Genomic DNA, 144,179 nt, shown 5'->3' with positions numbered 1-144,179 from the left:
GCCACATCCCTAGCCCATTTTTCTATTTTCGTCTTTTGAGACGCGAGCTCAATCAGTGTCTTAGGATGACCTTGAACTCCCTCTAGAACTTTAGATCCTCTTGTCTCACACCCCTCCCCCCAGTAGCTGGGATTACAGATGTATGCTACCTGGCCCAGATTAATTGGTTAAAAATTGTTAGTGAATTTTACCTGGGGTAAAACCAAAACTTGCCTTCCCCTCTGAGACCTAGAAAGGGTTTATGGGGGAAAAGGAGACCCAAATAACCCTATTTGACCCATGATGCTGAAGGAAAGCAGGTGGCTTTGGAGTAGACAACTAGAAGAACTGACGCTATGATGTCTGAGAGCTAACTCATGTGACTGTAGGTGACAGCCGACTCAGCGCTTACGGAGCAGGAGCACAAAGGCCTGGGTGCCCATTCTTAGTGCAGTGTGTGAATGAGCCTTGAAGGAAACATGGCACAGAAGATGCCCAGGGAAAACTGCTTCAGGGACTGGATGCTAGACTTTGAGGGCAGACTGTGTTCACAGCAAAGCTGGGCCTGGCTTGCATCTCGGGTCTCCTCTGCAGCCGGCAGCTCTGCTCCTCTCAGGGTGATCCCCAGAAAGAGGCCACAGTGGGTTGACAATATCGGAGTGAGGAGAGTCCCACCAAGTGCACTAAGATGCAGGCCTCTCTCCCACACAGACATATGGGACTACAGAGAATATGGCGAGGTAGACCAGAGGAGTTGATGAAGTTGGCACAGCCACTCTGTTCAGACAGGGGCAAGGCAACTACACCTGTCCCGTTTTTCTAGGCAGCGTCCAGAACACAGTGTCTGATGGCACAACAGTGGAAGGAACCAGCCAAAGAACCCTCGGCTTACTCAGGCCTTCAACCCTTCCCGTACAGCCCACAAGATTCTCTGTTGAGAAAGCTATGGTCTTCACTGGACTGCAAGGAACATGAAATCGCCCCAACGATCTAGAAACATCTTCCTGGAGCTGGAGCCTGAGTCCTCCAGAGATGAGCTGCGTCTGGGCTTAGCCAGTCTCTTAGTTGTTCAGACTGCTCAAGTTTCCATAGAGATTGTGGATGAGGTGAGCTCCCAGCTCCCATCCCCTTGGTTCTAAGTGACTGAGGTCAGGAGGTCGGTGGGCCCTGCTGAAGCACAAGACACCACCAGGCACTTCCTGTTCAATCCTAAGCTTCTGGGTCCCAGAATGTCATTCTTTCAGTCACGGAGAATCCTAAAGAGCTTATATTAAAAACTGGAACTGAAGCAATGAAAATATTATTTAGTAATCCATTCAGCAGAGCATGACTGTCATTCCAGCACCTGGTAGGCTGAGGCAGAAAGATCAGGAATCCAGGACTGGTAATCAATTTAAAAATAATGGTAAGGGGCTGAGGAGATGGCTCAGCAGTTAGAATCAGGTACTGCTGTTCCAGAGGACCCAGTTGTGTTGCCACACAGCAACACAACTCACAATCACCAGCTCACAATCACCTATAACTCCAGCTCCAGAGGACATTATCCCCAACTGTATGGACATGTATGTCCTCCGATACAGGCACACACCAGAGACACACATCATCAAAATAAATAAGAACAATTAGAAAAAATATTTAAGCCGGTGGTAGTACATGCCTTTCTTTAATCTCAGCACTGGGAAGGCAGAGGAAAATGGGGCCAGTCTGGTCTACAGAGAGAGTTCCAGATCAGCCCAGGCTATGCAGAGAAACCCTGTCTCGAAAAAAATTAAAAAGAAATATTTAAAATAATGATAAGAAGCCCAATACATGCTAGCACCAGTGGCATATTTATGTGGAAAATAACTTCTAAAACAAGGGAAAACTAAAAGTGTTACTTTGACATTTTTGCAAATCTCTAGAATGCTCAGCTGGGTGGCTATATCTACTCTTGGGTTTATACATCTATTAATGATTTGTTTTGTTTAATATCTATGAAGGAAATTCAACCAGATATGTAAAGGAGACACGTGTTTTAGTGAACTTGCAGGTAATTGTGAACAGTCTTTTTGAAATTACTCAACAGGCGATAGGTTTTAACTTCTTAAAAGCTGTGATGTATATTCTAAAATGAGGTCAGTAAACATTTTTATTTTGTTACATTAAATTAGTTATTCTAACTTTCTCTTTGAAATGAATCTCTTACTGACTCATGATTCTGTAACATTTACATTTGGTATATTTGGTACAATGAGTTAAACAGATCTTCCAAATGTTTACATATTTCTTTCTTTTTTTTTTTTTTCAAGACAGGGTTTCTCTGTGTAGCTTTGGAGCCTGTCCTGGAACTCACTCTGTAGGCCAGGCTGACCTCACAAAGATCCACCTGCCTCTGCCTCCCGGAGAGATGGGATTAAAGGTGTGCTCCAGCAACAGATTTCTTACATAATAACCTCCAATGTATTAATATCACCATCAGTCTCATTAGAGAAACCCATAAAGTGGGAAACTGAGAGACAAAGGTTATCTATAATTCCATTTTTTTCACTAGAAAATCAAACTTCACAATTAGGAGCAAATGATAAATGTTAGGCATTGTCCATGAATGGGGAAGGCTAGCCTATTCATATTTAAAAATAAACTGCTAAAATCCTGAGTATAAGCAATCAACTTGCCAGTCTTTTCCTCCAGAAACATAGTATCCCATGAACATAAACTAACCAATGGCTGGCACAGCCTGTGTCTTAGTTAGCTTCTATGCCTCTAACAAAACACCATGACCAAAAGCAGCTGGGGAGACAGGTTTTATTTCAGTTTATCACTCTCAGGTGACAGTCTGTCAGTGAGGAAAGTCAGGGCAGGAACTCAAGGCAGGAACCTGGAGGCAGAAATCGAAGCAGAGACCATGGAGGGTGCCGCTCACTGGCTTGCTCCCCATGGCTTGCTTATTCTACTTCCTTATTCAACCAGGGCCATCTGCCCAGTGGTAGCACCACCCTCAGTGGGCTGGGCCCTCCCATATCAATCAAGAAAATGCTCCCTTAGACTTGCCTACATGTTACCTGATGCATGTGGTTTCTTAATTATTACTACCTATTCCCAGGCAAGTTTAGGTTTGCATCAAGTTGACAAAAACCAACCAGGGCAGTTTATAATGACAGTGGTCATGCTGTGCTTGGTGTTTCCATAGTCCCCATTTGTTACATATGAAAAAAATGTATCTCCTACTTCATGTCACAAGACACAATATTGTATAAGATAATAAAACATTATTAAAATATTATGTGTGATACTGTACATTATGTGTACTCACGGATTAAAATCACACATTTTTCTGCTTTATCATTTATGTATTTATTTATTAAGAGCTTGGTTAAATGAAACTCTGAATACATGGACGTAAAGTATACAGTAGGAAGGATGGCTCAGTAATAAAGAGCACTGGCTGCTCTTACAGAGGACCTGAGTTCGGTTCCCAACACCCACATGGCAGCTCGTAAACATTTTTAGCTCCAGTTCCTGGGGACCCAACACCCTCATCTGACCTCTGCAGGCATCAGGCACATGTGTGGTAAACTTACAAAAATTCAGGCAAAGAGTCACTCACATAAAATAAAAACAACAAATACTGAAAAAAAAAACCCAAAGGATACAGTAGACATATATACATGGGCATCAAAGCCTTGAGTGATGTCAAGGAGCCAGCAGCTTTAGCTTCCCCTGACATGAAGTTAGCAAGGGAAATGTCAACGTGGTGAAAAGGATGAACTGTTTAATGTTACGGCAGATATTGTTTTGACCTTGTCAATTGACAGCAAGGGTCTCGGGAAATTCATTAAGGTTCCAGCCTCACTTTGTTCATTTGGAAGATCATTGTGATAACTCCATAAAAATTAAGTAAGATAGCACGTATGAGGTACCCAACTGTCCTAGGCTCATCAAAGCCACATTTGCCTCCCTTCCCCGACCTCCCTCCCTTCTGTAACTACTCTGATGCACCTCTCCAAGTCTATAAACTCTCTAGCAGCAGCCCATTGGTCATGCCTCAGAGAGGCTCTCCCAGATGTCCTGTCTTCCTGACAGTGACATAGATAGATAGTTCTTCTCTCTGGGGTTCCCAAGACAGTTGGGACCTCAGCCAAGGCAACGGTTCACAGTGGGCTTCTCTGTCCACAGTTTGGCCCCCATAGACTCATATATTTCAATGCTTGGCACATAGGGAGTGACACTATTCACTATTAGGAGGTGTGGCCTTGTTGGAGTAGGGGTGGCCTTGCTGGAGAAAGTGTGGCCTTGCTGGAGGAAGTGTGTCACTGTGGGGGAGGGCTTTAAGGTCTCAGAAGTTTTTTTTTTTTTTTTTTTTTTTTTTTTTTTTTTTTTTTGTAGTTTCTAGAGCCCGTCCTGGAACTAGCTCTTGTAGACCAGGCTGGCCTCGAACTCAGAGATCCGCCTGCCTCTGCCTCCCGAGTGCTGGGATTAAAGGCGTGCGCCACCACCGCCCGGCTTAGGTCTCAGAAGTTTAAGTCAGCTCACTCCCTACTGCCTGTGGATCAAGGTGTAGAACTCTCAGCTCCTTCTCCAGCACCATGCCTGCCTGTATACTACCATGTTTCCCACCATAATGGACTAAACCACTGAACTGTAAGCCAGCCCCAATTAAATGTTTTCCTTTATAGAGTTGCAATGGACATGGTGTCTCTTCATAGAGATAAAACCCTAACTCAGACATATATGTTGGTGCACTGACAAGGCTGCTGTTTTTCAGAGGACAGACACCATACCTCTTCATATTACCAACCCCAGTGTAATGGTCTGTCCTGTCCCTTTAAGAGACAAGCCCCACCAACTCCCCTCTACACTGCTGAGGCAAACAGATCTCCCTTCTGCTTCCAGTCTGAGCCCCTTCCTTTCCATCTCTCTCCCAAAGAGGCAGCTTTTGCCTCTTTCCCTTCTCCCCACTTTTCCCCTTCCCCCTCTCTGTCTCTCTCTCTCTCTCTCTGTCTCTCTCTCTGTCTCTCTCTCTCTGCCTCTCTCTCTGCCTCTCTCTTCTCTTCCCCCTTCTCCCTTTACCCCTTCCCTTCCATAACTCACTAAATAAATACCTAACCTCACTCTGCATGGTGTGCCTATCCATGTCTCTGTCTCTCACTCACCATGTGGCTTCTTGCCCAGGACCAGCAACATAGTCTCATGGCGTTCCTATCCGTATTGGTCTCTCACCCACCATGTGGCTCCCTGCCTAGGCTCCATGCCTAGGACCCACTGGCCCTCATGGCCCAAGGGCCACTTGGGAGCTGCCTGCTGCAGCCACTTGGGGAACAGTGCCGTTTTATTTAAACCATAACACCCAGTTCAAAATGAGGTGCTGTAGTCATTGGGCATTAAGTGAGTGGACCCTTTCCTTTCTAAAATTGCTGTGAGGTAACTTCCTCAGTAAGGAACAAAAGCATTGTTCTTGGGGGGCCATAACCTTCCTTACTGGCATGGGATAGTGCAGGTGAATGGAGAGGTCAAAGGAGGCACATGGGACCAGAGGCACGCTGGAAAGTTGTCTTCTCCATGTTGGCCTAGGCCTGCCTGGGTAGACTGCAGTGTTTCATTGGCGCCATGTTGATGTGGCTCCCAAGTCACTTGATAAAGACCCTGGGGGCTATGAAGATGGTTTGTGAGTAAAGCATTTGCCACACAAACCTGGAGACGTGAGTTTGGACCTCCTAGCACCCATGGTAAAAGTCAGGTACAGTAATATCAATCCCAATGCCCCTAACCAGGAGGTGGATGATGGAGACAGGAAAATCGGGAGAGATCCAGTCCCAAACAAGGTGAAAGGTGAGGGCTGACACCTGAGGCTGCCCTCTAACATCTACAGGCATGTGGCACTGTGGCCTTAAAGAGCTTGGTGTTTCTAGGCCAGCAGTGCACGGATCTGTGTCTACTGTAAGCTTTTGAGGGGACAGGAGATGAAAGCTAAGTGTTCACTTCCCCTCTCCTATCAAGGATCCGTTTCCTGTGGTCTCCAGAAGTAACATGGAACATTCCACATGCTGCCCAGCTTCAGTGGCCCACTAAGAAAGTCATTTCCTAAGAAACTCTCCGCTAACATAATTAGGCAATATGCGTGACAGCCCTAGGCTAAGAGTCTTTAAACCAGTTTCTACTTCCTGTACTCCCTGAAGATAAAGACAACAGAGGGCTTGGTGGATTTTATGAAATCCTGACCAGAAGAGTGGATGGACTCTCAGATCCTTTGGGAGAGCTTGGGAGGAGGCACTTATGGGACCACAACCCCAAAGAAGAACAAGCAGGAGATATTAAGGCTCAGTTGTCAAGTGTTTGCTGCATAAGCAGGAGGACCTGGATTCTAGTCACAGAACACATGCAAAAAGCCAGGTAGCATGTGCTTCTAAGCTCAATGCTGGGGAGACAGAAACAGAATTCCCTGGGGCTTGCAGGCCAACCAGCCTAACACGATCGGCGAGTCCCAGGTTCTGGTCAAAGAGACCTGTCTCAAAAAACAAGATGAAAAGTTCCTGAGGACCAATATCCAAGGCTGACCTAAAACTTACAAATGTGCATGTGTGTGTGCAGGTGTATGTGTGTTTGTACACACAATATACACAGAAACTCGAACTTTCTTTTTTAAAGGAAAGAAACATTCACCTGCTCATCATGTAGTTTACAGCCACTAAAGGAAGGGCACACATCCTTGCTAATCCTGTGGGAGGGAAAGAGGGAGGGAGAGAGGGAGGGAGGGAGGGAGGGAGGGAGGGAGGGAGGGAGGGAGAGAGGGAGGGAGGGACGGAGGGAGGGACGGAGGGAGGGAGGGACGGAGGCAGGTAGGCAGGAAGGCAGGAAGGCAGGCAATGTGATTCTGGATGCAGGGTACTGGAAGGGTCAAGACCACAGAGACAGGAGGATGGTAGTTGCCAGGGCTGGGGACAGAGAACTGAAGTATTTCCTGGGTGTGGCACTCTGGAAAGTGTACTAGAAATGGAAGGTGGTGATGACTGCACAACTAAATAAATGGAGTTTTCTTTGTTTTGTTGGGTTTAGTTTTTGTTTATAGGTAGATCTTGCTGTTTGTTTGGAGGGAGAGTGTGTGCTAAGGAAGAAACCCAGGACTGAGTATATGCATGCTAAGCACACACCATACCCCTGAGCTACATTCCAAATCCCATGAATGTATTTAATACCATGCTGAGTTTGAACTCACAGAGATCGGCCTGCTTCTGCAAGTGCTGGGATTAAGGAATGTGCTACCACCTCCAGGCCATGACTATACTCAATACCAAATGTAACCCTTAATGTAACGGTTAAGATGGTAAATTTAGTCAGGCATGATCGAACACACCTATAATACCTGAATTTAGGAATCAGAGGCAGGAAGCTCACTATAAATTCAAGCAAACCTGATCTACATAGCAAGTTCTAGACAAGTCAAGCCTACAAAATGCTAGACCTTGTCCCCACCCCACCCCCAAAGAAAGAGAGATAAACTTTATATAATATGTATCTTATCCCAATCTTTCTAAAGTCCTTGAGGAAGATGGTGAGGACTTGGGCAGTAGGCCTGGGGGCTACCAGCCAGGATCAGGGTGGACAGAGGAAGGAGAAAGGTTCTGACCCAGAGAACACATGGGTAATTGCTGAGGACCCCCCTCCCCCCCGCCCAGAGGGAAGGCAGAGGCAGCAAGGACCTGAGTATTTGGGACACAAAGACCCTAATGGTTTATATATTGACTGCCAACCTGACAGAATCTAGACTCACACTGGGTACAAATTTCTGGGCATGTCTGTGAGGGTTTTCTAGGTTAGGCTGATTGAAGAAGACCTGCCCTAGCTGCCAAACTGAACAGAAAAAGAGATGAGATTGTTAGCTCAACACCAGCTTTTATATCTCTCTCTACTTCCTGACTTCTGGCACAGTGCGACCAACCACCTCAAGGCCTTGTGGCCATGACTTCTCTGCTCTGATGGATTATAGCCTCAAACCCTGAGCCAAAACCTCCTTAAGTTGCCAGTTGCCAAGTATCTTGTTGCTGCAACAAGACAACTAATTAATACAGAGATGAATCATGGCTCCTTCTGCCCTTGAGCCAGGTAGGAGAACTTTCTGGCTCCGAGGCTACAGAGCTTCTAATACCATGGCAGCCTCTTGTTCATCCCACAGATAAATGTTGTGGGCTTGCTACATGCCAGTGTTCTCCATTCCCCTTGGTCACAAGTCAAAGGAAACAATAGGAATCCCAGTGTCGGTAGAACACCGACAACAGAAGAGGAAAAGCCCAGCCTGAACCTGAGGAGGGACAGCCATCTCCCGTCTGTGGACTCGGGCCGAGGCATCCCAAGACCCACATGACTGCCGGCTCCCTCACCAGCAAAGCACTGCCCTTCCCACCTTAAGTCTCCCCGTCTCATATGTCTAACCCTAGCTGGCATCCCACAGCTCAGGAAGAGTCCGGGAAGAAGCCTGAGTGATGGTTCTGACGGCTGCCGAGGTGTTCTTCAAATTAAGACGTCCACTTGGAACTGGAGAAGATATTCTTATACAAATTTTCTGGTTGTTGCTTCTTTAAAACAGTCTCATATAGTCCAGGCTGGCCTTGAACTTTCTTTGTGAAGGTTGGCATTGAACTCTATAGATCCTTGTTAACCTCTGCCTCCCAGGTGCTTGGATTATAAGCAAGCTTTATCACACTCGACTCTAAGCAATTTTTGCCAATTAAAGAAACAAACGGGGAGCTCTGGTTGCTCTTCCAGAAGACATGGGTTTGATTTTCAGCATTCACATGGTGCCTCATAACATCTGCGACTCCAGTTTCAGGGGAACCAGTGCCTACCTCTGACCTCCACAGATGCGAGGCACCCATATGATTTACAAACATACTTGTAGACAAAACATACACATAAACATATGCATAAACACTTTTTAATTAACTGAAACACCTATGACAAATGTTATTATTCTAATATGTAAAGAGTACTTATAACTAATTTAAAAAACAAATACTACCCACCTCCAAAATGGGCAAATTAAAAGCTAATTCAGTAAGAAATAGATGCTAATAGTTAATCTTGAAATACCAATATTATTTTTTTAAGACAGGCTCATGGGTAACCCAGCTAACCTGAACTCTATATACAGCCTAGAATGACCTTGAACATCTGATCCTCCTGCCTCCATCCCAAGCCCTGGGATTATGGATCTGAACAACCACTCCTGATTTTATCAGCGATTGGGCATAGAACCCTGGACCCTCATGCACACTAGGCAAGCACTTCACCACCGAAGTTGCATCCTCCAGCCCAACAAGTTCTATTTGACCCTTAAGAGATAGTCAGAGATTTACATGATCCTGAGAAAATAAGCCTGCAAACACAGCTAATAGGAGGACATGCTAGGCAAACAGGAAACTCAGCAAAGCCTCAGATGTGGCCACAGCCATGCTGCTTCTGGAACACACCTTAAGAAAGAAAGCAGTTAACACATGGGCAACAGTTTAGCCATCAGGATAGACTTCAAGTCAACAGTATACTTTAAAAATTGGATATAATATTTTTACTGTGGTATAAAGCCAGGCACGGTAAAAGATGCCATAATGCTAGCAATTGGTAAACTGAGGCAGAAGACTCCTGAGAGTTCAAGGTCAGCCTGGGCTGCATAGCAACACCCTGCCTCAAAAAGAAAAGAGAGAAAAAGAAAGGAGTGATATGATCTAAATGTTCATCAAAAGAGAATTGACTGAATTAATTATTGTCCATCTACCAAATAAAACACTCAACAGACTTACTAAAGAACTATGTAGTAGAAGAATAAGAACTGACTCAGAAATTACCCTTGGTTTATTTCTTTTGTTTTATTTTTTATTACTTTTTTTTAGTTGAAAATAGATTTTGGGAGGGCTGGAGAGATGCCTCAGCAGTTACAAACACCCACATGCCAGCTCAAAACTGTTCCTAACTCCAGTTCCAGAGAATCTGACACCCTCACGTGGACATACAGTCAAAATACCAATACACATAAAATTAAAATAAATACATTTAGAAAATAGATGTTTTCCATACAATGTATTTTGTTTATATGAAATTTTCACTCCCCTAGCCCCTCCCAGATCCTCCACGCTCCCCCACCCACCTGTGCTGGCTAGTCTTATATCCACTTGACACAAATAGAGTTATCTGAAAGGACGGGACCTCCATTGAGAAAATGCCTCCATAAGATCCAACTATAGGGCATTTTTAAATTAGTGATTGATGGGGGAGTAAGGCCAGGATATGGTGGGTAGCACCATCCTGTGCTCGTGGTCCTGGGTTCTAGAAGGGAGCAGGCTGACATGAGGGGCAAGCCAGTAAGCAGCACTCCTCCGTGGCCTCTGCATCAGCTGCTCCCTCCATGATCCTGCCCTGTTTGAGTTCCTGTCCTGACTTCCTTCAGTGGTGAACTGTGATGTGGAAGCAGAAGCCAAATAAACACAGCAACAGAAACTCTAGGACACCACCTAAATCCATACCCCTTCTTTCTCTCCCTCATTATAAAACAAATAGGCATCTAAAAAACAAAAAATACGATAAAATAAAAACAAACTAGAATAGGACAAAACAAACAGGGGGGGAAGAGCCAAAAATGCATAATACACACATATAGATACAGAGACTCACACACTTGCACACACAGAAATCCCATGAAAACACAAAACTGGAAGCCATATATAATATATAAGCAAAATACTTGTAAGGTTATATATATATATATATATATATATATATATATATATATATAATTTCCAGATAAAGCATTATGAGACGAAAAGAAAAGAACCCCTCCCCCAAAAATACCAATGAATTCATTTCAGTGTTGAAATGTTGGTTGGGCCTAGGGCCTGTCCTTAAGTGTGGTTTGTATACACAATGATACTCCATTAGAAAAAAAACCTAATTTTTCCTTTGTGGATGGTTGTCAGTTGGAGATAACTTCTGGGTTAAGGATGGGGGCTTGTGTCTACATCCCCTCTCAGCACGGGATCCCTCTGCAGGCAGCATTGGCTTATCTTTGAATATGCAAACTTCCAGGAGTCCTCTATAGAGGAAGGTAGGGAGTCTGGGGCATTCTAGTGGAGGGCGGAGACAGCCAGTCTCTGTGCCTGGACCTGGGTGACACTGCAAGTTGTTCCATCACGGTGTATCCATCATGGCAGAACTTCTGCACCCTGTGCTATGAATCTGTGGGGCCACACAAACCCCTGCAGTGAGTTCTGTGGAGCCTGCATCACATGTCATGCGCTGTTGAGCAGCATTGCTGGCCTCTGAACACTGCATTCCAGCAGCCACCTGCTCCCGCCACAGCGGCCCTCCAGTGCATCTCCCCTGACAGGTGAGACAGAAGTACTCCCTGGGAACAGATTGTCCTGCAAGACCCCCAGGCTCCTGCCTGGGAGACTGAGGGGGAGGGGGAAGAGAGGGGACTCAATGAGCAAGCAAGGGAGGGATGGGGAAGGGAAGCAAGGCCTCCCAGGTTCCTGGCCAGGAATTCACGAGGAAGGGGACATAGCAAATCCAGGAATGTTTAAACTCCAAAACACCAGGAGACTAATTTTGTGCTGGGATGCATCTCCAGCATCTAGAATGAAAATGAGTACGTAATATGTGGTCAACAAATATTTGTCCAATGAGCAAAACACATGAATAGAGGGATATAAATAATTGCATTACAGGATGGAAAATGGTCAGGGGCAGAAGAGAGACGTCAAATGCTGTAGGACAGGAAGCTGAAACTGCTCGTTCATACAAACGATGATCAAAAGGTTTGTGTGCGGCCCAGTTACTCATGGCAATTTTGGTTAAGTAATTAATCAGTGAAAACAAGAACAAAGACTAGACCAGTATTAATCAGTAGCCTATATCCTGAGACCTGCAGATGAGGAAGCCAGACTGCTCTGAGCCCAGCCTCCCAGAACCCAGGATCTATTTTTGGAGGCAGGTCCTGAAATTACATCTGAAGCTGGAATGCCCAGACAACAACTGCAGGGTAGGGCCAATCCAGGCCCACACATCCCAACCAAGCACAGTTCCTGCTGCAGGGTAAGGCCAGTCCAGGCCCACACATCCCAACCAAGCACAGCTCCCTGGTGCAGGGTAAGGCCAGTCCAGGCCCACACATCCCAACAAAGCACAGCTCCTGCTGCAGGCTAGCTTCTCAGCAAGCAGGCCACTGTCCCTTGCTGCTTATCAATCCTGACTGTGCTCAAAACTCAAGGAGCCTGGTCAGGAATACCTAGCTGGTCCCCACCCGAAGAGATCTGGGTCTCCAAAACAGGAGCCATGGAGCTGTGGTAATGGTCTTTGTTAAAGGTATAACACAGGGTGGAGATTCCCCAGCTGGGTGCTTCATAAATCCTGAGTCTGGTTCTAATGGGTAGGCATCAACTCAGTCCCAGATTCCATGGAGAATGCCCTGGGTGCGCACAATTATTTCACCTCTGGCATCATCTCCAAATGGAGATCATCAGATGTACATTAGAAGCTGATTCTTAGGTCACCTCCAAGATGTTCTTGGGTGGTACCCAGAGTGTTCTTCAAACACACTCTACAGGTGAGTCTCAGGTACCATGCAGTATGAGGATCATGCCCGGATTGAAGGAGGCTTGGGGCCAGATGGAGAAAGCCAGAGAATTAACAAGACAAGCAACTGCTCTCAGGAGTCCTGGCGTCTGAAGTAGGGCTGAGGAAAACATGCTGGCAGACCCCAGTAAGGGACTTCTAGAGCTAAGCAGGGGGCTACAATACAGACTCTGAGGTTGACTCTCATCTCTGCTGGAGATGTGATATGTTATCATAGCCCTTTATATATGGGCAAGCTAACAGCAAGGCTCTGTACAGTCCTGAGACTGAGGAAGGATGTCAGGTGAGCATATTCAGGGTACCTGAACCAGAGCAGCAGCCAAGCAGTGTCTCAACAGTCTGGTCACCTATGTGATGCAAGAGCAGTGCCCTTTCTCAGTGCTGAAAGTTTTATCTGGTGTTCTGCTTTGTTTTGGTTTGAACTAGAAATGAAGCCCGCATGCTTCTTCATTCATGTTGGGAAAATGCTCTACCAAGCGGCCCAGAATCACAATCAGCAAGCAGGAAGGCCAAGTCCAATGTTAAAATAAACAAACAGACAGAACCCAGCTGTGGTGGCATGTATTTGTAAGCCCAGCACTGGGGGGGAGGCAGAGACAGGTAAAACCTTAGGGCTCACTGACCAACTAGCTTCGGTTACCTATCAAATCCTAAAACCATGAGAGACCATGTCTCTAAAATAAAATAGTGATTAGCACCTGAGATCAGAGGTTATCCTCTGGTATCCTCCCATACCTGCATGTAAGTACACATATGTATACACACACACACACACATACACCACACAGAGAAAAGTGCTCTACCACTGAGCCACACCCAACAACTGCCCCAACAACGTCTACACAGTGAGAGTCACTGTACAGAAAGTGACTCGCTGCGTCCTTCATCTCTTACTATTATTTTTTGGGGGGGATACTTGAAGAATGGATGAAAATCTTGGGTCCCTGCTGTCCCCACTAATGTTACAAAGGTTAACATCTTTGTGAAAAACCCTGCCACAGTTCCTCTCTATGTGACTGCATCTTTTTCTGTGCTGTTCAGTCCCACAGAGCCAGAGTACAGCTCCTGGTGAGAGGAAGCTCCGCCCCCCCCCCCCCCTGGTTATCTTTATCTGCAGAACTGGGGTCCTGACTCACCACTATTGTTCCTTCTCTCGATTTTGACAGGTCCTTCCTCTTCCCTTTCCCCTCCTGAGACACCCTTCCCTTGGGAATCTCCCTGAAACCAGGGTGAAGGGGCCTGAGGAGTGGAGGAAGGTGCAGTCTCAACAGAGGTACCCTTTTCTAGTCTAAGTAGCACATATAGAAGCTCAGTTCTTTGACGCTGGAAAACTTCTCTCAGACACTCCTCACACTTCCTGGGTTAAAGCCATATCCATAGTATTCAGTCCCTCCTCCTTCTGGCTAAGATTTGGTCATTCAAACCGGCCGAGTTCAGTCACGATTCATGAATGGATGGATAGGACATCACTTTCAAAGCGCACTGTTTAAACGCTCACAAACCAGTTTTGTGGCCCTGATTACACCTCTACTTTCTGTGTCCATCTTCCAACCCACCCTGTGACCGCTATCCAGGAAGTGCCAGCTTTTCTTTCTTCTGGGTACCGGCTTAGAAAAGTATTAACGGGTTTAGGTACTTCCAGGTTCCCTAAGGTGGGATTTCTGGTCTGATCTGGGTCCACAGACCCCGAAACTGGGTGCAGAGAAACGTATGGTGCCCAAGAGTGGACGCAATGGCTTCAGGGCTCTCACCTCGGAAAATCAGGCTGGCGACAGGGTCGCTGCGCCGGTCCTTCTTCACATTGGGGAGGTTGCTGGCTCTCGCCAGCAGGCAACAGAGCATGACTCTGCTGCCCAGGAGTGCGGGGCGGAGGGAGCAGGAGCACGGGACACAGCCACTACTACCCGATCAGCGTTCAGATCCTGGATGGCCACGCCAAGAGAGCTGTCGCTCCGCTGCGCCTCTGCGGAGACTTGGTCAGCCCCGAGTTGCGAGGCTGGGCGTGCAACAAGGTACACCCACGGGGCGGATCCTCCCCTCCAGTCCGGCCTGGGTCCGCCCTCAGGGAGGCTACCGGGGAGGAGCAAGGAATGGGACTTACGCCCTGTCCAGGCGCCGGAGCCTTGTTCTGAGGGCCCCCAGGGAAGGAAAAGAGTGGCGGGCAAGGACAGCACGGGGTGGACGCCTAAAGACCTATGATGGATTCTGGACTCCTACGGAGCGCACGCCGTGCGTCCGGTGCACGCAGACCTGGCTCAGAGAGGCCAGGAGGATTTCCCGTGGCGCCTGGAGCTGTCAAGGTCTGGACTCAAATCACACCGTTTTTCCAGTCACTGTCCGTTCTATCTCCTGCAGTCCCCTGCGGCAACAATTTCTGACCTCCTCACCCTCCGCGGTGGAGAAGGTTGCTTAAGTTGAGCCTTAAGTCATCCCAGCCCTTACGGCTCTGCTGCTTGTTTTTGGTCCTCGCAGGGTCTTTGCTTCTGTTTTCCAACACTCCAGCAGGTAGCTGGGGGAAAGAGTATGGTCCCTCCCCTTCTTATTTTGAAGGGTATAGCACTTCCAAAGGGGAAATCCCATTCTGGGCACTCCCACCACTCCAGCAGCCTAAGAGCAGCATGGCTTGACAGTGAAGACAACTGGAGTGGAATCTTAGAGGTTTGTGATCAGACGTGATTGTCAGGTTCCTCTGTCTCCCTCTCCCCTGACAGCACAGGGGCACTGAGGACCACACTGCTCTACCACTATGCTAAAACCCACCCGTCATGTGCTCTTTTCGCAGCTGTCTCTGAAAGATCCTCCAAGATTTCTGTATGCAGTCTTTCCCCTCTACTCTCTTGAACCATTCAGTCATGCTTCCAAATCTTATCACACCACCAAAACCACAGATCCTGTGGTGAAAATATGGCAAGAAGGAGGAGAAGGGAAGAAGGGAGAGAGAGAGGGAGGGAGAGAGGGAAGGAGGGAGAGAGGAAGGGAGGGAGGAAGGGAGGGGTAGGGAGGGAGGGAGGAAGGGAGAGAGAGAGAGAGAGAGAGAGAGAGAGAGAGAGAGAGAGAGAGAGAGAGAGAGAAGTTCACAGAGCAGGTTGCAGGTTCTCCATAAATAATTATTTTTAAAAAGAAATGGTTAAAAGCAGACCCAGGTCCCATTCCTTCTCAGCTTTATCGTCACCACCCTGGTTGATGCCGCTGCTTGTTTTGCCTGAGCTACAGTGACAGACAGACTCCATCCAGTCTCCCATTGTCTGCCTCTGCCTCCACCACCACCACCCTGGTGTACTCTCAAGCCAGTGTAACTGGGTGTCACTCCCTCACTCCAAATCTTTCCACAGCTCCCATCTCACTTAAAGTAGAACCCAGAGCCCTAGATGGCCTTTACAGCTCTGTCTGACCCATCCGTCTTCGGGCTTGCCCCCCTCCTCACGGTTCCTCAAACACGCCAGGCCAGCAGCCTTTGGATCCTGAGAGCTGCTCTCTCTGACCTTTTTACTCCTGCCCTTCATTTACAGATCCGGTCTGTAGGGGCCTCCACTGGCTATCAGTGTAAACCTGCAAGATGTGCTCTACTTCCTCCTTCACAACACGTTATTATTTATTTCTTGTTTGTTTGTTTTTAAAATCAGGCCTCTCTTAACTCAGGCTGGCCTTTGTAGGGAAGGATGACCTTGAACTTGCCATCTTGCCTCCCTTCCTCAGTGCTGGGATTATAGGTATAGCTACAATGCCCAGTTTATGCAGTTCTGGAGCTCAAACTCGGGGCTTTGGGAATGCTAGGAAAGTGCTCTACCACCTGAGCCACAGGGCACACCACTCCTCCCCCAAGGCTCTACCACCTGAGCCACAGGCACACCACCCTCCCCCAAGGCTATCTTGCCCAGTTGTTTTTGGCACCAATCACTAGGTAATCTCTGCATCTTACTTCTTTTCTTCCCTTCCCATTAGAATGTTGGGTGGGCTCTCAGATGTTTCGGGAATTTAGCAGAGTCACTGTATCTGGGGTAGAATTAGAGTAAATAGTTTTCACTTTATCAAGAGTAAACATTAGAGTGAATAGTAGTTTTCTAGAAGTACTTTGACCTCAAGAATCATGGAATATGAATCAAGAATGAATAAGAATCAAGAATATGGAAAACAGCGAAGAATCATTGAGGAAAACAGTGGTTGTTTCCCATGATTTGTATGATTGTTTTTCTGAGGGGGCATTGCAGCCTTTGCATGATTTCATCACAAAACGCTTCTGGCACACCTGAAGTACTGCAAATGATCAGCCAGCTGGTGGTGGCGCACGCCTTTAATCCCAGCACTCGGGAGGCAGAGACATGTGGATCTCTATGAGTTCGAGGACAGCCTGGTCTACAAGAGCTAGTTCCAGAATAGGTTACAGAGAAACCCTGTCTCGAAAAACAAACAAAAATTAATAATAAGGACTAAAGTCATGTGGGCATGTAACGTTTTCCCTTAGAGAAACATATAGACCAGAGTAGGGCCCTTGGCATGAAAAAATACTTTATTTAAAAAACATCTTGGTGTAACAATCAGTAAATATGCCTTTGTATGGCAGTTTGGGGTTCAGTTCAGTTCATCAGAGGCTGGACCTTCCTGCTGCCACACAGACCTTAAAATTTCATCTTGGAGTGACTGCTTTCTTTGACCAACCCATGCAACACAGAACACCCCGACAGTAAGGAGTGTCCCCTAAGGGGGGGAGTTTTGTTAGCCACTGTCGCCTTCTCAGCACCTGGAACAGGGTTTTGCACAAGGCAGGCTCTCTATAAAGTTCTCTAAAAGGGCACTGCACCCCACACTTCTCATTGGTCACCTCTAGCTTATTGGGAATCAGCCACATCCGTCCACTATGGATGCTCAGCATCAGGAATGTAGACGCAGATGGCAACAGCCACATCTCTAGGCAAGAAGAGGAAGGCCCTCAAAAGGGCCAGCAATTCCCACTGGAGTGGGGCATGATGAAGAGAAGGGGAAGAAAGAGAGCTGAAGGCCATTCACTTTCCAGAATGTTCTCCAGCTGCTTGGACCCTTTTTTCCTCTCCCTGCCTCTACTCCTCTCCTTTGGTACCCACTTCTCTACTAGCAGAACCTAGCTGATTAGGTGACCACCTTTGGCTCCAAGCTGGACCCTGCTCTATCTCCTGCCAGTGGCAGAGTTGCCATGGGTCTGCATCCTACATTGTTCTTGAAAGGGCACAGGCTTATATTCCTGAACCAAGAAACTGAACTCCCAGTCCTGCTTCCTGGAAGTAAGGTAGCATTGAGGAAATTGCCAATGAGACCCAAATGCCCCAGGCACCCTGGGTAGCAGATCAGAGAGCACACTGAAACTGCCCGGTTCAGCACGATGCTATGGAAGTGTGCGCTGCACATCCTTACCCAGAATTCATCCTGTCTCTAGTTTTCAGGTGAGTGACTGAACACTTGGAACTGTCATTTAAGTCTATTTGAGCCAACAATGTCAGTTAATTGCAATTTAGGTCACCCTTCTGAATACTCATAATGTTGGTAGTATCTCCCAAGTGTCCACAGGCTCCTGGTGCCATCTACTGGTATCTGCTTCTGCCGGATGACTGATGGCATATTCTAACTGGCCATGCCATGGTTACCCCAGCCACAAATGGTCCATTAACCACACTGTGGTCATGTGATCTTCAAGCATAGTTGGGTCACTGCCCTGATGACGATCCCTCAAGGGCTTCCTTTTCTTTTGGAATGAAGCCTACATTCCTTTCTTGTGCCAGAGGTTAAGGTCACTCAGGCGGTTGACCCTAGAGCTCCAATTCCAGGAAGTTCTCAGTTTCTTGAACATACCAAGTTCCCCTCCCGCTTGGGAGTCTGCTTGCAGCTGCTCTCCTTCTCCCTCTCAGTGCCGCCATGGGGTCTCAGTTCAAGAAACAGTCCCCAGGGAAGCAGTCCCAGGCCTCCCTCTAGGCTGGGTCACTCTGGTGAGGAATCACGCCAGCCAAGACATTGCTCCTTATTGCTCATGGCAATTGTAAGGAAGACCTGTCTACAGAATTGTTTGTTCATTGTCAAAGAGCAGGGCTGGCTGGGTGCTCTGGTGTTCCCAGTGTCCTGGACATAAAGCTAGGGCTCCACCTCCTGAGAAAGCCAACGCTTTTCAGAGAGGACAGCATTGCCCCCTAGGGGAAATTTCAGGCATTGTGAGCACATTTTGAAGATTCCTACTTTTGCCCCCACCCCTTCTGCATGCCCAAGTACGTACACAAACACAGACACACACATGCACACACTTGCACATACATGCACTCATGCACACACACACACCACATAAACCCTATATGTGTACTCACGCACACACACGCACGCATGCACGCACACACACACACCACATAAACCCTATATGTGCATGCACACACACACACACACACCACATAAACCCTATACGTGCATGCACACACACACCACATAAACCCTATACGTGCATGCACACACACATCATAAACCCTATACATACACACACATATGCACACATACGGGCACACACACACACACCACATAAACCCTATACATACACACACATATGCACACACACGCGCACACACACACCACATAAACCCTATACGTGCATGCACACACACACCACATAAACCCTATACATACACACACATATGCACACATACGCACACACACACCACATAAACACTATACATGCATGCACACACACACACCACACCACATAAACCCTATACATACACACACACCACATAAACCCTATACGTGCACGCACACACACACCCCACATAAACCCTATACGTGCACACACACACACACACACCACATAAACCCTATACGTGCACGCACACACACACACACCACATAAACCCTATACATACACACACATATGCACACATACGCACACACACACACACCACATAAACCCTATACATACACACACACACACACACCACATAAACCCTATACGTGCATGCACACACACATCATAAACCCTATACATACACACACATATATGCACACATACGGGCACACACACACAACATAAACCCTACACATACACACACATATGCACACACACGCACACACACACCACATAAACCCTATACATACACACACACACATGCACACACACGCACACACACACCACATAAACCCTATACATACACACACACACACATGCACACACATGCACACACACACCACATAAACCCTATACATACACACACACATGCACACACACACACACACACACCTTGTACCATTTCCCTTTCCCTGTCCCACTCTAGTCCGCCACAGTCAGCACAGGAAATCTGCAGGGTATAACTAATATTTTTAGAGGAATATTCCAAGGGGCTTGGGCAAACTGTTGGCCTGCGTCCAAGAAACAAGGATTCCACAAACCTTTTCCACAAACCAGAGAAGCAACATCTGGTGACCCAAACCCTGAAACATACTGAGGCCTCTTCCCATCTGAACCTCCAACTTCCTGGTCTTCCTGCTGCTTGCTGCCCAGGGCTTTCACAAAACAGATAGCTGTTCCCTTGTAGACTTCACAGTGGGGCCTAGAAACTCAATGGGGTCTCCCATCAAGGGGATTTGTTTCTGTGATAAAGCTGTGGTAGGGGTAGGGAGACAGCTTAGGCAGTAAAGAGTTTGCCATGAAAATGTGAGGATAGGAGTTCCTTCCTAGAACCCATGTTAAAAAAAAAAAAACAGCCAGGTGTGTAGAGCAGACTTGTAACCCCACTACTGGAAGGAATGTGAGCCTGCTTATTTGTACATGTGTATAGACACACACACAAACAGAATGAAGCTGTAATGGAGAACGGAGCTGAGACTACAGCCTGTCTCCTTACACTCCATATCTGTTCTTCCTTCTTCCACTGACATCTCCACAGTTTTACCCAGCACTTGACATCCAGATTGAAGCCATATTTCCTAGCCTCCCTTGCAGCTAGATGTGAGTATGGGATCAATGAGATAGAAGGAGGAAGTAGGTATGTAACTGGTGTGCCTTTAAGGAGAAAAGGTGTGCTTCCCCAGGACCTTTTCCTTCTGTCTGGAACACAAATTATGATGATATTGCTGTGACGATATCCCAGGCCATATTGTCAAAGGTGTTCCCTGGGGAGAACAGAGCAACAGGCAGAAGGATCTTACACAACCCGATGCATCAGGAGCTTTCGAGCTAGGACTCCTATATTTCAGTGATTGCCATTGTTTCTCATGGACGCATTAGGGAATCTCATGATACTGGGTGTGCATGGATCTGCAGCTACGGAGAGCAACCTGTTTACCAATAGGAGGGTAAGAGGGCCAGCTAGAAGTCAGTGGGAAAGGACTCAATTGTGAAGCAGTTTGTATAACAAGTCCAGTTTTGTGATTTCATGTTTCCAGACTGATCTAGATAAGAAAAGGGAAATTAAAAAGTCCTTGTTGGCTTTAGTGATGTCATCCCTCATGGGTGCTGAAGGATAGGTCTAAGGGAGAGGATGCAGTCCTATAATTTACAGGACTGAAAATAAGCACTGTATGTCATACAATACACTGGTGTCCCGAGGCCCAGGCTACAGATGTGCTATTTGGAGACAATATGATGTTCCACAGCAAAACTGTGCACAAGTTAAGCATTAGAAGGTTTCCCATACCAATCGCCTCTTCCCTTGAAAAATTAGTGAATCTGGCAAAGGAACCCACTTAGCACAAATCTAACACCTGTGTACAGGTCAGGGGGAGAGGTACACTGCCCCCCACTTACCCAACGGGCACATGTCTTTTTCACAGGGGAGTTTGTAGCCCTGTTCTCTGTAATCTCGGTGGCTCTAGTGCCTGGCCATGGATGAACAGTGAATCTTTCTTTGACAGCATTCTCACACTGGCTAGAGCGTTGTTTCCCCAAGATCTAAGTACCAAGCACCTTGAGGTGCAGTTCTGACTTCTGGCTCAGTGACACCACCCTTTAGAGGCATGCACTGTGTGAGTTGACAGGATTCCTTCAGGACACATTTGCCATTCCCTAAATCTTCCAGAAGTATGCATTCTCCTGTGTGTTCTGCTCTGGGTGTCCCAATCCAGTCCCTACCTTCACGATGGTAAGGACGCAAACACTCACATAGTCCATAATTATGTGACCTCCAGGAAGAGCGCTGTGCTGGAAATGACACAGGCTCCTCTTTCTTGGCCCCTCCCTCCCTCCTCCCTCTCTTCTCCCTCCCTCCTCCCTCCCTCCCTCCCTCCCTCCCTCCCTCAATAGTTTTCTGACACTGGGTTGTACCCAAGTCTGCCAGCTGTCTGCACCCCTTTTCAACTTTCATTTCAGGAAGAGGCCCACAGTGACACCACTGTCCTCTCCCCCAGAGTGCCTGCTGTCCTCCAAAGAAACATATGACCCACCATCCTGGACTAGGGTATCATGTCCTAAGCAGGTACTTCCACAGGTTTATGAGGACTCTGAGTGGGCCTAGCACAAGGGCTGGGACGCCTGAAAATCGCACTAAATGGTATCTGGCTGGCCCATCAGACACAGAGAAGGTGAGTCAGGACAGAAGCTTGCTAAGATGAGAATGTGTCCTTAAGGCCACACGACAGAACTGAGGACCTCCAGAACACTTGCGTGATGTGGCAGGGGCTCGGGGTTACGTGCGTGTACAAGTCAGCTTGGAGTCGGCGCCAGAGCCTGCGTGTACAAGTCAGTATGCAGTCGGCACCAGAGCCTGCATCCAATCCTCTCCTTCCTCTCTTGTCTCTGAGTCAGACCTAGATCTGGAAGAGGACAGTAGAGCAAGTAAAGGCGCTGTGGAGATGACCGGGCGGGGCTTGAGAGTCCAACTCCAGTCATCAAGGGAGCAAACATCAGGCTAGTCACTTCAGCTCTTCGTGTCTCAGTTTTCTGTTCTGTGAAGTGGGGTGATGAGAGTTGCTACCATCTGTGCTTGCTACTGGACCAGGACACAGTTTGTGTTACATGTTCTATTCAGAATCATATCAAGTATTAAGAAGTCTGGATCTTGTCAACAGGATCTTTGTGGGGTTTGATAGGAATACTTTCTGAAAATGATGTATTGCTTATATTTAGCCAATGTCTTCTTCCCTTCCTTGTGATAAAGGCAAGTTAAGAAGTCAGAACTGGGTGGCGCTGATGCACACCTTTAATCCCAGCACTCAGAGGCAAGGGCAAGAGGAGCTATCTCTGAGTTCAAGGTCAGCCTGGTCTACAGAGCAAGTTCTAGGACCACGAGGGTTATACAGAGAAACCATGATTCAGAAAACCAGCCAAGAAGAGGAAGAGGAAGAAGAAATAGTAGAAGCAGTCAGGCCCCTCCACCTTTGGTCCTTTGTCCTACACTGTGCTCCTCACAGCCCCGTGCTCCCTTTCCTGGACCCAGCTCTACACTGGGCATTCTGCCTGGTTGGTGTGGGTGGCACATGGCAGGCATTCCAGAGCCCTTTCTGCTTTGTGGGCCTCTATGAGGGGATGCTCTGGTAAGTGTACCAGCTTGGCAAAGCCCCTGAGACTTCCAGGCCAAATCTTCACCAGTGAAGGGCATAAGACCCTTCCCTTCGACCCTTTAGAGCTGACCAAGCAAGGCATGACTACCGTACCACAGACAACCTGTGAGATGCTGTAGCCTAACCACGTCACTGGAAAGGCAGGGCTAGGTCAGCTAGGGAGACGAGGCTTCCCAGAAGCACAGTTTGCATGTGTCTGCCCCTGGCCAGAGCCTGCTCTGTAATCATTCACCAACCTGGCCCTGAGGAGCAGAAGGGTGAGCAAGCTTAAATACTGCAAGGCAGCCAAATTTAGACATGGGCTAAGAGTTTGGCTAGTGCAGAAGGTGGAAGGTGGCCAGGGCCTGGGGGAGGAGAAACAAGTTCTCTACTGCTGGACAATGACATCCTGAATTTTAAGTTTCAGCCAGCCTGCTTCTCAGGTTCAGAGCACAGATAATACACTTCCTTTCTCTACAGTGAGCTCTGGGCTCCAGGAAAGGGGAATATCCCCAGAGGAGGCCTGTAGCAACAAAGAGGAGGATGATGGATGACCTCCTCCTGGTGAGGTTGAGGGAAGGCCCTCTGGGGCTAAATGAAGACTGGCCTGTGGCTGCATCAACACACTTCCTCCAGTGGGCTAGAAAACACTCCCATATCATTATCCCCAGCCTTTCTCCCACTAGTGCTCCTGAGGCTGCCCTACGGGTGGGGTGAATAGCAGACAGAGAATGAAGGGAGGAGGCCAGGGACACTGGAAGGAAATCAGGACTGCCTGGGTGGACATCAGAGGAGAAAAAGCTCCCAAGAAGAGAATCGGCTCTAGACCAGCAAAGACACACAGTACTGAGGTGTACCTTTACAAAGCTGTTCGGACTTCCAGACAGTGAGTGAGAAAGGGTTCAGAGACTAGCTTAATACCCAAAGAACATGGCCAGCCTTTCAAAATAGTATCCTCCCTTCCCTCAGCCAGGGAAAAGAAGCGGAGAAGGAGGAGAGATAACACCAGTGGTACCCTCTGGAGTAGTGGTTCTCAACCTCCCTAATGTTGACCCTTTAATACAGTTCCTCACGTTTTGGTGACCCTCAACCATAAAATTACTTCATGGCTACTTCATATCTGTAAGTTTGTTACTGTTGTGACTGTAACTAACTGATATGAAACCCCTGTGAAAGGGTCATTCGACTCCAAAGGGGTCAAAGCCCACCAGGTTGAGAACCACTGCTCTGGAAACAAACCACGTGGAGTCCAGAGCCCTCGGCCAGGCACCTAAACCAGGCCATTGGCTGGTCTGCTCAGAGCTGAGCATACAGGGAGGAAACCCAAAAGTCTGCACCCCAACCACACGAGAAGATGACCTTGTCCTGTCTGCTGGGAACACATTGATAAAGCCCGTTTTCAAAGGCGTCTAGGGGAAGCTGGTGGACAAGTCAAGGCGTGGGGGAGGGAGAGCATGTGGAATGTTCTCTCAGCTCTTCAGTCACTCCTCTTAGCGCAGGTGGCCTTCCGGGCTGCCCATCCTGGCTCTCGCTCCAAAGATGCACCAAATTCTGCACTCAGCACTGGCTGCTCCCAACACATCTGCATGTGCCCTGCTTGTCTCAAGCCCACCTTCTGAGAGCAACTGCTCTCTGTGGGCATCCCAGACATCCCATGCCCTCCAGGGTACACCCATGTCTGGAAGCACATGTGCGTCCTTAGTGACATGTGTGATCCTGAAAGGGATGTCCACTGGGTGGCCAGGGACTGGCTGATACTCTCATCTTCCGGGCCAAGGATACAGGGAAAATAGGACTGGGCCGGAAGGAAGACTGAGAAGAGAACCTACAGGTGAAGAGTAAAACTGGCCCACTCCTGGTCCCCACATCTCAGATCTGGAAGATAAATCATGAAGATCTCAGCCCTGGTCTGGTCCTGGTGGGGAGGGGTTGTCCTGGGAAAGCAGATATGACCAGCCTTCACCTCCTGAAGGAAAAGCACAGGCAGAGCCCAGCTGAAGCTTGTTGTGGAAAAGCCCAGGACTGGAGAGGAGCATGCTGCCTGGTATCCGGGGACCCCAGTCTAATGAAGTCTAAATACAACACCAGTATTCTGTTGAGAGTGATGAAGGGAGAGTCCTGAAGATTGGTGATGCTGACAGCTAAACTCCCTCCCCCGCTGTCACCATGTGTGTGTGTGTGTGTGTGAGAGAGAGAGAGAGAGAGAGAGAGAGAGAGAGAGAGACAGAGAGAGACAGAGACGACAGGAACACACGCACCACAGCACATCACACACAACACACACACACACACACACACACACAGAGAGAGAGAGAGAGAGAGAGAGAGAGAGAGAGAGAGAGAGAGAGAGAGAGGAGGGTTCCTGGAGGCGTGGCTTTGCTTCTGCCTCCAGTGGCAGCCAGCCTGCTAGTCTAGCTTCTGATAGTGAGCAATGGCCCGGAGAAGTGCTGGGCTATAAATAGGTGAAGGCCCAGGCCTTCCGGGGAGAGGAGCAGAGACCTGCTAGACAGTGCAGCCAAAAGTGGAAAGAGATCTTTTAAGGAATCCAGAAAAGAGGGGTAGTGGCCCCCGTCCTCCTGCTGATCTACCAAAATGCCACCCCTGGCTCAGATGAAACACAGCCAGGCCACTTCTATCTCACAACCTCAGTTTCCCCTGAGTTGCCCCACCCCTCTCCTCTGTATCTTTTCAATATCCAACACCAGCCTGGTAAAGTTAGTCAGTCCTTTTCCTGGCTTCCAGGCACGCCTCGATCGTGCCCCAGGATCCCACTCCGGTCCTGCCAGGTTCCCTGACTGTGTCTCCAGCGTTCCTACCTGCAAACACAGCGGAGCAGTAGGCGTCGCTAATGTCGGAGTCCGGGGTGTGGACATTCTCCGCGAAGAGGATAAAGACTCGCAGCATCACGAAACAGGAGGGGCAGGGCCAAGGCGCAGGCGGAGGGTCCCCTCAGGAGCAAAGTCGACCTGCGTGGCTGGCTGCCGGCTCCCAGGTGCTGTCCTGAAGAGGAACAGGCTATTCCAGGCGGCCCAAGTGGGCTAGGCGAGGACCCCGCCTCCGACTTCCTCACCGGGCTAGTCAGAGTGGGCTAATCAGAGTGCATTGCGAGAATAGAGGCTTATGTTCCCACCCCCGCAGTCCTACTCCAGCTTCATGGAATTCAACGTCCCGGCCACCAGCTTTCCCAATGACAAGGCACTTTGCATCAGACCCTGTAGCTACCGGCTGGGCGGTGGCCGCGGATGGCCGGAGAAAGAACAAGGGCTTCAGGCACCCTGCACAACCCAGATCTAGCTCCCGGACAGAAGAAAGCTCGGCCCCTCCCCTGACCTTCCACCTCTCGCCGAGAGCGCTACGCTTGGCTGTGTTTGTCGCTTGCAAAAGTCACCGGGACTTGAAGCTCCTTAGAAGCCAGTCAACCCCGGGGAGGAAGAGAAGTCCGGAGCCTAGAGCTGGGAGCAGGCGCAGGCAGGGCAGATGCTTTCCCTGGGAGTCAGAATCTCATTGGTGGACAGCACAGTGACTTTAAAAACTTTGCCTGCATTCCTAGCTGTAAAAGTAACACATGCTTTAACAAGAACACACAAAGGAAGACATCTCTGGCTCTTTAAAACAACAACAACAATAACAACAACAAAACTGCATTAAAATAAGATTGGGATATTTACCAATCTACGCTTCCCTCTGAACTGATGTACAAGCCTGTAAGTGACAATTTTTCTTGATCACCTGAGTCAGAGAATCGTGCTATGTCCTACTGCTTCGTGTATTTTTTCTCTTGTATCATTAAAAGTTCTTCCTAAACAGTGTTGGAAAGATGAGATAATAGCTAAACTATTAAAAGCACTTGCTGCTCTACTAAGAGAACTTGGGTTTGATTCCCAGCAACCATATGGCAGTGCAGACACACGCCAGCAGAACACTCATGCTCATAAAATAAATCTACAACGAATTCTTCATAAACAGCCTGTTCTAGGTCAGTGAGATAGCTTATCAGGTAAAGATACCTGCCACCAAGCCTGAGTTCAATTTCTGGGACCCACATGGTGGGATGGAAGACAGGCTCAGCCAGTTGTTCTCTGACCTCCACAGGTGTCAGTTACTGTGTGTGCACTCGCGTGCGAGCGCGCACACACACACACACACTTAAAACAACCCTTTAACCCTTTCAATGGCTACATAACTGCAGTAATCTCAGTGCACTGGATGCACAAAGCCTCTTCTTTCATGCTAGGCACTCTCCTCAGATACTTGTTATTTATTAGAATAGCAAGAATATATATGTTTATATTTTTTCTAAAGAAATAAAGCATGGGGCTGGGTCATGGTGGCCCTACACCTTTAATCCCAGCACTTGGGAGGCAAAGGCAGGTAGATCTTCTTGATTCCCAGGCCAGACAGGTCTACAGAATGAGACCCTATCTTAAAAAAAGAAAGAAAGGAAAGGAAAGGAAAGGAAAGGAAAGGAAAAGAATTTAACATTAGGATATAAGCTTATCTTGAGCTCCCCTCTGCCAGGTCCTCAGATTGAATTACTAGCTGTGACATTATAAAGTTGCAAGATTCTTTTTCTTTCCCTTTTCCTTCCTTTCTTCCTTTCTTTCTGTCTTGCCTTCCCTCCCTCCCTCCCTCCCTCCCTCCCTCCTTCTCTACTCCTCCTCCTCCTCCCTCTTCCCGTCCTCCTCCTCCCTCCTTTCTTTCTTTCTTTCTTTCTTTCTTTCTTTCTTTCTTTCTTTCTTTCTTTCTTTCTTTCTCTTCTAGTACTTATTGTTAAACTGCTTTCCCAGACCTGAGCAGATCCATCCTCCCATCCTCCCACCTACTCATCTGTGACTCATCTTCTAAAAAGGCCCAGCTGCGTGAGCCATCAGCTGTCTGCAGAAACTTCCCAGAAGCCCATTAGGGTGATGGACAAACCAGGGTGGCAAAAAAAATGACTTGATTGTGATAGCAAATATTTCCCGTGGCCACTGAGGATCCTCCTGCTGCAATGTGCGCCTGTGAAACAACACGTGGTTGTGGGGAAGAGCGAAGTGAGGGTTTGAAATGCAGTAGTTTATATAGGGCTGTGAATCGAGTCTCGGGAGCAGCACTGTTCTGGATGCCGGCGTAGGAGCAGAAATGATATAGTCCCTGTTGTAGGTCCAACTGCCTTCCTCCTCAAGAATTTCTATCTTGAAAACTTATCTCCTAGTATTTTGTTTTTGAGACAGGTTCTCATGTATTTCTAGATGGCCTCAAGTTGATCATGTGACCAAGGATGGTCTTGAGCTTCTGATCATCACACCTCTACTTCCCAAACGCTGGGATTACAGATGCAGGTTGCTATGCCCACTTCGATGTGGCACTGGAAACCGAACTCAGGGTTCTGCAGGGTTCTGGGCTAGCACTTTACCTAATGAGCTATATTTCCAGCCCACTAACTCCCATACCTCCAAATATGACAGTTTAGAGATATGTTCTTTGGTGAGGTGATTAAGTCAAAATGAGTTCACCGCAGTAATCTTTAATCGTCTGATTAGTGTCTTTTTTAAAGATTTGCTTTTAATCTTAAAATTGTGTGTGCATGTTATATGCACATGTATTTGGGTGCCCAAGAAGGTCATAAGAGGATATCAGATTTCCTAAAGCTGAAGACTGTGTATCCCTGATGTGCGTGCTGGGAGTCAAATTCTGGCCCTCTGAAAGAGTAGTACGTGCTCTTAACCACCTAGTCATCTCTCCAGCACCCGGATAATGACCTTCTGAAAGTAAACTTGGGCACAAAGATAAACTCAAGATGTGTGCATGTGGAAAAAAAAGCCATGTGAAGACAAGACAGCTATAAGACAGCCAACTGCAAGCCAAAGAGAGCAGCTTCAGAAACCACATTTGCCTCTCAGCACCTTAATCTTGGCCTTCTAGTCTCTATCTAGCATAGTGGGTCACAAAGTTCTATCATTTAAGCCACCAGGTCACTGCTTTTCATTATCACAGACCCAGAAAACCTGTGTAGCCTCTGGCCTCAAGGGGGTTCTACTTCAGTGGAGAAATCCGACATTTCTTGGGTGATCAAGTCAGTCATATACCATTCCAAACCAGCAAGTGCAGTTAAAGACCTAAGATGGAGGAGAGTGGAAGTGGGCATGGGAGCCTTGTGAAATCTCTGCACAGTGAGTGCTTAGAGACAGGTTCTGAAGGGTAGTTAGAAATCTGCAGAGCAAGACTGAGGTGAGAGCCGAGGAAGGGAGCTCTTCAGGAAGAAGAGAGGAAAAGTTCCACATTAAGAGCTGGAAGGGATGGGAGAGAGACCCAAGTCACAGGTTATACATGAGAGGGTGCAGGAGGGGGCAAGGCAGGAGGCCTGCGGGGCTTGCAGGAAGCTGCCAAGTGTCAGGCTCCCATCAACTTTTGCAGAATGTGCAAGAGACCAGTCTGTAAGTGAATAACCCGAAACTATGGAAGAGTGCCACGTGAAAGATAATGGGGACTTAGATTAAGACTGTACATATAGACAAGTGCAGTACAATAAAGTAGAGGGAAAAGGGAAGGTTTTGTTGTTGTTGTTTGGGTTTTTTTGTTTTTTGAGATAGGGTTTCTCTATGTAACCTTGGCTATCCTGGAACTTGTTCTATAGACCAGTCTGGTCTCAAATTTACACCACTGCCCAGTAAGAGTAGGCAAAGTAATTAAGTCTGTTACTATAGAATTTGGCCATCCTATGTTGCTGAACAAAACAATTTAGGTTTGGATAAAGTAACTGATTGTTTCATTGATTGATGCATCCATTCGCTCCACGTCTTCATCACATGTAGCAGGTATTTGTCACATTCAATTTTCATGGAAAGTGCTATGGTCCATGTATGAAATGGCTTTTCATAGGCTTGTGTGTTTTTGCACATTTAGTCCCAAGATGGTAGCACCATTTGGGAGGTTGTGGAACCTTTAGAAGATGGGGCCCAGCTGGAATGAATGAGTTGCTAGAAGGCAGGCATTGGGGTGATAACCTGGCTCTTCTTCCAGGAATTTATCTGCTTTCTGACCAACCCATATGTGACACAAATTCTGCCACAAATTCCCACACCACGGATTTATTTACTGCCATGCCTTCCCTGTCATGATGGGCTGTTTTCCTGAAACCATGAGCCAAAATAATCTCCTCCCTTGAGTTGCTTCTTCTCAGGCATTTGGTCACAGTAACAAGGAAAGTAGTTAAGTGCAGAAAGGCACTGAAGTGGTACAAATCATGCACTGGGAAGAAAGGTAAGAAACATTTGCAACACTTACAATGGAGAGGGAGCCCACATGATTATTTTTATTTATTTTAAGTGTTTAACATTTAGTGTGTGTGTGTGTGTGTGTGTGTGTGTGTGTGTGTGTGTGTGTGTGTACTTATGTGCCATAGCACATGTGCAAAGATCCGGGGGCAACTTGCAGGAGTCATTTCTCTGCTGCCATCATGTGAACTCACAGCTCATCAGGTTTGGTGAAGAGCACCCGAAGAAGCAGTTTTGCTGGCAGCTGTGGTCTATTTTTAAAGAAGTACAGTTTGACTCTATGCAGATGCTCAGTGTAACATGAACTGACAGGAGACATGATGGAGGAGCTAAAACTGGATCTGAGAGGCACTAACTCAGCTAGCTTCCTCAAATATGGTGCGTGTCTTCCTTTTCTACTGCTGTGACAAAGTACCATGACCAAGGCAACTTAAAGAAAGAGTTTATTGGGGGCTTTCAGTTTCAGAGTGTGACTCCATGAGCATCACAGTGGAAAGCATGGCAGGCAGACAGACAGGCAGCAGGCAGGCGGCAGGCAGGTAGGCAGACAGGATTCTGGAGCAATAGCCGAGAACTCACCTTGATCCGTAGGCAGAGAGAACTAACTGGGAATGTTGTGAGCATTTTAAGCAGTAAAGTCTACCCACAATGACACAGCTCCTCAACAAAGCCACACCTAATCCATCCCAAACAGTTCCACCAATGGAGGAAACAGGAGGAACAGGAGGAAATATAGCCTTATGGGGGCCGTTTTCATTCAAACCATCACAGCATGCCTAAAGCAATTTGAAAGAATTGTTAAACACCCTCGCCTCCTCTACTTTATTTATACAGCAGACATTATTCAAACTTCCTACTTAGCCTAACTTTATTCCTCAGTGTATAGGGGATGCTTAATGTTTTCTCTCTTGAAACAAAACCCACGTTCTCTGAAACCATTCAAGCTGAGTGAACAAAAATTATCTGTTTCGTGACTCTGGAATTGGGACCAAGAGGCAGGCATATGGCCCAAAGGAGGCACTTGTATAACAGAGTGGACAAAGTTTCTCAGTTATTGAAAAATAAATGATTAGGGTGTTAAATGAGGGCAGTCAGAGCTGGTGTGGGACCTTTATGAGGCTGGAGCGATAGCTAAATTGCTTTCAGTATAAGCATAAGGAATTGACTGACACCTCCCCCAGGAACTCACATTTAAAAAGCCACATGTTGTTGTAGGGAGGCCGCTTGTTGGTTCCTGGCTGCTCAGCCCTGAAATAATCACATAGAAACTATATTATTTAAATCACTGCTTGACCCATTAGCTCTATCTTCTTATTTTCTAACTCTTACATCTTAATTTAACCTATCTCCATTAATCTGTGCATCACCAGTAAAGTTTCAACTCATCTGTCTCCAGCAGTGGCTCCATGGCATCTCCCTGACTCCGCCTTTTTTCTCCCAGCATTCAGTTTAGTTTTCCCTGCCTAGCTCTACTCTATCCTATCACAGGTCCAAAACAGCTTCTTTATTGACCAATAGTATTCACAGCATACAAAAGGGAATCCCACCATCAAGATGTGATGGCACTTGCTTATAATTCCAGTGCTGGTATTCCAGTAGAGATAGTTGGATCCCTAGGTTCGCTAACTAGCCTACTAGGCAAGTTCCCAGCCAGTAAGAGATCTGATCTCAGAAAACAAGGCAGATACCACCTAAGAAAAACCACAGACCTCCATACTTACACATACTTAAGATTCTTCTAGCCTTTGCTCCTGGGTTCTGCTTTTTATCCCTCCTTGCCCATGAGAGCAGGGGTTGTCCTTGCGATACTTATTTGCCCTTTCAGCTCTCATTTTTCAACCTTTCCTCCATAAGTACCCTTCCCCAAACCCTCCTGCATGGAAACTTCCGCCTCACTTCTTGAAGCTTTGGATCCAGGACTTCCTGTCACTGTGCAGGGGTATCCACAAGCAGACAAGGAGATTTGAATTTGATTCCTTGAGGAACTTTAGGAAGTCAGCAGTAGAAGCTCCGTGACAGCAAACTGTCAGGCTTTTCCTGATGGGGGTTGGTGATCACAGCTGTGATCCTGTTGTCTGAGTCCCATCCATTTCCTCTTGCTTTCAGTTCCCAAGCTTGGCTGCCATAGCTACAGTCAGCAGTCTCAATCACACCGTGTTTTTGTGATGAGTCCTTGCACATTTTGCTTAATCTAATAAAACAGTTCTAGCTTCCAATGCCCCTTCAGCTATGAAAGACAAGGTAGGCTAAACCCTCCGCTGTTCAGTATTTTCATTTTCTTTCCTTTAGAGTTATTAGAATAGGGCAAAAGTGTGGCGCTAAGAGCACTGATGGAGCCCACAAAACTCCCCAGAGAAAGAGGTGTGTGTGTGTCCGTATGGTCAGGATTTTGTGGGGATTGAAGTTTATCCTTTATTCAGGACAGGAAAGAATAACTATCAGTTTTCCATATATAGCTACAGGGAGTGCACTGAACGTTTTACCTACTGCACCATAACCCTGTGTAGAGGTGAAAGTGAGGGTGCTCTCCTTTTTTGCCCATCTTAAAGGGTCACCGCAGACACCCAGATTCCAAAGGAGAGTTTAACAAGAGAAGAAGAGCATGACAAATGTATTTGATCATAGTTGGATGACAGGGGAGATGTCAGCATGAAGACCAAGTTCTAGGAATTGAACTCAGGTTTGATCCCAGGTTATTTTAACGTTTGGGTTCAACGATGCATTGACTGTGGTGTAGAGAAGTAATTAGACATCGTAGAGGTCTCACTGCTGTGACGAGATACCAACTACGAGACTTAAGCCAAGCTGGATCAGGCAGGGGAGATGACTCAGCAGTTCAAAACATTTGTTCTTATAGAGGATCCGGGTTTTATTTCCAGCACCCACAAGGCAGCTCACAACTGCCCAAAACCCCAGTTCCAGGGGACCCAGTACTGTCTTCTTACCTCTGCAAGCATCAAGCACAGATGTGGTACACAGACATGTACATAATTAAAAAATTAAGAGTGGATTTATTTTTAAATTACATCTATTTGTTGTGGGTATTAGGATATGAATGTCATGTAACCTGACATTCATGTGGAGGTCACAGGACAACTCATGAGCCAGCTCTTTCAGAAGGGTTTAGCTCACAGTTTCAGAGGTTAGTCCATCATGATCAGGAGGCAGGAGGGTGGGGTGTGGTTGGAGGGGTGGTCACCACAGCAGAGCAAGTCACATTAGGTCCTCAGCCTGGGAGATGGTGCTGTCTACTTACAGGGCAGGTCTTGGGCTCTTCAGTTATACTTCCCTGGACTTAAATCACGCACACATATGATTTATTTTTCTAGGCACATGCCAATCCAACCAAGTTGACAAGACTAAGGACTACAGAGAGTAAGAACATAATCGAATTCTGAGAGATTGTGTGGCAACACCCAGCAAGGCCTACCCACTCAGATTTAAATTTTTATTCAAAATTTAATTTGAGAGAGTGTATGTGTGTGTGTTGGGGGTGAGTAGGTGCATACCATAGTGTGTATGTGGAGACTAGAGGATAAATCTGTGGATTCAGTTCTCCCCTTCCACCTTTACCTGGGTTCTGAGGATTGAACTCAGGTCACCAGGCTTGCACAATATATGCCTTTACCAGCTCAGCCTCCCTTCAGCCCCAAAGAACTTCTTTACAGTTAGGTCTGTGATAGTTTTCTCATTATGTGACAAAATACTTGACAAAAGTAACTTAACAGGGCTGGAGAGATGGCTCAGAGGTTAAGAGCACTTGGCTGCTCTTCCAGAGGTCCTGAGTTCAATTCCCAGCAACCACATGGTGGCTCACAGCCATCTATAGTGGGATCTGATGCCCTTTTCTGGCATAAAGACATACATACATACATACATACATACATACATACATACATACACACAGAGTACTGATGGAGGATTCTCATTGGCTAATAAACAAACTGCCTTGGCCAGCCCTTAGGTGGGTGGAGTAGACAGAACAGAAAGAAAGACGTGAGGTAGATGGCTCAGTCAGATGCCATGCCTCTCCTAAGTGAGATAAATCGCCATGCCTCTGCTCTCTGGGCCAGACCGCCATGCCTCTCCTCAGGGAGACAGTCGCCATGAAGCCAGCCACCAGGGCAGACGTGATAAAGCTCTGGCCCAAGATGGACGTACGCTAGAATCTTCCTGGTAAGGCACCACTTCGTGGTGCTGCACAGATTATTAGATATGGGTTAATCAAAATGTGAGTTAGCCAGTAAGAGGCTGAAGCTAATGGGCCAGGTAGTATTTAAATGAATACAGTTTGTGTTGTTATTTCGGGTGTAAAGCTAGCCAGGTGGCTGGGAGCCTGGTGGCAGGAACATGGCCCGCAGCCCCTCACTACAGAGTACTCATAAACATAAAACAAATCTTTTAAAAAAAAGTAACTTAAGGGTTTTGTGGGGGTTTGAATGAGAATGCCCACCATAGGACCATATATTTGAATGTTTGGTCCCCTGTTGGTGGAACCATTTGGGAAGGATTAGAAGGTGTGGCCTTATTGGAGGTGTGTCACTGGGGGTGGGCTTTGAGGTTTCAAAAGATTCATAGCATTCCCAGTGCACTCTCTCTGCCTCACAGTTGTGGATCAAGATATGAGTTCCCAGCTATTCCTTTGCTCCACCACCATGAACTCTAACTCCCTGAAATCACATGCTTTTTTTTAATAAGTTGTCTTGGCCATGGTGTTTCACCATAGCATAGAACAGTAATCAAGACAACTTGTTTTGGATGGTTAGAGACATAAGGAAGCTGGACACATTGCACTCGCAGAAGAGAGTCTACAGGAGATGAAAGCTGGAGCTCACTTGTTTTCTCCTTCATCCTCAGTCCCGGACGCCACCCCATGGAATGCTACAGCCCACATTCAGGGTGGGTCTTTCCTCAGCTACACCTCTCTAGAAATGCCCTCATAGACAGGTCTGGAGGTATGTCTCCTAGATGATTTAAGATCCAGATAAGCTGACGATGAAGACTAACCACCACAATTTCTGAAACAGAAAAGGAAGATCAAAGTGATCTTTTGGGGCTTTGTGATTGGCTTTGAGGAAGAGGGGTCCTTGTTTCTTTAACATTGGAGAAGAGGAGTTCTAGTTTGGCTGGCCTTAGAGAATAGTGAGAGGTGAGAGTCAGGGAGGTAGAAGGTTCATGCTTGTGTGCTATTAACGTTTCAGAGCCAGCAAGATGCTTCAACAGGCAAAAGTGCAAACCTAGTGATCTAGGTTTAGTCCCCAGAATCCAGGGTGGAAGGAAAGAATCAACTCGCAAAAGGTGTCCTCTGACATCCGTAAAGTGAATGCTCACACACACACACACACACACACACACACACACACACACACACACGGAATTTACATGAGTTAGAAGTCTCTATCCTTATTATTTTAATTAGTGATCTGGCATCCTGGTAGTGGTGGCACATACCTTTAATCCTAACACTCAGGAGGCAGAGGTAGGTGAATCCCTATGAATTCAAGGCCAGCCTGGTCTACAGAGCAAGTTTTAGGACAGCCAAGGCTACATAAAGAAACCCTGTCTCAGGGGGGGAAAAGTGATCATTGCCTAAAATTTTGCAATATTTACACCAATAATTTAACTAGCTAAATTTGTTCAATTCTTTTAAATGTGTGTGTGTGTTTTTAAGTTAGCATGCAAGTACTAGGTTTCTTTATGGCATTTTCATATCTTAAGTCATTCTAACTTGTTCCTCTCCCTTCTGTCCTCTCTCATGCCCACTCTGCTTTTGTTTTTCCTTTGGGAGAGAAAATTAACAGAGTTCCCAAGTTGAGCAATTAAAAAAAAATCCAATCATTAAGGTCAATCCATTTTTACTCCTATGAGAATTCAAGTCTTCTAAGCCCATGTGCTCTGGTCTGGAATAAGAATCTTGTAGTCCAGATGTACTGGGAGGAGAGAGGGGGATACTCTTGGTCACCACACCAGATCCCTGTCAACAAGGGATCCCTGATAAGATTTTGTTTCTCTGAGTTTTAGTCATCTGTGAGGTAGCTGTGGTGAAGTTCCTGAAATAGACTGCAAAGCACTACTTTAGACTCATCCAAAATTAGTGATGTTTCTCTTCTTCTGCCTAGAGGAGATTTTTATCCATTTCCTTTTAGCTTCGTTTTTGGTTTTTGTTTGTTTTTACCACAGCAGGTACAGTGGAAAGAATTGTGTTCAGAATTGAGTGCGGCAAGAGCCTCTCTGTTCTGAAGTTTCCTGAAAGGCCGCATGACCCCTTAGCAAGCAGAGACAGGTTCCCTGTTGAGTTGTGAGAGCAGGGCTCTGGGACTAAGGCACTAAGTGGGTTAGTATTATGCATAGGTCTCCTTTTAAACTGAGTCCATAGGATACTCTAGATAGGGTGGAGGACCTACACACACTCACACACATACCCAACTACCTACACTGGGATAGTTATGTGTGTCAAATGCACAGACACATACACACAGATGATTATGGGTATGAGATTAGGCTAAAGTGGGCCTAGATAGCTTGTAAGAATTATTTAGTGTCTATGAGGTTAGTTCTAGAATGTGTTATGCCAGGGACTCCTTCCTCTTACCTGACCTGGCACTCCAGATGAGGACTCCAAGGTTGCCACAGGCCTTCTTGATCTCAAAGTCTGTTTTTAATTGTATGCTTACGTTTGTTTCCAACTACACCTTCAGTCAGCTAAAAGAAGCAACTGACTTTAGAGTCTTTGTATAAAATTACTTTTGTTATAGTGATTTAGACAACCCACACACTTGGGTTTCTATGGCCGTATTCTTTACTTGAATTTCATTTGTTGATACCAATGATGTTCTTAATAACCATGACAATACATATGACAGATTACTGTTAGTCACTCCTGGCAGAGATTGCCACTTCTTAAATACATGGTTAAACCAACCCTTGAATTTAAGTTTTTAAAATATTATTATGAAATAGTCAAAAACCGTTTTATAGGAAGCAGGCATGGCAGCACACACCTCGTGTGACCTAGTACTTGGGAAGCTGAGGCAGAATTGCAGATTCCAGGATGGATTGGGCTACACAGTGAAACCATTTCTAATGAGTAAAAAATTAATTAATATTAGACTACAATAAATTATTTAAGCCATGAATGTGATTTTTCTACCCTTCTCAATGCTAACATCTCAAACTACTATAATAATGTCAAAATCAACAGAAAGTACTGGCACGATACCTGTTAAATTCTACTATACAGGTGGTCATTTGTGTGTGTAAAACATGATGCCATTTTGGCGTATAACCATGACCAAAACAACTTCCTATTGCCATTCTCAAGCTGCACCAATCTTCTCTCCCATCCATAGCTGTTGGCAGTAGCAACCCGCTCTTCAGCACCACCTCACGGTTGCTACAGAAGTGAAATCCCAAGGTGTGCATCCTGCTGAGAGTTTTTCCCACTTAACATAATTTTTTTTTTACCTAAATTGTTGCATTTATCAAGGTTTAAATTTAAAATTGCGGACTCGACACTGGGTCTAGTCAGCCGGGGTCCTTAGGCCCTGGCCGGTAGAAAGACAGCCATGGGCCTGTCATGTGGGCTTTATTATGATAAGGAAATATGTGGTAGAGAAATGGGAGAGACAGAAGCAGAATGTTTCATGCGCTGTGGAATGATGCAAAGAGAAGAAGTGAAGACATGAGGAGTGGACAGATGTTGGAGGCCTGCTTGCCACCTGGGGCCATGGTGAAGGCGGTAAGGAGTAGACTGAGAGGAGGGGTCTGTTTGCCACCAGGGGCAATGCTAATGTACAGGCTGGGCTGCTGCCAAGGGCCATGTCTGGATCCCTGGTCCTACAGTCACCAGGGTCTGTGTTGATGTCATGGCTCCTGCTGCTGTTGAGTGCCATTCTGATTTCAGTGAGCTGGGCTGTTTCCAGGCATCTTTGGGTCCATGAGCCATTCTGCTTCTGCAGCTGTACAGATCTGGGGGCCTTTGCCACCACCTAAGGCCATGGTGATAATCAGGCCTAGGCTGCTGCCAAGGACCATGTCTGGGTCCATGGTCCTACCACAGTCAAGGTCTATGTTGATGCCCATGTACCATGGTGCCACCAGAGGCCACATAAAGCCTGAGGTCTGGGTCGCAACCTGTGGCCTTGTTGGTGTCCAGAGGCCATGGTGGTGCTAGAGCAATCCTGATCTGAGTGGCCGGGGCTACCACTTGAAACTAGGATGTCGACCAGGCCAAGCTGCTGCCTAGGGCCATGTTTGGGTTCATGGCCCAGCTGAAACTGGGGTCTGTATTGGAGTCTGTGGCCCAGGTTCCCACTAGGGCCCACACAGAGGCCTGCTCTCTGGACTCAAGCCTGTGGCTTGGTTGGAGTCTAGAGGCCATGTCACAGCAGGGAGCTACAGATATGGGTGGCTTGTGCTGTCACCCAGGACCATGATGTCATCTGAACCCAATCTGCTGCTGCCGAGAGCCATGTCTGGGTTCATGGCCCTATAGCAGCCAGGGTCTGGATTGACATATGTGCCTCCTATTGCCACCGAGCATCGTGAGGATGCCCAGCGTCAGATCTGAGTCCAGGTTGGTGTTGGAGGACCACGAGGCATCCAGATCTGAGTAGCCTGTGCTGCTACTCTTTGTCATTGTTACACTGGAGCCAAAGCTGCAGCTGAGGGCCATTCCAGGGTCTGTTGCTCCACTGCAGCCAGGGTCTGTACTGATGTCTGATGCTCCTGTTACCATTAAAGGCCTGCAGAGACACCCAAGATCAAGGGTCATATTGCCTCTGGGTCAATGGTGACATCTAGACTCAACTGCTGCTGAGAACCAAGTCGGGGTGCTTGGTCCTACAGCAGATGGGTCTGTGCTGAAGTCCAGGTTCTGTATTGCCACAAAAGGTTACACAGAGGCCCAGGGCTGGGGCCACAGCAGCCATATGGCCGCCAGAACCATTCTCACCTGAGGAGCCATTCCTTCCACCCATGCCTCCAGGATGTCGTTGAGACTAAGCTACTGCTGAGGGCCATGTCTGGATCCATGGTCCGACTGCACCTGGCATCTGTGTTGATGTCAGTTGCCTGTGTGACCTCACGAAGTCTTAGGAACCATGTGAGATGAAATCAGAAGGCCATGCTGACCTGACCCTGCTCTTCACTGGCCCTGGGAAAGTTGGCCTTGCCTCTCTCTGGACACTACAGCAAGAGAGCCGGCGTTGCGCTCAGGAGAGATAGCCCCACCCTTCACCACAGGCAAGGGTGAATCGATCCGGAGGGCATGCATGTCGGGGAGCTGACTCTGATGCCAGTGGCCTGGACTGATCAGCTTAGCTACCACCCAGGCCTGCAGCCAGGGCTTGGGTTGACCCACCCTAGCGTCTACCTCACCTAGGACCTGCAGGAGTGCCTGAAGGGACTGGTCTTGTGGAACAGTCCCGCAAGATCTCCAAGACTGGGGGCAGCCACATGGTATCTCAGAGGAGTTCTGGTGAAGATCCAGTGAGGATGGTGTGCCAGAAACCAGAGGCCTCGAACCAGACCAGTGATCACTGTGATGAACATTTGCCAGTAAAGCAGATGGGACAAAGGGGATACAATATGGCACACAGAAGCCTCCATTGCCACCAGGATAACTAAAGAGGGGTTGGAGAGGCAGGAAAGAAGAAGCAAAGAGAGTTTTCTGTTGTTTTTGCTTTGTTTTGATTTTTGAGTTTTTTTTTGTTGTTGTTTTTGCTTTTGTTTGCACGCTCACTTTGTTTTATTTTCTTTTGGGGGAGGGCACAGCAGGGATGAGGGGAGGATATGGGGGGACTGGGAAGTGAGCAGAATTGGGGTGCATTATGTGAAACTCTCAAAGTCAATAAAGAAGTAAAAAAAAAAAAAACCTTCCGGACTTCAGGTTATCGGTGTATCAGTTTATCTACAGAAGGCTATCTGGATAGCTTCTAATTTGAAACCATTATAGAGTTGAAAAAAAAAAACCATGAACCTGTGTGAAAATTGTCTTCTGTAGCATCCACAGTTGAGTACATGTACTAAACTGGATGCTGCCATGACTCCAATATTCTTTATGGCATCCCCAGTGATTCGTGTTAGAAATCTGGTCCCCACTGTGATATTGATAGGTAATGTGATGTAAGCATAGTACAAAGAGATAAGATCACTGAGGACAATATCTACAAGAGGAATTGATCTACTTGTGGGACCCTAGGCAATGCCTATTAGAGGGTTGTCACATAAAAGATAACCTTGCTAGTAATGACAGGGTCTACCTGCAATCCCTGGGGAGGCTGAAGTAGGACCGAGAGTTTAAGGTCAGTTTAGGTTACATACCAAGACCCTGTCAAAAAACCAAAAACCAGGTGTGGCAGCACATTCCTATAATCCCAGACCTTGGGAGTTCAGGATCATTCCTGGCTACATTACAAGCCTGGGTTTATGTGAGACCCTGTCTTTCACAAAGAACAAAAGAATAAGCCTGATCACTGACTTGCTGGTGTGCTCATGCCTTAGGAGAGCTGAGAGGGTATCTGTGTCTTGACCTTGAATCTCCACAACTATGAGCTAACTTAATTTCTTTATAAAGTACCCAAACTCAGGACACTTTTCATTAACAGAAAATAGGATATAACAAGTTTGTTTTCTGTTGTTGTTTTGGTTTGGTTTTGTTTTTCTACCAATTTACCAGAGTGCACATCAGCAATGTAGGAGTGATCTCAGGGCTCTGCAGTTACAAAGCACCGGCTGTTCTACCAGAGAATCTGAGTTTGGTTCCCAGAACCCATGTGGTGGCTCATAACCATTCTTAACTCTAGTTCCAGGGGATCTGGTGAATCTTCTGGCCTTTGTGGGTACTATGCAGCGCAGATATACACACTCAGGCAAACATCCATAAACTAGAATAATAAAGAGTGACTCAGTTTCCCCTCGCTTTGTCAGCACTGAATCTCATCACTACTTTTCATTTAGCCATTCGCATAGGTTTGTCAGGATAAGTCACCATGAGTTTTTTATTGTTTTAGATTTTTTATGTATGTTTGCCTGAATGTATGTATACCATGTATATGCCTGATGTCTGTAGAGCGAATTCTAATTGGTCTTAATAATAAAAACCCACAGTCAGATATAGGGGTTAATGCTGAAAGATCAGAGGAGAGCAGCCAGCCACTAGTTCCTGCCTCTACTAAATCCTCAGACCAAAGGGGATCCCTACAAATCCTCAGACTGAATGCCGTCTCTACGAAACTGCAGACTGAAACTCTTAATCTCAAGGTTGTGGGTTCGTGCCCCACGTTGGGCACCAGATGCCCAAGAAGGTCAGGAGAGGGAGTTGGATTTCCTGGAACTGAAGTTGAAGACAAGTTGTGGGTCACTGTGTGTGTGGGTGGTAGAAACTAAACCTAGGTCCTCTGCAAGAGCAGCAAGTACTCTAAGCCACAGAACCACCTCTCCAGCACCTTGTTGTAGTTTTTATTTTCATTTCTTCAATGGCTAATGATACTGTTTAGTGTTGTTCTATACATCCACTTTAGCAAATAATATCTTTTGATGATTGCTAAGTATACCACTTAAACATACTGTTTTGAGAGTATATACCTCCCCTTTTGATAGGATCTCACTATGTGACTTTGACCTGAAACTCATTGTGTAGACCAGGCTGGCCTCAAACTCACTGAGATCTTCCTGCTTAGCCTCTCTAATGCTGGTACTAAAGGTGTCACCTTGTAGGAGATACCATATATTCTAGTCTTTGTTGGGCTGTGATTTCAAGATTTCCTATTAATCTGCAATCTGCTTTCTCATTCTTTTAATTAGGTTTTACATAAGTTAAAGAAAATTTATTAGACTGGTTTACACAATAAAATCTGGTTAGTCCAATAATGGCTTTTTCTCACATTGGGGAGGCCAAGAACAAAGTCAGGTCACAACTATGCCTCAGAATCCTAATCTTGCCTGAAGCAAGTTTTGAGTTTTTTGTTTTGCTTTAGGAGACAGGGTTTCTCTGTGTAACAAATATCTCTGACTGTCCTGGAACTCCTTTGTAGACCAGGCTGGCCTCGAACTCAAGGAGATCTCCCTGCTTCTGCCTCAGTGCTGGGATTAACACATGCATCACCACTGCCCAGACAGTTTTGTTTGTTTTTGTGACAGGGTCTCAGTCTTGTAGCCCAGGTTTGCTTCAAACTCACAGTCCAGGCTTACTTCAAAACTCAATGATCCTCCTGCCGGAGCCCCCCAATTCTGAAATTATACATTAAGAACACCATACTCACTTTAATTTTAATGAGATCCAATTTATTCTATTTTCTTTTTGTTAAGCCTAAGAATTCGTTGGTCGAGTCGTAGATCCTGAAAATTTCCTTACTTTATTTTTTACTAGACAAAAAAAGAAAAAAGAAAAGAAAAATCAGACAAGGTCTTGTGGTTTTCTTGGATGGCCTTCTGGACTTATGCCTCAGAATTCTCAAAAGAGAACACTATAGGCACATGTCAACCTTGTCAAACTCTTCTGTAACTGTTACAGTCCTAGTGTTAGATGAACGCTACCCACCCCCCAATACAAAGTATGAGATTTAAGTTGAGGCCCTGTAGTAAAAGAAAAAAATAGTATCATTTATTGTAAAGGCTACTCTGATGGTGCTGTCAAAGTCATAGCATTTAAAAACATCTGGAAGGATGGGCCTCTGGAGATGGGAGGTTACTGATTGATGCACATACCTACATGGCCTGGCTGGAATCCTGAACTGTATAAGTAGAGAAAGGAAGCTGAGTAACAACATGCATTTATGCTCGGCTTCCAGCTGCTTCAAGCTCCTGATACCTTGACTTCTCCATCACGATGAACTCTTCCATCTTGAACTGTGAGCAAAGATAAGCCTTCTCCCTTAAGTTGCTTTTGTCTGAGTACTTAATCACAGCCACAGATAAAAAAAAAATTAGGACATCTGATGCTACTGAACTGCTATTGCTTCTCTGTAAATCAGATATATCTGTACAGTACTATGTCCATGCTTTCTATTTTCTTGCATCAATATTTCTCTTCTGGCAGTAACACACTCTTGATTATGACACTGTTGTAGTCAGGGCTAGTCCTGTGGTGAAACACCATGACCAAGGCAACTTGGGGAGGAAATGGTTTATTTGGCTTACACTTTTATATCACTATTCATCACTGAAGGAAACCAGGACAGGATCTCAAAACAAGGCAGGAACCTGGATGCAAGAGCTGTTACAGAGGCCATGGAGGAGCACTGTTTACTGGCTTGCTCTCTTGGCCTGCCCAGCCTGCTCTTATAGAATGTGGATCACCAGCCCAGGAATGGCATCACTCATAACGAACCGGGCCCTCCGACATCAATCATCAAATAGGAAAATGCCCCATAGACTTGCCTGCACCCTGATCTTGTGAAGGAAATTTTCTCAATTGAGGTTCTTATCTCTCAAATGACTCTAGCCTGTGTAAACTTACAAAACTAACCTGCATAGTATCAAACCCAGGTCTTCTACAAGGTAAGAACTTTATCAATTAAATCATCTCCCAAAGGTCTCATGTAGTCTAATGCCAGTCCTAAACTCCTACCAGCATCAGCCTCTGACATGCTAGGATTACAGGTGTGTGCCACCATTGCTGGCTAAAATTTTCACTTTACAGAGTATACACAATTGGGCACTTATACCCAAGTTCTTTTTATTTTATTTTATTTTATTTTTTTTTTGGTTTTTCGAGACAGGGTTTCTCTGCAGCTTTTTTTTTTTTTTAGAGCCTGTCCTGGAACTAGCTCTTGTAGACCAGGCTGGCCTCGAACTCACAGAGATCCGCCTGCCTCTGCCTCCCGAGTGCTGGGATTAAAGGCGTGCGCCACCACCGCCCGGCGTTCTTTTTATTTTGTAACAATCACAAAAATATTGTATTTTTGTGTTGGTGTCCAGAAAATACTGTTGTTATTCTGGTTATACTGCAACCTTATTGAACTAATTGCCTTATTGCCTTGAAGCTTTATGGGTAGGTAACTGTGTCACCTGTAAATAGCTACTTAATTTATAATCTGCTTGATGCATGGCAGGTAAAAGCAAAGAAATGAGTATATTTTCTTGCTTATAGTTTATAGTACTGTTGTCAGCAGAGGGGAATATTTATTTTTCTCCATCTGAGAGACCACACACTAAATAGGTACTATGGCTCCAGTGTCTCTTAAAGACCCAGGATTAAAGGCTTGTTCTGCGGAAGGGTGAAAGTGCTAAGGGTTGGAAACTTCTGGAGGTCTTTAGTTAGTGGCTTAAATGGGTCTGTGGAAACCAAGCTTTCTTCTGCTCTCATTTGCAACCTGGACCATTTTGCACCGACCTGCCCCTCACCATGCTGCTGTCCTTTCCCAGATGAATAGGAGCTAAGACAGCAAGGAAAGAAATTGCGTTTTTACTATACTGGGTTTAAACATGAACAGATATTATGCCTTTTCTGAATATGTATAATTTTCTTCTTTAGTCTGTTGATAGAGTGCATGACACTGACTTCTTGAAATTGAACCAGTCTCACATAGATGAAGTAGCTCATAAACTGGGCATTTTAAAACTTTTTAAATACTTAACAAGTTCTCCACTGAAGCCACCAGGATTAGAGGAACCTTTCTCAAACACACCTAAGCTGCTAAATTTAAAAACAGTTGTTAGCAATGTTTTGTTACTTTAGTGGCTTCAACGCCTGCCTGTGTTATTCCCTACTTCACTCATAGAGCTAGTGACTTGTCTGAGGATCACCAATTTTTATCGGCTCAAGAGTATTTTGTTTACTTTTTTAACTGTATTTCTATTTTCTTTGCTTGTTTCTTTGCTTGTTTTGGGTTTAGTCTGCTCTATTTTTCTAGCCCTTTGTACTGGAACTTACCTATTGGGGTATAGAATATATGTTTAATTATGTAAAGATGTGTTGCATTTGTGTTACGGAATAATTGTTTATCTATCTAGAGATATTTTGTATTTGTTTATGATGTATTTGTTAAAACTATGTAAAGATGTGTTTTAAGTTGCATTTGTCTAACTATGTAAAGATGTGTCTGCCTGCCTAAGGCACTTGATTGGTCTAATAAAAAGCTGAAGAGCTAATAGCTAGGCAGAGGAAACACAGGTGGGACTGGTGAGCAGAGAGTAAAGGGGGTCAGCCAGCCAGCCAGGGGCCGGCCAGCCAGGCAGGGTAAACCAGTCAGACATGAAGGAAGCAGGAAAACAGGATGGATAGTGTATAGACAAGATAAATGAGCCTCAGGACAGCAGAGATTAATAGAAATTGGTTAATTTAATTTTTTTTTTTTAAAAAAGCTAGCTAGAAATAAGCCTAAGCTAAGGCCAAGCGTTCATAATTAGTCTCTTTCACGATCTGGGGGCTGGTGGTACAAGAAAGCCTGCTACGTTTACCTGGTTGTTGAGATTTCTTTTCTCGTTTAAGCATTTCACTATCTACATGGAGTATTTATGTGCTGCTCAATCCTCAAATGTTTAGTGGTTTTCTGGTTGCTATTCTGCTACTGATTTCTAGTTTAACTCTATTATGGCCAGAGAACAAGGTTCATTTTGGTTTGTATTTCATGGGTACTTGAAAAAAATGTACGTTTTAAAACTGTTGGGTGGAATGTGCTATAAATACCATTTAGACACTGTTGACTGGTAAAGTTGCTTTTGGTATAGATCTTAATTTATTACAAGCTACTTCACAAACAATGTAAAAACTTACAGTTTTTGGTTTTTCAAGACAGGGTTTCTGTGTTGCTTTGGGGCCTGTCCTTGAACTAGCTCCAGTAGACTAGGCTAGCCTCAAACTCACAAATATCTGCCTGCCTCTGCCTCCTGAGTGTTGGGATTAAAGGCGTGAGCCACCATCTCCTGGCTGCTTAACTTTGTTCACGTCCAAGCCATTCAGGAAGCACTTAGCCCAAGTTATGTTGTCATGTAGAGTTTTATGCTTATGTTCTCATGAAGTCTCTCAGGACAAAGCATATTTTATATGCATATGCTCAGTCAATATATATACACTTGTATATAAACTACCTACCTCAGAAACCTAAATACAGGTGTCATACACAGTTTTACTTATGAAGATTTGTATGTCAGAGCCAAGTGATACAGCACAGCATATGGAATTTATTTGGGTATGGGTTCAGACACAGCTTTAAAAAGAGTAATATATATATATATTTGTAAGCCAGGGAGGGTAGAGGAACATACAGGAACCTGGAGCTTATTGGCTAGTCAGCTGTAGAAGGAGCGGCAGGGCTGCGTCCTGCCACCCGGCTAGCTTTACATTCGAAATAATTACACGGAAACTGTATTCATTTAAACACTGCCTGGCCCATTAGTTTCAGCCTCTTATTGGCTAATTAACCCATATTTAGTAATCCGTGTAGCACCACGAGGTGGTCGCTTACCAGGAGAGTTCTTAACCTGCGTCTGTCTTGGAGAGAAGCATGGTGACTGTCTGAGCCATCTACCTCACTTCCTTCTTCCTGTTCTGTCTACTCCACCCACCTAAGGGCTGGCCTATTAAATGGGCCAAGGCAGTTTCTTTATTAACGAATGAAATCAACACAAACAGAAGACTCTCCCATATCAGTCACCTAGCTGAGACAGTGACCTTTAGGTTTAGTGAAAGAATCATCTCAAAATTTAAGTTGAAGGGGAGAAACTACTCTTCTAGAGGACGCAGGTTCAACTCCCTCCACTTGGCAGCTCACAGTTGCCTGTAACTCCAGTTCCAGAGGATCTAATACCCTCTTTTGGCCTTAGATCAAGACGAGCAAACATGTGGTACATACATACATTTAGGCAAAACACCACAATTTTTTTCAAAAACAAAAAGCAAAAAAGGTACAAAGCAATAAAGAAAAACACCTGATGTTGACTTCTCTACACATGCACATATAGGCAAACATACCCCCACCCCAGACACACACAAGTAGAAAAAGATCTCAACATTCTGTTAATGATGGGTTTAAGAGTATTAGCTAAAACACTAGGTTTATGAGGTCCTTGGGATTTGAATCCAGGGCTTTGTGCATGCTAGTTTTTGTTTGTTTGCTTTGTTTTTTGAGACAGGGGTTCACTGTGTAACAGCCTTGGCCGTCCTGGAACTACTCAGTAGACCAGGCTGCCTCAGTAGACACTGACCCGCCTGTTTCTGCCTCCCGAATGCCAGGATTAAAGACATGTGCCACCATCACCCGGCTAGGAATATTTTTAATGATACTCATGATCTTACATTTATGGGTAGAATGACATAATTATGACACTGCTTATGACTCAACATTTACAGGTAGAATGACAGTATTCAGTTTATTTTAAAAAATACTTTATTACATAACATATATAAGTGAGTGCATACATACATGAAGGTGCACATGCATGACATGTTAGTGTGCATGGGGAGGTCAGAAGACAACTTGTTGCAGTCAATTCTCTTACCATGAGGGTCCCAGAGATCTAATTCAGGTCTTCTGGTTTAGTGGCAAACAATTTACTGATGGGCCATTTACTTTTAGGTAATATATAAACGACACTGGAAATGATACAAATTTGTGCATATGAATATCTGGAGTTTAGTTGTAAATGGCTGGTTAATTAGTGCATGGGCAAGAGAGTATGTTAATTTGTAAATCAGCATAAATATCTTACTGTTTGATAGTTTCTGTAGTCAAGTAATATCAAACTCTAGTCTTGAACTTGCCATGTAGCTGAGAATGACCTTGACCTATTGATCCTCCTGCTTGCATTTCTTAAGTGATGGGTTTAAGAGTATTAGCTAAAACACTAGGTTTATGAGGTCCTTGGGATTTGAACCCAGGGCTTTGTGCATGCTAGGCAAGCACTCTAACAACTGAGCTACACCCTCAGCCCCCATTACTTTTTTTTTTCTCCCCCAAGACAGGGTTTCTCTGTAGCTTTGGTACCTGTTCTGGAACTAGCTCAGTAGATAGACCAGGCTGGCCTTGAACTCACAGAGATCCACCTGTCACTCCATAACATTTTTAAAACACTGATTACAAAGGAGCAGTTCTGGAAAGGCAAGTTTCCACAGAATTTTATAACAGAGAAAGTAGTACAATTCTAGGATTTTATTGCAAGATGGCTAGCTCAGTTGGTAAAGGTACTTGCCGCCAACCCTGAGGACTTGAATTCCATTCCTAGGACCCAAATATAAGCCATGGTAGGTACATATGTGTGCGTACATGCACACACACTCACATACATACATGTATTTAATAAAAAGACCAAATTGAATGTAATGTACTTTTGCTTTGGTGTCTAGATGATGAAATGACAGAAATTTTTAAAAAGCGAAAGCCAATCTAATGGAAATCTCCACCAATAAACTGTTATGAACATGCACTCCATATCTATAGCAGGATTAAAGGACATATTTCAAGATTTTCTGAAAGTACCAAGGACAAACAGAAGATTATATGGATATAGATGTGAGTGGTTTTTTTTTTAAACCTTACAAAAAATCTTCTGCATCTAGAATCTCAGATGGAAAATTATTTGTGACACAAAATAGTCATCATTGCCAGGAGGTGGTGGCAATGCCTTTAATCCCAGCACTTGGAAGGCAGAGGCAGATGAATCTCTGTCAATTTGTGGCCAGCCTGGTCTACAAGAGCTAGTTCCAGGACAGGTCCCAAAGTTACAGAGAAACCCTGTCTCGAAAAGCCCACCAACAAGAAGAAGAAGAAAAAAAAAAGCCATTATTGGTCATTAGAATTAAATAGCCCCTCCTCACCACTTTCATGCTTTAGCAGTTCCTTTTACTCTAAAGTGAGACTGTCTGAGCTGCTGCTTCTTCCACTCATCATTTTCCTTATTGTTAGTTATACAGGAGAGTTGAGGAATCAGATATCAAACTAACTTCAAGTCAGCAGATATATCTGAAGTATGGACTAATTAGGCAGGAAGGGGTCTCACACCTATTTAGAAAACACTCAGTTTTTAGTGCCTTTACAACTTCTTACACATTACTCAGATGGTTTAATAATTATGTCTGAAAGTTCATTAAAAGTTAAAACTGCTCTGATATCTAAAACTAGTACTTCCAGGATTTGGCAGGGTGCTTTTTACAAACATGAAAAAAAAATCCTTCATTTACATTTAAAAATTAAGCCAGGTGGCACACACCTTTAATCCCAGCACCTGGAAGGCAAAAGCAAGCAGATCTCTGTGAGTTCGAGGCCAGTTTGATCCACAAAGTGAGTTCCAGGACAGTAAGAGATACACAGAGAAACCCTGTCTTAAAAACTTGAGAGAGAGAGAGAGAGAGAGAGAGAGAGAGAGAGAGAGAGAGAGAGAGAGAGAGAGGGAGGGAGGGAGGGAGGGAGGGGGAAAGGAAAAGAAAAAAGAAAAAGAAGCAGTATTTTACTCAAACTTACCTTGGCCAAACATTAAAAACTGAACATATAAGAATCTGGCTTGTATACATGGAAGGCGGAGACAAAGTACCACATCATGTTATTACTTCCAGTAACACATGAAGAACTGCCAAATATCCTAAATCACAGGTTGTAGAAAAGAGCCTTGTCTGTAACTAGAGGCAAGCAAGACTTTACAAATCAACACAAACACGAAAGTGTTGAAATATACAGTAGGAACATTTATTTTAACACTTCTAAAAGGTATCTTTCCATGCCTGATGATTTGATATAAAAATCAAACCCATCATACTTTTCCCATCAGTTTCTCTACATCAAAGGCAATCAGAAAGTTGTACAACTGAATATGTTTCTGAAACAGAAATTACAAATTAATGATAACAAAAATACACAAATCAACTGGACCCTAAATGAATTTCTAATGAATTTTCTTCTCCTTTTTCCCATCACCTAGAACTTCTTTCTTCAGTCTCATTCTGCTCCTTTTCCTTTCTTTGCTTGGCCATGAACTTCTGTTAAAAGCAATTTTCAATATGAAACATTTGTTAGATGTTGTTTGCTATGTGTACAATCCTAAATGAATCTAATTACATTTATAATCTAAAGCAGTATCTTAATTAACATTCATTCCTTTCACTAATCATCCTCTGATAGTCAATGATATGTCAGACATAGAGTTTATGGCTTGGGGATTTAGTAGTAGAAAAGACCAATAAGGTATTTCCCCAAGTGCTAACACTGTAATAAAGGAACTGAAGAGAAGAACAATTGAAATCACTGTAGGTGGTAATAATTACTATAAAATTATAACAACAATAAAGGAGCGTGGTCATGTGCCTGTTCTTGGGTTTGATCCTTAAGCACCACAAAATTAAAACTGTAACTGTGGAACTAGGAAGGTTCATCTTTTTGTATATGTAGGAGGGAGTTTGCTTTATTTTTGGTTTTGTGAGAAAGTTTCTTTCTATGCAGTCCTGGCTGTTCTGAATCACCATATAAACCAAGCTGTCTTCTAACTCACACAGATCTGCTGACCTCTGCCTCTCAAGTGCTGAAACTGAAGTCTTGTGCTACCTAACTGGCTTTGGAGTTTGCTTTCTTAAGCAAAGGCCTTTCTTAGCAGTTAATATTTAAGTAGAGACCAAAAAAAAAAAAAAAAACAAAAAAAAACAAAACAAAAAAAAACAAAAAAAACAAAAAAAAAAAAAAAAAAAAACCAAAAAAACTGGCCACATGAAAGGTTTGGGAGGGGCACAGAAATAGTAATTAAGGCAATGGCACAATGGCAGCTGAGGTCTCAGGTACAAAGTTGCAAACAGTAATAAGAGATTTCAGAGACACAGAAAAGAAGAAGGCCATGCAGCCTAACAGAGCCAGAGTCAGTATAGCTATTATCCCAGGTGCCATATGAAATAGTTGCAAGATTTTAACTTTTTTTTTTCTAAGACAAGGTCTCACTATATGGCCCCATCTAGCTTGGAACTCTGTTGGTAGACCATCCTCAAATTCAAGAGATCTGCCTGCCTCTGCCTCCAGACTGATGGGATTAAAGATGTATGCTACCACATCTGGACCCAGTTGCAAGATTTTAAATGTGAGGTAAAAAGTAGGATATAACAAGTTAAAAACACACAGAGAAGGTAAAATATGTGAGGGATTAGACATAGAATTAAACAAGCTGCCTGGAAACTCAAGGTCTGCCACTAACTAGCTTGGATTTTAGAAGTTTAATACAAGAATACGTGAAACAACCTAAGACATTCAGGAGTCAGAATTACTGATTCCCATGGCTAACAGTAACTCTCTAGAGCAGTATCTCCTTAAGCATATACACGAAAAAGAAAGGCCTGTGACTCAATCAATTTAAGAAACTGACATTTTCTTCTGACTACAAATTTAGAATCTTTAAAGATTTATTTATTTATTATATATACAATATTCTTCTGCATGTATGCCTGAAGGCCAGAAGAGGGCACCAGACCTCATTACAGATGGTTGTGAGCCACCATGTGGTTGCTGGGAATTGAACTCAGGACCTTTGGAAGAGCAGGCAATGCTCTTAACCACTGAGCCATCTCTCCAGCCCCCAAATTTAGAAATCTTAATATGTTAACATGCACAGCGATTTGCAATGGAACATCAGGATAAGCAGAGTCTTATATTTTAAAGGAGGCCCACAAGATACTATTGTTTACAAATCTATTCTAGAGAATGCTATTACTCCAGGAAAAGGAATGGGGTTACAAACTATGACACAGAAAACCAGGGATTTTGGACTTAAGAGCAATGAACTGCAATAAATACCTAAGTTCTCACAAAGGAAAAGAAACATACACGTTGGGAAGACTCTTTAAATCAAAAGACAGTGGCATTTTTATGTGTTACCTCTGTATTTTGCTTATGACGTTTGCTCTTGCAGTGATTTGCCATTGCTTTTTCATCTGAGTAGAAGAGGGAGCAAATTGGGCAGAAAAATCCAGCCTTTGGAACAAGGAAGTCCAAATCTAGAAAACAAGAAGAAAGAGAATAATCCAACAGATATGTCAATCACTTTATTTAAATTCGAAGATTGAACCTAGGGCCTCAAACATGTTAGTCAAGTACTCCACCACTTGGTTATAATCCCCCAGCAGTACAAAATATATATCTTTACTTAGGAATATGTAATAGGTATTCCAAAGCCTCCAGAGAAGCCAGAATGCTACTGTCCTACAGGCTGAAGAATCTGAGAACAGAAAACAAACATCTTAGAAATACCCTAGTAAAGCAGAAAATATGGGAAAACAGAATGATGGGTTGCTGAACAACTTAAAGATTATCAATTCAGCTCAGTGATCATGAGGAAAATTTGCTATGGAAGCTTTTTAGCTTGTTTTGCCTAATTGGAATTTCTACTTGGGGAAGTATAAATCAGTTTTTATCATGGCAGCAATTAAAAGTACATGAAAGAAAAAAGGAAGCATATCCCAGCCTTCAAGAATTAAATAATGCCAGATTAAAAAAAAAAAACCTAGATAAGCTGTATTCAAAATACCAAGCAAGGTTAACTTGTTCACGTTTCATTTCAGAGGAACAAGAAAGAAGAGTATCATTTTACTTTACCTCCCGGCACATCAGGTGTCACTGATTTGCCTACAGGAGAGTCTTCGGTCTTCTTGCGTTTTTCATCAGGCTCTGAATCGTTTAATTCAGCTTCTTCAACTAAAGTCATTAAAAAGTTCAAGGAAAAACATGAAGCTATTTAAAATAAATTTGTAGACTTTGTATTGGTAATGTTGGATACTTTCTGATTCTAAAACTAACTTAAAACTGATGAAGTACACCTTAGCTAATAATGATTCCTTATCTAAGAAGTAAATGGGTAAATGTTTAGATATATTCAATGGATATAGAAGAAATAGGGCTAAAGCCATTATAAAATTTTATAGCCAACAACAGGGAGGATATTGGATATGACAAGTATATATTGTATGACAATGTTCATGTTCCTTATTTTATCAACTTAAATATTACTAATACTGTTCAGACATTCTGTTTAATTTACTGGCTGGCTGCCTGGAAGCAAACAAAAAACAGACAGCTAATAGAATACTGTTCTCTGATGCTGTAACATAGTCACAAATGCCTCTTGCGAGTTAATTTCCACAAATAGCTCTTGTTCTAGTGTCACTGTTCCAAAACCTCTCTAAATTATGAAGAAAGAAGGATCTTATATGCCTGTCTTCTGCCTTCCTAGTTTCTTGGCTGGTTATCTGTGAAACTTCTACCATCATCTCATGTTATGTGGTTTTCTTCCCCACCCAAACTGCCCCTTTACCTCCTTCATTCATTTGGAAGGCTTCTTTGCCTTTTGCTGGTTCTGCCATTACAGCTTTTTGTGAGGGTGATGCTTTCCCAATTCTAACTCTCTTCATTGATGTTTTAGCTTTAAAAAGAAAACCTAATTTATTGTTCCAGTAACAGTACTTAAATTGTTTTAAATTTAACATATTAGCCAGGCGGTGGTAGCGCACGCCTTTAATCCCAGCACTCGGGAGGCAGAGGTAGGCGGATCTCTGAGTTCGAGGCCAGCCTGGTCTACAAGAGCTAGATCCAGGACAGGCTCTAGAAACTACAGGGAAACCCTGTCTCAAAAAACCAAAAAAAACCCAAAAAAAAACCAAAACAAAACAAAACAATAAATTTAACATATTAAACTATCTAGTAATTCTAATATTTGTTCTAAAAACTACATAAATTTGGGGAGAATGCCTTTTTGTTATATTTCTGAGACAGGAACCTGCTTATGTAGTTGAAGCTGAGTATTGGATTATAGGTCAAGAAACCTATTCCTAAATAGAAATCTCCTTTATTTTATTTTACTTTATGTGCATTGGTGTTTTGCCTGAATATATGTCTGTGTGAGGGTGTTGGATCCCCTGGAATTGGAGTTACAAACAGTTGTGAGCTGTCAGGTGGGTGTTAGGAATTGAGCCCAGGTCCTCTGAAAAAGTAACCAGTACTCCTAACCGCCGAGAATCTTTCCAGCCCCTTAGAAATCTATTTTAAAAAAGCAGTTCATTCAAAATGTTTCCATTTGTGTTCTGAACAATTATTCCTTCCTATCCTTTTCACAGAGTGGCTATACATTTTTCCCTGAATTGTTATCAATCCAGTGAGATGTTCCTAGTATTCCATTCTTAGTCTGGTTAAAATTTTCAAGGGTTTTCTTTTTTGTTATTGTTTTGCCTTCCCCCACTCCCCACCCAAGACAAGGGTCTCTGTATAACAGCCTTGGCTGTCCTGAAACTTGCTTTATAGACCAGGCTGGCCTTGAACTCAGAGAGATCCACCTGCCTCTGCTGAGAGCTGGGATTAAAGGCATGCAGCACACAACACCTAGCTTTCTTTCTTTTTTAAAAACTTTGCAAAGTAGATATTCATTAATACATTGAACAATTTCATTTGTAACATCTAAGGAAACAAAATAAACTACTATTTGAATTCACTCATAAAGGTGACTTTATTCTATAACAGTGTGTCAACTGGGTTCACAGTTTTCTTAATGGAAACTATTTTTATCTCTCATGTCCTGCAAACAAGTAAGTTTCTCTATTATTCCATACAACCAAAATATGACACTATGCCAGATGTGACTCTCACCTGTAATCTTGGCACCTGGGAGGCAAGAATATCGCATGTTCAAGGCAACATTTTGAGTTCTAGGCCCAAAAGGGCTACAGTCAGACCTCATCTCAAAAGACCAACATCTGCCAGCTGTGGTTGTCCACACCGTTAACTCCAGAACACAGGAAGCAGACATAAGCTGATCTCTATGAGCTCAAAACTGCCTGGTCTACATAAGAAATTCCAGGCCACAAAAGGTCACATAGTGAGACCCTAACTTAAAAGTATATAAATAAAGTTGAACAGTACCTCGATAATTTGTTCTCCTGCTTGTTTTATTCTAAACCCAAATTTAAGCCAGAAGTAGGAGGCAGTGTAATGTGCACACTGTTCTGCTCTTTAAAAGCTTGTTTCCCCATTCATACACACTGTTTTCACTGTGGCTCTGCATTGGCTGCTTCGGTTTGTTTCCTGGTTTTGCCATCCTTTCTTGAGGTACAACAACTTGGGACAACCTGTACTCTGCAAGCTAAGAGAAATGTGTGCAACCTGTACTTGGTTCTATGGAAAACTTGAGTGATTATAACTGCTGGCTTACGGAAGGAACATCAGCACGATGATATTACTCCTACTGTGGCACTGTGTTCAAACCAGTTTTAAATGTAATTTCATGAAACAGAAAAATGAACACTTCAAGTATCTACCTGCCGTAGGTCTTTCAATCATGGTTTTCAGATCTTTTGTAACAGTCTCACTTCCTGGACCTACTTGGGAGAAAGATTCAAGTTTTGTCTTCTTTGGGTCCACAGCTCTCCTCTTTCTATTTCCTTTTTTATCTGGATGATGGTCAATTTTGCCTTGTGCTAACTCAACTTTTGAATCATTGTCTCCATCCTCTTCATCTCCAACTTCATCCACAGTAACAAAATTAAGTTCTTCTTTAAGATTTTTAAAATCAGCCAGAGAATCTTCATCCTCTTCAGTTACTTCATCCAAAGTCACTAAATGGAAATCACTTCTGTCATCTTGTATTTCATCTACAGTAACTAAAGTAGAAGGGTCTTCAGGCACCTGGGAAGAAATGAACCCAATAGAGTCCCTTACAGTAGTTCCTTCATCTCTTTTCGAATTCAAAGTAGCAAAAGTTATGTCTGCTGATTCTTCTACTTCTCCAATTTCATCCACAGTTACCAAGCGTTCCTGTTGAAGATCTTGTTCTTCGGCCATGGACAGAACAGTAACATCTTTAGATTCACTGTGGGAAATGCAATCATCTTGGTCAATTAGTTCATCTAAGGTAAGAAGGGAGTTAGAATTTTTTACCATTTCTTCCATATTGAGCTCTTCTTCATCAATGACTTCATCCACAGTGACTAAAGCTTGTGCAGCTGCATCTTCTTCTTCCCCAATTTCATCTAGCGTTACGAAGGACAGTTCTCCTTCAACACTGTGAGGAACAGAGGTTTCCCCCTTTTTCTTTTTTAAGTTAAGTTCGGGGGAAGAAGAAATTTTGAGAGCTTCTTTTCTTTTTCCCTTTAATGGATTCTGCTTGGCTTGAGAAGGAGTTACTTCTTCTATGACTTCATCCACAGTAACGAATTCATCCAAATTAAATGTAAATAATGGTACCTGTCGGAAAGTTAAGAATCAGTACTATGAACTTTGACTGACTGGGCATTACTAGTCACAGTAAACTAATATGCAAATCATGAGAATTTCTCTGTAAAGCCATTTCCTAAGACTAAAATAAATTTAATGTTATATTTCAAAGGGTTCCAAAGTGATAAGACTAGTAAGACAGCTCAGTCAGCAAAGGTGCCTGCCACCAAGCCGAGCCACCTCAGTGTGATACCAAGAACTAATGGTATAAGGAGAGAAGCGACTCATGCAAATTGTCCTCTAATCTTCATGTAAGAGCACATACATGTGAGAATATGCATATATAGCACACAAATAATTTAAAAAAATAATTTACACTTTAAAACTAGATTTAAAGCACTTGTCAAAACACACATACAAAGAATCTACTATTCCATACATTAAGTATCAAGCAAGTGTTTACTTACTAGACTTCTAAAAGTACCTCAAACAAAAAGGTAAATAATCAACCATATCAATCAGTTTATATATTATATTTTAACTTATAGAATGTTATAAGTTTGAAAGTTTTATATTGATAAAATTATCTGAAAAGATTACTAAAACTTAATAGCTAATATAGCTGTTTCTGAAAAAATCATTTTAAAACTGGTACCATAGTAAATAAATTTCCAGTAAGTTTCTGGATTTTGTATGCTGTCAATGACCCGCTACTAGTACACACAGCAAGAAAACTATTTAGTCTACCTCAGTGACAACAGCAGAATACAACAAGAAGCACTTCACTCCTTATCCTATGCCCTGTATGTTTCACTCTCAGCTTCCATGTTAACTATGAAAAGATAAGTGCAAGTATGTAAGATAGGTGGGCACTGCTATGGAAGGACTGATATAGAGAATGTGCATATTTTCCTTTTACCTCTTTTGATTTGGAACTTCTACCAGTAGTACTTTTAGAATTCTTAGTGTTCTGCAAAGCCAATGCCTAAAATATTAAGAAATACAGAAAAACAGAGTTTATACCCAAATTATTAATGTTCTTTAAAAAAGAGAAAAGATAATCAGCAAATATCCAAATATGGTCAATTATGCAAATACTTAGCAAGTATATAAAACTAAATCAATAAATATTTAATAGTATAGGCACAGTCAGTCTCTAAAATTTAGAGTTAAATTCAGTTTCCAAAGTCTTTTTCCTCTTTGCCCACAATGTCTAAGTAGGTGCTCAGCGAACTGATAAAGTTTCAATTTTAGAGGAATGAGAATGCCAAATCATCCTAGGAGCCACTACAGACCTTTCCTTTCAATCAGTTATATTTCTGACCAAATTTTAGTTCAGCTACATTTGTGACCAAGTAAGACTTTCTTTCCAAGCATGGAATAAATGGGAACTTTGAGCTCAATACTCCAAATGTCTACCGGCTTAAATCAAAGGAATTGTTTCAAAAAGGGAAACAGGAGCTTGGGACTAGAGTGAAAGAGATGAAACTATGAGCCAAACTACAATTCCTACTTCACCGCTATAGCAGCGGAGCTACGAACTTCAAAGACACACGAGTCATTCTTCTACTCTCCTCACCTTATTGTTGCTGTCATCCCGTTTCATGGATGGAGGTTTGGTCTCTGTTTCCTGAGACTGTTTTGCTATGTCCTTGTAATCCAGTTTAGAATCCTTGCACTGAAGGGCTGCGATCCTTCCTCTGCTAACACCACTCTGAGTGGATTTGGATTTACTGTTGCTTTCTGCCAAGTCTGATCTGGTATTTTTAAGCAAACCAAATTCCTTGGCTGAAACTTTCTTTTCAGCAATTATTTGATCTCTAAGCACAGGTTTTGGAAAATTTTTCTGACTTTCAGTTTTTGAAGTTGTATTTTTTGCTTTAGTGGAAGACACCACAGCAGCCTTGATGCTTGTTTTACTATGACACACATTTGATACAGTCGACACACTAGTTTTACCAGTTTCATCAGGATTACTGCTCTCACCCACTCCTTTATTTGGGGCTGCCTTGATTACAGCACTTTCTACTGGCTTTTCTCTTATTGCTGCTATAATCTTCTCCAATTTTTCTACAAACGTGTTAGCTTCATTCTTCTCAGTTTTCTCTGTTTCTACTTGTACATCCATTCTGGTTTCCTTAGTATTGAATTCATTTTCCTCCTTGTCATCCATGCTAATTTTTTCAGAAGTATCCTTTTTGCTCAAAACCTTCTCATCCTCAATGTAACTTCCTGGTTCTTGGGTCACAACACAAGCAGATGGCAGTACTTCTGAAACAGTTTCATGTTTGCCCACTTCAGTTATGGCTTCTACTGTGGATTGTGCAATTCCAGAAAACAATTTATCTGCTTCAGATGTAGAATCTTCTAGAATTCCCTTGATGTTCTTTTCTTCTAAGACACTGTCAGATATTGATAATTCTGTTTCAGGGTTTGTAACGTCTGTCTCTTCCTTCACAAAGTCACTGGTGTACATCTGCTGATTTAAGGCAGATTCCTCCATATTTTCGCTGAATAACTCAGTTTTAGCTGGAGTGGATGCTACAAGAGGAATTTCTATGCTGACCTCTGCTCCTTGAGCTTCCAGGTCCAGTGTGTCAATTGCAAAGTCAGACTCATACAAGGCTTGTTTGGGTTCTTCCTTACCAAGTTCTTCCTGCTGCACTGAAGTTTCTGTTTCAATATTGCAAGTAGTTTCTTCTTCAACCTCACTAGGTTTAACAGAGGGACTATCGGCTGCTGTTTGTACCTCACTTTCATCAACAGGACTGTTTTTCAAGTCAGGGCTAAAAGTACTTAAAAACAAACAAAAAGAACACAAAAACAAACAAAAATCAAACTATGATGAGAATTCAACCATTGTAAATAATCCTGTTGATGCCAACTGTAAAGGTTTTCTGATGCACAAATACTAAGCACTGGGAAATCCAGCCAATCAACATTAAACTGGCTAAGATGTTCTGATGGAAATCAGGAGGTGAAAGATCTAAAAGATCACCCATCTTTTTCATTCAAAAGAAGTAATAGTAAATTAGGAGTGTTGATATCTTCCTTTTACTTGTACAAATTAAGTGTTTTTTCACTCGCTTCAAGTTTGGACTTGAAAAGGCTGAACAAAAAGATCTCAAATTATTATTAGGCTCTATAATCATGACATAGTAACTAAACAAAATGTGCACAGTTCTACAATAAAGCTAGTGAGACTTTCATGGAAATTTAAAAATGTACAGATGAACTTTCATAAAAAGAAAATTGGGATTGTTATGGAGGATAATGCCATTTAACCATTTTGCTTCCTTTTTGGGTATAAAAGACCTACTTTTAATTTTCAAAAAAATGTACTTATGAATGATAATACTTCAAGGAAACTTTTCTTTAGAAGGACCTCCATAGCTTTTGAAGATTTACAATCATAAACAAAACTGTTAGAACCACCTTAACATGAACATACAATCTAACTACCCATAAACTGCTCACTCAGTTATTATATAATATTTCTATTATTCAGAAGAAATGGAGAAAACGGCATTAATTATTTTATGTCATGGTCTTCCCAAACCCACAAGTCTTTAACTTTAAAATTCAATAGCGTTCACAGAAGCAGAACCAGAATAAACTATTTTAAATTAACATTCCACATGAAAAGTTGTCTTGGAAGAAAAGAGTTTTTCTGAACACTATGTCTAACACAGTCTAAAAATACATTCCCATACTTTTGTTACTAGCAGCGGGATAGAGAAAGACACTAGAAAGTGATCATATCACATTAACACATCGTAACAATTTTAACTCGTTTTCCAATAAAGGAAAGGATATGCTGTTATCTCTGACATGCTTCTGTCCTGAGATATTACTTTTATTTCAAAGATTTGGTAAAGGTGCTAACTGCGCCCCACTGGGGTCTAGTCATTTCATTAAATAAACTGGTTCTCCCAGAAGAATAATTGTTAAGTTATGAGAAATTTATGAACACCAAGGAATTATAGATCCTAATAACAATACATTCTAATTTCTGTGTTAAAATATGCAGTATGTTGAAATACTTCTATTTGAAATTAACATCTCTAACACTGAAGATACTAGGGGCTCATATTAGGTGTCCCAAATTCTTGGAACTAAACTAGAATCTGTGGTCAGGAACAATAGGACAAAGAACCATGACATTCATAGTTACATGGATATTTCTCAAAATACAAACTTTTGAAATGATAAGATTCATATCAATAATAAAGAATAAACTCGAACTCCCGCTTCATTATGGAGTTATATATTAATCCTAAAAGTTGATAAATTGAACTACACAGAAACATTTATGAGGCTGAACAAACACAGATTTTTTAATCTCATCTGAAAGATGTTACAAGACTTTCTCATTACCACATTTAAAATTTATAAACACTTATTATCATTCAGCCAAAGAGTAACTATTGCAGCTCTACATTTGAAACAGAACACAGGCCTGTTTGTAAAGATGGTTCAATTTCATACTTCTGTACAATTATTTTAAAATTTATTGTTAATTCGTGTGTGTCTGTGTGTGTGTGTGTGTGTGTGTGTGTATGTGCACGCACCCATGCCTCCTTGAGTTTATGTGCATCACGTTAGTGCAAGAGGACCTCGAAGGCCAGAGGACAACAGCACTGGGCCCCTGGAGCTGGAACCACAGGCAGTTGTGAGCCTCCATGTGGGTGTTGGTAATCGAACCTGGATTCTTTTCTACAAGAATAGCAAGTACTCTTAACTGCTGAGCCACCTTTCCAGCCCCACTGTGTACCAGTCTTTAAGAATTATAGTATTTTTCCCACAGAAATTGTTTTAACAATAAGTATCTGTTTATTGCCTAGAATGAAGATTTCAAAGTTGATTGAGTTTGGAATGCCACTGAGAGGTCAAATAAATGACACTAATACCATAAATAAAACGGCAATTTTTGTTTCTCTTTTTAAGAGATTAAAAGAAAACAGTTACATTCTGAGAAACAACACACAAACAGTTCCAGAAAGTACACAGGTATCTAATATCCTACTCCCAATCAGACCAATTGAGAATTTCACAAAAGGCATACAAAAGAAGTTAGGCATGAGCACAAAGGATGACACCATAACACACGCACATCTCAAGACATTTTAGGATGAGATTTAACAATACCAAAATTTAATATTTATTTGAGAATTCCACCAGGTATTTATCAATATTAATAAGAAAAATTTCATTTAGTATCCTTATTTAAAGTCTTAATCAAATTGTACATAAACAGGATATGCATGAGGAGAATGAAGGATAATGTAAGTTATTACTAAACTATAATGTGAAATCTCCTCTAAGCAATCTACAATTAGAATTTACATTAATTAGAAACAAAAGAATCACACTTCAAGATGAACTGGCAAACACATTTTTAAAAAACTCAACAAAATTTTTGGTTTTTTATTGTTGCTGTTTGTAAAGCAAAACAAACACGACCACCTTTTTTTTTTGGTGTAAGTTTACTCCAAAAGTAATGTTGTATACTCTGGTTATATCCCACATGATTTTATTCTTATTTTTTTCTCTGTAATACAAGTCAGAAAAAAGTGAGAGCAAAATTGGAAGAAGTTTTTTTTAAAAAAATCAATTTAACAAGACTTGAAACTATCTGTTAACATGTCAATATTTTAAGTCTTGAGAAGAAGAAAAACAAAATAGACAACAAGCATTGTTTCTGATAAAATCTTATAAAATAGAACACACAAAAATGAATTTTGTGGGAAATCTATTTCTTGTGACCAATAGAGAAAACTGTAGGTCTGTCCATAGGACCTACATGTGACATTGTTATTTATTAAGCTCTCTGTGGACTTGCAAGTGAATACTATTGGTTTAAAAATAAACTTTTAAATTTTTGGTTGTAAGCCTAGCCTTTAACAGCTGAGCCTTTAGCTAGGCGATGGCGGTGCACACCTTTAATCCTAGCCCTGGGGGCGGAGGGGGCAGAGGCAGGTCTCTGAGTTCAACACCAGCCCGGTCTACAGAGCTAGTTCCAGGATTGGCTCCATAGCTATTGAGAAACACTGTCTCGAAAACCAAACCAACAAACAAAAGCAAGATGAACTTTTAAAAAAAAGTATGGACTGACATACACAGCAACCTAGAAATGTTACTTATGAGTTACCAATGTATTTTAATATGCTCATGATCATTTTAACAATCTACAATAGTCTGATTTTACAAAATGCTAGTTAATAAGAAAATCCGTAATAGTTTGTGAATCAAATAAATACCTTTTTATTTAAGCATTTTCAAATTGCTATTTCAAATGTAGATGACCTTAAAACATAGACTAATAAACAGTAGTAATCGATAGTAAACACCATGGCGAAAGCAAATCTAAGTCAATAGTTTGAAGAGACTCTAAAAATTAAGTTTTCATAGTAGACACAAAGTAGTACTTTTTTTTTTGGGACAAATGTTCCCATTCCATACTTCAAATGTTCTAAAACTGTACCAACTCTTTAAAAAATACACTGAAAATTATACTTTTAAGTTAATGAAAATTTAAGAGTACGTAAACTGCATTTTACTATTTTGGTACACAACAAGCTAGCAAAGAGCACGCCACATTTATCATGCATTAAACTGCTCCAGGGTGTTTACCAAGCATAAAGAAGCAACAATTCTATATGTAATTCAAAATTATACATGCAGTTTCTCTAAATAGTCAATAAATACATGAATGAGATTAAATATAGCTACCAACCAAAACAAACCCTAAGGCCAAACAGAACCCAAAGGTAAGATGACAACAACTTTACACATAAACAAAAGGAACAGGTATGATGGTGCTAGGCTTCCTGAGCCTCCATATTTCCCAGGGAAAAGTGAGGGCAATCTGCCCTTTCTGCAGACCACAACCCAGGATGCCCATTCCCAGAACAACCAGAAGCAATAGGGAGTCGATTCAAAGCAGGAGGAACTCAGTTTGTTACTGTGTCAGCTTATATATGTTAAGTGACATCCTGTGATGTGAGGGTACCTCTAGTCAAAGAGAGGCAGCCAAATCCTCCCTCTGACTGGAGGGCATCTACCCAGTTTTGCTGTCTCATCCTCACTCAAACTCGAGCCAGGCTTTTCTCTGTCCTACAGGCCTCCAAGTATAGACCCTGAACTTGAACCAGGCTTTTTTCTGTCCTACAGGCCTTGAGGTACAGGCCCTGAGATAATTTGGACCAACATCTCCCCATTTTGCTTTATATTCCACCCTCTACCCAGGTCACCAAGCCAGAATAGCCCACCAGGGAGAGAGTATGCCTCAGGGCCACTCCTATCCAGAGTTTCAGCCTGGGCACCCTCAAACTGAGAGTTCATCCTTGGGATGAGATGTATCGAGCCTACCATAATGTATTTGAAGGGCCATGTACCTGTTGTATCTGTTTTTGGAATGTTTGTTTCAGCTTTTGGAAAACAAACCAGGTCTCATAGGGGGTCCTATGAATGAATCACTATCTTTTCTTGACTCATCTAGGATTCTTGTGACTATCACCAAATGGTCAGCATAGATGCAACATTCTTCCCCAAGTGCCCTGCAAATTCCTCCCTGTTCCATAAACAGCAAGCCTTTCCTATTTTATAAGGCTACCCTTGCTAAGGAATCCAAAGACTTTTGTAAATAACACAATGCAGTCTGTCTTTTCTAATTTTGTCCAGCCAGTCTGCTCACATCACCAGGAAGAACAATAGTAATCATGAGCTGCCCCGCAGTTTCTAATAGTTGAGGCAGTCTGGTTGCTTCCTGGGCATACATAAAAGGATATCTGCAGAAGGGCATGTCTCCTAAGGACTTGAGAACACTCAGGCTCATTAGGGTAAGATGCCTGGGGTAGGTAGGGTGTATCCCTGAAAGCCTCTGCATTCAGGTCTCCCTTTGATCCCCTGAATCCCACAACCCAGCTCCCATGAACTAAATCACATAAGTCAAACATCAGGTCAGATCACCATGTTCAGGGTGTCATCATCTAAGTCTGGTTTTGGATCCCTCCCCTCCAGTGCCAGCACTGGACAAGACCCACGACACCTTCTGTGGTTGGTGGGGGCTTGCGGCCTGTCCCCACTCTTCTCAAGGGTTAATTTCACCTTGGGCAGTGTTTTTTTTTTTTTTTCGTTTCTTGTGTTTGAATTTAAGGGCTGTCCACCATAATCTCTTTATTGATCATCTTGGTTTTCCCCGTTGTCCTGAGGTAGGAACTTTAAGTTACGAGAGGGTGGCCATATAGGCATTTCCCCTCTGTTTGGAAAGAAATATCCATATCCTCAGCCCTGTGTCAACAAGGGATCTGGGCCCCTCCATTGGGTAGTGAGAGGATCCTTCCACCTAACCTTTAGGCAGGGCCTCCTTGGTAGGGATCCCCACTGTTTCTGTAATCTATTTTGTTCACCTGATTTTTGAAAATTTAAAATATTGATGGTTATTAAAGTTGTAGATGGGGGGAGACTTCTCACCCTTTTTGTTTTATAGGCATAGGGTAAGTGTGGCAGTAGGTTCACCACATAAGGGCTGTTCACCACATAGAATAGGGGTTGCAGGGTTCTGGGATCTCTTGTAAGGCAAATGTCCAATTATTAGATCATCCATATAAACATATAAGAGGGTATTATCTTTGTCAAAATAAGGAGAGAGGATACTATACAAATATTGTTGGCAAAAGGCCGGACTATTGGCCATTTCCTGTGGGAGAAGAGCCCATTCGTATCTCTCATCAGGTTGAGAGGAGTTAATTGTAGGAATGGAAAAGGTGAACTTTTCACAATCCTGCTCATGAAGAGGGACTGAGAAGAAGCAGTCCTTTAGATCAATTACAGTGAGGTAAAACTGGGGATTGTTGGGACCCAAGGTAAGTCCCTAAAAAGGGCCCCTACTAGCTCAATACGGTAATTAATTGTTCACAGGTCCTGTAGCATTCTCCAGGTCCCATTAGGCTTACATATCACAAACACAGGACTGTTCCAGGGGCTCATCGAGGGCCTTATCCATCCTTCTCTAAGCAGATTTCTGGTGATTTCCTTGAGCATCTTAAGTTCAGGTAATGGCCACTGCTCTACCCATACCAACTTAACAGGTATCCACCTAATGGAGGGGACCCTGGGGACATTGCCTCTACTTTTGGGGGGTGAATCCTGATGGCACCTTCCTCAGTTTTATCATAAAAGGCTAGGTGGTCAGAGGTAATAACAGCATCCATTGCCTAACAAATCTTGTCCCAGAAGGTCCACAGATAACTCGGGGAAGATCAGAGGCCTAAATTTCCCTTTGTCTCTGTCCGGCCCCTCCCAATTTATTGAACTGGCCATTTCTTGGGACATAGACCTTCTCCCAACCCCCGTGATAGGTGGCCCAGTTATGAGATCCCAGCTGGTAGGAACCTTTTCCTTTCTGAGGTACCATCCTGTCAGCTTCTGTGTCTTTCAGGCATTGGAATCTTTGTCCCCCCCAATGATCATAGTCATACTGGGTCAGAACCCCTCTACCATTGGAATGGCCCAGTTAACTGAAGGTGCATCTTTCCTTCCTTTGGTTAAGGAGGCTGGAAGTCACCCCCGCCCCCTCCAGTTTAAAGGTTGATTTGCGATGGGTTTCCCATTTATAACAAATTTGGAGCAGCATTCTGAGCCCCAGTGGTACCCCTGTGGCAGCTAGGGCAGAGAGACAGAGGGGGTCCCTTCCATGCCTGGGTCTTATCGCCCTTTTGTGGGCAATCCCTCTTAGAATGCCCCAATTGACCACATAAGCACAACCCATCCTAGTATCTTGGTTCATACCTTCCCAGACTAGGAGCATAGTAAATTGGTCTCTAAGCCCATGGGGGGGGGGGGCGCAATTTCCTCTCAATAAAGTCCAGAAGCGCCTCTGCCGCTTTTTGCATCATGCCAGTGATAGGTGATTCAGTGGGTCCCTCCCCTAGCGTGGCCCAAGCCTCTAGGCCTGCTTGTCTAACTTGGTCCCAATACAGAACCAAAATTCCAGCTTATTGGACCCCAGTGGAAAAGCCTTCCCCCATACCAGTTACCACCGAATAAGTGATGGGAATTGGGGGGTTGGCCACTTATTGAACTCCGCCCTTTGTGACAGGCCTCCTTAAAGGCTGTCCATTTAACATATCAGGGTCCCCCCACCACATGGCGGCCTTAGCCAGATCATACCAGTCCTTGGGGACAAAAGGATGGTAGGCTACCTCCTGAAGGAGGGTCATGGCCCAAGGGGAGTTGGGGCCATACTCCGCCACTGCCTTCCTCAATTCTTTCAGGTCGTTAGATTCCCAAGGATACCAGACTAGGGGGCGATTAGGGCCGGGGGCAACATTGACCAGGAAGGCTTGGGGTCTGTAAACCTTAGCCTTATAGGCCTGGGCATAAGTATAACCAGGAGGCTCCACCCCACGTTCCTGCAAAAGACTGGTATATTCATTTCCTCCTGGCAAGGATGGAGCCCCTTATTTGTTCCATTCCCCTCTCCCATTTTATCCTTTCCAGGGCGGCTGGGGGCATAAGGCAATATCTAGTTTCTTTTTTTTTGTCTTTGCCTCTGCCTGCTGTGTTCCTTCCCCCTGGAATGGCTCTTCAGTAAACTGCGTCCATTTTTGATCTTTACTCGTCTGTCTCCTTTTCTCCCGTTCTTTTGATTAATTGGTTACTTTTGGATTCTTCAGACCTCTCCCGATCTTCAACCTTTTCCTGCTCTTCCTCGCCAGTCTCCTCCCTGAAGTTGCGTTATCCATCGTGGGGTCCCACTCACCTTGAAGACCACTTTGCCCTGGGATCAGTTGCCCCATGTTGGGTGCCAGTTGCTAGGCTTCCTGAGCCTCATTCCCCAGGGAAAGGTGAGTGTGCTATCCGCCTGGTCTGCAGCCCCATGATGCAGGATAATCAGAAGCAATAGGGAGTCGATTCAAAGCAGGAGGAACTCAGTTTGTTACTGTGTCAGCTTATATATGTTAAGTGACATCCTGTGATGTGAGGGTACCTCTAGTCAAAGAGAGGCAGCCAAATCCTCCCTCTGACTGGAGGGCATCTACCCAGTTTTGCTGTCTCATCCTCACTCAAACTCGAGCCAGGCTTTTCTCTGTCCTACAGGCCTCCAAGTATAGACCCTGAACTTGAACCAGGCTTTTTTCTGTCCTATAGGCCTTGAGGTACAGGCCCTGAGATAATTTTGGCCCAACAGGATGGGAACTTTCTGTATATGAGAGAAGTTACTTCAAGAATTAGATATACCTAAACAATACACAAAAACGGAAGAAAAGAACTAAAAGCAACATACCTTTCTTTTCCTAGTTCTGGTTCACTCTCCGTTTGAGCCTACAATATAATTTACATTTCATTAGAGGTTATTCTAGTGAATTTTCACTATTGAATCCACTAACTCAATATTTTCAGGTAAATATAGTTAACAAAAGTAAAAACAAAATGGGGGGCTACCTCTTAAAGAAAATGAGTTAGTTTTAGTTTTCTGTATCCACATAACTATTACATTCCAGAAAAAAAAAATTCTCATTAAAAACTACTGCTAGGTTACAAAGTATATCAAATAATGAGATATTTATAAAAACAAGAAAGTTTGTGAATCTTAAAAGCCTGAAAACAACATGTTTTGCTTAGAATAAAACCAATAAACATGACATATACATCTTCCTTGAAGATTAGCTTTTAAAGACTTGTATTTATAAGGAAAACCTTTTATAAATCATCTCATTAAGTTGTGCATGGTATAGCAAATCTATAATCCTAGCTGCTTAGAGGCTAGAGCAGGTGGATCCTGTGAATTCAGGAACTTAAGACTAGCCTGGGCAACTTCAGAGAAAACAATTCAAATATCCCCTACTTAAACATGCAGAAGTGGGTATATATATCACATATTCCTTCAAGTCTTCCAAATGACTCATCTACTGGGGTTTTAAGTTACCCTTTTAATGTACACAATTCCCCATTCCAGTGTGTCTTTTTGAAGAGCTGGGTGGGTTGAGGCACGGTTTTGTGTGGCTTAGGATAACCTTGAACTCAGGATACTCTTTAAGTGTTGGAATTGTTGCAAGCATCACTGTATCTGACTTTGTAATTCCTTTTATCTTAATTTATCTGTTTTCACAGCGCTTTTTACCATTTGATATTTTATTGCTTAACGTATCACTCACACACACACACACACACACACACACACACGCGCGTATCTTTCTACAGTTAGTTCAAGAATTTGGAAAAATTAGCAAAAAAGCATGAATACTAAATATAAGGTCCAATTGTTTACCCCTGCTACTGAAATACAATGGAAGTATTAGAAAAACAAATCTGAATTTGATTTCTTTTAAAGATATATTTATTGTTTTTCTACATACATTCTACTACACAACTATGTAAAGCAAGAATATGTAAAATTTGTTCTTATACAATACACTAAAATAAAAAATGAAAAAACAAAAACGTTTCCATTCCATGAAGCAACAATGGATCAAAAACAGCACCTTGTTTCCTAGAGATAATCACAGTAGACATACCAAGCAAGTCTCCCTACCCCCACTCTTTCTCCCTCCCTCCCCCTCGCCCCTCTCTCTGTATATACCAGGCTGGCCTCAAAAACTAAAGAGCTACACCTGCCTTTGTCTCTTAAGTGTTGGGATTAAAGGCATGTGGCTCCACTGCCTGGTTTATACCAAGTATCTTTACACATTGGTATCTGAATAAAGTCACATATTTCAAAATTACCAGTTTGTCTCATGTACCCTGCTTTTCATAATCTCAAAGCTGTAAGAAAGTCAAACAATTTTTAAAATAATCAACATAAAGAAATATCTAAATTCAGAAGTCTGACTACTATCTGAGCCTATTCTTGAAACTGTATTCATAACGTATCTTCTGAGTTTTTAGAAAAATGTCCCTTATATGCTCTCCAATTTTTCTTGATTTACTTATTTACTCATGTACATTTACTCATGTATGTAACTTACATTTACTCATGAACATGAGTGCTTTTGCTGAGTGTATGTTTGCACCATGTATGTGCCTAGTGCCCATGTAGGTCAAAAATGACCACTAGATCCCTGGAACAAATGGTTGTGAGCCACCACATGGGTACTAGAACCAAACCTAGGTCCTCTGCAAGAACAGCCAATACTCTTAACTGCTAAACCATCTCTCCTGCTTCATCCTCTTGATCTTCTAAAATAACACAAAGTTCATTAAACAAACACACAAACAAAAAGCCACTTACTTCTGAGTCCATCTTTGGAGATAAAGTACAGGTCAACACATAGTCTCCTATGCTTTGTGGATACTGTTTCAGAAAATTGTACATTGACAGAGCAGATTCAGGACTTTCTAACTGAAGAATCACCTTTAAAAATATTTTTGAAAGCATGAATTTAAAATTTACACATAGAATTAGGATGCTATTTAGCAATTCTACTTTTTACTGTATACCCAGAACTGAAACTGGGAATCCAAACATTTACTCATTTACATTCCAAGAAATATTAGGCACAATCGTTAAAAAGAGACATTCAGATATTTGTTACATGTATGAACCTAGAACATATGCCAAGTGAAATAAGCCAATTGCAAAACAGAAAATAAAATTCAACTTCTATACAGAATCTAGTGTTATTTATAGAAACAGACATAAGGTGGCAGTTGAATGGGCTGGGTAGGTGGGTGGGTAGGATGCTTAGAAGCTATTGTTTAATGGACAGGAAGTATCAGTTTGAGAAGCCAGGAAAAAAAATTTACAGATGGTGGTGACTGTTGCACAATGCAGATATGCTTAATGGTACTGAATTGACACCTAAAGTTAAAATGGTAAATTTATAATTTAAGAATACATTACAAAGGTTATTTAAAAACTAGTTTCTTCTTTAAAACAGAGAACTAATGTGAAAGGGCTGGAGAGATGGCTTATAACTTACTCCTAACTCTAGCTCCAGGGGATCCAACACCCTTTTCTATCCTCCTCTGGTGTACACACACACAGTCATGGCAGCACACAAAATCCACAAAAAATTAAAACACATACACACAAAAAAAACAGCCTAAAAATCCAACCAAACAAACAAGCCAAGCAACTCCAGGGGACTAATATGTCAAGTTTGAAAAGTTAAAGTGCTTATGTACCACCTGTGCTCTATCTTCGCATCCTACATAGAATCTCACCTACAGTGCCAGGCAGGCTCTATTTATTAGTTGAAAAGATATCAAAGAAAATTAGGAGCTAGATGTTAATTATATATACTTCTTATAAGACAGCTATAGTCACCATTATACCATTACAAACTTGCAATAAATTATGAAATAAATATTATTTTGTAACAACAAAGTAACTGATACAAAGCTCTCAGTCCTGCCTTTATAAGTAATACTCTATTGACAAAAATCTGATTTTTTTCAAGTAGGCACAGCAGTGTCATCTGTAACCCCAATAACTCAGGAAACAGAAGTAATACTGAATGAAATTAAATATTAGCATGGGCTACACAAGAAAATCTGGTCTCCATCAAAGAAGACTAATAGGCATATAACAGAAATACATACTAAATATAGAAGGCAAATTTTAAGAATAAACACATCAACAATTTTAAGTACAGAAGAAAAACCACGAAATAAAGTTGACAAACAGATCTAGATCTGTATTTTACAGTTAGAAGGAGGTATTAAAAAATATATAGCATATCTTTCATTTTATAAGGTTAAATAGCTTTGCCACGGTCATAGACAATGTTCTTTGAACTATATTACGTTGTTCTCTCGGTGAATCTTGTTTCTTCTTAAAAGCTAAAGAGATCATTTTTTTTTTTTTTTTTTTGGCGCCGTCCATAAGTAATTGCCCTAGTCTGTTATACTTCTGCTTAGTGGTTGGTTGAATAATGTTTATTTTATAGATGCTTCAACACAAAAGCCAAATTAGAAGTTACAGACTGTAAGGACACAGGGTTCATTACCTTGTTTTTGTTACTCATGAACACATAGCGATCCACTTTTCCAAACTGATGCCCAACACATAGCACACACTGAAGTCCGTCTTCAGGTACATTGTCAAAATGTACAAATCGGTCGTAAATTTCATCAATATTTGCCTGTATTTTGTTGGTTTTATTTTTTTTGAGACAATGTGGGGGAGAAAAGGATAGGTATCAAATCATAAATCACTGATTAGCAGTAATTTAATATTACAGAGGCTAGGTGATGCTTTTTCCAAGAATAAGAAGGACTATATAGAAGAAAACAGGGGTAGGGGAAGGGGTGGGGATTGAACCCTGAGCCTCATGTGTGATAAAGAAGCTCTTTATTATTGAACTGACCCTCTAGACCAACAGTAAGGTCTTAATTTTACATCTGAGCAATGAATAAAACAGTAAAATGAAATGGGACCTGTATTTCTACTACGTTTATAAAAAATTCTCAAATGGAACACCACCTATATGGCTACTAACTATGCATTTCAGTGCATAAAAAAATTAGTAAATATCAAGGACTATGAGACCCTTCTCATTTTTACCAAGAACAACAACCTGATAAACTCAGTCAATTAAGTGTTAAAACTGCTAACACAGTTTTAATTTGTAAAAGAAAAATAAAACAATTTTTTTCAAATAAATCAACAAAAGTATTTAAATATGAAACTCACCTTTGGGTTACTTTCTTGAATCAAGGTTGTAAAGACAGCTTCCTAAAAAGCCAAACATTCAAAAGTAAAAGGTGAAAGCTGTCTTATGCTTGCTTATATTTGGTCATGATTTGTTATGCAATGACTTATACAGATATGCATTATTCACTATTTCATAAAATCAGGTAGGTAAAATTCTACTCCTTTAGAAATTTCCTCCCTTCTCCCTGAAGATGTTATTTAAGTCTCACCCTATCTAACTTAATTCTTTCTGCTCCCCTAGGTTCACTGTAGACAAAAAAAAAAAAAAAAAAAAAAAAAAACAAAAACAAAAAACAAAAACAAAACAAAAAAAAAAAAAAAACAGTGTAGTAATTTGTTACTATCATTAAAAAGACCAAAAAGAATAGCAAAATTGGCCAAAGACACTTTAAAAGGTTTTGTATAAAATAAAAGGAACTTGGCCTTTATCTAATGGAACTATGGTTCTTAAACTTTTTCTTTAATACTACTGTCATGTATAATAATCCCCACTAATACAAGAAAGATAGGGCGACTATCAGGAAAAGGCTTCTGCATTTTGCAAAAGGAAATTTGCATTTCCCCTGGCTTTTATGAGGTAATACTGTATCCTTTAGGTAATACAGACCCTAAAATGTTTCTGCATCAGCTGAATTTGAACAGATTCAAATTTCATGTTAGTCTCATGACTTTGTGGTTGAAGTACTAGATGGAAACAAAACTGACGGTGGCGTGAGGAGCAAGCTACTCTATACTTGGGCTGTTTTAAGAGATTAAACAATGAGAAACAGGGAAGAGACTTGATTATTTAAAATAGACAATCTTTACTGAGTAACCAAGCGTGACAAAAGAGGAGGAAAAATTAAAGACAACTATCAGTATTCTGTTTTGACTGTTGGTTTTCAAATAGGATTCCCTCTCAAACCATGAGCTGAGTGGTCACTAAAAGAACAGAATACTTTGTGGTCTAAAAACAGTTTGTGACCCAAAAAAGGATACTAGCTAACAATAAACAAACAAACAAATAAATAAATTTGATCTTAGCAATTTAGTAAGAGCAAGGAAAAATGATGGTTTAAACCTATTATTTACCTCATCTTTTATGTCCATATCCTCAGGAGCCATACTTATAGAGAGCTGATTTCCATCCATGGATACTGGGAAGCTAGTGTAAAATTTTACCATAGAATCTGCAGATTTTTTGTTTATTTCTATATATGCCTTTAAAAATAAAAATTACAAAAATGAAAAATATTAATTCTTCCTGAAAAGACTTGATTCTTTAGAGTCAAATGACTTAGTAAGAAAACCGAAGTCATAGAAACAACAAAATCCATAGGCTAAGACTAACATAACAGTAAGAATTAGGTGGATAGGCAATATTAACAAGAGAACCAAAATTCATTCTAAACCAACACTGAACATGTATTTTATTTATTTTTGACACAGGATCTTATTCTGGACCCTACCTAGTTTTATTTCCACCTTAAGATGCCGGAATTACAATAAGACACTAAATTCAATGCAGAAAATGTCTTAAATTTTGCATCCACAAAAGTAATTAGCATTCACAGACATGCTGTTTTGTTAATTTTTAAAAAGATTTAATAAGACATTTAAATAAATAATTTCTTAGATTTAAATTACTTGTCATTCTTACTGGTATAATGGTATTTCAAGTTACTCTGCATGGGACATCCATGAGCCCATTATCCAGTGAGTCCACACTGTACTTTGTGCCCATTAGTCAGTTAATAACAATTTGTTACCAACTGGTCAAATGCAGCACCTATGTTCAGGCAACCTTTATTTTATATTATGGCCATGAAGTAAAACAATAGTGATACTAGCAATCATAAGTGCAAAAAAAAAAAAGCCTTTACAGATGCTTCCTGTAAGTGAAAAGGTAGAAGTGATCAGCATAACAGAGACTGGGGGGGGGGGGGGGGGGAGGGCGATAGACCATGCATGAGGCCTTTGTGAGTACTCAGTGGGTAAGGGCCAATCTGTGGGACTAACATTGGTGGAAGGAGAAAAATTACTCCTCCAAGTAGCCATCTGACTTTCATGTGCATACTGTAGCATGTGCAATTCATATGTGTGTGTGTGTGTGTATATATATGTGTATATACATACAAATAAATGTAAATTAAAAAAGAAAAATAATCATATGCTGAGTTTGGTAAAAGAATTATGGTAAGAAAAAAATCACAAATCCTTGAGATTGTAAAGCCGAGGAAAGAAATTTGTGCCAACTTTGCATTAATACCTTAAACTACCAAAATCACTGTGTGTGTGTGATAGGAACACTTCATTATCAAGGAAGAGACAATGAAACTATATATGCATGAAATGTGAAAAATACACAATACCTAAGGTTCAGTACCATCTAATTTCAAATATGAACTAGGGCCATGAAAAGGCAATTCTCATGGGTAAGGGGAGACCACTATTAGCAGAGTCTGAAATTTTCCCATATAATTTTAGAGAAGTATTACATTACAATACTTAAAAAAGATTTTATTTATCTACGTGTATGTATGCATACTTACATGAGTTTTTATATGCACCATATGCTTGCAGGAATCTATGTGGGCTAGCGAAGGGTATTAGATTTTTTGTGAATAGACAGATAGACTAGAATGAATAACTGAACCTATGTCCCTGCTCTGTAAGAACAGTAGTAATCTTAACCACTGAGCCATCTCTCCAGACTTTTATTAGTAATTATTAATCTGTTATTTTGCCAATGATATTTAATGGACATTAACCACTTTCTAGACTCAAACTAATGTCAACAACCATACATACATAAAATAAAAATGAATAAATCTTTTAAAAAATTAAATTACTATTTGTGTGTATGAGTGTTTTGCCTGCATGTGTATCTATGTGACATGTGCTTTCAGTGTCCTTGGAGATCAGAAGATGGTATCAGAGTCCCTAAGACTGTAGTTAAAGATGGTTGTAAGCTGTATTGTGGGTTTGATATCCAATCAAACCTTGGTTCTCTTAAAGAGCAACCAGTATTCTTAATTTCTAAGTTATCACCCCAGACTCCCAAATAAATCTTTTACACACACACACTCACTCTTAATTAGGATTTAGAATCTAATTAAGATATAGAAAATATCTGTGCTTTTTCATTTTAAAAATCCTTTAGCTGGGCTAGGGATATAGCTTAGCAGTAAAGTGCCTAGTCCTAAGTTCAATTCCCAACACCTCCCCCACAGGGACAGATGAGAGAGACAGACGTTGGTTGGTTGACTGATTATAAAGCCAGGTTGGGATAGAGAGATCATGAATTTGAGTTTGTAGTTAGCCTGAATAAGACCTGTTTCAAAAACACAAAACAAAAATAATAACATAAAGATTTTTAAAAAATCTCTTAACTTAAGCAAATTTAAAGATAGCCCCTTAAATCTTTGCTATTTTTTAGATTTCAATGTTTTTACCAAAACGTGCTTATAAATAAGTTATCATAAATTCTTACCTTTTTATGAGACAATAAAATTAAAACATCCTTCAAACTACCAAATGGTTTTGCTAAGTTGTAAATTTCTTCTGTAGAATATCCTTTATTAGGCAAATTAGAAATAAAAACCACACTCATTTCCTCCATTTCCTTCAAAACAAATTAAGAAAGTGATTAGCATTTAATCTGTATTTACTACTTGAGAAAAAACAGGTAAAACAGGAGACTCTAGAACCTCAAATTAAATGCCCTGTGTGGTGGTTTGAATGAGAAAGGCCCTATAGGCCTATACATTTGAATGTTTGATACCCAGTTAGGAGAGCTGTTTGAGAATGATTGTTGGAGAAGGTGTGACCTTGTTGGAGGGGTTCACCCAAGATCCAGTATCACTTTCTCTGCCTATGGTCAGGGCTGTGCCTGCCTGAAAACTGCCATTTTCCCCACCATGATAATCACAGACTAATCCTTTGAAACTGTAAGTTTGGCCCCAATTAAAAACTTTCTTTTATAAGCTAACTTGGTCATGTCTCATTCATAACAATGGAAGAGTAACTAAGCCACCCTTAGAATATACAAACTTACAATTTTAAATTAGTAGAATAATTACAGTCATACAACATGTCATCTAGTCCACGTCTATCAGTCTTCTTTTGGTTTAGCATCTTAAAACTGACATTCATCTCTGACTACAACTCCTTTGTTCATAACATCACTAAGCCTGTGCCTTGCAATGTGATGCATATAAACATCCAAAGCAATGTGTCTTCTCATCTTCTTGAACAATAATTACTCTTATTTTTAATTTCATCTACCTTAATCCTTATACCACAAGTAAGAACTTACCATAAGTAAGTACTTTTCTGCTTTATTTTGCCCCAATCTACTTATTCTCTAAACTTATTCTTTTATTGCTAGCTTTTTCTTTTGTAGACATTGGTAAAATTCAAAAAGCCTCTATGATAAACTTGGCATATTTTGATTTTAGTGACAAAAAGAAAAGAAAACTTGCTAAGAGTCACAGCTTTGAAAAACAAGTGACTAACACAACAGGCTTCTCAGGTGCACTGGTGGATGACTCCTGCTGAAGAGTTTTGTTGGAATGCTGTATTACACTGACCCTATACCAGTGTTTAAAATACCTTTCTTAAAGTAAAACACACTATTTAGTGATTTCTTAATGAGTGGATTATTAGACAAAAATGAATTTAGGCATAGCATGTGAGCAATCTGAAATTCTAACCAATAATCTAGATGAATGACATTTTAGCATACTATTAAACATGTAAGTAAATTTTATGTCCTTTATATAAATCAGAAGGTCAACTTGTTTCTTCAAAAAAGTAGCACAAACAAAAAAGCCTTGGTGTTCAAAATACTCACATCTTACTTTTCTCAAGGCTAGAAAAAATACACAAATTTATTCAAAATTATGGATGTAGCTTGGTTGGTGGAATGCTTGCAAAGCATATTCAAAACCCTGGGTTTATCCCCAACAATGTGTAAACTTGGCTTGGTAAAATACTCCAGTAATTCCCACACTAAACAAGTTGAAGCAGGGAAATTAAAGTTCAAGGTCATTCCTTACAAGATTCAAGTTCAGTCTGGGATACAAAGAAAGTCTGTCTCAACAAAAACCTTCCAGTGAAATAAAACAAATTCCCAATGTGCTTAGGTTCTAGTTCTTTCCTCTAGTTCCAACAAAGTATTATCTACCCCAAATCCATTTTTGCCTTACCATGCTCTCAGAGGAAAGCAATCTCATAAATACACAGATTTATTCAAGTTTTTAAACCAACATCAAATCTATAGAGTTGAAAGTGGCTAAGAATTTTTACCATGCTACAAAGTGAATACAGTTGCTTAAGAGAATTTTATATAAATAAAATACAAAAACTGACCTTGCTCATTGGTTCGTTTTCTGAGGTCTCCAAAGTACCTTAATACCAAAAAATAATGAAAACACAATTTTTAAAAGTTTATATGATCTTCAAGATTCTACTTTATTTCATAATAAATAAGAAACAGTATAGAAGTAACACCAGCCATCTGCCCCTTTCTTTAAAATAGATTATTTTCTCATACACTATATCCTGGTTACAGTTTCTGCTCCTTCTATGCCTTCTAGTTCCTCCTTACCTCACCTCCTATCCAGATCTACTCCCTTGCTGTCTCTCATTAGAAAAGAACAGACTTCTAAGAGATAACAACAAACATAACAAAATAAAATACACTGAAGTTAGGACAAGGCAAATCAACAGAAGGAAAGTCCAAGAAAAGGCACAGGATCCACTAGATCACACATTCAGGAGGCCCATAAAAAACACTAAACTGAAAGCCATAATATAACACAGAGTAAATGGTCCAGACCCATGCAGACTCTGTGCTTGCTACTTCAGTCTCTGCGAGTCCATATGAGCTTTGCTCAGTTGATTTAGAGAGCCTTGTTGTCCAGCTTTTAAAAAATACATTTCGGGTATTCTTCATGAGAGTAAAACTTCAGAATGATACAGAAACAGAATGTAAATCTGAATCGTCATGTATTTAATTTTACCTGGGATTTGACCCTAGTATTAGAAAAATCAACACATATACAAACATATACTATAACCACAAACACTTCTTTTCTTAAAAATACTTCTTTTCTTAAAAATACTTTCTTTCATCTTTAAATGTAAAGCACAAAATAAAATTTCTACTGGCCTACCTGAAGTAGTTTCTCCAGCACTCTTTCCAGTGGCTTTGTTTTCTGAACTAGTCTTGATTTCAGAGTTTGCTGCACAAAACAGACTACTTTAATTTTCTAGGAAAATATTAGTATAATAAAACTAATGAATCTGAACTAGAATTTGAACTAGTAATACCATCACTTCAGGTTCTCTCATGCTGACCAAAGTAAAACTACTCTTTGGAAAACAAAATATTCCCTGTTAGCCTATGTGGTTCTGTGTGTGCATGCATGCATGCAGGTACATGTGCACTTGTGTCATGTATATGGAAGCCAGAGATCAACATCTAGTGTTTATCTCCATTGTTATCAAACCTTATTTTTTTGAGATAGGGTCTCACTGATACTAGAGCTCATCCATTCAGCTAGGCTGGCTGACTAATGAGTTCCAGGATCTGCCTGTGTTGTCTGTCCCCTTATTACCCAACCCAGCACTGGGATTACAGGTGTGTGCTATGCCTGGCTTTTATGTGGGTCGAGTGGGAGGCAAATACAGGTTTTCATGCTTGCATACCCAACAACTTTTTAACAACTGAGACATCTCCCAGGCTTCCCTTTGGAACTTTTAAAGAAAAATTCCAAATTATATCTCAAATATAAATCAAGATGATCCAAAAAATAACCCCCTGAGTGAGAGCACGTTGTTACCTGGTATAGTCACGAGTTTATTGGAGTCTTTGTTTTTGATAATCCCAGACTTTTTAGCTTCTAGAGACTTCTTTCCAGATTTTGCTTTTAAAAGTAGAATTAAACCATTATTCTAAGATTATGGGCCTACTCATTTAGCATATTTTATATTAATATATCAGAAACCAATAACCTAATCTGAATCGCAATTTATTACATGTATTATTTATTTTCAACTTTTTACAAGTAATATTAAAAGCAAATCTAAGTCGAGACATATTTTTGTGGCTTTAAATTAGTCCCAAGTTTATTTCTCATTTGAAATATAAAGTTAAAAATATGTATTTTGACATTTCTAAGGTTCCTTCGAATTAAACTATTAGAAAAGATACTGTTAATAGGGCCACGCTATTTTCAATGTACAACAGCTATGTTAAATAGCGTTTCGTTTCTTTATCAGGGAAATTAATCTGTTTTAAAGTAACAAACATCAGATAAACTGTTTAAGTTGTGGAAAGGAGTATAAAAATGATAGTTATAACAAGAGAGAAGGAGGGAGGAAGGATTAAACCATTTCAAGGGGACAATGACAGAGCAACCTATGACTATATTACTGTCAGACCATGCAGGTACACTGATGTGTATATCTATTGTATAGCCATAATATATATAAATACAGAAATATATCTTCAATGGTAAATATTGTTAAAAACCAAAGTACCAATGAATAAAAAATCCTATATTGCAAATTTTAAATATTAATGACTCTACTAAATTCTTCAAGATGTTATCAGATACTAGAAATTATTGAATTCTAAACTTGCTTTCAATAATGTATTCCTTAAATGCATAAAAAAATTTAGTAAAGCCTCTCTCCCTCAGTTGTCTTACCTGTTTTGATAAAAGCTTTACCTTTTGCAGCTACCGTAACCACAGATTTTACAGAACCCGCTGATTTCCCTAAATCACAAAAGCTATAGTCAAAACTGTTTTACTTAAATAGTGTCAATCTCCAAATTACCTTATTAAAAACAATATAAGAACAACATATTTTATTCAAAACATAAAATGCTACCATATTTTGGGAAATCTAGCAATAATTTCTTTGGGGGAGGGGACTTAAGTTAAATGTCTCTTTATATGTATGAATCAACTAGAAGCTGAAATATAAAGTACAAAGTTAAACCACAAAGCAATATCATGTTCTCACTGGTTCCAAAAGCAACTATGGAGAACCTCTCAATGTATGATTCCCTGGATCACTCTTGAATGAAATCCATTTAATCCATTTTATGAAGGCCACATAAAGTCCTAGTTGATCATAAAAAAAAAAAAAATCCCACTGCCATATGTGGGATAGGCTCTAAATTTGTCCAATAATATATACAGGCTCTTGCTGGTCCATCTTGGTTGCCCACCATAACTAGATGATAAGACCCCATAGCTGAAGCCACCACTGGTCTTCAAGGAATAAGAGAGCTGAAGCTGGAACTGAGCTGGAGAGTTTGTCCTTCCTGGTTAGTTTCTCAGTCTCAGAAGGTACTATGAATACTTCTTGCAGAGAAAAGGTACCAACAGTCTTAACCAGCTGTGAAACCTACAAACTGTAATATAATCTTGGAAGGCAAGATGTGCCTATGGGTACAAGAAGAACTATGTGTTCTTTAATTGAATTTGAGGCACTCTCCATGGGAGGAAATTCATACCTAGTACTGTAAACCAGGGCAGTAACTCATGTCTGAGATGGTTTTAAGGCCTAAAGGAGAAAATTAAATATTGTGTGGCTAACATGGGCCAAACATTCTAAATATTAATATTCATACCATAGACAAAGGCTACTCTCAGTCTTAATCAGAAAAGCTAGTCTTTGCAAAAGATAGTATCAAATGCAGAGATTCATGGCAATACTACGTGGTGAGAATAAGCAATGGTGAAATTTTTAACACCATTCCACTAAAGCACTCCCCCCCATTCTTACACACACACACACACACACACAAACTGTAGAAAAGGATATGCAAAGAATGTAAAAGCCAGAAGATGGGAAGAAGGACTGTACTATGATATCTTTACAACATGAGGTGGTCACTGTAAACACTATATCATAGCAGCTGAGATTATATCTATTGGGCCAGTCATTCGTTAGTCACGAATCAGTGAGGGATTCAAAGGACCCTATCCTTCCTTGTTGAACTAATAAGTACTGGTGGTTTTAATCATTATCACCAATGTTTACCCAGAGAAGCCCATCAAGGCTCCAAAGGACAGGGCAAACGAAAACAAAAGAAAAAGACATAGATATAAGAAAGGCAGTGGTGGTGCATGCCTTTGATCCCAGTACTCAGGAGGTAGAGGCAGGTGGGTATCTGAGAAATGGAATGTCCAGCTTCAGACAGCCAAGCATATGCATACTACCTTCCCATTAGTCATTAACAGTCATCTCTATTACACCTTTGAGATCTCACAGTGATCCTTGTAACTCATACATCCATACAAGAAGGCATAAAGTGCTTTCTTTAAAAACAAAACAAAAACAAAAAAAATTAAGAGTATGAGACTGCTTCATAAAACTTACTGTGCCTAATTTATAAATTAAACTTTATCATAGCCAGGTATGGCATACCCTTTTAATCCCAGCACTCAACATGCCAAAGGCAGGTAGATCTTCTTGCATTTTGAGGCTAGCTTGGTCTCCATAGGAATTGAAGCTATCCTGAGATACACAGTAAGACCCTGTCTCAAAATTTTAGCTGTATGTGTATAAGTATATATGAATATATATATGAATATATATGCTTCAGTATTATCTGTAATTTCAGACATTTACTGTATGCCTTGGAATGTATGAATGTATCCCTATCCATAATAGGTAACTATGACACCAATCCTTAGAATTTGGCACTTACCTAGTGAATTCTTATTAATTTATAAGTTTGCTATTCTGAAATAAACTGATCCTAAGTAAGCCAGTTAAAAGATTTCTTATGGTAACTCTGCTATTCTCACAGATAATTCATGTTACCACTTATATGAGGATGCTAGAAATTTAAGGAAAAATGCCTAAGATTTATCCCCAGGAGTTAAGGGATGGCTAGCAGCTTAGTTCCCAGTCCAGCAACCACCATTTGTGACTCCCATAAACTTTAAATCAAACTTTGTTAAATAAATGAAATTTCAGAATTTCCTAAAAATGTATTATCATCTCAGAAGCCTCAGAATACTACATGAAAATTCCAAATCTGTCAGTTACAATGGTATTTCCCTTTTTAACACAGAAAAGACGATTTAATATACTACTCTCTACCCTGAATATCCCTTCCCATAACCTGTATTTAACAGAAATTGGAGGGAAAGGAGAAGAGAAGAATAATACTAGGGTAAAGTAAAAAGAATCTTAATCGTTATTTAAAAACCCACTACAGTAGCCGGGTGGTGGTGGCACACGCCTTTAATCCCAGCACTCGGAAGGCAGAGGCAGGTGGATCTCTGTGAGTTCGAGGCCAGCCTGGTCTACAAGAGCTAGTTCCAGGACAGGCTCCAAAGCCACAGAGAAACCCTGTCTCAAAAAATCAAAAAAAAAAAAAAAAAAAACCCCACTACAGTGAGCCAGGCATGATGGTGCACACCTGTAATTCTAGCACTTGGGAGGCTGAAGTAGGGGGATCAAGATTCAAGGCCAGTCTTGACCACATGGCAAGTTCAGGGACTGTGTGGGATACATGGGATGCTGTTTTAAACAAAGAAAACAAAACACTATAGCTTATGAAAATTATATGTGCATTTATTTGAACTAGTATATAAAAGAAAATAAGCCTTCAATGAAAGAGGAAGGAAATAGCTATGATATTCATTCTCAGAAATACTTCTTCAGTTAAATTATTATTAAACCTCATTCTGAAAACTACTAAATAATTATAATCTCAAAGATTAATACATATATTTAATAATTCTTTATCACATGAAATACAAGCCAATTAATTCTTCATCAATTTAGTTAATGACTACAATCCTAATAAAAATACTTCAGGATAGGCAGTGTAGCTCAATAGCAGAGCACTACTAGCCTAGAACACACAAAGTTGTGCATTCAATCCCTACATTACAAGAAACAAATAGTCAATATAAAAATAACATACCTGTAAATTTGGTCACTTTGAATGTAGATGGCTTTATTCGTCCAGTTTTGGCTAAAATTACGAGAAAAAGGTACTTCAATAACACATTACAAACAAAATTCAGACTTAGGTAAGAGTTAACCTTAATAATTTTCAAAGAGCATTGCATCCTCTAATCCCTTCCGTTCTGGGTGTTATTACTTACAAATATTCTTAGATAAGTCAAAATGCACATTTAGTATTGGGTGGAGATGGGAGGTGGCTCAGTTGATAATGTATTTGCTTTGTAAACATGATTATGAGTTATATTCCAAAAGTATCATATGACTGACACTGCATAAAGGAAGAGAGCATTCTTGAGGATGAGACCTGAGGCCGTCAGATTTATATGCACATTTATATGTATTCATTCACACATGCATAAAAACAAACTTCTAAACTTTTCTCTTCTCTCATTTAATAAAATTTAATATTATCAAACTTTCCTTCAGAAAGGCTATATAAATAGTTCCATTATTGTTGATTGAGAGTTGGGTGGCCTCTATTTCCACTAATAAACTCATCAGTCTATCCTGATAACAAAAGATTATCATCTTTTACTGTGAGAAAGAGCCTGATTCATTTTTTAATTTTGGAGGGATACATAAATTTTCACATTAAAAAGTCTCTTGTAAACCAGGTGTGGTGGCACACACCTTTAATCTCAGCAGTAGGGAGGCAGAGGCAGAAAGATCTATGTGAGTCTCAGGTCAGCCTAGTCTACATAGTGAGTTCCATGACAGCCAAGGCTATGGAGAAAGATCCTGTCACAAAAAAACAAAACAACAAAAACTAAAACAAATAAATACACCAAACCAAAAGAAACAGTGACTGAGTCACCTGTATTAAAGGCTCAGTAAATAATGTCTTCCTAATATCATTTTACAAGAAGTTTAAAGTAAACTGACAAAATACATTCATTTGAATGTGTTTTAAAAGTTAACAACTTGATCTAAGGAGTGGCTCAGTGTGTGGGCCTTATAAACATAAGGACCTGAGTTCAGGCCCCAGGGACCATGTAAAGCTGGATGCAGTAAACATTCATCTGTATCCCATCATGCATGAGGCAAGCTGGAAGAAAGAAAGAGGAGGCTGGTCGGTGGTGGCTCATGTTTTTAACCCCAGCACTCGGGAGGCAGAGGCAGGCGAATCTCTGGGAGTTCGCTTGTTCTAAAGAGTCAGTTCCAGGACAGGCTCCAAAGCTACACAGAGAAACCCTGTCTTGAAAAACCAAAAATAAAATAAAATAAAATAAAATAAAAGGAAGAAACAGACAGGAGAATGAATCTTCAGAAGTTCAAGGGTCAGCTAGTCTGGAACACACAAAGAGCAAGCAACAAGAGAGTCTGCCTCAGAACAAGTTAAAAGCAAGGACACATGGACCCCCCCCCACACACACTTTACTTTACAACTTACCAAAAGAAGCTGAAGTAAGAGTTTTAATGGTTTTTGAAGCATCTGTCTCTTTTCTACTCAAAAGAAAAAAAATAGAAACATTGAAATACATTTCTAACTTCTATAAATTTCTAAAACTGGTTTATGTTGAATATTATAATTGTGGTAGTTAAAGATGTAGTCCTAAATATTAAAATTTCTTAACATATATACACATTAATTTTTCACATGAAAACAAAGATTCACTTACTTTAAAGCAGAAGCAGATAACTTCTTAGAATCTGAAGGTTTCTTCTTTACTTCTTTATTCTAAGAAGGAAATATTATTTAGAAAAAAATTAGCTTTTCCCCAACTAAAAAAGGCAGTTTACACAATATAAAAAAATGCATAGAGTTCAACAATGAAAATGAAAACATTTAAAAATTTGGAAGTTTAAATGCTCATTACCTTTTCCTACTTATATTTCGTTTAATTTGTGATCATGTTATGGTCATTACGACAGTTTCAGAAGGGCTTCTGATTTTGTCCTCTCCTTCTATATACACACATTCTTTCAACAACATAAATGAGATTAAACTTGCTGCTCCTAATCTTAAAGCTTTTAATCATACTCGGGGAAAAAATTTAAAATAGTCTCTGACTTTTTTGTGTGGAATGCACTTCAAGAACTCTAGTAGATGAAACTACTATGCACAATATGAAACCATATAGTTTTTCACTATACATACAGTTGAATGCATAAATTAGGTAGAGTAAAAGATTAATGGTGATAATAGAGCACAATATACTCCATGTGGTCTCTTAAAACATCATACTGTGCTTTTCACTTCAAAAAATTGGCATATATATACACTACCAATATTTACCCTCAGAATACTTGAATAAATTAAGAATTACTTGAATAAAGTATCATGACCTCTTGGGAGAATGGCGTATACCTTTAATTCCAGCACTCAGGAGGCAGAGGTGCAGAGTCACTGAAGGGATAAGTAGGCCAATCTCAGTGAGTTGGAGGCCAGCCCGGTCAACACAGAAACTCACCAGAGCTACAAAATGAATTCCTATCTCAAAAGGTAACAGAGGGTGCCATGCAAGCTTCCAAAAAGGAGAGAAGCAAAAAATAGTCTTACCCAGCAATGATGGCCATGAACTACAACAATGAACAGCCTGCCACAATAACCCTCAGGGTGCAATAGTGGCATGCGTATCTTGGCAGTAACCATCAGTTCTCTAACTGGACTTAAAACCCACTCAACAAGGTGGAAACTATGCCTAGTACTGGAAACCTAGCCAACAACTGTTAGTCAAGGTCAATTTACTACACCCACATAATCCCTAAAAACAATCTAAACATTTGTCCTTATTCCCATAGATAAGTGTACCTATCACCCCTCAGAAAGGAAACTTTGCAACGGATACAACCATTACAGAAAACCAGAAGCAAGCAAAATGCAGAGTTGTGGAGACTAGTCTCAATGGATATATCTACAAAACATTACCCCGACGAAGGCTCAGGGAACATTTCAGAAGAGGAAACAGAAGGAAAAATTTAAGAATCAGAAGAACAGGGAATTTGCTGTCAGATTATGTCTACTAGTAATGTCAGAAGCTATACCCAAAGTCTCTCCAACATGACTGCCTAAACATGGATGAATGACACCACCAGACATGCTTAAGTGAACAGGGGAAAGTTTACAAGGTCTCAACCCTAGACAAAGAACCACAGGTAACTAAAGAATACTGAGAGTGGAAGAAACAGCCTTCTCCAGAAAGAGTACACCAATTGGTTATCCAATACAAATTGGTTAGTCCTGAAACATGAGCAACAGTATGTAGACTGAGCAGATTATATTTAGGAACCCACGCACACACACACACACACACACACACACACCATATTTTATATATGTATATAAATAACATATTATATACATATATATATTATATTACATTTAAAAATATATACATACTAATAACAGAGCAAAAAAACCAGCTTATATTGGAACAAAGATGATCTTATAAAACATGACAAGTGAGAAAGTAAAACGTGCAGAAGAAAATACATACAAATGTATTCAAATACATGTAAATTTAAAATATCTTTTTACATTTATTTCATTTGTTCTGTTTTTTGTGAGTATGCCTATTCCACAATACATGTGTAAAGATAATAGGACAACTTTTACAGTTGCTTCTCTCCTTTCACCATGTGGGTTCCAGAAATTGAACTCAGGTCATCATGCTTGATGACAAGTGCCTTGCATCACTGAGCTATCTTACTGGCTCATTTCTAGGATACAGGAAATTTAAAAAGCCATACATATGCATGCAAGCAACATACTTAATACTTTCTAGATAGACTACAGAATACTAAACTAATAGTACAGTAATAAACACCTATAAAAAATTCTTGTCATCTGAAGATTAAAAACACCAGAGAAAATTGCATGTGCTTTTAACAGCACCAAGGAAGCTGAAGAAGAAGGACAGGAATTTTGAGGTCAACCTGGGCTATATAGTCATACTCCAATCTCCAGAAACTCAATAAAAATATGAATAGAAAATGGAAAAAGATACAGGAAATTCAAAAGGAAAGTTAACTAATAATTATTGTTTTTAAAATACTACAGCATGTTTTACTTACTAGGTTTTTTTTAAACTGAAGAGATTAAGATAATGCTACAAGGATACCAGCTCTCATAAATCACAAGTGTGTAAATGACTGCAGCTACTCTACAGGCCATGCATTAATACCTATATCCTTCGTCCAACAACTGTTCTGGAGTGTACAATCATAAATAGAAAAGGATGGTATATAAAAGTCACAAAGAGTTAACTAAAGTCTTGCTTTTGGAAATGAAAAAATAGGGGAATAATTCAAGTATCCACCCAAAAGAAACTAGCAGGATAATCATTATAGTCACACAACACAACATAGAAGTCATAAAGAATGAGGAAAGCCTCAATTACTTTTAAGGTTAAATTACTACTTACTGAGGAATATGTGCTTATAAATCTCTAAATGCATTCCATAGTAAATAAAAAGCTAAATCAGAAAATTAATATATATAACTAAAGAAAGCTTACTGGAAATTTCTAAATAATTCTATAGATATTATCTATGAACATTTACAGAATAAAAATGCTCTAGGAAAACTAAACCCAAACATTTTTATTTCTTTTTCAAACATTTATATTTATTTCATGTATATGAGTGTTCTATCTGCATGTACACCTTTATTCAAGAAGAGAGTATCAGATCCCACTACAGATGGTTGTGCGCCACCATGCGATTGCTAGAAATCGCTTCAGACCTCTGAAATAATAGCCTGTGCTCTTACTAACCAAGGAGCCATCTCTCCAGCCCCCCTTACCCCCCAGAACATTGATATTACTAAAAAAACCAAAAGGCTGTAGAGAACAGAACAGATTATATTGATGTAAAGTTCAAAATTATGGTTCCAGAAAAAGATTACCTGTAGGCAGAGGAGAAGGTTTAAGAATTGGAACAAACCAGTTATAGGGACTTCTATAGTGCTTTCAATATTTCTAGCAGTTTCAGGTTTGTTAAATTGGTACAATATTACCTTAGTCTGTTGCTCATCACTTAATATTATACTAGTTGTGATGGTACATATGTATTGTTAATCTGAGAGGTAAACGCCTTAAATCCCAGCACTCAGGAAATAGAAGCAGGTGGATCTATGTGAGTTTGGGGTCAATGTGGTCTACAAGAGCTAGTTCCAGGACAGCTAGGACTGTAACACAGAGAAACCCTGTCTCGAAAAACAAACAAACAAACAAGCAAAGTTCTAAATCTTTTGGACCAAGATTTATGTATTTTCTACACATGTCCCATACATTTAAAATGTTAAAGTAACAAAAACATCAAAATTTAATTTACCTGTGCTTTTTTCCTTCCTGGAACACATACTTTCACAATTTTTCCTTTTATTTCAAGAGGAATTGTTTCAGTGTGCCTCATGACTGCCGTAACTGCTTTTTTATATTCCATCTCCAAGTAAGCCTAAAATAAAATTTTTGACAATGAAAAAAAAACCTCTATGTTTAAAAGATCCATTTTATTTATATTCAAAAAAGTTTGAGACAAGGTCTCATCCAGACTGACCTTGAATTTCTATGTATCCCAGACTGTCCTTCAAATTCTGACCCTTTTGTCTCAGCATCCCATATGCCACCTCACCTGGCTTATATCTCTGCATTTTAAAATGGACTTAATGCTTTTCTGTGAAACATAAAACTATGAGGTTATCTCAAGAACTGGTGGCTTTTTTTGTTTTGCTAACCTATAATTTGATGTTTCACACACAATACATCTTTAACTTTATGTAACTTCTAGACCATTACCAAGATAAGAGATGAGTCCATGGCAGGCTCCTGAAATAGGAAGAAAGGGGAAGGCATTTCTAACTGAACAACAGGAGGGTAGGCAAAATCTGGCTTAGCTTGCTTTAAGTTAAGATTTAAAAACAGGACAATAACAACAACAACAACAACAACAACACACACACACATACACTTTTTTTCACTAAGATTGGGAACTACCGAACAAATGTTAGCTATTTTTACTGAAGATTCATCCACACTGACCAAATAATCCTAAGTGATAAGAAATGAGGAATGGGGCTGGAGAGATGATGGTTCAGCAGTTAAGAGCACTGGATGCTTTTCCAGAGGATCTAGGTTCAGATCCTGTTACTTGCTACAGGTACCATACATACATGTTATGTGCAGACTACATGTATACAAAACACCCATACACAGAAAGATATACTTTTAAAAACTTAAAGAAATGTGGAATAAATTACCGCTTTAAGTTTCCATAGAAATCTCTAAGAAATATCCTGGGTCAGTGAAAGTTTCATCTAGTGAAATGAGACTCAGTTTTGGTCTCCAGGTATCACATCTGACATGATCATCAGGATTGTTTCTTAACGCTCTCCCTTCGCCTTCCTAATAAGTTTTTTCCTTATGTTCATTTCTTTGGTTTGTAGTCCATGGCATTTAATTAAGATTGCATGCATAAGCATAGGTGGGACATGTTGAGCCGAGGACCAAACCCAGAACCTAGCAAATACTCTATCACTGAGCTAAATCCCCAACCCCAAGCCCAAAACTTTTAAAGCCTTCTGCTTAAAAGCAATTACCATGTTTTCTCTTTGCCTCAACTCACAAGAATCTTTTACTCTTAATCTAGGTTGATCTACAATTAACAAATTTTATTAGGAATACAACACACATGTAAACAATACTAACTATACAAAGGAAACCATTTATTTTATGTAACTTGTGTACCTAAAAGCATGCTTATTTTTATAATTTTTAGAAACATAGTAATGCTTTCTCATTTACATATCCATACCTTCTACATCTCAATGGCAAAATACCTATGACCCTATGACCAGCCTATAAAACTACAAATAATTATCATCTGGCCCTTTATTGTATAAACATGTCTATTCCCTGGAACCTTGGTCTTTCTTGGGAGTCTTCTGTCAATACAAATACTGTGGAACATTTATGTTAACTGTCAGTGAACAATGATATACACAGCACAAGCAGCTAAGATACCAACATTATCAGAAAAGCAACAGTCTGCCTGAATTTTCACAAATGATAGATGACTCACTTCATTTCTACAAGGAACAAGAAGGATATCGGTAATGTTCCCAAATGGATGAAATGCTTTTCTAATATCTTCCTCAGTAAAGCCATCCTCTGGAAGTTCAGATACAAGAAGAATTGAACTGGAACTCAAAGACAAATCTTTCCGAGGCCGAATCTGGAATGAAAGAAAATTAAAAACAACGTAAGCCACAAGGTACAGTAATCATAACTCCACATATAATCTCTACTACTCATCTTAGTATCTTTATGGATATCTTATAGACATTATAGCTTTGTTCATTCTACATTCAATTCAAAGGCTGGGCCCCATGCATGCCAGATATGATGGCACACACTTCTAATGTCAGCACTTGGAAGGATGAAAAGAGGATATCAAAGTTTAAGATCAACATGGACATATAGCAAGATACTGTCTTTTAAAATAAAAATGCAGGGCAAGCTGCTTGTCTGCACTGTCCCAAGACTGGGCCACAGTGGCAGTATATGGCTATAAACTAGAGGACAAGGAGCTTGCATTCTTTCTGAGGAAGATCAAAGCTCAGAAAGGTGAATAAGTCATCATCTGTAACATAATAAAAGTGTTTTTGTTTGATGTTTATTTAAAAAAAAAAGAAGCAAGGTGGAGTGGTACATGCCTTTAATTTCAGCACTCAGGAGGCAGAGGCAGGCAGATCTCTGTGAGTTCCAGGACAGCCTGATGTATATAGTGCGTTCCAGAACAGAGTTACATAATCAGAATCTGTCTCAAAACAAAACAAAACCCCCCAAAAATACAAAAAGAAAAGGGTATATTATATATAATATATAGTATACATAGTCAGACTACATATACGATAATACCAAATTTACCAAAAATCAACTAAAAAAGGAAAACTTTTTGAAAATTCTGTTACAAAGTCCTGACTCAAAATCTTACCAGATTAATTAAAAATTTTCTCTATACTCAATATTCCTTCCTAATGATCTCAAACTTTTGCAATTACATATTGATTGTTTTAAGGTTAACAATTAAAATATAACCTTTTAGAATAAAGATACAATTGTTGAAGGTCTTCAATATATTTGAATAATTTCAAAAGTATATATTATAACACCACAAAAATATTAGGCTTATTAGAGTCATAATGATGGTTTAGATCTAAATAAGCTCTAAATTACTGTTAAATAAACAGTAATTCAAGAAAATATACAGTAAAACAGCATCTCAATATAGTAACAAGTAGGTTATAATCAAAATACACCAGTACAGGACAAAAAAACTATACCACTACATAGAATGTATAAACAGAAATGATCATTTCTAGCTGACAGAAATTAAGACTTATTAATAATGATAACACTCATTTCACCAGTCATATAACTTCTGAAGCTAACAAAAAGCTTCATCAATACATCACAGCGTATGTTTCTATTCTGAGACAGTGTCTGTAAAAAGCCGCCTGCCTCAGTACGCCTTGCTACACTAAAGGAGCATGCTACTACCCTGATACGACTTCTTTGGGCACTTTAAACACTAAACATCTGGTATTCCTAACTACATAAAACACTAACACTGATATTCCTAAACTACAAGACTGAATTATTAGGCTTTTATCAGTCATAAGAAAAAAAAATTATCTCTCATAAAAGTAATTTAACAAATATTTATTTGAAATTTATTGGAAATGTGACTCCAAAGATCCAATTTTATTTTCTGCTTTTCATAGTAACAAACGCAGGTATACTTGAGCTAATCCACAAAAGAATTACTGACCTTTCGCTGGATAAAAGCACCTTTACCAGACACCTGTTTACCTTCTGGTAAGGTGTCATCTTCAAGAGTCCTAGACTTGTGAGCAGCATGTTCTCCTAAATGTGAGTCACTCTTCATAGAAGTTACAGATTTCACTGATGGCTTTGTTCCACTGGCAAGTTTAGGCTTTTGGGCTGGTAAGAATCCTTTATCAACTGTTTCTATGTTTTTCTGTTTATTAACTTCTGTTCCATGCACAGAACGTTGTCCCCCATCTTCTACTGCCTTTTTTCTATCTGATTAAAAAATACATATATTCATATATATAAATTAAAAAGAAGCAAAAGGCACATAGCATTCTTATGACAACCCAGCCCTTTTGTCTAATCTTTTTGGATTTTATTTCCAAGAGGATGTCATTTATTTATTCAACCATTTATTAAGTAAACATTTATTTAATGAAAGATTGTTACAAGACAATGTTCATAAAACCATACTATGTGATCTAGTAAATGATTTTTTAAAAAAGAAACTTAACCTTTTTAAGACACTACAAGTAATATGATTAAGATTACAGAGCCATTCTCAAGCTTAGCAGAGAACACACAGTACATACATGCTGCACACGGGCACACATGCAGAGTTCTCAGTCTTCAACTGCTCATTCTTCAAGCTCTATTTGCAGCAGTTCCTTTGTTCAGTGAGTTTTCCTTATGTCAACAGTCCTCAAAGTTTTGGATGTAGAATCTCTTGGCAAACTCAGGAAGCTAGAGTTTATTTTTGTTATATTCTTTTTATTTAATAGAATTTTAAAACTGCTAAATAATTTATTAATAAACTTGTATATTTATATATTTTATAAAAATTAACTACTTATCAAAAGGATAAATGAGTACTATTGTTCCACATTTTTCTAAACATGTAAACATGAACTTGAAAGACACCTATCCCTGACTTTTTATAAATCCCTGCTTGTGTACCCATTATGTATGGTGGATGCACAACTTTGGTTCAAAGTACAAGGAAAGTCAACTAGGACACAAGTATGTTCTTGGAAGAGGAAAAGAACTTACACAACACTGAAAAGACCTTGTGAGACCCTATGGGAGACTTAGGGTTTTGAACTATACTGAGATAAGCCAGCTTACACTTTTTAATTATTTCCATTTCCATTCAATTTCTTAAAATATAAAGTAGAACTGAAGACATGCTCAAAGTACTACTTTGACATGAACAATGGTTTCTTTCATTAAAGGCTATGTGTATGCATATGTGTGTGCATGTATGTATTTTAACAAATGAGCTTTTAGAAAGGTCATTAAACAATTATTAAATAATTATTAAATAATTATTAAATAATCAAGAGATTGGCCTCAAACTCACTATATGTAGCTGAGAATAACCTTGAAATCTTGATCTTCCATCTCAGCCTCCCAATTTGCTGGAATTACAGGTGTATGCCACCCAGTTTATCTTTGGTCCTTAGTTATTATTTTTTATTCTTTTTTTTTGTTTTGTTTTTGAAATAGGGTTTCTCTGTATAGCCCTGGCTGTTCTGGTATATGCTCTAAAGACCAGGCTGGCCTTGAACTCAGAGATTCACCTGCCTCTGCCTCCCCAGTACTGGAATTAAAGGCGTGCGCCATCATCACCCAGCTTGATCCTTGATTTTTAAAATGGATGCAGATAAATTAAAATTTCATACATCTCAAATATGAGTCCAATTTCATACAGCAACTTTAAAATTAAATAAAATTCCAATAAAAGGATAGCATCAGGATCATTATTGTACCTGATCTCACTGATCTTCTTGATGTCCTTTCAGGGCTAACTGACCGGTAGGACTTTGGACTTCTTCTAACAAGATTTCGACTTCGATATGGAGAACGGGATCTGGATCTGGATCTGTATTTAGAAATGAAACTATGGCAAATTCTTGGACTTCGACTCCTTGGTCTATACCTATAACGAACTGGACTTCGAGATCGATGGTATCTGTGACTCGAGCTTGATCTCCTAGAATGCCTGGGACTGGGGGAATGAGAATGAGAACGTCTTCTTGGAGTTTCATTTTCTTTCCTATTGCTCTCATTTCTAGAGAGGAGAAAACAGAAACAAGACTCAGCAATTCAATATAGATTTAAGCTATATTATATAACAGAAGCAGCTTTTTAAACAAACATTTATTTTTATTACTTATTATTTGTAAGTGTGTGAGAGTGTGCATTTATGTCCAGATGCCCACCAGAGAATTATACATTGTTGTGAGCTACCCCACATGAGTGCTAGGAACTGAACTCAGGTCCTTGACAAGAGCAGTTCTAAGTGTTTTAACCACTTAGCAATTTCCCCAGACCTTTCACTGTATTTTTTTTGTTTGTTGGTTCGCTTTTCTTTTAGAAACAGGCTCTCAGTACGTAGCCCATCCAGACTAACTCTAAACTTATGGCAATTCTAGGTCTTGGTCTCCTAAATGCTAGAATTATAGTTGTGAATCACCATGCCTGGCTCAGAAGTAGTTTATTTAAAAGAAGCTACTGGGATAGCAAACCAGCTCACTGGGTAAAGATGCTTTTTGCAAGCAGACCTGACAACCTGAGTTTGATCCCCAGACCCTTTAAGATTGCAGAAAACCAATTCTGGAAAGTTGTACTCTGACATCCACAAGCACCATGGCACATGTCACACACGTATGTGCATGTGAACACACACAAAAAAATAAACGAATGAAAAATGTATCTACCATTATGAGTAGAGAAAAAGTAATCTGAAAAGATAGATGATTAACCTTCAGTTTGCTAGAACACTCTTTTTTCTAGCTTACATTAGAGTATTTTTTATCCTCTTCTTAGGTGTCAGTTATTCTGCAACTATTTTTTTTTCTTTTCTTTTCTTTTTTTTTTTTTCTTTTTTTTTTTTTGTTTTTCGAGACAGGGTTTCCCTGTAGTTTCTAGAGCCTGTCCTGGAGCTAGCTCTTGTAGACCAGGCTGGCCTCGAACTCACAGAGATCCGCCTGCCTCTGCCTCCCGAGTGCTGGGATTAAAGGCGAGCGCCACCACCGCCCGGCTTTTCTGCAACTATTTTAAGTTATGTAAAAAATTTAGGAATTTATGTTTGTTTTTAGAAAAAGGGTTTCACTGTACAGCCCTGGCTGTTCTGAACTCACTCAGGTTTGATGGAGGAGAGTCTTCTGTTTGTGTTGATTTCATTTGTTAATAAAGAAACTGCCTTGGCCAGCCCTTAGGTGGGTGGAGTAGACAGAACAGGAAGAAGGAAGTTGAAGTAGATGGCTCAGTCAGATGCCACACCTCTCCTAAGTGAGATAAATCGCCAAGCCTCTGCTCTCTGAGTGAGACGTGATGAAGCTCCAGCCAAAGATGGACTTACGCTAGAATCTTCCCGGTAAGGCACCACTCTATGCACATTATTGGATATGGGTTAATCAAGATGTGAGTAAGAGGCTGAAGCTAATGAGCCAGGCAGTGTTTAAATGAATACAGTTTGTGTGTTGTTATTTCGGGGCATAAGCTAGCCAGGTGGCCGGAAGCTGGGCAGGACGAAAAGCAGGCCTGCCTGCAGCTCCTCACTACACAGGTTGGCCTCAAACTCACAGAGATCCACCTGCCTCTGTCTCCCAGGTGCTGGGATTAAGGTGTGGGTTACCACCACCCAGCAAAAATTTATAGAAACTGTTTTTGAATGACTTTTCCCTGAAACATTATGCCATCTAAACATACTTCACTGACTTCTGTACATTTGTGTACAGATCCTAAAGAACTTAGGACTAAGTAAGATAATTCTCAGTATTCAAGCTATTTAAATATTAATAACTATGCATTCACAAACACAAAATAATAGGATCGAAAATAAAATAATAAGACTAAGCCTTTAATTCCAGCACTCGGGAGGCAGAAGCAGGCAGATCTCTATGAGTTTGCAGCCAGCCTGGTCTACAAGAGCTAGTTCCAGAACAGCCAGGGCTACACAGAGAAACCCTGTCACAAAAAAATCAAAACAAACAAAAAGACTGAAGTGAAGTCCATGGAAGAAAGCACATTTAAGCTGAAATAAAAAGATTCATCAATTTTTTCATGTGCCAACTGTATAAAAATAAAAACAATAGCAGGGTATGATGGCATAAATCTTTAATCCTATCACTTGAGAGGCAAAGATAGGTGGATCTCTCTGAGTTCAAGACCAGCCTGTTTTATATAGAGTTCTAGGCTATCCAGGACTCTGTCTACAACAAAACCCAACATGATAAAATTAGGACAATTCCAAAACAACTTTAAAAAAAAAATTAGTTTACTTTTAAAAGGAAACAAAGTTGTAATAATTAATACTATTAAAAAAGCATTACCTTCTAGATGGGAGGATCTCAGGGTTCCAATCAGGGTATCTATTTGAAAAATAAACACTATTAATGACAGTTCAGCAATAATAATCTTTTAATCATTTAATTAATAAAATTAATTATCTAATTAATAAACAATTAATCTTTACCAAAACTGTGTCAGAACTGCTCAAACTTAAGCTTATATATAATTTAAAAAGTTGAAATATGGCCAGCTAGTAGCGACACATGCTTTTAATCCCAGCACTCAGAAGGAAGAGGCAGGCAGATCTCTATAAATTCGAGGCTAGGCTAGACTTGTCTACAGAGTGAGTTCCTGGACAGTCAGGGCTACACAGAGAAACAATGGCCTTAAAAAAAAGTTTTCTTGATAATAACATTTTTATGTCTAATTCACCATCTGATCAAGGTGCCACGCTAGTAGATACATCAGAAAAACATTCACCAAGACTTCATTTTTTTTTAAAGACCTCATTTTAAAAGTCAAATAGACAGTATACACAAAAGCTTTTTAAGGTATAAAATATTAGTTTAGCTAGGGGTAGGCAAAGAGGCAAAGAATAGAGACGAGAGATGCTAGGCATGATGATTCATGCCTGCTTTCCCAGCACTTGGGAGGCAGAAGAAGGATAAAGAAAGGCTCCAAAACTACAGCAAAACCCTGTCTCGAAAAACCAAAAAAAGAAGAGAAAGTTCAAGATCATCTTCATGTATATTAGCATTTCTTCTTCCCTTTCTTTCTTTCCTTTTTATTTAAGATAGGGTTATAGCTGACATTATTTCTCTTTGAAGCCTTGGCTGTCCTGGAACTAGCTCTATAGACTAGGCAGGTTGGCCTTAAACTCAGAGATCCACCTGTTTCTGCCTCCAGAGTGCTAGGATTAAAGGTGGGCACCAAATCGCCCCTATGTTATTAGCATTTCTCATGTGGGTTGAGACCCCTTTACAGGTTGAACAACCCTTTCACTGGGGTCACATAACAGATATTTACATTGCAATCCATAACAGTAGCAAAATTATAGTTACAAAGAAGCAACAAAAATATTTTGTGGTTGGGGAAATCACAACATGAAGAACTGTATTAAGGGCTGCAACATTAGGAGGTTGGGAATCACTAGTTTACATAAGACACTGGCTAAGAAGATAGCTCAATCTGTAAAGACCAGAGTTTGAACTACAACCTCATGTAAAAAGCTAGGCATTATAAACTGTGTATTTTTAATATCAAAGCTGAGAACATAGAGATCTGCAGATACCTTGTGCTCATGAGCCAGGCAGCCTAACATAACTATGAGACCCAGGTCTTGGAGAGAGATACAGTCTCAAAAAAAACAACAACAAACTGGGAAGGCTCGTAAGGATCAACATCCAATGTTGACCTGTGGCCAACATAAGCCTACACACACAAATGCACTCCTCCATTGCATCCCTACTCCATATATACGGGGAAGACAGAGACAAGTATCTCAAAATTTTGCAAAATTCTGGAAGAAGGCTAAAAAAGATGGCTTTTCAAAGTTAAGAAGGCATCCTGCTCTTAAAGAGAAGCATCCACATCAGGTGGCTCATAGCCACCTCCAAGTCTTTCAAGAGGACCTGATGTTTCTGGTCTAATAGGTACCTATACTCAAATGCATGTACCCACATACAGATATATACATATACATAATTTAAAAACAAAACACCAAGCATTTTCACACTTTCTGTTGGGACACATAGAATACAAATTGTATCATATGCTTTTAAGTTATATCCAAACGTATTTGGGAAAATATATGTAAGAAAGATAAATTGAAAGAATAGATTGCTTTTCTTCAAGTAGCCCTTTAAAAATGTATTGATGATCTTGGCACTGGAGAGGCAGAGGCAGACATTATCTCTGTGGGTTCAAGACAATTCTGGTTTATATAAGCAAGTCCCAGGCCAGCCAGGGCTACTTTTTATCTCACAAAGAAAAAGAAAATCTATTAACAGGCTTGGTCTTAGTTACAGCTAACATGGTAGAACAAAGAAGAACCAGGAGGCAAACCCTAAGTGGTTCTACTCCAGGAAGTGGTTGCTGCAGCACAGAAGAAATGGAGGGCATAATAAAAAGGGAACAATCTAGAATAGTTTCTTTAGAACAATGGTTCTCAACCTTCCTAATATTAAGACCCTTTAAGATAACTCCTCATGTTGAAGTGACTTCTAACCATAAAACTACTTTCATTGATACTTCACAACTATAATTTTGCTGTTCTGAGTTGCAATGTAAATATATCCGTCTTTTCTGATGATCTTAGGTGACCCCTGTGAAAGGGCCATTCAAGCTGGGTGGTGGTGGCACACGCCTTTAATCTCAGCATTCAGGAGGCAGAGGCAGGCAGATCTCTTGAATTCAAGGCCAGCCTGGTCTACAAGAGCTAGTTTCAGGACAGGCTTTAAAGCTACAGAGAAACCCTGTCTCGGACAAAGAAAAGAAAAGAAAAGAAAAGAAAAGAAAAGAAAAGAAAAGAAAAGAAAAGAAAAGAAAAGAAGAAGGGAGAGGAGAGGAGGGGAGGGGAGGGGAGGGGAGGGGAGGGGAGGGGAGGGGAGGGGAGGGGAGGGGAGGGGAGGGGAGGGAAGGGGAAAAGAAAAGAGTCATTCAAGCTCCAAAGAAATAAAGGAGTTGTGGCCCAAAGGTTGAGAATCACTGTACTAGAGGAAGAAACAAATCAGGAAGACCCCTGAAATCAGGTTATAAGTTTGCACAAAAATAACAAGTGCTGGGTAGTGGTGGCACAAGCCCTTAAACCCAACAACTGAGAGGCAAAGACAGGTTGATCTCAGTGAGTACGAGGCCAGCCTGGTCTACAAACAAGTTTCAGAACAGCCAGGCTATACAGCGAACCCTGGCTCGAACCTCCCCACTCTCCAGAAATGCGAGTTCATGAACATTTATTTTCTTCAATTAAAAAATTACCCTATGAGTATGTGTGCAGCTGTATATGCCATTGTACACATATGGCCAGAGAACTTTGTTGAGTCCATTCTGTTTACACCTTTCTGCCTTTACATGGCTGCCAGGGATTGAGTTATTTGGTTATTTGGCTAGCATGGCAAGCACCATTAAGCACCACCGCCAACAAACCAGCTAGCTGGCCTCTCATAAACATTCTAAAGCAAAGATAGTAAGGGAGTGTTTCAAGAATAGTTATAAATGAGTATCTGGAATTAAGGGGAAAGATAAAGACTGAGATATTTAGAAATTAAACATAAAGAATTCATAGCTATACCCTTACGTCTGAAAGTAACACGGGGGGGGGGTCTGAAAATAGATTCTTATGTTTGATAATACTTAAATAGAAAAAGAAAAAACAATATAAGAATAAAAAAATCAGGGAGAAAAAGAGGTAGCAGGAACAGGAGTATTAGAGAAGGTTAAGAAAGCCTGCATCCTCATTCTCAAATTTACTAATCTATAACCAAATTGGACATAGTAATTACATTAAATTACTAACATTCAAGAATTCAATCTCAGGAGAAAGACAAAAAGTACAAAATGGACTATCTGCTGCTCCCTGAAACAGAGTGGCAGAGACCAGAGGGAACATATAGCTGTACTGGATGCCTGATTAACAGAGCTACCTTCAAATTTGACAAAGTTGATATTGTTTCCATCAATGACCCTTTGTTGACCTCAACTAAACATTCTCCATGTTCCAAAATGACTCTACCCACTTTCACAACATAGTCAAGGCTGAGACTGGGAAAACTTGTCATCAATGGGAAGGCCATTTCCATCTTCTAGAAGTGAGATCCCACTAGAATCAAAAGGGGTGATGCTAGTGCCAAGCTTGTTATAGAGTACTGGTATCATTGACACTATGGAGAAGGCCCACTTGTGGGGTAGAGTCAAAAAGATGATGATCTCTGCCCCTTCAGCTGATGCCATGTTTGTGATAGACATGAACTGCAAGAAGTAGGACAACTCACTCAAGACTGTCAACAATGCTGCTTGCCCCACCAAATGCTTAGACTCCTGGCCAAGGTCATCTACAACCATGCTGTTACTACTGAAGGATTTGTGACCATAGTTTATGCCATCACTGCCACCCAGAAGACTGTAGATGGCCTTTCTGGGAAGCTGTGGCATGATGGCCAGAACAGTATCCCTATATCCACTGGTATTGCCAAGGCTGTGGCAAAGTCATCCCAGAGCTGAACAAAAAGTTCACTGGCATGGTCTTTCATGTTCTTATCCCTTAATGGTCCCTGATGGATCTGACAAGCCACCTAAAGATAACTGCTAGTACAATAAAGATAGTAGAGCAGGCCCATTAAAGAGCATCCTGGGCTATCCTAAGGACCAGGTTATCTTGTCTACCGCAACTTTAGCTGCAACACCCACTCTTTCACCTTTGATGCTGAGGGTGGCATTGCTTTTAACAACTTTATCAAGCAAATTTCCTGGTATGACAATGAATGTGGCTATGGCAACAGGAGGGTAGACTTCATGGCCTACATGGCTTCCAGGGAGTAAGAAGTTCTGTGTGGTGGTTTGAATGAGAATGGGCCACATAGGCTCTTGTGTTTAAATATTTGGTCCCCAGTTAGTAGAACTGTGGGGGAAAGTAAGAGGTGTAACCACTGGAGTACAAGTAGCCTTGTTGGAGGAGGTATGACACTGGTAGTGGGCTTTGAAGTTTCAAGTACCCACACCAGGCCCAGTCTGTCTCTGTCTCTCTTCTCTCTCCCCTATCCCATCCCCACCCTCTGTCTATGGATCAGGATGTAAAGCTACTCTCAGCTACTGTTCTACTGCCATGCCTATCTGCTTCCCACTGTGATGATCACAGACTAACTCTATAAAACTGTAAGCAAGTCCTCAATCAAATGCTTTCTTGGTCATGGTGTCTCTTCATAGCAACAGAACAATAACTAAGACAACCTTGACCAGCTACCCCAACAAGAACATATGAGAAGAAGAGAAGGAGAGAGAGGGCCTCAGATGCTGAGGAATTCCTGTCCCAACTCAGCCTCAAACCTTGAGCAATCTATCCTCAGTTTCCATCCCAGATTCTCAAAACAAGGGGAGTGGCCGGGCAGTGATGCCTTTAATCCCAGCACTCAGGAGGCAGAGGCAGGCGGACCTCTTTGAGTTCAAGGCCAGCCTGGTCTACAAGAGATAGTCCCAGATCAGGCTCCAGAGAAACAAATGAACAAACAAAAAACAAAAACAAACAACAACAACAAAAAAAAAAAAAACAAAGCGAGTGACTTAGGAAGCCCTACCCTCTTAAATATCAATAAAATTCATTGCGCCCACCAAAAACAAAAAAACAACAAACCAGATGATCAACAAATTATCTTTCAAAAAGTAAATGAAGTCAAAACCCTAGGAAAAGGTAAAGTAGTTTTATTTGTTATTGTGTACTTCAAGTGTTGTTTATAAGGTAGTAAACTGAAATCTGCATTCACATCTCCACAGAAAAATGGGCAAGATAATGGAAAGAAAGATACCTGTCTTCAACCATTGTGGGAAAGGCAAACAAGCAAGGAAAATCAATTAAATTTGTTTGTAATTACCTACTGGGGATTAAGTTAGGAAAGAGACACAGATTAAGTTAATGGAAGATTACATAGCACTCTCCTCTTGGAAAATTAAACATACTTCTCTAGGATTATTTTAAACAAGCAATAGCTTTAAAAATTATTTTTAACAAATTATCACACTAAAAATATTTAATAGTTACATGTCATCATGGGCTATTTTCTTCTAACTCTGCTGCTTATAAAAAAAATGGAAGAAAACATTCTTACTGTTGACGTAACTGCCGGCAACTCTCAATATGGGTGGAAGTATTTTGATGCTGAATCCAGTCCTATTTGAAAAAAAGAAAAGGTTGAAATTAAAACAATCCTCATGCTCACTAATGAATTAAGTTTTTTTTAAAATGACAACGGGTATTTGAAATTTTAACAAACCTAATTATAATTTAGATTTAGAATTTAGAAACAACATAATTTTCACAAACAAAAATTAAAGTCCTCCGAACAAATGTATTTAACCCCACACCATGTTAACACTATTTAAAAAATATTTAAGTAGAAATTTTTAAAAATCATATCCATGAACATTCATTTTGAAATGCATACGTATATTTAGACTTGAAGAAAAAGCATAAATTCAAAAATAACATCTCAAATATAAAAGCAACATTTCAAAGAACACCAAAAATTCTATCAAGTAGTATCTCTGAGATGGTGCCTTCCAAAGACAGCAGCTTACTCCTCTAAAGGTCAAGCAAAAAACACTGATCACCAAACCATGACTTCAAATGCTACTGGCATTCCAAACAAGGTGCTCACTATATTGGAAAAAAGATGAGTAAAATAGTGAAAACTACCACTGATCAAATCTAATTTATTTTCAAGATTTAATGGAAAGTAACAGTTTCAAAGACATAGTATCCCTTACACATACAGCTTTACAATTAACAAAATACTTCCCTATACATTTTGTTTACAAATAAATGTCCTAAAATTACAATATGTAACAACAAATACCTCCTGGAAGACATATTTGATTAAAAGAGGGTCAGAGAAGAACAAGTAATATAGCTTTTAATATAGTCTTCAAAGTGAAATATGTCTATTGCTCAATGTTTTACTGTTCCTCCAGCATTTGGAAAGGAAAAAGAGAAAAACCCAACACTCACTAAATAGCTCTCTGAATTTTAAAACTTCTGAGAAAAACTTTTGTTTTCACTTTAAAAACATTTTAAACAAAAAGTTTAAACAATTTACAAAACAAAGTTTCTACAATTAAACTACAGTTGACATTAATCCTGAGTTCTACCTTGGCAGGAACTACCTGATAGTCAAGTTACTTCCAACACTGTGCATTTAAGTTTTGACAGACTAAAGGATTTCATTAAACTTCCTGGCTTAATCGTACACTGTAAAAACAAAATGTCTGCATAGATTCCTTAGTGCTACAAATAAAAAGCTAAAAGAAACCATCAATCAAGAGTCTGTAATAGTGTCCAATCCAGTCCATGTCTTTGATATAAATTAGGTATTGTTTTTACCAGACACACCAGCAGACAGAAAATTAGGCATAATTTATTTGCACCATAAAATGTTTTATTTGAATAAGTTGTCAATATTTGTAAATCCAGATTGTACCCCCAAATCTGATTTTCAGCTTTTCTTGAAACACATACAAAGAAATGATAATAATGGATAATGCTTCTTTGCAATACCTATATAAGTTGAGGGTGGTCAATGCCCTGCTTACTAAGGCACTTTCTCTAATTCTATTCACACATGCACACTGTCTTTCAACAGGCATCCTTCTTGATACACTAAGTAAGCTCAGTAAAGGTATCTATGCAACCCCAATTCCTAGACTTCATATCATAATACCCAGATAGCAGCTCAAAAGGAACACTGCCTCTATAGGAAAAATAATTACCTAAGAAGCAAAGACACTCCAAAAACTATAGACTTGGGCTAGCTCTGAATCACTATGAAAACATCAACTCTTATCAAAGCCTGCCCTTTATCTTCTGACTAGCTTCAATAAAAAATTTGTTGCCCAATGATCAGAGTTAAATACCTACCTGGACCCACATGACAGAAGGAGAAAGCCTGACTCTCACAATATCCTGACCTCCACAAATTCATTGTGGACACATGTATACCAAAATTCACAAACACACAAAATATATAAATGAGTAAATTGGGGGACTGTCTTGAATCAAGTTATTTCAGTCAAAAGGACATAGGAAATCAAGGCAAATTTCTTTAAAACCTGAACACCAGTTTGCGAGGAAACAGTCTATTACTGTATTCTTAAAAGTGCACCTCAGGCTATAGTTTGAAAGACTCAAATGCAGAAAGCAAAGATGGTGTAGGATTTACCTAGTAGGAAAAAAGCCTGAAATTAGAAATCCATAAGTACTCGCTATATATTCTTATCATCACAAATATGCACATACACACAAGGCAATAAAATATTTCACAAAAAACAAGAGGCAACTTGTACATCTAAATTAACATTCACATACCCATCACTGTCCATCAAGCAATGATGAATTCTTTAATTAGATGAACCCCAATCTATAACGCTGACTGTTCAGACTGGGAGCAGGGAAATTAAGCATGTGCATACAATGCACATTGGGTGTTAACTCAGTGGCATAGGAGTCACAGCAAACTTGTGAAAGTGAGAGGACAAGCTTAGAAGTCAGTCACAGTCATCATCTTCTACCTTGAGACAGGGTCTCTGCTGTTTTCACTGCCATATACAGGCTAGCTCCCAATAGGAGTGCTAGGATTGACACAGATGCTCGTGCCATTTGACTGCCAGACTTTGACAGACTTTGATCCTGGGGACTTGAACTCAGGTCCTCACACTTGTGTGGCAAATGCTTTCATTCACTAGGCCATCTTCATAGTCCAAAAGAAGTGTTTTTTAATGACTGCATGATTTTTCTCTGCTTTCAAAATTTTGTTTTATTTTATTTCCCCAGGGTTTTCCACCTTACACTTGAATAACTAGGGAAGCTTTCATTTAAATGGCCTACCCCCTCTCCCGTTTTCCTATTTATCTACTCTTAAATCACTCTGAAACACTATCAATGTGTTGCTTCACATATCAAAAATTTAATTAGTTTCTCAAAGTCTTCCACCTCAAATCAGAATTGACAATTGCTTTTCAAGGCCTTGCATAGTTATTTCTAGTATGTTCTTCACTGCCTCTTACCATAAGGTCTTCTTTATGAACTTTTGTCTCTCTATGTGTTGCTGTTCCCATCTGGAATGCCATTTTTCTTCTTTAGAAAAAAATGTCTTCAAACTACTCCATAAAGAAAATAGTGCATCTGGTACAAGACTTATCTAACTAGACAGAAAATGTTTTCTCAAACCAAAAGCAGATTTATGCTTTTTTTCATCACAAATTGCTATATACTTTACAGGCATTGTAATTGCTGGCCTGATCACTACAAATCTGAAGTCAACATAGAAACAGTATCTTCCCCTAATGTCATGAACAAATGGTTAAATATCACCAAACCACTCTCTCTTCCCGTCCCTCTTCTGAAGAGGTAACTACTACCTCTCTCTCCCCTCACCTCCTTCTACTTTCCCCTTCTTCCCTTTCCCATCCATAAGCCACTAAATAAACTCTATATACCAGTCCCCAAATCACCAAACCATTTGTTCCTTTTGGTTTTTCCACACAGGGGTTCTCAGTGTAGCCACAGTTATCCCGGAACTCACTCTGTGGACCAGGCAGGCCTCAAACTCAGAGATCCACCTACCTCTGCCTTCCTAGTGTTAGCACTAAAGGTGTGTGCCACAACTGTGTGCTTGTTTCTAACTTTGAAAATATCCTTGGGTATCTTTTCTTGATGAGACTGCATAATCTGCTTTACAAAACAAATTTTATATAGTTCTTTATTTCTTCCCGCCATCTACTATAGAATCACATACAAAGCTAAATCAGTATATACACAATTGATAGATACTTTTTCTAAAATACAAAATAAAACCATCAAAAGTTAAGATATATATTTTTCAACATATTATGACTGATTAAAAGTTCATAATAAATATAAGTGTTAGTGGTATGCCCAGTTACAATAACAAAGAGCACCCACGCTCAAGTCTAGGGCTAGTTACAGATTACAAAGTGCTATGAAAGAACTATGCTGAGAGCTTTCTGAGTAACAAACAACTCTATCTGCTTTGGTGGGAAAATGTAGCTATTACCATATTAAAACCCAGCATAGGGCTGGAGAGATGGCTCAGAGGTTAAGAGTATCGCCTGCTCTTCCAAAGGTCTTGAGTTCAATTCCCAGCAACCACATGGTGGCTCACAACCATCTATAATGGGGTCTGGTGACCTCTTCTGGCCTGCAGGCAGACACACAGACATAATAAATAAGTAAATATTTTTAAAAAACAGCATATTTGTCTAAAATGGATAGATTGCTGCTTTTTTATTGAACCCAGGGCCTGGTATGTGCTAAACATGTGCTCTACCACTGAACTACGCTCCCAGCCCAAAATGATGCTTCCTTTTACTAGTGTAAACTTGAAGACAAGAGCATTCAATTCAGGTTTTCCCATTATTGACTGAAACCTGATAAATGCATACAAAGACAATAAAACGGTAATATTTGCAGGAGAGAAAAATAACAAGAGAACGAAAACCTACACATAAGTAAGCCTCTTCAAGCCACCCAGACAATTCAAGGCTATAGCTTTAAAGCTTCTTTTAAAGTACATTCCCTTCTCACCATCATCTATATCTACAAACTGCATTAGTAAACAAAAGAACCAGCGATTCCTGTGCAGTTACAAGGGGTGGGGATGGGGGAGGTGATTCCTGTTCAGATTTATCAGTGGTTACTATTAAATAGCATATACTATATAATACTATTCTTCAGCACCTACGTAAAATTTTCCTTCTGCCTATACTAACCACAAAGGCATCTTAAGCATGTATTTTGGACTTTCCTCTCTCAATTTCCTGCATTTTACTCTATTCTCTATTTTCTGAGCTCATGGTTGGCTCCATAATCATCACTACATCCTAAATAATTCTGTTACGAAGTTATTTTAAAAATGCCTTCTCAAGAAACACTGAAAAACTTCTGGTCCATACAAAACTCAGAAACACTTAAAGCAACATTAATATCTTCATCTTAGAACAGATACATGCAAGGCTAAAATATACTGTCCTTTGAAAGTGCATATTACAAATGAGTCATAATTTTAGTCTAATAAATAAAGTTAAGTTAGTCTTAAACATACTTTATCATGTAGCACTGTTATGAGTATACAATTTATTATATAAATTTGATGCTATATAAGTGGGATAACTGAAAGTTCAAAACAAAAAACAAAAAACCTGACAAACTATAGTATACTAAGTAACAGGAATACAGAAAGCCTAACATTCATTTCAATACTAAGGTTACTTACGATTACAAGTAGGTGCCAGGGTTGCAATCAAAATTAATTAGTCACTTACTTAATGCTTTGGTAACAGCAGCATACATAACAGAATTTAGAGAAAACCTGGGCGCTGAGCATCATTGTACATCAATCTTTTAAAAACACTCACCTTCAAATGACTACATTCTACGTTACACAGAGAACACAAATGTGGAAATATTCTTGGAGATGCTGCATAATAATCATTCATCATAGAAGGGGTTGGCAGTCTCTTCATTTTCTGGGCACCAGCTTGTGTAAACTTTGGTAGCCACGAAGCTTTCACAATCCCAAACGGAGACCGAATGGGCAGGTCAGCCTCTGATTGGTAACTCTTTTTACTTCCTCTAGGTCCAACATCTGCATCAGCTGAACTGATCACGGGCTTCTGTGGGATCCGCTCTTGCTGGCTTAAAGCTGAAATTAATTCAGAGGAAAAGGATGGCTGGTTCACAGATGGAGGAACAAGAGACTGACTCATTGTCTGGCTAACTGTTTGGCTAAGAGACTGGCTGACGGACTTGACAGGCTCAAGGACTGACTGTCCTGAAATGTGTAAGCCTGTCATTTTGGTTCCACTCTCAGCTGGGAAAAAGGACTGACTTGAGGACTCACCAGGGAAGTCCATCTGACGAAACACATCTTCCACAGGAAACACGGAATTACACGTCACATTTGGAGAGGGAACAGTTGAAGAAATGTTCTCCTGCGACCGAAATTCATTCTTGACCTCATCAGTTGGAATTTCAGGATCATAAATACGTACTTCAAGTGGATCTTCTGTATAACCATATTTGCTTGCATGCCCATAATCAATTACATTACTTGAAACTGCTTCTTTACCAAGTGTTTCCTTATTTCGGCTGTGAGAAGGTAAATTAGGTAATCGGCGCCCCATTTTTCGCATTCTTATATCCCTCAATATTAATGGCATATTTTCAGGAGTTAGCTGTTCATCAGGATAGCGACTAAGTTCTTCTAGGTCTTCATTTGATAATCCAAAACTTGCTAAGATACTTGAGGCACTCTCCTTTGTATAGCGGCTCTGTACTTTAGGACTCTGCTCTGTAACCTGGGTCACAGAACTCTGTTTCACTTCCACTGGTGGAGTTATATGAGGCTCATCATCCCACCGACTATTATGAGGTTTCCCTTTCTTTTGTTGTGCTTCAAGAAAATCCATTTTTTCTTTGGCTAATCTTGGATCAGTTCGGTGTTGAGTTACCTGAACATTCATTCTCTGTGGTCCCATGTTCTGATAAGATTCATGGACAGGAAATCTGTGTGGAATTCCACGGGCTCTCCCTGCTGGGTAAAATCTTGGAAGACCCATAGATCCAGGCCTCATAAATGGTCCTGGAGGCCTCATCCCAGGAGGATTAGGTGCTCTCGGCCTTTGAAGTGGAAAGGTCCCTCGAGGATTAAACCTGGGTCTCGACATGGCTACTTTCAAGAATGTCTGATTTAATAAACTATAAGGTGTTGTTGAACCATGTGAGGCAACGACATTCAGCTGCTGAAGCGCCAACTGAGTCTTAATCTGAGCAAAGTGCAAAGGAGATGGGCCCAACAGAAGTGGGTTTGCAATGCCCAGGCTCAAGGGATTCACAAGTGGTGCGAAATTTTCCAAGAATAACACAAAGCTGAAAGTTAAAACACAAATATTAGATCATTTTAACTCAAACTACTTCATGAAGTGGGTTCTACAGCCAGAGTAAAACATTTTGAAATAAAGCCATGATACCATTTGGCACTGCATATACTTCACAAAGTTTTAATTTTTCCCCTAAAACTTTCTCTTCTTTTCTGAATCCAGAACACAAACCCCAAATCTCAAGCCAGAGTTCGTGTATATTGCCGTGCACGATGTGCGGTGCTGGGTGCTGTCCTAGGTGCTGAGATGTAATTCACAAGTCCTTTTACATAATCTTGAAAAAGACTGAGGATTTATTTTGTGGTTTTATACTGAAAAAAAAAAGATGATGACATTAAAATTCTTAGAAATCCACATAGACTCAGTATTGTGTTATCAAACAAAAGAAAATTAAAAGAACTGTAACTTTAAGATTTTATTTGGACCCATTTTTCGAAGACACATTCTTCCTCAGAATCAGTCTTCACATCTACTAAATTCCACATGGCAATTAAACTAAATACTTATATTCCTGATACTGAACAGTTGATTCTGGTAAAGTAAAATTGTGTCACCAAGAATCTAATTACAAAAGTCTAACAAAGCAAGTGCAATGGCAGGGAATTCCTTTTAACATACAACATAACATGCAACAAAACCAGTCGCCCTGATCTTTCCATTGTTGAGAATACAGACAAAATACACAGGCAACGATGATTAACTTTATAGACAATGGCTATAAAGTGTTAGTTACTGTTCTAAGCATTTAACATGGATTTATTCATTTAGTTCTCACAACTCCCAGAGATACACATTGTTTTAAACTGAGAGATTAAGTAACACATAGACATATGATGCTGGGATTTGCATTCAAATCAAATTCAGACTTAATTTAGCCCCACACTCCATGCTTACAACCACTAACAGATGTAATAACACTATCCTACAGGTCTCAGACATTAAATTTGCTAACAGTGGTTGGTTACTGACCAAGTTCTCACATTGCCACACTACCCAGTCTAAACAACTTCAGGGAAAAGCAGTACTTCAGCTATCATTCAGGACCAAGTCAGCAGCCAGAGTGGGTGACTTTCCTCATCCATATACCTAAAGATTTACTTACTTTTAAATATATTCATGTGTTTTACTACATACATGTAAGTATGAGTGCCTGAGGAAACTAGAGGCATCATATCCCCCTGAATTAATTACAGGTATTTATGAGCTGTGTGCCACATGGGTGCTGGGAAAACCCAAATCATCTCTGCAGCCCCAATAGTTAGTTTTATAAGGTTCTAGGAATTAAATTCAAGTCCTCATACTTTATTTATGCATGTTAGTAAGATGAAAATATATTTGGGTAAAACATTCCCTCTTTTCAAATCCAATCATTTTGCATATTGCCAATTTCCCCCCTGGAGCTGAGACCTAATCAGTACTCTATCACTGAGCTAAATTGCCCAGCACTGCATTGCTTTAATTTTTGTAAAAGAAGAATTTTACATTATTACTGTTCAAACACCTAAAAGGATCCCATCCTTTTCAATTTTTGTATGTATAATGTCCAACAATCTAGGCAACCTCTCTCTACCACCTTTGTAATTTAGAAGGTATTTATTCCAGCTAGGCCTTTACACCTTTGTCTTCCCATTAAAATAACCAACTTGCCCTGGATGGTGACTTATTTGATTTTATACTTACTCTGCATGGTCAGCTTCCATTAAATTTTCCTTGACCACTAAGATCAGGTGAGTCTCAACATCTTAATTATTTCTTGAACCACTTTTGATATCTCTAGCTTATGATTTGCGTTAATAAAATACATGCCCTTCCCAACAATGCAGCACCAAGTGAAGTTATATGTTCTCTGAAAAACTTTTCTCCCAAGTATATAAAACCCTATTCAGAAGAACCTCAAATTTTTGTTCAAGTATTTAAAAGATCACATTCAAAGTTGTCATTGTTAATGTACATAAATCCGTTTTTTATATGCATCAATCTATGCGTGTGTTTGTATGGATGAATGTGGGATGTACCTGCCACATCACATATGTGGAAGTCAGAGGACAATCTTGGTTGTTACAGGTCTTTCCTTTCTACCTTGTTTGAAACAGGGTCTCTACCGTTTACTGTTGCACATGTCAACATATGCAAGATATATTGTAGGGCCAAGACTTTCTGGGGATACTACTGTCTCTACTTCCCATCTCCCTATAGTAATTCTGAAATTACAGAAGCTGGATACCACACCCAACTTTCCATGAGTCCTGGAGATCTGAACTCAGATCTTCATGCTTGTGTAGGAAGTGTTTTTCCCACTGAGGTATCTCCCTGGCCCCTCAGATTTCAAGTTAGAATGAAACACAAAAATAAAAATTGCCCAGGCTATGAATTCACCACAGCAAATTCAAAGTCACTATTTTAAAAATACTATTTGTAACAAACTCCAGAAATCACAAATCATAGACTCGCTTCTAAAAACAACTTTGTGCTCCTTAAAAAATAAGAACTGCTCGGTAAGCAGTTTTCAATTAGTTATTCTTTTAAATTTTTTGAGGGTGGTATGTGTGAATATGTTCACATGTTCATGTGTACATGGAGGTTGTCCTCAGTCATTCTCTACCTGATTTATCTTCTTTGAGGCAGGGACTCACTGGGTAGCTCTGGTTGTCCTCAAACTTACAGAAACCTGCCTGCCTGACAACAGACAGACCTTTTTCAAAAAAAGGTCTCTCTCATTGGACCTGGAACTCACTATTTTGGCTTTGCCAGTGAGCCATAGGGATTCTCCTGTTTCTGTCTCCCTAGCTTCTGTACCTGAGTGCTGTGGATCAAACTCAGGTTCTCATGCTTCATCTACAAGCACTTTATTGACAGAGCCATCTCCCTAGCCCCTATCCTATTTATACATCATCTTTTCCAGTTGATGAAGACTTTTACACAGCAAGAAGCACTAATTTTTTCAAATACTGTTTCCTCCCCCAAGTAAAACACAAATGGTACAGATTTATCAGCCATCTAATTACTATATGTTAACTATGAATAATTTTAAGTTGAAAAGAAGTATACTTGAATTTTTTAAAAAGCAAACCCTATGTATTCTTCAAAGTACCTAGCATCTTGGCCTTGTGGTGATATGAATGATACATTTATAGAATACAGATACCAGTTGTTTTATAAACTGTATTCTTCAAGACCTCTTAAGAGTAACAAGTGCCCTTAATCAATAAGCCATTTCTCCAGCCAACAAAGTATTATTCTGAAGTTATTCTAGGGTTGAACATCCAAGGCCTAAGCCATGCTAGCTAAGTGCTGCCACTGTATCCCCAGCCTATTTGGTGTTTTCGACTGACATTTTAGTCTCCATTTAATACTTTTCATAGCAGAATATTAAATTGTAAAATCATTTGAATTATTTTCCCTGATGAATGGTAATCTTAAAATTCCTTTCCATCTCCTTTAAAAACAGAAACATTAATCTGAAACAAAACTTCAGTATAATCAATCATTATAATCAATTATAAAAAAATCCTTTTAGCAAGTAATAACAATGACAGTAAGAAAGCTCAATGGTTAAGGCACTTGTTGCCAAGCCTCAACTTAAATTTAATCCCTGGAATCTACACGGTAGAAGGAGAGATCAACTCCTGAATGTTATCCTCTGACTGCCACAGAGCTTGTGGCACACCCACCCACAAACATAAACACAAAATAAATAGGTACATTTAAAAGAGAAGAAATCAATAGCAGAAATGGGTTTCTTGGCACAAGTATGAAGAAATAGTTACACAGATTAAAAAGACACTGCCATTAGATCCCATGAAGTATTTCTGTGATGGAGGAGGGTCATCTGTCTATGTGTTACTCTCATTGGTTAATAAAGAGGCTACCTTGGCCTTTGATTGATAGGACAGCAACTTAGACAGGCGGAGTAGACAGAACAGAATGCTGGGAAGAAGAAGGCAGTGAGGCAGTCACCATGATTCTTCAACCCGAGACAGATGTAGGCTAGAATCTTTCCCGGTAAGCCACTACCTCGTGGTGCCACATAGATTACTAAATATGGGTTAAAGCAAGATGTGAGAGTTAGCCAGTAAGAGGCTAGAGCTAACGGGCCAAGTAGTGTTTAAATGAATACAGTCTGTGTGTTTTTATTTCCGGGGCTAAGCTAGCCGTGCGGGAGCAGGGTGGGATGAAAAGCAGGCCTGCTCGCTTCATCACTACATTTCTAGAATATCTACTTTCTTGGAAAATCAAGAACTGCCTGTATAATTGTATCTTTCAGAAGGAAGGGTGACTGATGTTCTTCCTAAGTATCAATAAATATAAAATTTCTTAGACTCTAGATCACCAAAAGTTAGCCAGTCAGATCATTATGGTTCTACTAAGTTGAATTTATATCAACTCCTACACTTTGGGCAGTGAGATGGCTCAGTGGGTAAAGGTATCTGTCACACAAACATGATTACCTGACTTTGATCCTCAGAATCCATGTAAAGGTGGAAGTACAGAAAGTAAAAGCTGGCTTCTGGCCTCCACCTGTATAATCTGACACGTGTCCACAAACATACATATTAATACATTAATTTTTTACAACCTTACACTTGAGACTTTATAGAGTTTCATGTTTTCAATGCTGTTTAATAGTCATCTCACTTGAGATAAACAAAATCCCTGAAAGCAGATAGTTCCTACAACACACCAGTTTACAGATTAAGCCTTAGAACAGAGCTAAGAAGTAACCACATTTCAACAAAACCTACATTGCCCCCTTCGCTGTTCTTTTCATGCTGTATCCCAAATAATAAAATAAATTTATTTTATAGTTTTCTAATTATTAAAAAAATGCTCTTTACCTTTCATCAAAAGCAAGGAAAAAGAAAAAAATATCCCATAAACACCCAAAGAAAAGTTTTCTTTAAACTCATCACAAAAGGAAAATACTATTTTAACATTGTTTTTCTAGGTCTATTACCTCTATCTTACTTTACTTTATGCTGTTCTGTTAGAACACAACTACAAAATATATCAATTCACTTTGGCACTTAGGAACACAGCTATGGCAATAGTCACTTAATACAGCAGTCCAATTGTTTGTTTAATCACAAAAATAACATGCATTCTGTGCTTTCTTCCATTTGTTGACCTCTTCTAACATACAGACAGATCCATTTAGCCTACTCTCTAATGTCATTAGCTCTGTTGTGTTGTATTGTTTCTCAAAAGAGGCACAGTCACAATTTAAGCGTTACAGTGTGGCTTATATTACGTATCATGTTAGATGCTGCCAACTGGCAAAATGTATCATTTTTAAGGAATGGTCAAGCAAACACAATCAAAAGCACTACCTGGCATCATTAAAAGCAGCACTAACTTTCCTACTACTTGAAAAGATGGATGAATATAATGGCTTCAGATCTAAATTTTAAAACCAAAGATGAGGGCTGGAGAGATGGCTCAGCAGTTAAGAACACTTGCTGTTCGCCATGTTCTTCCTAAGGACCCAGGTTTGATTCCCAGCACTCATGTGAGGCAGCTCACAAACATCTATAGCTCTACCTTCAGAGGATCTGATGGCTTTTTTCTGGCCTTTTCCGGCACCTGCACACACATGACATACAGACACACACATACACACAAATAGATCTTTAAAAGATTTTAAAACAAGACCAGCTGGTACCATGCAATGCTAGGGACAAATCACCATTAGACTACATATTAAAAACCCCAAATAGTAGTAAATCTAATAGCTATTCCTAGGAAAAGCTTTTTGAAAATATAAGTATAATAATCAGATAACTTTATTTTTTACTAAAAAATTCTATATTAATAAATGCATCTCCACAGCATAACAATGATTTGATGATAAAAGATACTCTCCTGAAAACAGACAGATAGTCTCACCTACCTTGCTGTCCTTAACAAACATAGTACATTAGGACCAGGACAATGAATCAGTAAATATCAGGACCTGGATATGATTCTCAAAGCTGGGTGTAGTCATGCACTGGGGAGACAAAGAGGCAAATCTTTGGGTACTCACTGGCCAACCAGTCTAGCATACTTGTTAAGTTCCAGATCAATAAGAGACAAGGTCTCCAAAAAATAAAAATACTGGGCTGGGGAGATGACTCAATCATGTTAAGAGGGTTTGTTACACTGCACAAACATGAAGAAAGACCTGAGTTCAAACGCACCGAAGTCACACAAGTGGGGGGGGGGCATCCCAGTGCTGCAGAGAGATAGATACAACAGCATCATTGGAACTTGCTGGCTACCAACTTAATTCTAGATTCAGCTAGACCCAACTTTACTGGAATAAGGTGCAGAGTGATAAAAAGAGGGCACACAAAGGTAAACAGCAACTGAAGAACATCCATACACAAACACACACACACACACACACACACACACACACGTACATACAGACACACAAATAAATGAATTAGCTTAAGAGAAACTACCTGATTCAAGCTGGAATAAAAAAAAAATCCCTGGAATTACTAAGTCATAATTACAAATGAAAAAAGGGCTTAATGTTTATAAGACTCAAATGCTGCTGAGAACTGTATTTACCACCTTATTGAGAAAGCACAAGCACTAAAACAAGAAAAAGTTCGCACAATGCAGGGAAGTAGTACCAAAAGGTAAACAACACTGAAGGTTTGGATGCCCAGCTATAGTTGCTTCTGAGATGCAACTGCACCCTTGTCCACCAACCTTGTGGTTATATACTTCTCTCATGTAGAATATGGGCCAAAATTGTTTCCATCTCCCTAAAGGGCTTTGGTTACAACATGCTAAAGTAAGAATACATAACTAACTATGCCTTAAAGTGTCAAAAACATTAAGCTACAAAAGAGCATATAGAGCAGTGGTTCTCAACCTGTGGCCCATGACCCCTTTGGGATAGAACAGTCCTTTCACAAGAGTCACATATCAGATATCCAATATATCAGATATATACACTACAATTCATAACAGTAGCAAAATAGCAACAAAAGTAATTTTATGACTGGGGTCACCACAACATGAGGAACCATATTAAATGGTCAGAGCATATGGAGTGGTGAGAACCACTGATACAAAGAGTATCTTTCTTGGGGGTGGGGGAGGAGAACATTACTTATGGTTACAAAACACAAGAGTGACAGTAGAGAAAACCAGTTACTCATAAAATGTTAAATGTTAGTAATACTAAGAGGACACGGGAACATTTCAAGTAGGACATCTTTTGAATGGTCTTGACCTCAGGAGGCATGTGAAAACAAATCAGTAAGAATGGAAAGGGAAAAAAAATATCTTTATCTAAACTAAAAGGAAATCGGCATAGTCATATTTTACACAAATAACCACAATCCACCTAAGGGGAAAAAGAAAACTAATCCAAGTAAGTAACGAATTCACTATCAATTTAAATATTCTTTTCAGTAATATGGACAAAACAGTTCCAAAAGAGTTCATTGCTGCTGAACTGAACAGAAGTAAATGTTTTCATGGTGTTTGAAACCAGAGTTTCTCACTGTGGAAGACAAGATATACAAATAAGAAGTGGGAGGAAGCAAGAAAGAACTAAACAGTAATAAAGTACAAAATACTGGCATCTATACTAACAAATTAACTAATGAAAGAGAAGGGAAAGTTCTTTGGAGAGGAGAAGGTAGAAAAGGAAAAGTCATCATTTTAGAACTATCAGTAAAGAATATCTTTGAAAAAAAGCCAGGCAGTGGTGGCATACGCCTTTAATCCCAGCACTCGGGAGGCAGAGGCAGGCGGATCTCTGTGAGTTCGAGCCAACCTGGTCTACAAGAGCTAGTTCTAGGACAGGCTACAAAGCTACAGAAAAACTCTGTCTCAAAAAAACAAAAAAGGGAAAAAAAGAAAAAAATAATGTATCTTAGATAAGAATCTGAGCAAGTGTTATACACAGAATGAGTGGGTGATGTACAAGACATTTCTATGTTTTCAAATGTCTCTCCTCAGCAAACAATTTAACCAACAAATGATGAAACATCATCATCCATGAAGGGTTGATGAACATATGCAAGTGCAAGTCAGATCTTATACATAACACCACTGTGTTTAATTAAGAATACCAGACGAATCCAAAATGACAAATAGTCTATGAAAGCATTCCAGATTAAGCAAGGATAAAAGAGACATGACAACTACATGTAGTATCTGGCCCTAGACCAATCCTATACTTAAGTGAGGAAAAAAATCTATAAAGAGCACTAATGGGTGAAGCAACAAACCAGATTACAGACTAAATAATATTATCAGTTCAATTTAAATGCTAAGTATTTTAGAGATAAAGGAGCACAATGTACAAAATGTAATGTCAAATAATGAGAGAAAAGAAAAAAATTCATTTTCTTGTCAGAGCTTAAATTCACTCAAAACTAATGATCCAACATTTTATGTCCATCACTGAACTATATAACTTCTTAATTGTAACCTAGCTCAAAAAGATTTCAAACAAAACACAAAGCAGGTAAATTGCAATATAATGAAGAACATTACCTGCAAATTTTATTTGGCCCTTCTTTTTCTAAATCATGTACTCTCCCTAACTACTGACTGTTAGTCAGCCAGTTACAAAATCCATAATAATTTAATCCTTGGGGATATTTCCACTGATTCGGACATACCCTCCCAAACTAGGAGGAGTGCCAATGACTGATTTCATACAAAACTGGTTCACTCCCATTAAGTAAAACTTAACACTATCAACTAACTTTAAAGAGGTAGCACACACACACACACACACAAAGTCTAAAAACTTAGACCCTAACAAAACAAATAAAAGAACTTTGACCATATATTCAGTGTTTCCATCCTGATTCTACTGTTTATTAACAATGTGGCACTAAGAAAGCAGAGCGTAATTTGAAATGGGAATTTAAAAATATATTAAGGATAGCTCAGCAAGTAAGAGCCTTTGCTATTCTTGCAGAGGACCCAGGTTTAGCTTCCAGCACCTACATGGTAGCTTAGAATTGTCAGTATCTCCAATTCCAGGGGATCCAAAGTTCTCTTCTGGCTCCCTCAGGCACTGCACACACATGGTGCACAAACATACATTCAGGCAAAACATTCATATACAAAAATAAAATTTAAAAAAACTCAAGAATATGCTGTGAAAATCAATTAATATTATAAATTCTGGCATGCAATAGATACTCAACATTAGGTAAGTAAACAAAATGTTTTTAAGCAGATAGGGTTCTTTTATAAAGCTTTTAATAACATATAGGCAACTCTTGAAAACGCTGTATTAGAAACACTGAATTTACACTCCTGCCTTTCTCTCAACAATTCCTAACCTGAGATCTAGCAGTGAACAATTCTATCCTCTAAGTACATATTTGAAGTTACATCAAAATACATAGATACAAACGTTGATGAGGCAAGGCCTTACTTATCTATTATTTAATGTATAAGAAACAATGTTTCTTGAATAAATAAAAAGTAGTTGAGGAACTTATAAACAAACTTAAGAGATATATCAAGCAATTACAAGAATAAACAAACTGCTCCAGTTACAAATCTACTTAGGTCCTGACTTCAAAAACTTTAATAGCTGCAGACGTGGTAGAGGGGAAATTTCAATACCGTCTGAATGGCTGATTATTAAGAAACTATTATTAGCAAAAATAAACATTTATTAGTAGTTGTTACTAATGATCTTATATAAGCAATTTACCCCTAAATATTTTTTTTAATTTTGATCTGAGTTGTTGGAACTGATTAGATACTAGACCCAGAGCCTTTAATCCCAGCACAGGGAGAGGCAGGTGGAGCTCTGTGAGTCAAGGCCACCTTAGTCTACACAAGAGTTCAAAGTCAGTCAGGGTTACAAAGAGAGTGTCTCAAAAAAAAAAAAAAATCAAAACAAGTAAGACTTGTTTAAAATAGGGTAGAAGTAGAAACTTGACAAGACTGACCATTTGTTAGCAATTACTGAAGCTGGATGATAGTTACATGGATAAGTCATATAATTCTTTTTACTTGTGATATTTACTTTCTTATTTATTATGTATACAATATTCTGTCTGTGTGTATGTCTGCAGGCCAGAAGAGGGCACCAGACCCCATTACAGATGGTTGTGAGCCACCATGTGGTTGCTGGGAATTGAACTCAGGACCTTTGGAAGACCAGGCAATGCTCTTAACCTCTGAGCCATCTCTCCAGCCCCATGATATTTAATTTTTATGTAATAAACAAATTAATCTGATAGCAGACGTTCGTAAATGAACATCTGAGGGGTGAAAGTAGGAGGACCTAGAAGCTGAAGCCAGTCTGAGCTACATAGCAGGATTCTGTTTTAAAATACAAAAATAAATTCAAACAAAAAATCGCAATTTTCACTAAGCAGAGACAATTTTAAAAGCTACTTGAAAGTTTAATAAAAATAAAACTAAGAAAATAAAAAATATAAAGACTTACTGTAGGACTGGACCATAAAGTAGTTTAGTTTCTAAGGGCTGAAAAATAATCAAAATATATATGCCCCAAGATAATCACTAAGATCACGTATGTACATTGGGGCTGTCTCTCCTATGCTTCCCATTCTTATCAATCCAAATTTATTATTCTTGACCCTCAGGGAATCCATGTGACTATGGGTTTTAATTCTACACCTTATCTTTTCTCATTAATCTTTACACTATTCTCTGCTGATTTTTCTAGTCTTTCCTCCCATTTGGACTTTCAACCACAAATTTCAAATGGAACAAAGCTAAAACAATAAAAAAGTTGGATATAAATGAAGGCTTATTAACTTAGTCACAGAAATTTTTTCCTTTTGCTGACCTCTAAACTATCACATTTTAATGTTCATTAGCTCCCTTTTCCTTGAAAAACAACCCAAACTGTGGGGGTACCTATATATTAGAAATACTGCCTCTTTATAGCTTTCATTAAGAAACTGGACAGTCTTATTCAAACCTTACAACGGCAAGGCACAGTAAATTAAGTATTTTAGGCTCTGACACTTAGGAGCTGAGTTCACGTATTCAATACTCATGCATCCAATACATGCCAGTTACTCAGACACAAAGAGTAACATAATTGTTTAATTATTACAAAGCAAGCTCAAGTCATCAATTCCAGCACTTGGAGTTACATCCTGCCTCGGCCTCCAAGTCCAAGGCCACCCTGCTCTGATCTACATGATGAGTTCTAGGATAGTCTGTGCTACCCAGCAAAATCTTGTAAATAAATAATCAACAAACTATTACAACAGATTCTGGTAAGTGAAATAAAAGGAATGTATAAACTTGATAGACGCAAAACATTGTCAAGTTTGATAACTTTCAATTCTATTAATTTAATCTAAATTCCTTTTTTTTAGTTGAAAGGGAGTATCTATAGGCTGCAATTTTCTATGAAACAATATTACCTAGTTACGTTAAACTTAAAAAAAAGTACAGCTGAAATTCCTCTATGATAACATCTAAGAAACATCTATGGATAGGAGCATTCCAAACTCCATCTCAGTGGTCATGCATATAAAAAGAAACCCCAAGAAGGAAGTAGTGTTACTTTACAAATAAGAAAACAAAGTTCAGAAAAACCAAAGCAATTATTGTCTCACAAATAACAGTAAGAAAATAACCGATTCGAATCGATAACTTCTGGTTCCAAAGCCTATTCTCTGTACATTAAACTCGTCATTTTTGTCTATTACATAAAATTAAAATGTCGAAAATATCCTTAGAAAACTCTTAAGACATCCAGAAAGAGGTGACTGTGAAAACCTTTTTTAAGCACAAGCCACAACAAATGCAAAAACTAAAATTAGTATACAAGGTAATACATGTGTCAAATGAATACATTTTGAAACAGTTTATCAAAAGAAAAGACTTTTGTGATTTCTTTCAGCTGTTTTATCTTTACCCACTGGTTTCAACACAAATAACAAGGTCTAGCATATTATAGTTTTTACATTTTGGATTCCACATATCTAAAAGTACACATTACAGAATATGGGAATATAAAAGTCAAATTTTATAAAGGAGAATGCAATATATGCCCATTAAATCTGAACTGTATAATCATTAACATTTTGAAGAACGTAATAAACAAGTTTATTTTTCTGTGTCAACGTCCTTATATTTTTTGTTGAAATCTTTTTTCACTTTATCATTTTAAACTTGTAAACTGAAGCAGTAAACACAACTTCCTTGAAAAGCGAGTTAGCCCTTCATACACAACAACGGGAATGGGGTGGAGATTTTGTGTGTGTGTGTGTGTGTGTGTGTGTGTGTGTGTGCGCGCGCGCGTGCACAGTTTCAAAACTGATTTAGGAAAGATGAATTCGCATGGTTAGATGGATCCCGGTGACAAGCTTTTTTTCTTTTTTTTTTTTCAGAACTTTTCATACTGAGTATTCCTTTCAGAATTCCCAAACTGCCAAAGGGTAATTTTAATACTAAATAGCTCAAGGCTACAATCATTGTCTAGCTCAAAGATTTTGTAATACTGAGACTCCCTCATAGGCAATTACTTCAAACAACAAAGGATGTCTGAAACATCCTCGGGGATGAGAGTCAGTAGTATAGACATCTCCTGGAACAAAACAGGCCCAAGTCTGGAAACCACACCAACACTGGCAGTTATCCCTGACGTGCGGTGTTCACGACTCCTCTTAAGAATGTGGAAGTGTCACCGCCATTTACGACATCCTAGAGCCGACATTCTCGGCTTCGCTGCTCACTGGGGCGCTTGGTCCGCAACACCGCACGCCCCCACCCCAGCCCCCCTCAAGGACGCGGTTCCAGCAGGGCTAAGGGAGCACGCGGCCCACAGGGGCTCCGAAAGGCGCCCGAGCACGGCGGCCGCCCCGACCGGCTCGCTGTCAGGCCGGAGGAGCGGCAGAACCGCGGCGCAGAGGAAGGGGCGTCCGGACCTCCCCGAGGGCGCCGCCCGCTCCTCCGCAGGCGGCGGCATCTGGCGGCTGCGCCCAGCGGCTCTGCGGCGCGACGGCGCGGTGGGTGAGTGGCGAGGGGAACGGACTACGGCCGAGGCCCACCCAGGGGTCCCTCCGCTCCGCCTGCCCCCGCCGCCGCCATTTTGTGCGCAGCCGCTGCGACACATACAATAGTCGGCCGCAACCTCAGAGGGACGGCTCGGGGCCTGCGCCCAGGGCCTCTGCCTTCCAGCCCACGGCTCCCCGCAAGGCAGCCGTCCTACCTATGCCTACCGACTAACAGCTGGGTCTCATCCGTGCCGCACACAGTTTAGCACTCAGCCTCCAGTCACGACGACGAAGCAGCCACCTCCTCCAAAGGGCTACACGCATGCGCACCTTCTCTTAGTTTCCTTGTCCACTCATCGCGCCTGCGTGCCTCGGGCCAGGCGTTCGCTGGAGACGCTACCCGGGCAGGGCCGCACTCTGCCAAGAGGGGGCGATCGCCTGATTTGGCTGGCCCTGAAGCTGTAGCGGTCTGGGTACCATCATTCAGGTCCTTGCCCGCCACCCCTCCCCCACCCCATCCCCCGTCCCGCAAACCATGCTGGTCTTTAAGCCTCCTCTTTGTCATGAACTCTTCCCTGATCACTATTTCCCCAGAATCACAAAGTAACGTTCACGTCGCACTTATAAGCATATTAATTTAAATATGTTAGGCATCCCCAGCCTTCATCTCTTGACCTTTTTTCTTTTGAGATTTCGGTCTCACCATGCTGCCCTGGATGGTCTGAAACTTCCTATGCATACTAGGCTGGTTTCAAACTCAACAGATTTCACCTGCCTCTGCCTTCCAAATGTTGGAATTAAAGGAGTGTTCCACTACACCCAGACTTATCTCCCTACCTTTTAAAATGGGAAATTAGAATGGAATGAAAACTCACTAAGATAAAAGCCTAACATTGGAAATCCTCTTATGTAATTTCACAATTCAAACAAACAAAATACCTGGGTGGTAAATATTTATCTTGATTTTTACCCATGAAAAATCTTGGATTAAGAAAAATTTTTTAAATCGTCTCTTCGATGCCCTGTCTTCTCAAGTTGACTCAATTATGCCAATGGAAACAGGCACTGCAAAAAAAAAAATAAGGCAAAATTCAACCCTTGCCAACTAGGCAACACGCAGTGACACACTACTTTGAGACTTTCACATCTGTTTTATAGACCACAATATTCACATCAAAACAAGCAGAGGAAGCCTGGCTTGGTGGTGAACACCTTTAATCCCAGCTCAGGAGTCAGAGGCAGGTGGATCTCTATTGGGCTAGCCTGGTCTACAGATTCCATCTCAAAGGCCAGTCTGGGATACACAATGAGTTTGAGGCCAGGTGAGTGAGAGGGAGAGTAAGACACTGTCTCAGACAGGAGCTTCTTTAATACCTCTTTCTCACATCTAATGACTGTCATTTATCAGAAGATAATTTTTAAAAAAAGCTTATTTTTGTCAGGCATGGTGGCACACACACATTTAATTACAGCACTAGCACTCAGGAGGCAGAGGAAGGCAGATCTCTGTGAACTGAAGGCCAACTTGGTCTAAGTAGAGAGTTCAGTAATGGGAACTGAACTTGAACCCTCTGGAAGAAAAACAGTACACACTCTTAACCATTGAGCCATCTCTCTAGCCCAGAAGATAATTAATATATACAAAGAATATCTTCTATGTGTGTTGATGGTATAGAGGTATGCCTTACAAAGAATATTTATCTTTTGTTAAATTTAGTTTAACTCCTTTAATATTCTCTCTCTCTTTCTCTCTCTGTTTTGTTTTTTGAGACAGGGTTTCTCTGTGTAACAGTCCTAGCTGTCCTGGAACTAACTCTTGTAGACCAGGCTGGCATCAAACTCATGGAGATCCGCCTGCCTCTGTCTCCCAAATGCTGGGATTAAAGGCTTGCGTCAACACAGCCTGGCTAACTTCTTTAATATTCCCTCTCTCTGCCATTATAAACTTTAAATTTTCATGCAATCAAATATATCTGTAGGACTCAGCCATGACAAGCTCAACAGAGGCCCAAATCTCAGTAGTTTACCCTAAGGCAATACCTGGTTCCAAGAAAGCCCACAAACAGAGACCACCCAGGCACCACCCAAAAACAGACCATCCAGAGGAAATTCCTAATGTTCCAAACATTGTAGATAGGATCACCTATCAAAACACACCCATTGCTTTACACCAGGGCATCCCTAAAACAAATGTCAGCCAATCAGGGGTCCTGAACCTTAGAAATCCCTCACCCCAACCTTTGCTATTATAAAATCCCCAACTGAGCTCAGGGCTCTGTGATCACGCAAATACATTGGACACACAGAGAGTCCAAGTTTGAATTTGAATAAGAATAAAGGCTCTTTGCTTTTACATATAGTACTCGGACTCCTAGATAGTTTTTGGGGGACTCTGTGATCTGGGCATAACTATCATTTTTTTCTTCATGAGTTCTGCATTTTCAAAAACAATCTAAAAATTCAATGCAATCCCCATCAAATTCCAACACAATTCTTTACAGACCTTGAAAGAACAATACTCAAATTCATACGGAAAAACAAACAACCTAAAATAGCTAAAACAATCCTAGACAAAAAAGAACTGCTGGAGGTATCACAATCCCTGATTTCACACTCTTCTACAGAGATATAGTAATAAAAAACAGAATGGTATTGGCATAAAAACAGAGACCTTGATCAATGGAATCAAATCAAAGACCCAGACATAAATTCGCACACCTATGAACACCTGATTTTTGACAAAGAAGCAAATTATACAATGGAAAAAAGAAAGCATCTTCAACAAATGGTGCTGGTCTAACTGGATGTCAGGGTGTAAAAGAATGCAAATAGATTCATATCTATCACCCTGTGCAAAACTCAAGTCCAAGTGGATCAAAGACCTCAACATAAAACCAGATACACTAAACCTGATACAAGAGAAAGCGCGAAATAGCCTTGAATGCATTGACACAGGAGACAGCTTCCTGACTAGAACACCAATTTCACAGGCAAAGAGCAACAATTAATAAATAGGACCTCATGAAACTGAAAAGCTTCTGTTAGGCAAAGGACACCGTCAATAGGACAAAACAGAAAGAAGCCTACAGAATGGAAAAAGATCTTCACCAACCCCATATCTGACAGAGCAATAATTTCCAAAATATATAAAAAACTCAAGAAACTAGACATAAAACACCAAATAATCTAATTAAAAAATGGGGTACAGATCTAACCAGAGGATTATTAACAGAGAAATCTCAAATGACAGAGAAACACTTAAAGAAATGTTCAACATCCCTAGCCATCAGGGAAATGCAAATCAAAACAACTATGAGATTCCATCTTACACATGTCAGAATGGCTGCGATTAAAAAAAAAAAAACACAAGTGACAGCTCATGGTGAAGAGGATATGTAGTAAAGGGAACACTCTTCAATTCCTGGTGGGAATGCAAACTTGTACAGCCACTTTGGAAATCGATATGGCAGTTTCTCAGAAAATTGGGACTCAATCTACCTCAAGACTCAACAATACCACTCTTGGGCATATACCCAAATGATGCTCCACCATGCCACAGGACACTTGCTCAACTATGTTCGTAGCAGCTTTTTTTGTAATAAGCACAAACTGGAAATAATCTGGGTGTCCCTCAACAGAAGAATGGAAAAAGAAAATGTGATACATTTACATAATGGAGTATTACTCAGCTGTTAAAAATAGTGGCATCATGAAATTTGCTGGCAAATGGATATAACTAGAAAAGATCATCCTGAATGAGGTAGCCCAGACCCAGAAAGACAAACATAGTATGTACTCACTTATAAGTAGATATTAGCTGTTAAGTAAAGGATAACCATGCTACAATTCACAAACCCAGAGAAACTAATTAACAAGGAGGGTTCAACAGGGGATGTATAACTCTCACTGGGAAGAGAAGAAAATAGAATAGAGATAACCTGTGGTAATGGGAGAGGTTCTGGATTGGTATGGGCTAGGGATAGGAAGAGGAGGGATCAGGTCAGGAAATGATGGAGGGAGAAAGTACTGTGAAAGACAACTGGAATCATGGGGCATTTCTGGGATGAGCTATAAACCCAGTTCAATGGGAACTCTCAGGAATCTATTAGGGTGACCCTAGCTAAGATTTCTAACAATGGGGAATGTGGAGCCTTACTGTGGTCTGCAAGAAATCATCCAGTGAGATTTCAGCTGATAGAGCAGAAGGCTTACCCACAAGAATGAGTGCATTCTGATGGAGATAAACCCAGTTCACAAGGCACTATCAGCTGATTCTTACAGTAGATCTCTTGTGAAGCTATAAGCACTCTCCCTTGGTGCAAGATTCAGCAAAGCATGGCTCATTGGGCATGATTCTTTCGCATGTACTGGTATATTAGGTCACACACCCCTGCTCTGTGGGACCCGCAGTAAGAAATTTAGTCACACAGCCAACAACCTTTGTAGGCCCATATTTCTATATGGTGTGGCAGCCAGGCTCTGAAACCACAGGCCCCACCTGAGGTGGTCATGTAGCCCTGCAAACAGGCTGCACTGCCCTAACAAAGAGTTAGGATGTTGTTGCACCTTTCTTAGTAATTTGGAGGATGCCTGATAGAGATGCTAATTCAAACTTACGTGACAACTAGCATACACAGCAGACAGGTAGTTGTGGACATCACTGAAAGCCATTCACCAGGTTACCTAGGAGACAGAATGTAATGTATTTCCCCCAAGTTAAGTTTTGGTATAAAGACTGGAGAAGAAAACAAGAGGAATTCTTCAGGATGTAAACTCAGGACTTCATGAGGGACCACTGAGAATCTCCCTCCCAATAAAGCCATGTGAATTGTGTCTTTATTTCTGTGCCTCCACGCCAGTCCAGAGAGATAGTTTATGTTGGGATCTGGGTTGAGAGACTTAATTTAGAATCCAGGCTGCCACCGGACCCCAACAAACCTTGGTTCCCACAGTCTAATCTCCCCTTTCCCCCTAACATACATTAGAATCCACCTCCCTGCAACTCTCTTCCATTTGGCAGGACATACAGTCAGGAGTCTTTCATATAGATCACATTTGGGACCTTCAAAGATAAAGGGACATCCAAGCTCAGAGAATTGCCTGTTTTGCATGTGTATATAAACTAGAAACTTTACAGAATAAGAGGAGAACAACAAGAGAAGAATAAAGAAACTGATACAAAAAAAGTACACAGTGGAGCATTCATTTCACACTCAGAACTGAGACCCATGCTTGTTGTGAGTCTTCTTCTGAACCCTGAGGAGACACTGAAGCTAGAACTCTGAGGTCCCTGATAGAGCCTAAACCAGTCATCTCCTGTAATCAGGCAAGACTTCCAGTGGAGGTACTGGTACCCCAACCCAACCACACAACCTTCAACTTACAATTTGTGCTGCCTACAAGACATGCTTGGGTAAAGGTGGTGTAGAAATTGTGGGAGATGATATGGGATTACCTTCTGTATGCTATGAATATATTTTATTTCCATTGGTTTATTAAAGAAGCTGTTTCTGCCAATGGCTTAATAAAGTAAAGGCAGGCAGGAAATCTGAACAAAGATATATAGAGAAATTAGGTGGAGTCTAGGAGATACCTTGCAGCTGCCAAAGGAGAAATATGTCAGGTGCCACCCAGAAACTTACCAGTAAGTCACAACTTTGTGCCAATATGCAGAATAATAGAAATGGGTCAACTTAAGATGTAAGAGTTAGCTAATAAGAAGCCTGAGCTAATAGGACAAGCAGTGTTGTAATTAATATAGTTTCTGTGTGATTATTTGGGTCTTGGGTGGCCAGGAATGAATGAGCAGTCTCTGTTTACAGTGGCCAACCAATGACTGGTCCAGTTTGAGAGAGAGCCATACCATGAGAGGCAGACCACCTCCAACATACCTGGAGGGCCAGGACCCAAAGGTTAGATATCCCAGAGACCTAGGATAAAACCAAAAGAAAAAAAAAATTGATGAAATGATTCTTTTTTCTGATTTATTTGTTTTTTAAAAAAATGTTTTTCTTTTTTAATTTATTGATTTTTATTGAGCTCTGTTCCCATCCCTGCTTCACCCCTCACCTTCAACCCTCTCCCAAGGTCCCCATGCTCCCAATTAATTTAGGAGATCTTGTCTTTTTCTGCTTCCCATGTAGATTAGATACATGTATGTCTCTCTTAGAGTCTTCATTGTTGTCTAGGTTCTCTGGAATTGTGATTTGTAGGCTGGTTTTCTTTGCTTTATGTTTAAAAACCACTTATAAGTGAGTACATGTGATAGTTGTCTTTGTGGGTCTGGGTTACCTCATTCAGAATCATATTTTCTAGCTCTATCAATTTGCCTGCAAATTTCAAGATGTCATTCTTTTTCTGCTCCATTGTGCAAATGTATCACATTTCCCTTATCCATTCTTCAGTCGAGAGGCATTTAGGTTGTTTCCAGGTATGACAAACAATGCTGCTATGAACATAGTTGAGCACACGTCCTTGTGGCATGATTGAGCATCCTTTGGATATGTACCCAAAAGTGGTATTACTGGGTCTTGAGGAAGGTTGTTTCCTAATTTTCTGAGAAATCACCACACTGATATCCTGAGGGGCTGTACCAGCAATGCAGGAGTGTTCCCTTTACCCCACAACCTCTCCAGCATAAGTTGTCATCAGTGTTTTTGATCTTGGCTATTCTTCCAGGTATAAGATGGAATCTCAGAGTTTTTTGTTTGTTTGTTTGTTTTTTGTTTTTCAAGACAGGGTTTCTCTGCAGCTTTAGAGCCTGTCCTGGAGCTAGCTCTTGTAGACCAGGCTGGTCTCGAACTCACAGAGATACGCCTACCTCTGCCTCCCGAGTGCTAGGATTAAAGGCATGCGCCACCACCGCCCGGCTCAGAGTTGTTTTGATTTGCATTTCTGTGATGACTAAAAATGTTGAGAATTTCCTTAAATGTCTTTCAGCCATTTTAGATTTCTGTGTTGAGAGTTCTCTGTTTAGGTCTGTATTCCATTTTTTTATTGGATTATTTGTTCTTTTGATGACCAGTTTCTTGAGTTCTTTGTCTATTTTGGAGATCAGTCCTCTCTCTGATATGAGGTTGGTGAAGACCTTTTCCCATTCTGTAGGGTGTCATTTTGTCATGTTGACTGTGTCCTTTGCTTTACAGAAGCTTTTCAGTTTCAGGAGGTCCCATTTATTAATTGTTTCTTTCAGTGTCTGTGCTATTGGGGTTGTATTTAGGAAGTGGTCTTCTGTGCCAATGCATTCAAGTGTACTTCCCACTTTCTCTTCTATGAGGGTCAGTGGATGAAATGATTCTTAATGGTATTCTGCTATACTCATAGATTGCGGCCTAGCCCAATTGTTATTAGAGAGGTTATACCTAGCAATTGATGGAAGCAGATGCAAACATTAGGAGAAACTCAGGGAATCCTACTGAAGTGGGGGAGGGGACTGTAGGAGCCAGAGGGGTCAAGGACACCACAAGAAAACACACGGAATCAACTAACCTGGGCTCAGGGGCTCACAGAGACTGAACCATCAACCAAAGAGTCTGCATGGGACTGACCTAGACCCTCTGCACTTACATTACAGTTGTGTAGCTTGGTCTTCTTGTGAAACACCTAACAGTAGGAGCAGGGGTTGTCTCTGACTCTGATGCCTGCTTTGGGGACCCTTTCTTCCTACTAGGTTGCCTTGTCCAGAATTAATAGGAAAGGAGGTACCTAGTCTTCACTGCAACTTGTTATGCCATAGCTGACTGATATCCACGGGAGACCTGCCCTTTTCGGAAGACAAACAGAAAAGGAGTGGACTGTGGGCAGGGGAAGTGGGGGACAGCTGGGAGGAGAGGAGGGATCGGGATCAGAGCATGCGATCAGGGTGTAAAAACAAACAAACAAACAAATAAAAACAAAAAATGAGATGAAACAAATACATAAACAAGGGTCGGTAAGATGGTTGGCTGGTAAAGACACCTGCTGCCAAACCTGACAAATTTGAGCCATGGAACCATGTAACAGAAGGAGTCAACTAACTCAAGTAAATTCTAACTTCCTCACACACACATGGTGGCATGCACATACAAGACACATACACACACACACGCACACACACACACACACACACTTGCTAAAATAAACAAGTAAACAAAATTTTTACAATAACCACAAAACTATCTAGTCATAGTTTTATTGATGAGTCAATATCATTTGGTCATTCACATAGTGATCCAATAAATATGTATTCTACATATTTGTGTACCTAATATGAAGTTTCCTTTATATTATGAATTGTGACATCCTAAAAATCCTGGATAAGGAGAACTTATATCTCCTAGGCCTACCTAGGGCTAGCAAATTCATAAAAACAAGCTTCAAAAAGCATACTACTCGTCCAGGGCCATTGTCCTTCATGGGTACTAACTACCAAAGAGGTCATATTCTTCAGCATAGATCAATCACCCCAGGCTCAGAGACTAGGCAATCAAGAATCATTTATATAGCTAGTAGCCAATTCTAAAATGCTCATCTTATATTCCTCACATTAGTCTTCCTTCACTACTGCCCTGTCTACCTCAGGACTGACCTGAGTGCTTTTCTACACAATGCATACTTCCAAGACTTAAACATCTAGTAAATTCTGTTTCCTGGGTCTTACCTCCATGACTACTCTTGGGACAGCACTTGACTAACCATCTTATAAAGTAACATAGAACAAAATGCCACCTTGGGGATTGTTGTTGAACTATTCTTAGTATCAAAGAGTCAGTGGCAAATTAAAAAGCAACACTAAGTCCTGCAGTCAGGGCACATGTAGCTTTGCAGAAGAAGATAAGCAATTAAAAAATATATGTCAAAGAAATGCTGTGCAGAAAACCAAAACAAGATCCAAAAACTGAAACAAAAAAAATTCCACAGGCTGTCTCCAAGAATGCAATGTTGAGGAAGAAACAACTGAGCAAAGAGCCAATAAGGGGTGTGAATACATAGCATAGAAACCTGAGAGTAAAGTCACCTTGGCACAGTTGAGGGCCAATCACAGTTTGAGTAAGAGGTGATATAGGAGATGGGTTTGCCTTATACTGAAGAGAAATTGTTGTTTTCTGATATTAGTCTGAGTAAAGGAACAAAAGGGAATTTTAAGTGCCTCACAGCCCTTGTGGAACAATAGATCTAGTTGGGAAGCATATCCTAGTATATTTTCTATGTATCAAAATTATGTAGTTTAATGAGAAGTCATCTTCCTGACCATCCACAGATATATGTGTGCCCATTAGAAGGAATATTTTCACAAGTTAAACACACAAACAGTGGGAAAACACACAAAGCTATGCTTAGGGAAGAAATGAAGTGACTAATGAGAGAAATTACAGACAGAGACAAACAGTTATTTACAGCCAGGAACCCCATGGCCATTCCAAGTGAAGCTCCCTATTGGAGAATCTCTCATCTGGTAGGTCAGCCAGTTGAACACTAGTTGTCACCTGCTATATACTCTCATGGCCTCCAACACCACCTCTTCGAGACTAGAGGGGAACTGACCTGCCGTGGAATTTTTCAAACATCCCCTTTCTGCCCTATTTATATAAAATAATCAAGCATCCCCTGTCCCCACTCCATGTGATGTGTACACAGTCTCCACTTCCACAGAGAGAGAGTGTGGTTCTTCACATGTTTTGATTAAAAACCAATTCTGATCCAGGCAGTGGAGGCACATGCCTTTAATCCTAACACTCAGGAGGCAGAGGCAGGCAGATCTCTGTGAATTTGAGGCCAGTCTGGTCTACAAAGTGAGTTCCAGGACAGCCAGGGCTGTTACACAGAAAAACCCTGTCTCTAAAAACCAAAAAAGAAAACCACACCCCCAAACAAAACAAAACAAAACAAAAACAAAAAACTCTGCTTCTGGAGATGTCTGTCTCCATCCATCCCAAACTAACAGACCCAGTCTAGAGTCACCTATGTAGAGTCTCAATTGAAGAATTTCCTAGATAATACTGACTTATGGGCATGTCTGTGGGGGACTGTTTTAATTGTTAATTGATGACAATATATTGAATGAGATTGGCTGCATCATTCCATGGGCAAGTATGCCTTGCTTGTTATGAAAAAGGTAGCTAAGAGCCTGCAGGGGAATCCTCAAATATCATTTCTGCATGGTTTATGCTGCACTTCCTTGGCTACAAGTGAGTTCCCCCGTTAAAAGTAATGCTGTGTGAAATGGCGAGCAGACCTCCCTTGAGTTTCCACTTTGACTTCCCTCAGTGATAGACTGTGATCTGGAAGCATAAGCCTGTAATGTCATTTCTAATTGGTCTTAATAATAAAAACTTGGAGTCAGCTATCACGGGTGAAAGCTGAAGGATCAGAGAAGCAGAACAGCCAGCCACTAGAGTCCTTACCTATTACCAATGCTCAGACCAAAGGGGCAATCCTGTCTTCAGACTGCATCCTAGACTGACTGCAATGAGCTCCTGTCTCCTCCCACCTTATGTTCCTCTCTCTGCCCAGTTATATCCCTTCCTGTCTCCACCTCCTTAGTGCTGGGATTAAAGGCATGTGACTTCCAAATACTGGGATTAAAGATGTGAACCACCACCACCACTTGACTTTATTTCTCTTTTAGTGGACTGGATCCATTTCATGTAGCCCAGGGAGGCATGGGACTCACAAATATCCATCTGTCTCTATCTCCCAAGGGCTGGGATTAAAAGTATGTGCCACCACTGCCTGGCCTCTATGGCTCTGCATTCTGATCTTCAGGCAAATTTTATTTGTTAGAGCATAAGCAAAATACAACCACATAAGCCAAATAAACCCTTTCCTCCCTTAAAGTGCTTTTAGTTAGAGTGTTTTATCACAGCAACTGAAAGGAAAGAATAATGTCCCAAAAGGAATGGTTTCCAGCTAGTGGTGCAACTGAGAGATGACAGATCAAGAGGTTGCTGATTTTAATCAATGGATTGATCCATTGAGGAAATTGTAATTTGATATCATTAGTGGGAGATAGTGGGACACTATTTGGAGGAAGGAGGTCCCTGGGAGTCATGTCTTTGAAAGGTGACTTTCTCCCAGTCTCCATCTGTCTCCATCTCTCTGTGTCTCTTGTCTATCACGAGGTAAGCCACTTTCCTCTACCATGCTCCCTGCCATCATGCTTTGTCTCCCCATACACAAGTCTAGGAACAGGAGAACAAAATGATCATGGACTGAAGCCTTTAAATCAATGGTCAACAATAAATCCTTCCTACCTTAAATTGAATTTCTCAGGCATTTTGTCACAGAAACAGAATACTAACTCTCTCTCTCTCTCTCTCTCTCTTTCTCTCTCTCTCTCTCTTTGTGTGTGTGTGTGTGTGTGTGTGTGTGTAAAAAATGCTATCCTGCCACTCATTGTCTTCTGATTCCACAATTCCCCATTCTCTTCTTTTACCCACCCTGTTTTCAGATTAGCCAGGCAAGAATTGAGCAGCTTTCTCCAGAGCTCAGATTCTGCATGTTCATCACAGTCACAGTTCGGTGCCTGAAATCATTAGAAGAAAGAACAGTCATCACAAACTCCCCCATGATCTGCAAACATAATGGGACTTTGTTTTAGTAACACAGAGTAGCTTATTAGCATTTCAGCTCAAGTACAAGTGTCCTAATAAACAGGATTCTGACAGTTACTGTTCTTTCTTCTTCAGAATCCAAATCTAAGTATTAGGATAGATGAGAGTCATAACAAAAAAAAAAAATTGAGAAGTCCTAGACTAATTATTTTTTAATTTTTTCTTTTTTTAAAATTTATTACATTTTTTTTAAAAAATACCAATCCAAGTTCCCACTTCCTCCCATCTTCCCATTCCCTCCACACACCCTCCCACCCCACCCCATCTAATCCTCAGAGAGGGTAAGGCACATTGCCTTGTGGAAGTTTCAAGGCCCTCCCTACTATATCTAGACTGAGCAAGGTATACATCCAAAGAGAATAGGATCCCAAAAAGTCAGTACAGGCAGTAGGGATAAATCCTGGTGCCACTGCCAGTGGCCCTTCAGTCTGCCCTAGCCATGCAACTGTCAACCACATTCAGAGGAACTAGTTTGGTCCTATGTTTGTTCCTTCCCAGTACGGCTGGAGTTGGTGAGCTCCCATTAGCTCAGGCAAACTATTTCAGTGGGTGAACCCATCATGATCTTGACCTCCTTGCTCATATTCTCATTCCTTTCACTCTTCAACTGGACTTTGGGAGCTCAGACCAGTGCTCCAATGTGGGTCTCTGCCTTCGCCTCCATCAGTTGCTGGATGAAGGTTCTATGGTGATATTTAAGATAATCATCAGTCTGACTACAGGGCAAGTCAAGATTAGGCCCCCTCTCCTCTATTGCCCAGGGTCCTAGGAGGGGTCTTTTTGGATTCCTGGGAATTTCCCTGGAGCCAGGTTTCTGCTAACTCTCTAATGGCTCCCTCAATCAAGATATCTCTTTCCTTGCTCTCATCTCTGTCCTTCCTCCATCTCGACCAATCCATTCCTTTAAGTTCTCCTCTCCCGTCCCCCTCTCCCCTCTTCTTCTCCTACCTTCCCCATCCCCACCCCCATGCTCCCAACCCTGCCAGTCAATCCTGTCCGTTTTCAGTTTCCAGGTGGGTCTATATATTTTTTCTTTGGGTTCACCTTATTACTTAGCTTCTCTAGGATTATGAACTATAGGCTCAATGTCCTTTGTTTATAGCTAGTATCCACTTATGAGTGAGTACATATCATATTCATCTTTTGGGGTCTGGGTTACCTCACTCATGATAGTGTTTTCTAATTTCATCCATTTGCATGCAAAATTCAAGATGTCTTTTTCTTTTCTTTTTTTCCTCTGAGTAGTACTCTAATGTGTAAATGTGCCACATTTTCTTTATCCAGTCTTCGATGGAAGGTCATCTAGGTTGTTTTCAGGTTCTGGTTATTACAAATAATGCTGCTATAAACATAGTTGAACAAATGCTTTTGAAGTATGATTGAGCATCTTTTGGGTATGTGCCATAGAGTGGTATTGCTGGATCCTAAATTAAGTTGATTCCCAATTTTATACAGCTTTATACAAAAGTATACAAACATGAAAAACCTAGTTTGGAACTGAAAGAGGTGACTTAGTGGTTAAAGAGTACTTACTGCTTTTACAGAGTACATGGGTTCAATTCCTAGAACCAACACGGTAGCTCATAACCACCTATAACTTGGATCCAGGAACTCCAACATCCTCTTCTGACCTCCACAGGCACCAGACATACACATGTTGTACATACATACATGCAGTCAAATCTCACATATATATAAAACAACAAAATTTTAAAAAGAAACCTAATTTGTAATTAATCCTTAACTTTTGGAGATGACAAGGAGCACCAAGGCATAATACATATAGAAAGAAGTTCAAACACAAACTCAGAAAACAAGCAGTTATTTATCTGGAGTTTTATTAATGGTTACTGCAATGGCAACTAAAAATCAGTTTGCCTCTTTTTTTGTTTGTTTTTGTTTTTTGAGACAGGCTTTCTCTGTAGCTTTGGAGCCTGACCTGGAACTAGCCCTTGTAGACCAGGCTGGCCTCCAACTCACAAAGATCTGCTTGCATCCAACTCCCGAGTGCTGGGATTGAAGGTGTGCGCTGCAATCACCCGGCTCAGTTTGTCTCTTTTGTTAAAGTGGCTTTTAAATATAATCACACACACATTCCTTTGATAGCCTTCACTTCAAAAGTTGAAACCTCATTACCTTCCCTTCAACATGAGGCAGATTTCAAATGCTGTTTTTAATGAAGAAAATATAGTAGAAAGGACATCAAGTGGTGACAAAGCTACCTCATAAAAAGGAGAGCTGCTGCCTGCTGCCCCACTTGGGCTTTTTAAGAACTTAGAATGGGGAAGGGGTGCTGGAGAGACAGCTCAGCTGTTAAGAACACTGTTGAGGTGGAAGCTTGTCCAGGAAAACCTGCACATGAGCAGCATTTCCTGTGAACTCAAGGGTTCATGCCTGATCTCTACTACAAGATCCCCAAAAGACTGAAAGTGGGGAGCAGACCACTGCTGAAAGGCAGTGGTCAAGGAGGAATTCACGCTGAATGGACTGCCCAGTCTGAGGAGGCAGACTGTACGGAGGTGCTTCTGCTCCTGTTGCACAGTTCCCTACTGAGCTCAAGATTGGTCTGCAATACCCACTGCTGAAGACACTGAATAACTAGTAATTTTTCCACATGCAAAGTCAGAATAAGCTTGTTAGAAAATAAACATCAATCTCTCTAACTAAAAAACAAAACAAACAGAAAAAAACCTCTTCAGGTTCCAAAAAGGCAAACTGAAAAGATCAAAAGCTACCCATCAAGACTAGATCCTGCACCAGGGATGCCAATCTAAAAATGGCCCGCTATTTGCAATACCAGCTCTGTATCAGTGGCCAGAGACTTCTGTTCAGAGGGAATGGCGGGCCACAAGCATGGAGAACTCAAGCTGTCTTCAGGGAGGAAGAAAGGGAAAATGATTTCATTTAAAGCCAAGTTTGGGAAGTTTGATCCTAAGGGCAGTCTCAAAGACATGAAGAAATTAGAAGATTGAAAAGGAAGCAGACAGCTTTGATGCCCATAAGCTATGCCATAGGCCAGCAAGTTTACCAGAGACCAAGAATGGCAAGTGCTTCAGGAGACAGACACACACATCAGAGACTGCTCTCAAAAACTATTCAAGCAAAGGTATGAAAATTTAATTGAGTAAGACTATGGAGAAACTTGTACCTTGGGGCATAATCCAGAAACAAAAGAGAAGTCACCATGTAACTAACAAAGCTTCAGGTTGACTAAAACCAAGAGATGCCTGTAGAAGGAAGCGGCGGGGCTGCGTCCCGCCACCCGGCTAGCTTTACCCAAAATAATTATACGGAAACTGTATTCTTTTAAATCACTGCCTGGCCCATAGTTTCAGCCTCTTATTGGTTAATTCTCACATCTTCCTTTAACCCATATTTAGTAATCTGTGTAGCACCATGAGGTGTGGCTTACCAGGAGAGATCTTAACCTGCGTCCATCTCGGAGAGGAGAAGCATGGAGACTCACTATGGCGACTGCCTGATGATGGAGGAGAGTTATCTGTCTATGTTTCTTTCATTGGTTAATTAATAAAGAAAACTGCCTTGGCCCTTTAAGAGACAGAAAATTAGGTAGGTGGAGTAGACAGAACAAAATTGTGGGAACAAGGAAGTAGAGTGGGGGAGACGCTTCAGGCAGTCTCCATAGGGAGTCTCCATGCTGCTCCTCTCCGAGATGGACGCAGGTTAAGATCTCTCCTGGTAAGCCACACCTCGTAGTGCTACCCAGATTACTAAATATGGGTTAAAAAAAATGTAAAAATTAACCAATAAGAGGCTAAAACTATGGGCCAGACAGTGTTTTAAAAAAATACAGTTTCCGTGTAATTATTTCGGGTGTAAAGCTAGCCGGCAGTTTGGAGAGAAATAACTGCGCCCACATTCCCAAATATTGTTTATAAATGTTCTTTTACATTTAAAGGGGGATATGATATAGATATGAATAATTTGCATTGGTATGGATTTTAAGGTCAATTTGTTATATGTATATGTATTTCTGATCTTGATTAAGCTATTTTGATTGTGTAGTTCATTTTAAAAATGTAATGTATAATTAGGAAATATAGGTTGTTAATGGATAATCATTGATAATAGTTAAGCTTGTAGTCATGTTATTAGATTTTCTAGATATGTAGAGATATATTTCAGTTAGATAGACATTCTTCATATCTTTCAAAGACTGCAAAATATGGCATTTAATGTTTTAATAACTTAGGGTTTTTCATGACAATGAGACGTGTCTGCTCCTGGCAGCACCAATCTACTTTGAGAGGAAGATGGGCATCGAAGAGGCTACTTATGGAGTTTGTTAGCCATTTGGGCAAGAAACTGCTCTTGCCTGGACTGTTGCATAAACTGGACACAAGAAACCCACAGAAAGAGGACTGCTAAACTTGCCTAAAGGTGAGATGGCCTTTTGGGGTTCCTGATTCATGAAAGAGTCTGCGAGACATTCTGCAGGACACAGCAGAAAGTGACTGAACTGTCTTTGGAATTTCCTGCTTCATAAAAAAGTCTGCTGGACACTATGAGCCTGAAGGCTAAAGATGGATGCCCCAACGGTACAGAGGAACTTTGGGTGACTGTCTAGGCAGCGAGTTGTCTCTGTCATTTCTAGAGTTTAAAAGTTACAAATGACTTGTTTACTTAGGTAATATTATATCCTTCTGGAGTCTTTGATGGAGTTAAAAAATAAAGATAGTTATAGATTTCCTTAGTTATGATAAAAGATAAAATAGATTTAAATATTGTAACTGTAATACTTGCTTGATAACTGTTTTGTTATATGTAATTTTGCTATGTTAAAGTTGAAGCCTTTCTTTTTTGTTTAAACAGAAAAAGGGGAAATGATGGAGGAGAGTTATCTGTCTATGTTTCTTTCATTGGTTAATTAATAAAGAAAACTGCCTTGGCCCTTTAAGAGACAGAAAATTAGGTAGGTGGAGTAGACAGAACAAAATTGTGGGAACAAGGAAGTAGAGTGGGGGAGACGCTTCAGGCAGTCTCCATAGGGAGTCTCCATGCTGCTCCTCTCCGAGATGGACGCAGGTTAAGATCTCTCCTGGTAAGCCACACCTCGTAGTGCTACCCAGATTACTAAATATGGGTTAAAAAAAGATGTAAAAATTAACCAATAAGAGGCTAAAACTATGGGCCAGACAGTGTTTTAAAAAAATACAGTTTCCGTGTAATCATTTCGGGTGTAAAGCTAGCCAGTGGCCGGGTGGCGGGACGCAGCCCCGCAGCTTCACACTACAGCCTGAAGCGTCTCCCAACTGCCTGCTACCCCTTTTCCCACAATTCTGTTCTGTCTACTCCGCCTACCTAATTTTCTGTCTCTTAAAGGGCCAAGGCAGTTTTCTTTATTAATTAACCAATGAAAGTAACATAGACAGATAACTCTCCTCCATCAGATGCCTTGTAACAAAGACCTGATAAAACACTTATTCCAGGGTGACTGTACAGGTATAAAATTGTTTATCATAAAGAACACAGAACTCACTAAACCGTGCAGAAGAGACACTGAAGAAGCACAGACCCAGAGGAGAGGAAGAGCCCACACTAGATGTCAAATATTCAATGACAAAAATTATAAGACATGTAAGGAAGCTATAAGTATTACTTGTGGGCTGGAGAGATGGCTCAGCCATTAAAGGCTAGGCTCACAACCAAAATATAAAGTATTACTTGTGCAGGGAGGAAAAAAGACAGCAAAAACATATTATGAATGGGCCAAGGTATTGGGTTTAAAAAAAGACCTCAGCTGGGTGGTGATGGTGCATACCTTTGATCCCAGCAGGCAGAAGCAGGAAGATCTCTGAGTTTGAGGCCAGCCTGGTCTACAGAGAGAGTTTCAGGACAGCCAAGGCTGTTACACAGTGAAATCCTGTCTCAACAAAACAAAACAAAATAAAAAGACCTCACAGGAGCCATTATAACTATGTTGAAAAAAATAAAGAAATTTGTAATAAAGGAAGATTCTTTTTAAAGATATGAAAACAATGATGCAAAAAGAACATTGACAGAAGAAGACATGACTGAAAGCTCTACCCTAAGAATTTCACATTCAGTATATCTGGGACCACAGGTTGAGAATGACTGCTATAGTCGATCTAGTCTCCTTTGAATTGCTAAAATAGCATGGTGGTGAGTAGCTACAATTTGTTTCCCCAGCATTCATCCCAGCTTGCTTTCTTCCCTTAACTAAATAAGTTACCAGAGGGAAATGGCTTTCAAGTAGTTTTAGGTGTGGCTGAATTGCCTTAACATGGCATGTCTGGCCAATTAGAATGTTCTATTTCTGAGCCCACAGTTATTGATTCAAGAATGGGAAGGAAGCTGATAAAAATGCTCCCAGGACTTTCTGCTAGTGTAATCAGCAAAATAATACTCTCTTTTTACTGAGGATGCTAAGCTGCTAAGCCTTGGGCTTCAGGTAGCCCTCTTGATTACCAAATGGAGAATGCCTGGTAGAGAGAAAAGGAGGAAATACATGATAATATTTGAGACCTTATATCCAATGAAGTATCGTGTGAACTTCTAGAGAGACATTATCTATTCACTCTAGGTAGGGAATCAATAATAAACCAAAGAGAATGATTCTACTCAAGAACAACAACAACAACAAAATCTCTGATCCCTCTCCCCTTAGCTTTTTTCTCTAACAAACTACAGCAGACTGTAACAGTTTTGAGGAGGGGCTAGGCCTTATGAGTCCTCTATCTTAGTAACTGTCTATAAATCCCTTGGGGAATTGCATAGCCTGTGAGCACCTCCAATGACAGAATGCTAAAGGGCCCAGGCCTGTGGAGGTTTCCTTTGATATCCTCAGGAGCTGACAGATCAAGAGGATGATGGTCATGGCCCAAGGACAGTATGTCACAGCATATGCCAAAAAACAGACTCTCCATGTTGTTGGCAGAGGCTGCTTGTTCATTCCCGGGCTGCCCAGACCCAAAATAATCATTTAGAAACTATATTAATTAAATCACTTCTTGGCCAATCACTTAAGTGTATTGCTTGCTAGCTCTTATATCTTAAATTAACCCATTTCTAGTAATCTGTGTATCACCACGTGGCTGTGGCTTACTGGGCAAAGTTCCAGTGTCTGTTTCTTCTGGAGGCTAGGTAGCGTCTCACTGACTGCACCTTCTTTTCTCCTCAATCTGCTTGAAATTCCCACTGTTCTATTCTGCTAAGCCACTAGCAGAAACAGCTTTATTCATTAAATAAAAATGACACATATACAGAATGTTTAAGTTTTCCACAGTGAACAATAAATTTTCCTGCAGTAATTTTTTAAGTTTCCAGGAAGACGATGGGGCCTCACAAAAACAACTCCACCTGATTGATATGACATCATGATGTTGATAGTGCTACTTTAATACCGGTTTTGGGTACCAGTTGCTCAAGATAGTTCCAACTTGGTTAGCTGAATTAGTGCACCTTCTTACATCATTCTGACCAGAATTTCAAATAGGAACTTCAGAAAAAACATATCAACAACTCAGAAACTATTTGCAATTATACCAGACAGTAATCTTGAAACTAATCATCATTTTACTTATACAGGATTTCATAGAAAGAACATAGATGGAAGTAATTCTAGAAGACAACATTCCCCTTCTCTCCCAATAAAGTTTTTCCTCAGGGTTAGGGACATAATTTAGGGGTTGATTATAACTGGTACAGGGTTGGGGGTTGGAGTGGAAATTATGTAGGCTCAGGGATCTCTTTGAAAAAAGGGAAATTGGATGTGATAATAAATAGATTAGTGAGAGCTTACTCACACTAATAATAATAGTGAGCAATAGAGTGAATGCTTGTGAGCTATTATTTATAGACAATTTACATTGGTATAGATTCTTCTATATTGATAAAAATTCAAATTATATTGATATGCTCTATTTCTATTTACAATATTTGTGCACCTAAGCAAAGTTATTTTGTCATATTATATGCATGCATACTTCTCCCTCTGCTTAAGACATTTTGTATATTGATACAATTTTAGGATATATTTATCATGTTGAACTATACATTTCTAACTCTGATCAAGATACTTACACATTGTTTACATTTTGAGGTCATTGTCCTCATTTGTTGCAGAGTTGTTTAAAGATTGTTTAATATTCTACTATGAAGTCTTAGTCTTTAAGTTATATAGATATTAAGAATTATAGGTCAATAGTCATTCATGTTTGTCATCTTATAGTTAGACTAATCAAGTTCTTTAGATACATAGAGATTGTATTCTGCATAGACAGGTAATCTTCAACCACTTCAAAGAACTGTAGAATATGGCATTTAAATAAATTAGGGGTCTGTTGATGTGAGACACAATTGCTCCTGGTAACACTGATTATTCCCAAGAGAATCTTGAACATCAAAGACACTCCACGTGAAGCTTGTTTTCTTCTTGGCAAAACTGGCCTTTGGGCAAGGAACTGCCAATGTCTCAACCACTGAAAACATGCATGGTTTCCAGATAGGACAAGCAGGATACAAGAAAAAGACTACCAAACTTTGCCAAGACAGGGTAAGGCAGTTCTGAAAATTTTCCTGCCTCTTAAAATGGTCGGTCAGTTACTCTAGGCCTTAGCCAAAGTTGGTTGCTCCAACATTGCAAATGAGACTTTGGGTGATTGCCCACATAGCCAGTTGTCTCTGTCATTTATTACACATTTTGGAAGTTGCTTAATTGCACTTCCTGTTTACTCAAGTAATATTATTTACCTTCTCAGGTCTACAATGGAATTGAAGACTAGACAGTTGTAGTTACTTTCCTCTCATGAGTTGGCCAAGCCATTTCTAATACAAGACTTAGACTCCTCAAGATGGGATAATTATTGAAACATTTAGCATATGTTTCTTGTTTGATATTGTTTATGCTGGTTGTAATTCTAATTTTTACACTTGATATTTGTTTTTATTGTATATAGTTTTGTATTGGGTTTAGAACTCTCTTTTTTAGACAAAAGGGGGAAGTGTTGTGAGAACTCCTTCAGTCAACAGCCTTTGAGATACCAGCCCACTTGGGCATGGCCTTATACTATAAATGCAGCCATAAGGCTTGTGTATGCATGTTCTGTCTCTCTGTCTCTCCAATGCTGGATTTGGTTCCTGTTTCCTGTTCATGCAAAGGACTCTGATCTATGAGTCTATCCCTAAATAAAGAACCCTTAATTATATGCAATTCTGAGCTAGTGTGAGATGAGTTTACAATATCCATCTTCACCATGTCTTTCCCTGTTTATGTGTCAAACATTCCCATTTTGTTTAAGCTTGCTGGAGTGGAAATGCAAAAATCCCATGACATCCACTAAAGAAGTCTCTGTCCCCTATAACACTGGCTGTTAGCATCCAGGCACACTTGGCCCCGCCCCTTCCCCAAGGGACCAGGCAGAGTGGTCACCCAGTGCTCATGCCTGCTGTGTGGTCTCACCTGCCCTCCACTTACTCTTTCCTCTTCTTTCTCTTCCTCTCTTTCATCTCTCTCTGCCTCTCTCCCTGCCCGTCTCTCTATCTCTTTGTCTCTTCCTCTTTCTCTGTCTTTCCACAAGGCTGCTCTGTGCTCCCCTTCTCTCTCCCTTTGCTACCTTTCCTTTCCCCATTAAAACTCCTCATGTAATCTGGTCTGCATGGCATGTTTGTCTCTAACCCACAGTGGGGTTTCTTGGACCTGACCCACCCACCAAGGTCCATCTCATGCCTTTTCATAACACAGGCTATGTATTTTTATAGCCATAGTTAATTTACAAAAGCCTCCACTGAGACTAGCAGGATTAAAAAAGAAGAATGAACGATAACACTGAGTCACTGCAGATCTTTACTAGTCTGAAGCTTACCCTACTTCGAGAATTCCTGATGGGAGATGATACCTGTCTTTGCTTATATCAGGATCTCCTGTGACATAATCAAAAAGTATGCTATGTTGTGGAATATTAGTTTAAGATGTGTTACATTGATTTATTCTATGGAATGTTTGTTTAATGATACAAAGATGTGTTGCTTTCTTTTATATCGAGTTTGTTTAACTCTGTAAAGCTGTGTTATTTTGCCCACCTAAAACACTTGATTGGTCTAATAAAGAGCTTAATGGCCAAGAGCCAGGCAGGAGAGGGGTAGGTGGAGCTGCCAGACTGAGAGAATAAATAGGAGAAGAAGTCTAGGCTTGAGAAGAGGGAGGAGAGAGAAAAGGAATAGGTGAGGAGGAGCCAGAGGCCAACCACACATCCAGTCATGGAGTAAGAAGAAAAGAAAGACATATAGAATTAAAGAAAGGTAAAAAGCCTAAAGGATAAACATAGTTAAAAAGAAATGGAATAATTTAAATTAGAAAAGTTGGCTAGAAAAAAACCAAGCTAAGGTTGGGCATGCATAAGTAATAATGAGTCTCTGGGTGTTTATTTGGGAGCTGGGTGGCAGGCCCCCGTTGAGTAAAGAAACAAACAAACAAACAACTACAATGCTATGTTGTATAATTAGCTACTTCAGACATTTAACTCTTGCAGGAAACAACAATCTTTAGTTCAAGCCATCTGTGTGAAACCAGTAGGTAAGTTCAGAGTCTGAAGAGGGTGTCCTTAGTGCCTGCAGAGTAGCATGAACCTGAGTCAGTCACTAGCATTGCTTGGTTTCAACAGCTAAAATTTCTGCCAAGCTAAATTAAGAAAGGGCCAGGTTCCCCCTGTTTAAACTAGACAAAGGCAAATATAAATCAATAATGAATGGGTTTATAGAAGGCACATTAGGATCAGAAGATGGATAAACTGCTCCTTTTGACTTAACAGTGCTCTGAGACTTAGAGCAAAACTGAAGCCAATCAAAGATACAAAC

General features: G+C 40.5%; 2 protein-coding genes across 18 annotated transcripts in view; both read right to left on the bottom strand.

Annotated features, from left to right (window-relative positions):
• Dysf (dysferlin) overlaps positions 1-25,977 on the bottom strand; it is a 201,247-nt gene extending 175,270 nt beyond the window's left edge. For 4 of the 7 annotated variants that reach the window (XM_042054450.1, XM_038318220.1, XM_038318218.1 and 1 more), the window contains exon 1: positions 14,328-14,546. In XM_042054450.1, coding sequence (XP_041910384.1) covers positions 14,328-14,418 — 91 coding nt within the window. In that variant the 5' untranslated portion in view covers positions 14,419-14,546. Of the gene's footprint in view, positions 1-14,327; positions 14,547-25,868 lie in introns of those variants that run through there. The other 3 variants (XM_038318221.1, XM_038318219.1, XM_038318223.1) reach the window with 1 other exon arrangement.
• A 23,931-nt stretch (positions 25,978-49,908) lies between these two features.
• Znf638 (zinc finger protein 638) lies at positions 49,909-122,070 on the bottom strand. 11 transcript variants are annotated; one of them, XM_038320846.2, is made up of 29 exons: positions 121,978-122,070; positions 107,752-108,779; positions 107,267-107,553; positions 101,947-102,008; positions 96,172-96,210; positions 93,604-93,905; positions 91,833-92,107; positions 90,081-90,233; positions 88,335-88,457; positions 84,680-84,738; positions 84,451-84,503; positions 83,017-83,067; positions 79,772-79,840; positions 78,902-78,985; positions 78,233-78,301; positions 77,427-77,464; positions 75,547-75,678; positions 73,146-73,274; positions 72,054-72,095; positions 71,368-71,502; positions 69,648-69,770; positions 67,704-67,741; positions 57,993-59,208; positions 57,333-57,398; positions 55,519-56,443; positions 53,526-53,648; positions 52,811-52,909; positions 52,094-52,212; positions 49,909-50,220 (listed from the first exon to the last, which is right to left on the bottom strand). In XM_038320846.2, exons 2-29 carry the CDS (start codon positions 108,575-108,577, stop codon positions 50,155-50,157), a joined length of 5,703 nt encoding a protein of 1,900 aa, XP_038176774.1. In that variant the 5' UTR covers positions 108,578-108,779; positions 121,978-122,070; the 3' UTR covers positions 49,909-50,154. The 11 variants fall into 11 exon arrangements, with proteins under 11 accessions (XP_038176774.1, XP_038176767.1, XP_038176765.1 ...); XM_038320839.2 differs by adding an exon at positions 108,881-109,101 and having other exon boundaries at positions 107,267-108,779; positions 121,978-122,024; XM_038320837.2 differs by having other exon boundaries at positions 107,267-108,779.
• Between the last annotated feature and the right edge of the window lie 22,109 nt (positions 122,071-144,179).

This window comes from Arvicola amphibius, chromosome 2, assembly GCF_903992535.2.
Source record: "Arvicola amphibius chromosome 2, mArvAmp1.2, whole genome shotgun sequence".
Classification (NCBI taxonomy): domain Eukaryota; kingdom Metazoa; phylum Chordata; class Mammalia; order Rodentia; family Cricetidae; genus Arvicola; species Arvicola amphibius.
This window is presented reverse-complemented; position numbering and strand designations above follow the sequence as displayed.

Excerpts from the sequence above, each read along its gene's own strand:
- Znf638 (XM_038320837.2), bottom strand. The coding sequence starts at position 108,577 with ATGTCGAGACCCAGGTTTAATCCTCGAGGGACCTTTCCACTTCAAAGG. Across the intron at positions 92,108-93,603 it reads AAGAAGATCAGTGAGATCAG|ATAGAAAAAAGGCAGTAGAA; the intron begins GTACAATAATGA and ends TTTTTTAATCAG. Across the intron at positions 71,503-72,053 it reads TTCAAGAAAGTAACCCAAAG|GCAAATATTGATGAAATTTA; the intron begins GTGAGTTTCATA and ends AACAAAATACAG.